Source organism: Excalfactoria chinensis, chromosome 4 (genome assembly GCF_039878825.1).
Source record: "Excalfactoria chinensis isolate bCotChi1 chromosome 4, bCotChi1.hap2, whole genome shotgun sequence".
NCBI lineage: Eukaryota > Metazoa > Chordata > Aves > Galliformes > Phasianidae > Excalfactoria > Excalfactoria chinensis.
The window spans coordinates 24,887,340-25,025,381 of record NC_092828.1 but is presented as its reverse complement, the minus strand read 5'-3'; the positions used below and the strand labels follow the sequence as shown (position 1 = coordinate 25,025,381).

General features: G+C 42.0%; 1 protein-coding gene across 1 annotated transcript; it reads right to left on the bottom strand.

Annotated features, from left to right (window-relative positions):
- Positions 1 to 41,851: 41,851 nt before the first annotated feature.
- KIT (KIT proto-oncogene, receptor tyrosine kinase) lies at positions 41,852 to 95,086 on the bottom strand. The gene is made up of 21 exons (XM_072334777.1): positions 94,913 to 95,086; positions 76,559 to 76,798; positions 72,799 to 73,077; positions 69,328 to 69,464; positions 67,048 to 67,207; positions 63,377 to 63,566; positions 62,859 to 62,974; positions 58,557 to 58,671; positions 57,255 to 57,448; positions 56,130 to 56,236; positions 55,911 to 56,037; positions 55,547 to 55,651; positions 55,351 to 55,461; positions 53,536 to 53,686; positions 51,738 to 51,826; positions 51,268 to 51,395; positions 48,292 to 48,414; positions 46,096 to 46,207; positions 45,890 to 45,989; positions 45,159 to 45,264; positions 41,852 to 44,091 (listed from the first exon to the last, which is right to left on the bottom strand). The coding sequence occupies exons 1-21, from the start codon at positions 94,977 to 94,979 to the stop codon at positions 43,966 to 43,968; spliced, it is 2,883 nt and encodes a 960-aa protein (XP_072190878.1). The 5' UTR covers positions 94,980 to 95,086; the 3' UTR covers positions 41,852 to 43,965.
- Between the last annotated feature and the right edge of the window lie 42,956 nt (positions 95,087 to 138,042).

Below are 138,042 nucleotides of genomic sequence, written 5' to 3'. Positions count from 1 at the left end.
ATAAGTGTTTTTATTTGCAATAACACCAGAAAACAGATGAGGTAATAACAAAACAAAAACAAAAGAACCAGAGGGAATGGTTTCAAGCTACAGCAGGGGAGATTCAAGCTGGACATTAGGAAGTATTACTTCTCAGAAAGGGTGGTCAGGCACTGGATTGGACAGCCCAGGGAGGTGGTGGAGTCACCGACCCTGGGGGTGTTCAAGGAATGACTGGATGTTGTGTTGAGGGACATGGTTTAGTGGGAGCTATTGGTAATAGGTGAATGGTTGAACTGGATGATCTTTTAGGTCTTTTCCAACCTTGGTGATTCTATAATTCTATGTTTCTACTACGAAAGCCAAACCTAACAACAACAAAGGAATAATCTGTACTTGTGCAGACTCACATGAATCTGCTCGTGTGAGGGTCTGAGAATGTCCTCTCCTCATTTTACAGGTGGGAAAACTGAAATGACAGAACAAGCACATGGCTGTTCTGGCAGCTGAGCCTTGCTCTGCTGGTCTTGATACATCCAGATCTAGGTGTATCTCAGTGATGGAGAGAGAAGATTCCCTCATGCCAAAATTCACAGCGTCTTTAGTGACATTTGCAGACTGTCAGATTTCTTAAGATGGAACACACTGGGAGCAACCATTGCCTTCTTCAGCAGTGAAAAGCACTGCACTCAGAGAAAGGTTCCTAAGAAATGTCTTTCTGTTTCCTTATGGTATTCATTTTGTACTGGGATATTGCTGGGAGAAAGAGAACCCACAGCCCTCCAGTGACCAGAATGAAACTTAGAAAACTTACTTACTTTGCCTTAAAAAAAAAACCTGGGATCAGGATTTGAGTGGAAACTGAACAAGGAAAAGTTTCAAGTAAAGTAGAATTATTTTTTGAAGGAAATTTTGAAGAGATTCTCACTGCAGCAGTGTCTCCTTACAGGGAAAATATCCCTCACTTCAGTCTTTCCTAAGAAGCAAAGTACAGCAGCATTAATAACATCTACTGTGACTTTTAGACAAAAAGTGTATTTAAGATACAAGCTTATTTCTGAAGAGACATCAATTAGAGAAGTGTCTTTTCTACCTCAATCTTTTTGCAGTATCAGCAGAAGCTGATGAGAATCAAGACCAAAAGCCACTTCCAGAGGCTTTTGCCTCTATTTACTCCATTTTAGCTTATACGTTTTGAAAACTGGACACACAAAAATAAAGACAATGAGGTATCAATGCAACCAGGAGCATTTGGGTGACTGCTGCTCTTTGGGTATTCATTCACCTGCTGGCACGCAAGACCTCATGCAATGTTGTTTGTCTTATTTTACAGGAGGTTCAAGCAGAATTCATCTGCTGTATAGAAGTTACGCTAATGAATGGCTGTGGAGGGTGATGCTGCTGTGTTCTCAGCAGCTTTTGGTAGCAGGGGTGCCATGCTGTAAGATGATCATGACTGAAAAAAATATCAGGATAGTAAAATTATCATAAGGGAGGTATCTGTGTGTATATGGATGTGTAGTCCCAATGCATGACTGTAACCTGTAGGCACGTCTTAAGTTGTTTGGGGTTCTTTTTTTGTTTTAAATCTCTTCCCTTTCCAGTAATATTTCTTATGGGAAATTCCTGTAAGTGCCCATCTCTTCAGAACAATGCTTACTTGCCTGGACATTAATTATCTACAGGAATATTTGCCTTGTTCCTGCTTAGAGCATACAGTACTCATCTGTGTGCTCTGAATCCACATCGCAGGCTGTTGCTGTATTTTGTTTTTCTGAAGCTTTTGCATTGAAACATATTAAATAAGAATAAACATTTCAAAAATCAAAGCACATTATAAATTGTATCACTTGAGTTTTGTTTTTCAGGTAAATTTCAAATCACACTGGGAGCTGACTGGCTGTTTCTCTGCATGATATGGCATTTAGCGTGAAAAAAAACAAGTCAACAAGACCATCAGGATTCTTACTTCCAGGAAGCAATCTATTTTTAATATTACAAATGCTTTCCTGTTTTCTTTTGGCCAAGATTTCTCCAGTGCCTGTGAAATTCAAGGGTTTAAACATTTATTTTTTCCTTGGACACGGTATGCAATCAGGGAGAGAGATCAACATTTGCTATTTATTTTAAGAAAGTCTCTGCACTACATCAACGGAGCAGGACAACACTGATATGCTTTGTGGTTCACCAGTGTCACCCTTGTTCTAGGTGAAAAGCTACTGCTGCTAGAAAGCCTGAGCGCTGCTGTGCACCCAGCGTACGTGGGATGCATGTTCCAAGACTGCAGTCAGGATATCTACTGATCTTCAATTAGATTATCCACGTTATTATTTTTAGTTCTTATTGAATTGGACGCAAAGTGAGCTCAGAAAGAAACCATCAAATGGCTCCAACCGAGATCAGTGATAAACAATTTTTTTTTTTCACACAGCAAAAAGCAATGTAAACACAGTCTAGGCATGACCTGGTAAATATGCTTGTAATATAGCAAGAACATCCTTTTCAGATTCTTGTCCAGGCTGCTGCCCCATGCAGGGTGCCTCCAGAGAGACTTCCCCAGGTTTTACGCAGTCTCTATGGCAGCTGCAGCACAGTGTGCGGGGCCCTGGGAGCAGGGAGCAGTGGGGACGTGCATGGCTGCATGTAGAGCAGATTCTTTTTTGGAACAGGTGGCTGGTTGATGCAAGGGTCCAGCATACTAGGAGGGAAACCCAATGATTAGGCTCATTGCTTTTGTGGGACACTAAATATCTACAATAAAATCACATTCCTTCTTTCAGTTCTATAAGAACTTAAAAAGGTGAAACTAGGCGCGTTGCTGGTGCCAGAGTGCTGCTTGGTCACCCCCTGGTTTTGCTCTGCACAGTACCCTTCACAGGGAACAGACATCACAGTTGTTTCTGAAAAGAGGTTAAATAGTTTAGCTGAAAATTGCTCAAACACTACACAAACTGTGTTGTAAAAGTAGTCACTGCCTTTGCCAGTGCATTATAACTACTCCTGGCTGTTACTACAAATTCAGAAGCTGGAGTGCTGTCTGAATGGATTTCTGTGTATATGTCTTCTCTGCACAATGAGAGGTCTGCTTTTAAGCAACCTCCTCTCCCCCCTCCCATTCTTGTCTAGTTTGTATCTATTTTTGTGACCATTTCTTTATTTTTGAAGCTGAACAAGTGCTCTTGTCTACACAACTGCGATTAATTTCACTAGTTTCACACACCCAATTTAATTGTTATTTGGTTCTTCATATTTTGTAGTAAGTCAGACCTGAACAGTTGATTCTCAGCAAGACGCAGAACTGAAGTTATTAGACTCAGTGACCTGCACCCATCTTCCTTGCTAACACCTGCTTCCTTTTCTGGCACACCACTACAACTGAAAAATAATGTACGATGGCAAATTCCAAAGCCATTCTGAGTTGTTTGGCTTCCGTCCACTGACCTTGGTTCACAGGTTGAAGACCAGCTGAATGCCTGTAAATCGGTTCATTGCCAGTTTATCCTGGAAATCCTTGGTAGATTCCTGATCCGTTTGGGGGTCCTCCAACAGTTCAGGCAGAGTCATCTGTTTCTCTCCCAACCCAAAGCCCGCATGCCTTCATTCCCAGCTGTTGCCCTGCACTGCACATATTGCCTACCTGAAGTAAAAGAAAATACTTTTTCTCTGCTATTTTTGTGAAGCCTTTGGATACAGTTTGAAACACTTTCACTAAACATCCAGTGGTTATTCGTGTTATTCTTTACATTCATACATCACAGACCAATTTTAAGGTATCTAAGGACCTCTTTGTTCGTTCCTAATTGAAGAGGATGGCCAGGTCATGTTAACTTTTCATGAGAAACCAGTTAGACTCTTTGACACTGGCTAACAGTTGCTGAAGTTCAGGGCTCCCCAGAAAGACAAAATCAGGGGATGGAGTTAGGAATTAGCTAAAGTTTTGTCTCATCTTCATAAATGCTTTATTTCTTTTGCCTGTTTTTTCTTTTCCTTAATTAATATCGGAAAGAAGATAGTTCTTATATTCAGAAGTCCTTCCTCGAATGTATCATAGAAACATTAAGATTGGAAAAGACCACTAAGATCATCTAGTCCAACCGTGCTTCCTCTCAACTTGAATTCTGAGGGCACTAACATGAAAGTTCAGTGTTTATTGTTCATGTACTCTCATTTTAACAACCTCTTACCTTTCTGATGTTGTTCCCCCAATACCAGCTCAAACAAGCAATGATTTCATAGGACCCAGGAAAAAACATACGAGGTGAGCCATAGGGGGAAAAAAAAAAGAATGCTTTGGTTAAAAGCTTCTGTCACCTCTTGTTTTCAGCAGTGCCTTCTTCAACTGAACTGCCTAGAAGAGCTTAATGGCTTCTTCAGGTTTTTCTTCAGGGAAGAAAATTCAGGGAAGTTGTCCTACATGCAAGAAGATGTACTTTACTATCATGGACCTGGGCTTGACAAACACTGGACTTAAAAAGACTCAGATGTCACAGGCAACGCTCTATTCTCCAGAACTCACCTGTGTATGTAGCACCTAACAACCTCCAGAGATACTGCATTTCCAAACAAGGAATTACCAACCACTAGGTACACGAAGCATTACTGGATAGCGCAGGCTCATCCCAAACTAGAATATACTGAAATATCAGTTATTGCACAATAAGCCGAGTTTCTTCCTTTCACTGCTCAAGGACTTATATTGTAGATGCAACCCAATTCTCCATCCAATACCAAATGCTGATTCCCAAACTTGCAAAGATGCAGGCACTCATCATGGTTGTCAAATACAACGTACTGCTCTGCACTGGCATTTACTAGTGTCTGTGGCTGGCATTCTCTGCTGTATTAACTTTTAGTTCCTTCACTTTCATTAACCAGCAAATAGTAATTTTTCCATTGTAATTTGTAAAGGTGCAGCCAAGAAAAAAAATATACAAAACAACATATGACCACTGGGCAGGAAATGAATCACTCTGTCTTTGAGCGTGCTAACTACAGATACTGCAAACATACAGAAACACTTTGAAAACTTTCCAAGGACAATGCTCTGTTAAAACTTTAACATATATTCTGGGGATCTGGATGTATTATTACAAAGCCCTTTGAAAACAAACATACTAAGCACGCAGTAAAAAGTCTGTGGACGTGTTTGGATGGAAACATTTGATTCAAATGGACTGACAGACAGCACAGTCAAATAACACTCTGTAGCCAGATATCTGCTCTCTGTTCTAGCAAGGACTCAGCAGGATACTGAACAAGGGTGATATTAACTCTTGTCATTAACTCTTTTATTCTGTACATTGGTATCTTGTCTGAAGGATGCTGCAGTAACCTGTTGTCTTTGAAGAGAGAGAGAGATCTGACCATTTTTTTCCAAAAGGAAATGTAAGGGGTTTCTCCACATCCTGCTGGGACATGTGGTATTTTTCAGATCCCGTGTCTGTTCATTTGCCATTTGTCATCTTGACAGTTCACGTGATGTTTCTGACTTCATTTGCTTGATGGGATCCCACTTGCTCAAAAGGGCTGAAGAAATTATTAGGGTCAAAGGTTGTCTCTAAAACTTTTCAGTCTCTTCCACCCCTATATTGAAGCAAGAGCAGAAGATGAAATTTAAAGACAAGATGCAAGCCATGGGCAAAATTCAGTCCTCAAGCATCTGCAGAGACTAAGTTTCAGTCACAGGGAAGAACACAAATGGTTCAGATAAGATCCACCACTTCCCAGATTTTATATCATGTCATTAGTAGATACTGTATTTGTTTCCTTATCTTTTTAGGTATGTTCAGAAGATGACCTAAAAATCAAAAATACTATTGACCTTTTGGAGAATTCTCCATTGTGATTCCTGTTTGAGCTGCCCAGATCTGGCCTGAATAATAGGTGACTCGAAGAGGGGGAAAAGACCCAAAGTAAAACATCTGTGGTTAATTTTGAAAACATCATAACAAACAACATGGTGTGAAAGTTCATGCAGCTTTATTTGAACAGCCTAAACCAGGCCAAGCTCTCTGTGTTTCTTCTTCCTCAAACTGCAGCACAGAATTAAGTTGTTCATAGCCACTTGGCCTTCACTTGGGTCTGCAGCTGGGTCAGTTCTCAAACGTGGAGGTGCTGGAAAGTTTGTTATTCAAAAAAAGTTGAAGGGAAGAAAAAACAGTAAGTAACAGCTGTTACTTAATCAAAAGAAAATTCAGACAGATGGTTTGGTCAAATTTCAAGCACAAGCATAGCAGCAAGAGTGAGGAAAATGCAGGTCTGGTAGTTAGGCCCAGATACAGAACAATCTCTCTCTCCTACTCAGCTGAATGCTCCTCCAACCCATGGAACGACAAGCACAGTGTCCTACTCAGCCTGGACAGAGATGGCCAGGCAACATCACATAAGCTCTCTGTCCAACTGACACCCTTGCCTACTTGTCAAGATACAATAACTATGGTGTCCCAGGGACCTCTGATAATTCCACTGCAACCAGCCTGGCTCTGCTAAAGGGACAGAGAAGATAATTCCCTCACTTGTTAATTCGATGTGCGTACAAGAATATCAGGTATCACAGCTTCTGTTCTTGCTTTGCTTCTGGACCCTAGATTTTTCTCCCTGAAAAGGTAAATTCAGCATAACCAAATCACCTTTCACCTGCTGCCTTCACAGGTCTTCTGCAGGTCTCATATTCTCAGGTGAAATTCATTCTGAGGAACTGAATAGTCTAAGCCCACGGAAGCAAAGCAGGGTCTTATCTTTATCAATTATGTTGATTTCAGCTCATGGGAATTAAATAAAAAGGGCTAGTAACAAACACACTTTCATCTGATGATTGCTCTGCTCTGCCCTGTGGAGTTGCTGTATACAGACCTGGGTCATGCAGCACAAGAAGGATGCAGAAATGTTAGAGCAGGTCCAGAGAAGGGCCACAAAGACAATCACAGTGCTGGAGCACATCTCCTTCAAATAAAGGATGAGGGGGTTGGAACTGGGTGGGCTTAAAATCCCTTCCAACCCAAACCATCCTATGATTCACAGAATCACAGAATCACAGAATTATAGGGGTTGGAAGGGACCTCTAGAGATCATCGAGTCCAACCCCCCTGCCAAAGCAGGCTCCCTACACCACGTCGCACAGGTAGGCGTCCAGGCGAGTCTTGAATATCTCCAGAGAAGGAGACTCCACCACCTCCCTGGGCAGCCTGTTCCAGTGCTCCGTCACCCTCACTGTAAAGAAGTTCTTGCGCACATTCGTGCGGAACTTCCTATGCTGGAGTTTCAGCCCATTGCCCCTAGTCCTGTCCCCACGCACTACTGAAAAGAGACCAGCCTCGCCACTATAGCTCCCACACCTCAGGTATTTATAAACCTGGATCAAGTCCCCTCTCAGCCTTCTTTTCTCAAGGCTAAACAGACCCAGTTCCCTAAGTCTCTCCTCGTAGGGGAGATGGTCCAGGCCCTTCACCATCTTTGTGGCCCTCCGCTGGACTCTTTCCAAGAGATCCCTGTCTTTTTTGTACTGGGGAGCCCAGAACTGGACACAGTATTCCAGATGAGGCCTCACCAGGGCAGAGTAGAGGGGGAGGATCACCTCCCTTGACCTGCTGGCTACGCTCTTTTTAATGCACCCCAGAATGCCATTGGCCTTTTTGGCTACAAGGGCACACTGCTGGCTCATGGCCAACCTGTCGTCCACCAGGACGCCCAGGTCCCTCTCAGCAGAGCTCCTCTCCAGCAGGTCTTCCCCCAACCTGTACTGGTGTATGCAATTATTTCTACCGAGATGCAAGACTCTACACTTGCTTATGTTAAACCTCATCCGGTTTCTTACTGCCCAGCTCTCCAGTCTGTCCAGGTCTCTCTGAATGGCTGCACAGCCTTCAGGCGTGTCAGCCAATCCTCCCAGCTACGTGTCATCAGCAAACTTGCTGAGGGTGGCCACTATCCCCTCATCAAGGTCGTTGATGAAGATGTTGAACAAGACTGGACCCAGCACAGACCCCTGGGGGACACCACTAGTCACAGGCCTCCAGCCAGACACCGCACCGCCAACGACAACCCTCTGCACTCTGCCAGTCAGCCAATTCTCGATCCACTTCACCGTCCACTCATCTATCCCATACTTCCTCAGCTTTGTTATAAGGATGTCATGGGGGACCGTATCAAAAGCCTTACTGAAATCAAGGTAGACTACATCTACCGCTCTCCCCCCGTCCACCCAGCTAGTGACATCTTCATAAAAGGCCACCAGGTTGGTCGAGCACGACCTCCCCTTGGTGAACCCATGCTGAGTACTCCTGATAACCTCCTTTTCTCCCAGTTGTCTGGAGATGGCATCCAGCACAAGCTGTTCCATCACCTTCCCTGGGACAGAGGTGAGGCTGACTGGCCTATAATTACCCGGGTCATCCTTCTTGCCCTTTTTGAAGACTGGGGTGACATTGGCCATCCTCCAGTCTTCAGGCACCTCCCCAGTTCTCCAAGACCTTTGAAAAATTACAGAGAGCGGCTTAGCAATAACCTCCGCCAGCTCTCTCAGCACCCGCGGGTGCACCCCATCAGGTCCCATGGATTTATGGACATTAATGTTTCCTAAGCACTCACGGACCACCTCTTCCCTGACTAAAGGGAAATCTCCCATTCCCCAGATTCTCTCATCAACCACCGGGGACTGGGATTCCTGGGGGAGAGCCCTTTCACTAAAGACAGAGGCAAAGAAGGCGTTCAGTATTTCCGCCTTCTCAGCATCCCCCGTTACCAGAACACCCCCCTCACTTAGTATGGGGCCCACATTCTCCCTAGCCTTCCTTTTGCTGTTAATGTACTTAAAAAACCCTTTTTTATTATCCTTTATCTCCTTAGCTAGATTCAGCTCCAGGTGGGCTTTAGCCTTCCTGGTCGCATCTCGGCAGTCCCTGACTACATTCTTATATTGTTCCCAAGTGGCCAGACCCTTTTTCCACATATCGTGTACTTTCTTCTTTCTGCGGAGCTTGCACATGAGTTCCTTACTCATCCACGCAGGTCTCCTGGCACCTTTTCCTGACTTCTTAGTTACAGGGACGCACCGATCCTGAACCTGGAAGAGGAGCCGTTTGAATGCTAGCCAGCTCTCACAGGCCCCCTTGCCTTCTAGCACCCTGGCCCACGGGATGGCCCCAAGTAAGTCCCGGAGGAGATCAAAGTTGGCTCTCCTGAAGTCCAGGGTAGCAATCCTACTTTTTGTTTTGCTTCCTCCGCTCAGGATCTCGAACTCCACCATCTCATGGTCGCTACAACCCAAGTTACCCCCGACTTTTACTTCCTTAACGAGTCCTTCCTTGTTGGTGAGAATAGAATTCTGTGATTCTATGCTGATATGCCAACAGGCCATTGTACAGCTTTTGGATTAGGGGTTGTGTCTCATTTCCATTATGTACAGCGTTTACTTTCTGCTGAGCGATCCTACCCTACTTCTAAGCATTAACACATAAATGCAAAACGGTAAAGGTGAATCTAATAAATGGGACCAACAGCTCTCTATCATCTGCTTCACAGTTTTCTTCCACAGCATCAAGGGGAACTGGCTGGGCGTTGATCCTGTGAGACAAAACTGCAGTTTCACAGGATAGCACAAGGAACTAACTTAAGTACTTCCAGGAAATGTATAGCTATATACTAATTCTAGATATATATAACTATTTCCTAGTGCAGGAAGAAGTTCTTAGTGCTGTATATAGGACTACAGCTGAGATCCAAGGAAGAGGCAGTGGATATTTATTAACTAGTGGAATCCTTGAACAACAGCACTGTGGAGAGTACTAATCATAGAATCATAGAATCATTCTATGAGTACTAACTCCTATCACATCCCCCACAAGAGCATGTTATATAGATGGGGATCTGGTACTCTCAGTGGGGATTTCCCAGTTGGTAATGCAAAAACAGGAGATGGTAGGTGGATAGGGGTAACAAATGTAAGCAAGTACCTACTTAAGGAGAATCATCTCATAAGAAGAGAGGGGGATAAATGAAGTAGTGTCTCTCCTGATATCCATGTTTATGATGCTGAAGAACGCTAAGAAGCAGTTGCAACAGTTTGATGTCATTGCACACTGCTCTCCTGCCTAGCTTTGTGCAGCCTCCTTCTTCACTCTTGGCCTTTTGTTAGACCTTTTCTTCTTTCTGATATACAATACCACACCACTGAAAATGGGAAAACAGATTTGATATGATAGACCAAAAAAGAGAAAGCCAATGATAGCTCTCAGAAAGAAGTAACAAAGAAAAAAGAGCAAAAGAGAAAGTAGCCTTTCCTAGCAGCAGTTTTCTGCATAGATTGATAAAGACGTAATTCCTACTGGGAGACCAAGAGAAATATAGAAAGGCAACTGGAAAGTGACAAAAAGAAGAGAATTTTGTAATGGTTTACTGAAACTTGTTGAGATAATAGGAGCAATCTCTGACAAGTGAAACCAAATCCTGAATCTGAGCTCCTTGTTAGCTCTTCTCTGATAACTTGCTACACTCATGTTAACACATTTCTGAGCACTGATGATGTACAAGAAAAGAGGAAAGCTCTCTGAATTCAGTAGATCTCATTCAGCCTCTCTGATATGAACACATTTATGTTCCCCAAACTCAGTCTATGTTCAGCTTGCCTAATTTTCTTGTACCACATCAGCTTACTGCTAGTTCACCGAACTGAAATCACATTAGTGCCTCTTGCCCAAACATTACCTTCTTCCAGTGCTGTATAAGCAGTGCCATGATTCCCAAGTAATCTGTACACTAGTAAAACAAAGGAAAAGGAAGCATCTCCAGCACAGCAGGCTTTCCTCGGAGTTGCAGAGCCATCTAGTGCCTGAAGGACAATTTTCCCATACATACCTTTTCCATTTATTCTTGATTCTCCAAACGTTTCCTTATTCCATTTTGATTACAGTTTCTCAGGGTTGCTTCTGTTCTCTCCATTACCTTCTTTTCTCTTCCTTCCTTTTTTTAGCCTTTAGGAGTCTTTGGGTGTGAAAGAACTGCCTGACCGTATTGACTGCCCCATCCTTGGTAAAAAATTATGGTACATTCAACTTCATATTTTCTCTGTTGGTTTCTTCTTTAGGATATAAAAGCTGTAGAAACAGAAAACAGCGAAATAAATGGATGGAACTGAGCTAAGATCCTTCTTTTTTCTAGCACTCTGCAGTATCTAAGAAGTAGACCATAGATAGGACATCTGATAGCAGATCTTGGTTTATCCTGTCCTACAACACCCAGAGCAGCCCTGTCTCAGATGTAACAGTTTTATCCTCTCTCTGGACATATTTTCCCCTGTGCTTATTCATTTTTACTTGGACAATTTTCTCTGCAGTATGGCTTCTGCTAGTTTCTTGTAAATTTATGTACTAGGTTTTTTTCCCCACCCTGCTAATTGCAAGGGAAAAAATGATAAAAGCTGTCTTACAGTAACATTTATTGAATAGTGGAGATGCCTTCTCCTTTTGCTTTTTCCATCTATCAGATCTTTAATATTTCAGTTGAAGAAGAATGAGGAGTTTGGAATATATATACTATATATACTATACTTTCTCACCAGTCCCAGCACTGCTTTCTAGTGCCACGGCTGCTTTGCATCAGGAAGAGTTTCCAAGGTAGTGCCTGTGATTTGCACTACTGCCCTTGATTTGTAGCTTCACAGATACTTTTCCAAAGATTAATACATCTTGTACACCAACAGACCATTCTTTGGCATTACTTATTATTTAGGAAGCATTTGAGTCTCCAAATGCTATGCTACATCCATGCAGTGACGTAAACAAGAAATCTGCTTAATCCCCTATTCTACTATTCTCCTAGTATTTTATTTAAATAAATAATATTTCAAGATGGATAATGGCCTCAGCAGAGCACAGAAATGGGCAAAACCATGGTGTTATCACATTTGTCCACTGGAGGACTCCCTTGATGCATGGTGAGACTACTGCTGCAGCAGTCAAAGCTCAGCAGGAGTGCTGGATTTGGGACTCGCATCACCAGCTTTCTGGCATAAGAAGCAGCAAGCCAAAGGCAAACGGAGTACTCACGGTAGCAGAAGAGGGCAAGGAGTCCTGTGCATACAGAGTTTTGGAGTTGATTTGCATTTCCATGCCACTGAGTTTGATACAATGGACAAAACATGGAATGAACAAGAATAATTCCTGTTCAAATCTACCCAAACTTTACTCAAGCATTGCATACTTGCAAACAAGCTTTACCACTTGAACATTCCTTGTTTCCTTGTTTTTCTTGAGGAAAGAGGATGATTGTTCAGGTGAGTAGAACAGCTGTGCTTGGGAACCTACTACAGCAGAAATCATACCACAGAAGTCCCTTATATGTGCAAAGTGCTTTTTTCTCTATTTTTCTCTACCATTTCACAGATACTGCTTCTCTCTTGGTCATTTCCCTTTAATTGGACACTTCTCTTTAATTCTCCTATTTTCTCCTGTTTTCCTCACTGAAAAAAACCTTTCTGTAGCACTTTGATTTAAAGAGGAGATAGTAAGCAGCAGTATAATACAGTATAATTCCATGCATGTGACAACAAAACATGCACAATAGATAGGCCAGTTTTGCCACAGACTGATCTGTGACACAAGCAAAGCTGAGCTGAACGGGACACAGAAAACTGGACTTGGTGTGGTCCTATTTTTTTATTTTACTTATTGGAAAACAAATGTTATTAAAGCTGTCACTGCAATAGCAGTCTTCAGTGCAAGTAAGCACAAGAAGACTTACTCTATCTATCAAACTGTACCTTTCAATACTTTATCTCCCTACCTTGCAGGTTTGGTGTTTTTGCCTGTTTTTGCAGATTCCTGTCTCACTTGGCCAGGATGAGGTAGAGAAGGGATTCTTATATCCTGGGCTTTTTCCTGAGCCTAACTTCAACCTCAAAAAATCTTCAAAAACCAACTTCAAAAAATCCATCCCAATCTATAATTACGAGGCTCTATGTGTCCTGTCCACAGAAATCAAGTTCAGTTTTCAAGCAAAATCTGCTTGATCCACGTGGGATCTTTATAGTCACATCAGCTGCAAGCTGAATGGTTGTTTTATTTCACAGTGCCCCATGAGCCAGCTCCATTTCCCTTTTTCCATCAAGGCACAGTTATCACACCCAACACTGTGCATTTCTGCAGAGGTGTGAGCTGGTGTAGCCAAGGCTGCAATTCACCCTCCTGCATACAACCCTGATATGGGATTGTGCTCTTTTGTCAGCCCCTGAGGGCTGCCACAGCCACGTGACACACGGAAGCCTGGTTAGGTCATATGAGATGACCAAATGCCATTTGGCTGATTGACAAGTCTTGTTTCCCATGAAAAAGAAACAATGACTGGGCTATGCAGGTTACAGGCTCTCCTCCTGCCCTCCACAAGGTATAGCGTAGATAGCAACAGAAAGGATGTGATAGCAGATCACTGCTCATTTTTAGTAAAAAAGCTCAGCACATTGAAAGCTGTCTTTTGTCTTTCAAACAATGTCAACAGCAAATGCATGAGAATTAATAATGCCGCCATCAGGAGTGGGTGCTCATTTCTCCCAGTACACTCAAGTGAAGTGATTGTTTCTGAATAAGCATGTGCAATCAAAGCCTCGAGTCTTTTTGAATTAATAAAGAGTAATTGTCAGCAAGTTACACTTCCATTCTGAAGATTTTGAGCTGCCATTGTGCAGCAGGGAGATAAACACAAGACTTAGGAGTCTCTGACATCTTTCCCACATACAGTAATACGTTTTGTAGGTTTTAGAATAACAGAACTAAGTGGGACTGAGCAGCACCACAGAACTGCTGAAACTAGGCAACTGGTATGGGACTGCCACTGCTTCTCCTGCATTACAGACCTGTAGGTTTTACACTGCATTTGAACATCTTTAAGTGAAAAGACTTCCCTTTCTTTTAAGCAATATGCAGTAGATAAAAGCTCTGATTTTAAAGAATTTGTGTCAGGTGACAATTATGTGCCACACTGATGAGGCCCACTGTGTGTTGAGGCCCACTGTGTGTTGGGGCCATGTTCCCAAGCTCCCTGGGCCCCTGCAGGTTGTGCAGGGCTCATTGATCACTCTGGGAGGAGAACAGAAATGGAAGAAGGAAGGCAAGTAATCTGAAGATGAGAGGGAACAGCCACTGCTCACTCACACCCCCAAGCCTGGGGAGATCACACAGCATTGGGCACTGCCCAAAACACACTTGTGGCTGCTCTGCTTGCTTCCCAGGAGCAGCTGCACCAAATGAAGACAAGAATCCTCATTAACAGTAAAGAGCAACTATAGACTCATAGAATCATTAAGGCTGGAAAAGATCTCTAAGATCATCTAGTTCAACCATACACCTACCTCCAATACTGCTACTAAACCATGTCCCTAAGCATTACATCTACCCTTTTCTTAAGCAACTCCAGGGAGAGTGACCCCGCCAGCACTCTAGGCAGCCCATTCCTATGCATTCCCACTGTTTCTGAGAATAAGTTCTTAATATCGAACCTGCATCTCCCCTGGTGCAACCTGAGCTCATTCCCTCTTGTCCTATCACAGTGACCTCAGAGAAGAGACTGATACCCTCATCACCACAACCTTCTTTCCGGGCATTTTAGAGAACAACAAGGCATCCCCTAAGCCTCCTCTTCTCCAGACTGAACAACCCCAGTTCCTTTAACCACTCCCAATAAGACTTGTGCTCCAGACTCTTCATAGCTTTGGTGCTCTTTTCTGGACATGCTCCATTTCAATCCATGCTACATTATGCTTTTCTTTCCTTAGGGCTGTACTTTTCTCAGTTGTTTACCAATTGAAGCTCATCCTTCCTTTGCTTGCACTTTCCTTTCATAGGGCTTTCAGGTGTTGGCTTTCAGGTGATCAGTAAGCATGCTGACAGAGCTATTATGGCCATGATGGAGGCTTGTCAAGGCCAATTGCTTGTGTTGGCCCTCCAAGAGAAACTCCTGGAGAAAACGCTGGTTCAAAGAAGCTTTGCAGTTGCTTTTTCTGGGCTGAGTCATGTACGTTTTGCAAACTTGCACTACTCAGAAGTCATCTGGGGCAGCTTTTTATTGGATCAGGCTGCTTAGAGAGATTGTGGAATCACTCATTGTCCTAGAGTTGCTAAAGGATCGTGTAGAGGTGGCACTGAGGGGCATGTGTTAGTGGGCATAGTGGGGATGGGCTGATGACTGCATTTGACAATCTTAGAAGTCTTTTCCAGCCTGAATGATTCTATGAGTCCCTGCTGGCCCTTCTCAGGAATCCCTTTCCTTTCTGCTCTGCTGATGGTGGGACTGACATGAGAGCTGAAAGAGATGCTCTGTGGTCATGAGCAGAGGACAAAACTTCTTCAAGGTTAAAAAACCAAACAAACAAACAAAAAAAAACCCACTACAATTCTTTTCTTATGTGCTTGTCATTTCTGCCCTTCTTTAAATAACAAGGCTGTATTATGTACAGATGAACTAAATTAACCAAGGCCCACGACTTTTGTGTATATAATATCACAAATTATCTGTGTGCATTTGTGTGCATGTTCTAAATCTGGAAATACACTTCCTCTGTTTTCCCTCCTGAATTTTTTGCATTCCAGCAGTGAATAATTTAAACATCAGTGATGACTTTCCATGGACGTGGACCGACAGTATAATCACTACTGGCCTGCACAGAATGCAGACATATACATCTATTTACCATTTATGTATAGGATATGCATTTAAAAATGTACTTAAAGCAGTATTTTGTTCTGTCAGAATTTTGTTTTAAGGAGTAAGTGAAACCAGACAAATTAGCATATGTGTTAAACAATATCAAGAGATTTAATTAAGGAAAATTACCCCATATTGTGAGCAACACTGCGTGATTATAGGACTGACAGACTTTAGCAATTCTTTGATGAATCCTGCCTGATAGGTTACTAATGTCAGATGAATAAATAATGCTGTCCCGTGTTCTTGAAGCCTCATTTCTCAGCAAGGAGGCTCCTGGAGTGAAATGCTACAGAGAACAGTTAAAAGATTTACATAGGTCAGGATGTAAATCTCAGGGGAAGCAATAGATTTCTCCAAGCAAAGAAACAGGAAAGGGAAAAAGAGAAGCTTTCCTTCTTCCGAGTGGGGAAAACAGATAAAAAGCCCTGGTGATTCCTGCCAAGTCCTCATCCCAGTGTGCTGCAGACAGTCCTGCCTTTCACAGTCTCCATTCATGATCAGACAAGAATTAATAATCACTTTTCCCACTTTTCCTTTTGAAATTATAAAAACAGCCTTGTTTTTTAGGGAGAACCTAACAGTTATGTTGGTTGCGTCGTGTCAATTACAATCAATGAAGAGAATTGAAAATCAGACCAATAATATATTTTGTTTGACTGACCCTTCTTTCCCATCCCCTGATTGTACCCTGATAGATAACCACTGTAACTGATAATTAAAGATATTTGATAACTAATGATAGAGAGAGAGGGCCTGTCTGCTCTGCTGCTGTGGGCTGTGGGAGCTCATGAGGTCAGCAGCAAGATGCAGTACAGCTCTGACAAAGTGAGATGGCAGAATGGACACATTTCCTAAGAAGGTCTTCCATCTTGATACTCTGGCACTTTCCCACGCAAGACATTTCAGTGGAAATTTGATAAACTTTTTTGTACAGCCATATTCATCTCTGTAAGGCAGATGAAGGTTAAACACCAAAAAGCTTCATTTGGCAGAGATCGTTTTCATTGCAAGGGCAAAACCCTTTGATGATCTGGCTGCTCTGAACTCTTCAGCTGGTAAAATGCACTGCAATGGATGTAGATAGGAGGCCCCTATCCTTCCCCCAGAGCATCAGTGTGTTCAGTGTTCCATTGCAGACAAAAAAATTATCAGTTTTATAGTCCCAAAGAGGACTGAGGCTGCAATGAAAGGAAGACTGAAATGCTCAAAGCAAAGTTTGCAGGGACTTTAATCACAGGGGAGGAAGCTTGTTAGGGAAATTTTGATCCCCAGCCTGTGTTTGGTTGTTCTGGGTTTGCACCTCACTCTTCCCATTCACAAAAAAAACCTGCATGGGTGTCTGCTTCTGCTCCTTGCATTTCCATCCTGTTATGAGATTGCTGAGAAAAACAAGGCTGTTCATATACTAGGCAAAGCTAAACTGAAAAGCCTTAAAACTAACATATTGATTCCTTTTGCTAAACTAATATATTGGTCCTGAAGGTAACATATTAATCACTGTTGCAAAACCAAACAAATATCAATCCTATGCATCAGCAGTCTGCATCAGAGCAATATTTGCCTTCACCAAGGCTCCATTCCTGCGATGGGCTTACAGTGGCTACAGTGTTCCTGCATCTCTCCCCAGTCTGCAAACAGACCAAATCCATTCTCCTGCTCTCACCTAAACACTTTCTCAGAGTTGCTGGAGAGACTAAAATCTGACACGCTGTTCCCCCTGTTCTGCGTACTTCTCTTTATCTTTGTGGGAAGCACAATGCAGATTGGTTCTGCATGGTTAACGAGCCTGTGATGTGCAAGCCCTCGGTTCCTCAAAGCACAATGTCTGGGAGGGATGTTTCTAAGGTTGTTTCCAAGGTTCAGTTGCAAGTTCATAAAAGACGTCCCCAGAGTGCACTAATTCCTTCACACGTCTCAAGCTCTGGGCAGGATTTCAGAGCCTTCTTGCATACAAGCTCTTGCCACAGAGAGGCAGCCTCTGCCAGTAAGAAAGGAGAAAGATGCAGTGAATGAGAAAAAGGAGCCGAAACACCAATAAATGGAGAATAGGGTGAATATTGCTGGGCTGTGAGTCTTTGCCTAATCTGGTCCCAAAGCACCCCTGCACCTGTACTGTGGATAGAGCCAGCACTTCATCCAGGTGTTCCACATGCAGTAACAAGGTGCACTTTCTCCAGTCTTGGGAGACAGGTGTGAAATGAGTGTGTCTGAGGCAGCTGGTTCTCAGGACAGGGAGATTGCCGTGCCCTCATTGAATGGCTCAGGGGATTGCTGAGCACACTTGCTGCAATTAAAGGATCATCCCAGTGGCATACACTCTGTTTTATCACCGAGTGCATGAGCAACAATTTACAGCAGGTAGGGGCTTACTACAAACACAATAGCCATATATGAATTTCATACCTTCCAATAAGAGACCAAGTTGAAGACTTACTGACTTCTTTCAGCTGAATGTATCGGCCTTTGCTCTTTTTAATCATTATTTATTTATTTTTTTACCTGGGAACTCTATGATATCAACATTCCTGAGGACAAAAGTTCTTAGCTTTCCACCTGCAAGTCAAGGATGTTTTTCTATTACCGTCGTAATTGTATCAATGAGGCTTATTCATTGTTTCAAAGCCGCTAGTAACAATCAGCATGCTGATGTTCACCGATTAAGAGAGAAAAAAATAAATAAATAAAAAGAAAATGCCCAAGGTAAATAATTCAACTTAAAAATTATCCCTTTCTGCAAACAACAGCTGCACAGGAAAAGGAAGACTGTTAGCCATCTCTCACTGATGTGCTGGGCTGAGCCAGTAGATGCGTTTCAAGTGCTGTGTGGCTGCAAGTTAATATATCCTACACTCCACAGGAAAGAACCGCGCAGGAAAACAAAAAAAAAGCAGAACAATGGTGTGAACTGAACACCCCATCTTATTCTGAAAACATCTGGCCTCTGAACATTTCATTCATTCACTTGGTTTATTTGGTGAAAAACCTGCCCGAGCATTAGCAGCCTTTCTCAGTTAGCGATAAGAAAAAAACAAATGTTGGTATAGAGGTCTTTTGCCTTTCACTCAGTAGGATGTGCTGTCAGAAGACACGAACCACACAGGCTCTGAGAGCATATGAAGACTGACAAGATTCAGTAAAGGGAAGGACCGCTAGGATGCTCGGCGCTGTGATTATTGAGAGGATAAGCAATTGAGGGTCTTGGAAATGCTGGCTTACTGAGCTCAGCACAGCACAGGAGTTTAGGAGAAAAAGGCTGCAGGGGTGGAGGAACTAAATGGAGGATGAAACAAAGGCTCGAGGAATCTGAAAAGGTTTGGGGACAAAAAAAGGTCAGGATTTTAACAGTCAGATTATTTTAATTTCTGACAGCTTCTGACATGCTCAGCCATGGAAGTTTGTTTCAGTGCTAGAGAGTGCACTGCGAAGGGTTAAGCAGCAAAAGAGCAACTGCTTCGTTTTAGGTAGATAACATAACAAAGCCTGGAAATGCAAATACATTCAGAAAAAGCCTTTGAACAATATTTTTTTTTTTTCCTCTCTCATACTTGTTACGTAGGAGCAGTTTAAGAAAAGCCCTCACTGTTTATTGCAGAGTGTTTATTTCTGTGGACGTCAAGAATGGCTGACGAGTTTATATAAAAAATTCCGGATCTTACATTTTCCCAGTTGATACTTTTCCTTTTCTATTGCTTCATCTTCACAGAAGAAAGGGATTAAAGTGATGTATTTTGTTGCACTTTTTTCCTGCAGTGAATTAACCCTTGGCCAACACTGACAAGGAAGACAGCACAGCTATATGGAAATGAATTTGACAGCCCATAAACACGAGAGCCTGTTTTTCACTGGATTTCTTTTTAATAGGCATTAACAAGGCATTTGGGTTAAGTAAGCAACCAGAACTAGCCCTGAAACTATCATTTAATTTCATAGCCCTTTTTCACAGAGATTAGCTATCAATTTGAAAGGTCTGTGAGGCTTCATCTTGCTTTTTAATTCAAATTGTACTGAATCCGTAGCAATTCTCTTTTACTCCTATAATGCCACAGACAATGAAACACTATTCATTGCAGATGCTTATGTTTCCTGATATGTGTCAGATTTTCTAATGAGAAATCTGAGGTTGGAATGGTATATATTAGTACCACTCTATCAAGGGTACAGCCGCACCTACTCCCTGATCTTGAGCTAGCGGGATGCTTTTTTTATGCAGTGATAAGGAACTACTGTAAGTCTGTTTTCACTCCTTTCAAATTTTAGGCACAGTTTGTACCTGGACTGAATTTTAGTTGATATCAAAATTGAAGTGACATTTCACAGCAAAATTATATGCTATCATTCTGTTCATTCTCCTCAACTGTCTTCCTCTCCTAGAAATAATAAAGCAGTTAACAATTGGGTAGGATTAGGAGCATGCTATGCACATTTTGCTTGGGGGGTAAAAGAGTGTACAGTAACCACAACAATGAAGAATCAAGATTAGTAATTATAATATTTGTTTCTGACAGAGACTGGTGTAAAGGAAATTAAAGTGATGCTTTTGTACATTCTTGGGCTGAGCAACTCTTCCAGTTATGGTTAACCACAGAGCTGTTCCAACTGGAGACAGTCAGGAGCTCCCATAGGATCCACAGCTGTTGATGGTGGCACAGAGGCACCAGAATGCTTTGGTGATCCTAAGCAGCTTTATAGAGGTATACACTGATTGCATCTCCCTGTGAGCAGGAAATAACCAAGATCAAAGTGTTCTGCAGAGAAGTCAGTTGAAGCTGCCACCTACTGTTGGACTATACTGATGGTTACTCCCTGCTCTTTGTGTGATACAGGAATACCACTAAACTGGGGTCAAAGAACAGTAGTTAGAGGGTGGTGATGTGTGTGTACATGATAGGAGAACATGTTGTGTAGCGGTACCCAGTGCACTGAGACAAACTGCTCAAGGAATTGAGTGATTAGTGTTAGGTGGTTGATGGAAAACTCATTATTCAAGGATTTGTGATTCAGTCTGCCATGCTTCCTTCCTTTCAACTGGCTTTCATGAAAATATTTCTCTGTACAGATATTTGGGAAGAGCTGTTTACTTATATGAACATGTATTGTTCACACATAAGTGAGTGCACGGACATATGAATAAATGTACTCCCAAACACACAAGCATGTTCTCTCTGGAACTGATCACCCTGCCACCTTATATGTACACGTTTACATGCTGTGAACGTGACGGGAGAAAAATGTAGAACATGCAGGACAGCCAATATATGTGGTTAATATGTCCCAGTCAGGAAGGAAACCAGCTATTTTTAAAGCAGGGATTTATAAATACAGTCAAATGTAAGACATGCTCTAGAGAGAACAAAAAGGAATTGAAGATGCTCTGTAGCTTTCCTGGAGCACACAGCTTATTCACCATCACTGTTATTGGCCTAGACTCAAGTAAAGCAGAGCCTTTCTAACATCCTGTTAACGTGAGTATCTTCTGCTCTTCTAGTTAATAGCTTCAGCCCATCAAAAAGAATCTGTAAAAATATATACAGTTTGGGGGCTTAGCACTTCTGCATGGCTCTGTCTCAGATTTCTGATTCATGAGCAACAAAAGGGTTGAAAGTTCCCTTAGCTGTATTTGCTGCTCCCCTGCTTACTTACAAAAGGGGTTTTGTGGTGTTTAGCGATTCTCCTGAGAAGGAGAACCAGATTTCTTTTCTGTGTCTGCCTCATGCTTCTGTGCACAGACATGCATCACATCTTGTAGAACGCACAAACATGAACAGAGTTTTTCACAGAGAGGGCTCCCCATTTTATTTGCTCTTTTCAAGAATTCAGAAAGACTCCAACAAGTTAACTTCTCCTAACAAAATCCTAATACAGGCATCTGTACTCTGCAGTGCATTTAGCCCTCTCAAGATTCAGGCAACAATTCTTCTGGGGGTTCCTGCTGTGCAGATCTCATAAGGATGGACTCACTTAGTGAGATACATGAGCAGGATCCTTGGATGGGGTATTTATTGTCTGAAACACAGGAAGCCAAAAAGTTTGGTTTCTGGAAAAGTCTCTATTTCTATGTTTAAGAATAGGAATGTAAATATTGTGTTAAGGTATTTAGTATCTGTGATCTTAGCAAAGGAGAGAAGAAGAGAAGGAAAGACTGACATGAAGAAACAGAGGTGCTTACTGCTTCAAGGTTTCTATTTCAAAGACATTCAAAAAATGTTCATGTGCTATTTGCAAAGTTGTATACTAATTAAAGCATGCATTGAAATATTTATTAAGATAGAGCATTTCTCTCTTGGCTCCGTCTCTCAAGCTGACGAAGAACTATTATATCAGCTACTTTGGAGGTTTGTGTACAACACATAGCCCAGAGGCTTAATTTTGTGCAGCACTTTGGAAAAGCTATGACTGCAAACTGTTCTTCAGAAGAGTGTAAGGTTGAAATGTAACAGGATATTACTCTTTTAATGCTCCTATCACACAGATATGTAAGGCATGGGAGGTAATCAGTAGCTAGTTATTAAAAATCAATTTACTCTGGTGTTCTACAGTACAGACATCCACCATCATAAGTATTATTATAAATATATCTATTGTGAATCTCCCAGTACACAGATATTACCTTTTCAGTCCTGGGACCAAAAAAAAGAAAGAAAAAGAAAAGGAAAAACAAAAGAGGTCTTTTTTTTTTTTTTTTTTTTTTTTTTTTTTTTCATGTAGTATGATTTAGCTGCAGTTCTCAAGCCTGTTGGCAAAAAAAAGCTTGGAACAAGGACTTGGAAAGGTATCACAGAAGCATCAGGAAATTTCTGGACATATATTCATATAGGGCACAGATAATGAAGACTTGATTTTATTCTTGAAAGATAGTTATAGACGTGACTTCTCATGGAGCCATTCAAGAATAGCATTTTTAATATATGCCTTCAGTTGCTATAAAGACTATTAAATTTTAGTCAGTCTGAGGATGTTATTTTCCATGTAGGAATCTGCCTTCTTCAAATGACTTCTGAGAGAGGCTGGAGGAAGAAAGGAAATGCTTGCCCTTCTCAATGAAAAGAGCTGTCCCTCAAGAAAACTTGCTGCCTTTGTGCTTTGAAACTACCCACCACTCCCCATGCTTAGAAGTCATTATTCAGATTTCAGACTTACACTTCCAAAGGACAAGAAATGCTAGAACTATCACGACATATCTTGGCAGGAGTCCTCAGCATACTGTGATGTAACCCTGTCTATCGAACGGTCTCTGTGCTCTTTCTCTGCAGGTGCCTCGTCTTGCTTAGCAAGCTTTTTTTTTTTTTTCTCATGACTTAAATACTTTTTCATCCAGTAACAAATTGTGGAAAAGAGGAGGTGAGTCTTCTCCATTTTGTTCTGTAGTGTTATGGATGTCCCTTTATGTTATCATTACAAATATATCATAGTATTAGGCCTTTGTGTTCCTTGTACAAGCCCACGCAATGCCATGGAGGAACCATTTGTTTTGAGATTATAGGTATCTACATCAAGAAGGTCGTTCACTATTTTAAGAGCTTGGTTTCTACCAAGGTCAGTGCAATTTCAAAGCTATCCTGGATTCACATTGGTGATAGCCTAGGGAGAGATGAGCCTCAGCTGCCAGATCCTTTGAGGCATTTCTGCATCCTCAAGGCTCCTTGTATTCAACTGCTATCAACTATCTTCTTTAGCAATCAGCAGGCACTGTAACCTCTGGCAAGACCTTCTTCCCCTTCCCCTGCCCTCCTGACACATTACCAATCTGGCAGCAGGTTGAAGATCACCATACATATTGGCCTCTACTCCTAATTCATTTTTTGGCTATCTACCACTTGCCTGACTGATTGATTTCCTTGGAAGAAGTTAAGTCCACTTAACAGCTATACAAATAACATCACCAAAAAGGAAAAAGAGAGAGCAACCTGTCAGGATCAGGACCCAAGGCAAGCACCGTGCTCTTGTCTAGCACAGAAGGGGCTTAGTGGTTACATGCTGGTTTTTTGTTTTGTTTTGTTTCGTTTGTTTCCAAAGGCTATTTCAGACTGATCACCGGTCTGAATGGCAAACTCAAACCAAACAAGTAAATGCAGGAACAGCAGGAAACTCATTCAGAGTCTTTCCCAACTGAAATGCAGTAAGCCCACCTCCTGCAGATTGTGCTGGCTACATTATCATATAGGCACACTGGTTATAGCTGCACTTCTTCATGGAAGACTTCTTACTTAGCTTAGTTAAGTAGCAAACCAATGCCAGAAAGATAATTGGAAAATGTACCATAATAAAACTACTCTCCAAATGCCTCATGATTAGGACAAGAAATGTCAGCGAAACAAACTGAAGTTAAACTATATTCCATACTTGCTACCATACGGTGAAACACTGCAGCACAAATGTGTGAGGCTTTTGATATTCCAGAGCTAGCTGTGCTAACAATTTTCACTATTGAAAATAAATAGCTAAAATGCTGTTGGTTTTGTGGGTTGGTTTGTTTTTGTGGGTTTTTTTTCCCCCCCACTTTTATAAGATCTCATTTTAAGATTTATGGTCTCAACAGAAAAATCAGTGAGCATGTCTCATGCCACCCTGATGGGATGAATGAGCTTAGGAAACTCGACAGCAAACAAGCAGAAGACAGGGAGATACTGAGCAGGCCAGTTCCATGCCAAGAGTGAACAGAGGGCTGCTGTGCCACCAGCTTCACTTGAATATTCAGGAAAGTTATTTAAATGATGACACCTTGTCCTGGCACATGTCCCCATCATCTCCCCTAGAACAAACCCTGGCACACAGCACATGTCGTGTCACTTGCCTTATTTTCTTCAACGGAAGAGCAAAAAGATTCTGCACATTGGTGAGACAGCTGCGTTTAAAGCCACAGTAACACTGAACAGAGAGGGCTGTGCACTTAAAGAATTGAAACTGAGAATGTATTTTTACTGTTTTGTGCCCGACCCTTTTTAGACCAGGGATCACAGAGCAGGATTTCTGAAGAAATTCTTTGGCTTGTCATGGTTTGCCTTGCAGATCACATCTCTGGGTCAGTGTACTGGGCAGCGTGGCAGGGACTATGTGCCACCTGACTGGTCAAGTGGAGAACCTCATGAGATTCAACAAAGTCAAGCTCAAGATCTTGCATCTGGGTTGTGGCAACCCACACTACCAATACAAGCTGGGGTCTGAGAGGTCAGAGCTTGATCCTGCTGAAAGGAAAGATCTTGGGCTTACTGGTGGGTGGGAAGCTGGACATGAGCTAGCAATGTGCCCTCACAGCCCAGAAAGCCAACTGCATCCTAGGCTGCATTCAAAGAAGTGTGTGGCCAACACATTGAGGGAGGTGATCCTGCCCCTCTGCTCTGCACTGGTGAGACCTCACCTGGATTACTGCATCCAGATGTGGAGTCCTCAGTACAGGAGAGACACAGACCTGTTGGAGCACATCTAGGGGAGGTCCACCAAGAGTTCCAAGAGATGGAACATCTCTCCTATGAGGACAGGCTGGGGGAGCTGAGGCTCTTCATCCTGGAGAAGAGAAGGCTCCAAGGTGGCCTGATAGCAGCCCTTCAATATCTAAAGGAGGTTTGTATCAAAGGAGGGGATAGACTCATTAGCAGGGTCTGTGGTGATATGACAAGGGGAAACAGTTTCAGACTAGAAGGGGGGAGATTTAGATTGGCTGTAAGAAGAATATGTTTTATGATAATTATGGTGAGGCAGTGGAGAAGGGTGCCTAGAGAGGTGGTGGAAGTCTTTGTCCTGGCTGATATTCAAGATGAGGCTGGATGGGGCTCTGAGCATTCTGATCTAGCTGCAGATATCCCTGTTCATTGCAGGAGAGCTGGACTAGATTACCTGGGGGTCTCCTCCATCTCAAAAGATTCTATGATTCTGACTCCACAAACAAGGTTTGCTTTGCAAATCACGGGTGAAATCAGAAAAGGTGATCAAAAAAGAAGACTTTTCCAAACTAAAAGTTTGCGCCCCTAGCCTGACTGAGAAGCAGAACTGTCCCCAGTAGATCAAATTTATTCTTCTGTGGAGTACAGATTTTATGAAACATCAAAAAGCACAACTATATATCAGAGAAGACTAGCCCTTAAAACCTTGCATTGGAGACATGAACTCAGGCTTCTCCTAGAAGCTCATCCCTCCAGCTTTTTACCCAGGCCAAATCCAGGCTGAGGAAGTGCCTACACTAATCTGTTTAGGAGGGAGGATCACAGCAAACATCTCATGACAGCTGCTAACCTGACAAGAATGCTTCCCTGGAGATGGCAGAAACTTGATGTAGGTGCCTGAACTTGCAAAGTATTTGTCATTTTGACCTGCCATGTAAGGACAAGAGTTCATAATAACCTTGGGATCCTTAAGCCCTGTTCTCTAATTGTGTTTCAACCTGAATACAATCACATTGTATCTCATGTTTTATTGTGCCTGGTGGAGGCTTGATAAATGTGAGAATTAGGCCCAGAAAGTTCACATTAATTCAGGCATTTGTTGTTTCTTCAGTGTGTAAAATGGCAGTTATGCAGCTGAAAATCCCTATGGTAGCACTGTGGTTTCATAAGATGAGACAAATAAAGAACCCAGTGTTCAGAAAATACCATAGGGGCCCATCTTGGTGGCTCTGCTGATCTTCCAGCATCTGTCCAAAAGAGCCTTCTCAGAGAAAAAAGATCCATGCCTGAGACCTTTCATGAACCTGTTGGCTGGGGAGTAACTCACCCACAGGGGCACTTGTGTGGAGTCAAACTGGCACATTTTGGCAGAAGATGGTGTCTGTGTTCCTTTGCCTCCTGCCAGAAATTGTGAGCTTTCAGGCATTTCATTTTTCTCACTCAAGGAGAAGCCAAATGGATGCCCCATCGGAATGCCATGGTGCTGCACAGGCATCTCAGACTGCACAAACAATAGATCACAAAGGAAGTCCACCACAACAGAAGTCCAACATGGGCAAAGGTGGGCAAGGATGGCCTGTACCCTACATCTACCAGATGCTGCCCTCAGGGCCACCATGCTTGGCATCACCTCCTCAGAGTTACTTAGGGTCCAGTGTGTATTACCTGGAGCAAGGAGGAAGATGTCCAAAAGAAGGAATGACCTAGCTACCAGCCATACCAGGGTGCATTCTGGGTTTTGATCCTGTTCCCCTTGCAGCATCTATTTAACCCTCCTTAGTCCTCTGCATCAATAATGTTGATCACAATTAAAAGCAGTTCTTTAAAGTGTGCAGGTAGACTGCACTGTTTAACAATATATAGCAGTAATGCAAGATAACTACTATTTATTTTCTTAATCTTACATTAATCCATGAATGCATGTTTACATTCAGGATTTCTAAGTATCATGCTTCTCATGTGTGCTTGATTTTTTATGATCTCCTGAATAATTCATTTTAAAAGCCTCTTTATTTTCCTCTCTCTAGTTTAATTAACCTCTTGGTGCTGTTGGGATTTTGCCATAAAAGCATAATGCACTTTGCATTAGTGTATAGCTCATGCTATAAAAATCTGTGTTCAGCCACTATAGAGTTAATAACAGGCTCTGGCTTAATGCCATTTTATTACAGATGATGCATAACAGAGGTTTTCTTTAAATGCCTGAATGCTACCTTAGGATACAGGATAGATTACTCATCTTGCCCAGGGAGAATGACCACTTGCCCCTCATGCTGAGATTAGGGCAGTATCCTGAATCAGTTTTGTATGGAATTCACTCCACTGTTCCCTGAAGACTGAAGTAGGGTCTCAAATGTCCCACCTGGTCCTCTGCCAGGTGACAAATGCTGTGGGCTGACACTGGAAACCCTGCGGGAAGGACAGGGGTAACTCTCCAAAGTGGTGAGCAGCTGAGGCTGGCTTTGCTCTCCTACCATGGGATGCACCTGCCTCACGCAGAACACAAACCTGGCAATGCAGTGCCAGAAGGCTCTTGACTGACATCTGCTTTTGGCTTCCCAAGTTGAGCCTTTTTGGGTTCCTATCAGTGTACTCCATTGAGTGTTCCTCTCCAAAGTCTCACACTTTGTCAGAAAAAATGAACATTTTTCCTCTATGTACCAGTCAGCTAGGATAATCAATAGCCATGCAGCTACCAATAACCATGCAGCTCCTCGATGCCAGGAGCTGTGTTGCTTTCTGCAGTGAGAAATATTTTGTGCTTTGACAATGGAAATTACTGAAACATAGTACTGGATGAGTACGGATGCCCAAATTCAAGGTATGTTCTGATCTCCAGCATCTCTCTGTCCTGGGGTTTCTAACTGCCATGTGACTGCCTGCAGACTTGCCTGCCTAATTTCACACAGCTTGGGCTGAGGAATGATAACCTGTCATTAGATAAATGCCCATCTCTAAAGATCAGAGAATGACTCCTGTAGCAGCCAAATGATTAAGTGCCAGCTGTTGTGGACTGCCCCAGTGCAGGTATGGACTTTGGCTGGGAGAAATTACATGGGACCTAAATCACCCATGCACCATCTCAGGAAACAGATCCTCTCACGCTGTTTCACCCCCATAACTATTGTCTGGGTTCAGATTGTCAGAACACGCCATGGCAGTTACTCGCTTCTCTTCATCCCACCCTTTCTTAAGACCCTCTTATGTAACTGTGGGGTTGTGCAATGACACAGCGGCAGGTTGCCACACACCAGGCGAGTGTGAGGAAGCTGGCCCTACCTTAGATAAGCAGTGGGGGTTAGCGTGGTGACACGGGATGGAGATGGGGAGGAGGCCAGGGACTAACAGGGCCCCACGGGAGGCAGCTGGCTGGCACTGCTTCCTATGCACAAGCTGCATGGGCACTCAGCTTCCTGAGCATCTGTAGCTCACGGGATTGGCGGGCCCCGCAGCCTGCCCAGCACAGGCCTTCTGGCTTCCTTTCTGAAGAGCTAAAAATATAACCAACCACCTACATTTTGCAATGGGCTGCGTTGTGGGGGGCTAAACTGAAACTGCCTGAGTTGAGGAGTTCTCCCTCTCGTACATGCGTGCGTAGGAATACCAGCTCACAGCAGTGTTTTGCTTTGCAGCAGTATCTAATCTTGAGAAAACGTAATCTTGTTCCTACATCATCGTTCACAGGATTCCTAGTTTGAAACCTAGTGCAATGTAGAATTTTTAGGTGTTTATTCTTTCTCCAGGGCAAAACTCTTTTCCAGAAGCCCTGAGGGGGGGGCGATGCCTGTCCAGTACTTTGCTTTCCTTAGTTGCTGCAGCCATTCAGGTGGCTCACTCCTTTGTCTGCTCTGAGTATGGATGAAACCCCAGCATTTTCAGAGCCTTTGATATTGAGGCTGCCAAGAGACCTGCATACAACCATGGCCTCAAAAGAGACAACATGGACAAGATGGTACTATTGAACTGAAAGAGTTAAAAGTTGAACCACAAGTAGGAAAAAAAAAAAAGACTATTTTTTCCTCCGTAATTGAGAAAAGATTATGCTGCCATAATTCAGGCTCTTTGTGGTTGTGTTTTTTTTTCTTGTAATAACATGCTATTTTTTCCACAACATATCCTAACATTGGAAACATATACCAAAAGTACTGCTTACATTCCTGTCAAATTAGTGCTTGATCTTGTTTGCTTCCAAGCTTTATTCTCAGTCAGAGAAGATCTGTATGTCCTAGAAGCCTATTATTATCATTTAGAATTATTTTCACTAGATGAAAACTTACAGAAAATACAGATGAATAGCTTGGGGGCTCACTGTATTGGAAATCCCTTCACCGTACAATCTGCCTTTCCAGCTGGAAGTTGCTGCATATTGAAACTTCTATATGCTAAATATTCAGAGTGTGGTTTAAGTCTCTTCATTCTATCGGCATTGCATCTTTGGAGCAACGGATTTAAAATGTTCCCTCCTCTGGGAGATCCACCAAGAGGCACAAGCCTAGCAGCACTCTATTGGGAGCACTGTGTGCTGACAGTCACTGAGTTCCCGAAGAGCAAGTTTTCCTTACAGCAGCATTAGTGTCAGAACATACACAGCATGTTGTGTTTTTAAAGGTTTTCCAGATAACTCTGCATACATCATGAACATGCTATCTGAGTTTTCTTTCTGAGGATAAGCTTTCCAAAATCACTAACTACCTCACGCCATCTCTTTATGGGATAATGTGGTGATGTTACCAGAAATCCCATCTGAAGAGCATAACATCATCCTCCACCATAAATTATGTTTGTCAGTCTTCCGTACAGCTGAATTGCCTAGGGCAAAACATCACCTCTCTTTGCCTGTCAAACCAGGGCAATAATGCTTACCTATATCACAAGGGTATATTTAGACTTAATTACCCCTCCTCATGCCAAGGATGAATTTATCCCATGGCATTTGGTACTGTCACCCATTAGTGGCAATTTGTATAACTAATTTTTGCGACGCCTGCCTGCCAATGTTTCCACACATGCACACATAACATTTGCATTTTTCTAGTAGACTTCCTGGCACTGGTAGAAGTTTGGGTCAACTCTTTCACAGCTTGTTTTTGCTCATGTTTTCTTTTAAAGAAGTTTATCTTTAAAACTATCTTGACTAATGAGTCCCCAAGCAGTCTGGGCCATGTGTCTGTAAGGCACAAGTATTTCCTGCTGACATTTTAGGATATGTTTCCAAGCACCTTTTAGAAAAGGAAGTAGAGTGGGACCCAGAAAGATCCTGCCCCAAACTCGGGCTGCAAATGGTCCTTTCCATTGTTGGCATTAGCTTATGCAGCTCAGTGAGCAATGTGTGTGGCTAGTCCAGGTCAGGTTTGAGGTAACATCCACTTTCCTAAATGGAGAATAAGTTTCCATTTCCAGAAGTCATTTTCAAACTCATTGAAACTGTTAATGACAAAAGAATCCCTGTCCCATAGCTTTGGCAGCATAACTGCCAGATTTCTAGGCTTGAATGATTCATCCTGTCACAGGGTAAGCATCCAAGACAGGTGAAGCAGCTTCTCTCTGTTAGCTGCAGAAATAATCGGGGGGAGACTTGGATGGGATGCCTAACTTTCAGACAGCTGAAATGAACTGCAATTAATCCCACTTTAAGATGCTTTTGAAGATGGGAATTATCTTGTAAAGTCGCTGCAGCCCAGAACTTCAAAGGTCAACAAGTACCTAATTTAAGCTCTTTTCCCAGTTTTGAAAATGTTCCCCTGATCTGCTTGCATCACATGAAACTCTGGTGGTTGGCGAAAAATGCATGCCCAGTTCTATATCTGAACTTGTGAATACAATGCACTGCATATAGCACTGTATATAGCACAGCACTCTATACTGTTTGCATTCATTAAATCTTCTTCCACTGGAAAATTGGCTCTTCAGCCTGGGATATGCATGACACATAGGAAGGATGTCTGTAATCATTTGCACAAATGCCCATATCCTTCTGCTCTTCCTGCTCCTTCTTTACTGTCATGCCTAACCAAACTGAATCTTAAACTGGGAAATGACAAGCTATGAAGTCTTTTCAATCAGTTAGAATTATGTTTGGGCCTTAAGTATCATAAAAGCCAGAAAAACTGCATTTACTAAAACCTTTTTCTCTGAAAATGTATTAATAATGTATGATCATACTTTGCAGATAATGCAATAATTGCTTGCTTGATTATGTAGCCAAAATAATCATTTTCAGAGATGTTTGATTTTTTTCATGGTGTCTACATATTGTATAATTTTCAGGGCAACAGATGCTCATCTGTTTGTTCTGGTTCAAAAGCCAGCTCTAAATTGAAAGTGAATTACTGCAAACCTTCCACAGGTATCTAATTTTGCTTTAGAAACACAACGCAGTCTAAATGGTCTTATACTCAGGAGGGGAAAATCCCCACACAAAGTCCACGCTCAGAGAACTCAGCACAATGCAATTAGCATCACACCATGCCAAAAAGGACAAATTATGCTCCCAGAGAGCACACATTTGTACACACACATGAGCACACGTACTGCCTTTCAAATCTTCTTTTCAAATGTCGATTCTGATTCTTTGCTCCAGCATGATGGTATTGTATGCATATTTCTAAAGTATGTGCCTATTTTGCTTAAGTAAATAAACACAAGTTATGATCCTGACTACATTAACATCTGAAAAACCTTTTTGGGCAATGATTTGAAAACTAATGGACTATACAAAGGCTGACCTCCAAAGTGGAAACAATCTATATCTGTATCTGGGGATAAACAAGTGTTTAATAAAGAAGAAAAAAGAGAGAGAAATTTGTCTTCCGGGATTTTTCCCCTAAAGACCAGGGAAAAAATCAGCAGCAGAAAGCAGAACAAAGCTGCAGCTGGTTAGCTTATCTGCTTCACTTTTAGGGTTGTTATAGGGATTCTCTGCCTGAGGTTTCCAAAGTCACCATCTTTGACCTTGCTATTTCCATGTGCTTCAGTAACAAAAAAACAACACTCCATGAAGACAGCCTTGTCTTTCAAGCTTTCATTTTCAGTGCTCCCTTGTATTTCTACTGCCTGAATTTGAGTGAAGCTTTTCTCTCCTGACCTGGTGCCATCCAGCTGCTCCAGTGCTGGGACATTACTGGGCAAGGCTGAGCCTCCTTCAGGAGGGTGGAAGGTAACTGAGAAACCAGACTGCTCTGAAGTCCATTGCTTCCTTTATTAATTGTGACAATTCCTGTCTGATTTTGATTTTTCTCACACAAACAGTAAACTGCTTTAGCTTTCACATAGATATGATTAAGCTGTTTTTCCCTTGACTGCTTACCTGTCCCAGTTTATCTTCACCATGGACAAATCTGAAGTTGGAGACACTTTGGAAACTGTGTGGTGAGCAGATGTAGCAGGCAGCTTAAATGTGTTCCTTTCCCCTCCACTCCACTTATGCTGAGGATTATGCCCAGATCCTCATTCAGGGCGTTGCAATTAGATGAAGTAATGTCTGAGACTAAGAGAGGGAGAATGATCTTGTTCTGGGATTTTTGTTACTGTTTTTTTGTTGTTATTTTTTGTAGATATCTCACAGAAATGGAAACAATGCAATGTTGTGTTGGAAGGGGTGGAGGGGAGGTACTGCAAGAAAGAAGTGGTTGTGAGAAGATTAGCGAGAGGCTACTCTTGCTACTTAAGATCTCTTTCTAAACAGGAACTTGGGCTGCAAAAGGAGAAGCAAATACCCCAAAAGGTGTGGTTGGTCAGGGTATGCAGAGTGAAGATAAGAGCATCAAAAAGAGAATTGATTCATGGCTGGTGGAAAATGCTGGTGCTCAAAAATGATATTTTGGGTGGAGGAGAAGAGGTGTTGCTCCCAAACCAGGCTGCTCCTGCTTTTGGGCATAACCTCCTGCCTCCTTCTCATCCTGCCTCTGCACAGGGCGGGTGTTAGGCTGTGGTGCATACAAGCATTGCCTCTTGAACTGAAACTTTCTCTAAGCAAAATGTAGTAGCAGCTATCTATCTGTTTCAGTAAGGCCTTTAATGGAATGGCATAGGCATCAGTGTTAGACCTGGCTTTATTTAACATATTTCATTATTCATGGTCTAGAATTTTACAAAGGAGTCAATTAATTACAGTAAAAAAATAATAATAATAACAAAACAAAACTGGAAGGTACATTAATATGCTGCTGCCAGTAGTTAAAGTAAGCCAACTACTTCTTTGCCAGGAAGACATTTTTCCTTCCAGCCAGAACTGCCATTGCAATTATCTAGAATTGCTCTGTGAATTGGAGCAGTCTCATTGCACACCTCCAAATGCCATCAGTCATACAGAGTCTTCCCTTGCATCCCACCACTGTTTGCACCCTCTCCACCTGCCCACTGGTGAGCAGCAAGGCATGGGGAAGGGAGCAGATGTACAAGGATGGGAAGTGGGTGCTAGGAAGCCTGGTGGGGATGTAATGAAGAGAATGTGTCAGCAGGAACTATTCTGGTACCTGAGAGCATCCTCGGTGGCAAATGGATTGTCTAGCAAGGCTCTCTGCCACATCTGTGGGCATTTGAGTACATGATTCTCTCAACAGGCTGCTCAAAAATAATCACGTCTTTTTTCATGACAAAAGCCTCCAGACACCAGGGTGAGAAATGCTGCATAAACGTAAGTAGGAAAATAATGGGAATTCTGAAGCATTCCTTTTTCTTTGTAGTCTCCACAGTAAGGCTGTCATGCATAGTCATGTCATAATATGCATGATATGCATAAGTTATAATTCAGTCTCATAGTTGGCTGTCATAGCAGCCCTGTACAGCCCACTTTCTACACTCTGGGTAAAATGTTAAAATATATTGCAAAAGAATTATATCGAATGAGTCTGCTTGGAAGTGATAGACTTTCTGGAGCTGTACTGACGTTCAGGAATGGTCTTTTCAAGTTCAAATATACTTTGCCGTGAGAGAGGATTTTGACGTTATTAGGCAAAATGAACCATATCCGTATGGTGTTTATAAAATACATTTGGTTATTTCTCACTGCAGCAGATGGTACCCAAAATAAGAAATGACCTGGAACCTCATTACCAACTGCATACAATCTGCACAAAACTGCTCAGGGAAGTGGGAGAATATTGGACTAGTTTTGTTTTGAAAGAGGCCTTGCTTGCTTTTGGTCTCTTCAATGAGAAAGTTCACAGAAGATATCCATCACAAAGAACCACAGCACCACGGGGCAGGATGGAAAGCTCAAGTGATCCAGCCTCATGCTGCAGGGTGCTAACCATCATTTGCTGCCTTGGTCAAGGAACCTTCCATGAGGCAGCTCTTCTCAGGGTGCGTGTGATGGGTGACTTGTTTCCAGCCTCCCCTGGAGCAGCTGATGGGGCTGCTGCCCAAATCTGCAGCACTGAAAGACATCATTCATCCCTCCAAGAGAATGTCTGGAGTTTCAGATGCCGCTATATAAGTGTCATGGTGTTAAACGATGCAGTCATCCTGCTTTGCCAGTCAGGAGGGCTCTCAAGGGATGCAGATGGGTAATTATCCCAAGATCCAGCATTCAAGACGGTGCCCATCTCTTACACTTTGGCACTGTGCACTGTAGAGTGCTGGAGTCAGCAGCCAAATGAGCAGTCCCTGTAAGTTTCTGTCACTGTCAAGAGTTACCAAGGACAAGGACAAGCAAAAAGCACCAGATTGGGGTGCCAAGCCTGGTGCTATGAGTGGTAGGATGCAGCCTAGAAAGGAGCCCTTGCCCTCAGAATGCCTTTGAGTCTTTAATTCCTGGTAACCTTCTGCAGCTGTGTCTGGTTGTATAAATGTCAAATTCAGCCTCGTGACCACCCTGGAGGACAGATACAGCAGAGTCCAGAGCATAAGAGCCCTGATTTTCTTCTGGATGTGGAAAGACTTTATGCTTCCATGTGAGCTTGCTTCCTTACCGCCCCCACCCCCCCCACCCCACCCCCATGAAGATGTAACCTGTCAATACAGATGATGTGTTGAAGCTCATTTTCCCAGGTATTTGGTTTTTGTTGGGTGTTCAGCTCAGCAGACCCCATTCTCCAACAGACTATGACCCTCACAACTCTGCCATAGTACAAGTACCTAAATGTGGAGCTCCTTCCCTCCTGCAAGGCAGTGCAGTGTGGCTTCCTCTTCCACTTGTCTTCATAAGAAGTTGTACTCCTTTCCCCGTAAGGTTGGATAAGACCTTTGGCAATGCTGGTTTTACAGGACACCCAACTGCACTGGTATGGGATGCTTATCAGGCCTGCCAGCTGCTAGACCCCAAGAAGGAGCTCTGCTGCTCGCTCTTGGTCAGCCCAGCTCAGCAATTCATCCCATGGGTTGAATAGTTTGGCTTTCCTCCTCTTCTTTGCATCTTTTATGATTTCATATTTTCATATGAATTTGAGTCTGGGCAAATGTGTCAGTGTGTAATTCAAGCTTCATCTGCTACTAGAAAAAAAAAATAAATAAAATTACTCTGTTTAATACAAAATAACCATCTATCTGATGGTTGAGCTATTTAGTAGTTACAGCTGGAGGAGTGTCCATCCTAGAGAATAATAATGCTTCAGTACAGGAAAGCTGTTTTTAGACTGTTCTCAAAAACTTCCACTGAGCCCCAGAGGCTATATTCTGTCACAGAGGGAGAAACAAAACAGTTTTTGTTCAAGTTTCTTATGCAAAGGAGCAGAGACGTTTCCTTCTCCAGCTGATACGTTGTAGATCAGCTTGAACCATATTTGCAGGTATCACTGTGGTTAGGCTGTAGGAACCACAGATCACTATTTGGGTGTCTAACAACCTAGAGAGCTTGTCATATGACTGTAACGATCACTCTGCACAGCACAAGTGGAGTCCACAGTTAGCTGTGACACCTTCTTGGCTTTTACACTGGTCAGGCACAAGTGTAAAACCACAACCTTTGTGTGCTTCTCGTGCACGGAAAGCAGAATTTAGTGCACAGTACTGGTGGTAGGTGGATAGTTGGACAAAATGATCTTAGAGGTCTTTTCTAACCTTAGTGATTCTTTGTGTGCTGATCCCTGTCCACAACCCTAACTGTGCATATCTGTGGACCTTATGAAAGGTGGGTTCTGTTCCAAAGAGGCTATCTGTATCATAAAAGGAAATCTTGAAAAGACCCCATCTGTGTACTGCCCTGCAGCAGGCCAGAAAATGGCCTCACCCATACTGCCATGCTGTTTGTTAAGGGGATTGTTACATGAGTGGCTCTGCTGGCTGTCCAAACACTAGACAGTAAGGGTGGTTTCTGGAATTCTTTCTTCTTAGCTGGTTAGCAGTTATTTCCCTCATTGTTTATGATCTCATTGATAATGGCCCTGCACTGTGCAATGCAAAACACTTTGAACTTCTCTCAGGACCCCCATTTTTCTCTCCCTGTTTTTGAACTAAGAGCAATACATGAGAAAACAGGTGAATTGTATTTAGCCCTACATTATTTCCTGCAGTGAAAAAATGGGACAAAACTCTGTTCTCCTGCTGCCTTCCACCTCCTTTCTTTTCTTCGGGATCTGATGTTTTAAGCGGTCTTTGCTTTGAGTGAAAGATTAGAGCAGGTCCAAACCACTGTCATATGGCCATCCACAAATGCCTTGCTCAGGGCAAAGCCGCTTTGATCCCAAGGAGTAGATCCATCTATCACTTGTGATTAGAAAAAGTGCCTGGGTGGCGAGCAGCAAACGTGATGATCACACGGCCCAGGAACCCCACGCAATCGCAACAGTTGAGAAAGACGATTAAAGGGGGATTTGTTCCTTGAGCAGTTGCCTGTGGGATGGTGCTTTCTGCAGCTGCGGTACATTAAGGAGCAAAATAACACAGCACGAGGAGAGAGCTGGAGCCTCCCAGCTGCTAGAAAGACACCGAAGAGTTTTCCTGAAAACAGTATCTTCCCCAGGGTTGCATAGCTGGGCCTTAATAGAAAAATAAAATATATTTAACACAGCAAGATCTGAGGATTATGAGGTAACTTGATAAAACAGTACTTGAAAGAAAGAAAAAGGAAAGGAACGAAGCATTACAGTTGTATTTTTTTCTTTTCCCAGTTATTTGAGACAGAACCTGCAAAGAAGCAGGTAATATGCTTCCTGTCAGAATTCACTGGCAGAGGAGCAGAGGCCACCTGTAAGGCAAATCCACTGGGTTAACTCCTACCAGTCCTGGAGAAACATGTATCTCCTATCATGTGCTGGTGGCTTCTCTGATAGAGGCTGGTGAAATGCCATGTAGGCACCTGGACCTTTGGGGCAGGCAGCCCTAGAGAGAAACAGACAAGGAAGCCTGGGGTCAGAGCTCCAGAGACCGCCTTCCCCATGCCTGGGCCCCAGCGCTCCTGCTGTCTTTCAGAGTGCAAGCAGTGTAGCAAGACCACCAATCACCAGAATGACCTTGCAGTGATATTTTTATGACAACAAATATCAGGGGTTTGTTTTGTTTTGCTTTTGCTTATGCAGCCAAAATCAGCTTGGATCTTTCTGCTGCAGCTTTAGAAGTGAAGCTCAAACAGTGGCTGCTAATTGATCAAAGGAGCCTGAGAAGCCTGAGGAGCCTCCAGAGAGTTGCTGGTAGATGGCATGGGCTGCAGGACGGCACTGTTCTGCAGCACTCAGCCATGTCAGCCATGGCTGCTATGGGAGTTGCCCCCCCTGCAGCCCAGCTGTGCTGCATGGCAGCTCGGCATCCCCAGGCAGTGCCTCCGGCCCGCTGAGATCCCAAGGCGCTTCTGGAAAGCAATTATAACCCCAGGATCCTACTAATTGCCCAAGGGGATTCGTATCAACACTGCTCATATTTATATAAATCTCCATTCCCATAAAGGTTAGAAGCTCCAAAAGAAGAGAATGAAACTTCCAAAATGAGTGAGATAACTGAGACAAAGAAATTTCATTTTACCCTACTTGGATTCATCAAGATAGTTCAAAGGATACTAACAAACATGCTGCATAAACATTCATTTCTATTCTATTCTTTCTAGTAATTTCTATTATTATTATTTTTTTTAACAGAAAGTATTCTAAAACCTACTTACTTCCCCCCTTTACTATCTTATTCCTCTCAGCTTGAATAGCTCACCACAGTGAGTGACCTAAAAATCTAAGGTCAGCAAACTTGGTGGCACTTGGTGGCTTCACACTGGCCAGTAGAGTTGAACACAGGAAAATAACTGGCTCAATACAAGAAGATCTGGTACCTGGCTAGGAAACACAAACACAAATAATTAAATTATTGATTAAACCTGTCATCTCTGAGACGGCAAGAACAAAGGGGGGACAAGAGAGAGGAGAGTGAGGGCAGCCATGGGGATCACAAGGCTAACCTTCCCCGTCCCTACTGCCTTCTTGCAAAAGAAGTATGTAGCAAACAGCTTTTGAATAAAAAATGACTGAAGGCAGGAAATACAAAAACATTTTCATCTAATGAATGAGTTTGAATAGTTTTGCTCTTCTAACTCTGAAGAGAAATGAAAAACGCAGCATTCAAGGGGTTGTTATTGCTCCAGAGGCATGAGGGAAGTTTTTCACTCCCTTCACCCCCAGCCCACAAGGCACGGTGAGCATGTTGGCTTCCCTGCTCAGCACTCCTTACCCTGAGTTCACAAGCCAGATGTCACATGTTTCCTCTGCCACCCAAACAGCCTAGCTGTCCCACCAAGCCAACTTCTTTTTTGACCAACCCTAAAACAAACCACAGCCACATCCACATGAAGTCCCCTCAGCTTAATAAGGACATTTAGATCAGCCCAGAGCAGTGTGACTCACAAAGCTGCTTGTGTTTCTCTAAATATATATTTAGGAGAAGTCAAAGATTGTTTTTTCACTTTCAACAGCTGAAGAAAATACTGGAATAATTTGCAGCTCATACTGATTTACCCTCATCTATTACAGAAGCTACTCCCATGTGGTTAGGTAGCGCTAAACCCACCACACACAGGGCCTTTGGGTCAGCTGGTTTCTGCTCCCCATTACAAGTCAACTGAAATTATTTGCAGGACACAGATAGAAAAATCATGGCACTGAAGAAATTGCTGCTAGTAAATCATCTCTGTTGCCTGGCTGGCAGCTGACAGATAATAGTACTATCAGAAAGAGTGACTGATAATCAATTGAAGAAATACATACAATATTTCAGAAAAGAATAGCTTCACAGCAATTTTTAGACAAAAAAGCTTCTTAGTTATGGAGTAATCTCTTAAGAATTTAGAGCTCAGGAAGCACGGCAATTAAAGGTGGAAATCACAATAGAACTGCAGAATAGTTCTTCATATTTCTACTATACTACATTCTCAGTCCTAAACCAGGGATTAAAACATCTATGCAACTGATCCTTTTCTTCTGCTGGGACACGAACCTCTCCACAGGACAAGTAGGAAGTTTCCTAATCCATGCACAGGAAGAGAGAAATGTCCCACCTTCTCCATTTCAGCCTATGACACAGTAGAACTAAGGATTCTGCTGTCCAGCCTTTCCAGTGATTGCTGTGAATGTGACAGGTCGTTCTCCGGTGACTTGGCTAGCAGCATCATATCTCCATTTACAGACAATTCTAAAGATCTATATGGGTTAATGATATGAAGGAGTTCAAATGATCATAGCGTGCGGCCTGACCCTTAGCTCACTTCACTTAGCTAGCCCTTCATCTGTCCTTGTTCTTTTTTGGTATGGCTTTGCCAGTTTGTTAATAAATCCAGCACCACTTGTTGGCTTCCCTCCCCAGCATAACTTCAGCATTTGGCTGTCAGAGCCCACAAGCAGACAGCCTTCTACTTGCCTTATATATTCAGTTATGGGCAAGAATAACTTCATAGTTATTTCTGACTTGTAGGCGCAGGATGCACGGGTGAACTGAATTATTTCATTTTCAGAACTCTGAAGTGTGAGATTGATTCCAACCGTAACTGGTTGTGGATTCTTCATTATCTCAACTGCTTTTGCTAAACAAGGACTATATACATTATATATAGTCAGCACTCAGTTACTATCACTCAGCTACATCTGTCTCTAGTTTGGCGATTGCAGGACTGGTGGTGGTGATGCTTATGACATTGGTGAGAGCCTCCATATATATTGTAGTGTCTCCACAATGATTATTCATCTCTCTCACAGATCATCCTAGAACTTTCTTATTGAGCTAGTAATGCAAATGGAGGAAGAGTTGTTCTCCAGTGTTCAGTGTGAGTGGGATTTTGTTTTCAACTTCTAGCCCAGTGAATGTTACAGCTGAGATTCCCCAGAGTGCCCTGACTGTAGAACCACAGAATGGCTGAGATTGACAGAGACATCCAGGTTCACCCAGGTCCCAGCCCTGATCAAACAGGGTCACCCAGAGCAGGTGCCCAGGACCATGTCCAGGTGACTTTGGAAGATCTCCAGGGAAGAGAATCCACAGCCTCTGGGCAGCCTGTGCCAGTGCACCTTTGAAATCAAAACGTGTTTCCTGATGTTCAAGAGGAACCTCCTGCATTTCACTTTGTGCCATTTGTCCTGACACCAGGCACTAGTGGGAAGAGCCTGGCTAAATTCCCTTTACATGTTCCCTTCCAGCATTTGATGATCCATGCTGGTGATCATTCTATCTGGGTACGATAATGCTTTGAAGGACAAATATAATATCCATTAAATACCTTCCTAATGTGCCTTTCTGTGTAAGCAATTACTTAAAATTGGCACAGGAAAATAATATAGCAGGAAATAGTCTGTGTGACCATGAACAAGAACTGAGGTGGTAATTATTGCAAGCCTTGTCGTAAAAGAAAATAGAACTTTTTTTTTTTTCCCAAAAAGCAGAGCTGCTGTGTTCTAGGTTGCTGCAGAAAAACATTTCAGGAGAATGAAAGTCATAATGTGCTTACCCAATGAACAGATGAAACAGCTCCTCAAAAGATGCTGAAAGAGAATTCACAAATACTTTCTACCTACTCATGAATGGGGATGTCTCGGTATGAATTCTATCTACTTTGCTTGAACATGGAAGCAGGTAAGACAGGAGAAACAATGGTTCAAATTAAATCATGCACCAGCCATGCTGATGCAAAACATACACCAGCACAGGGCCAGGTCTGGAGTCAAAGATTTCAGTACTGCTGTAACAAAAGCAGAGGGTATTCCCTTAGGAATGTGGTACTTGGCCCAGCAAGGGAATCACTACTTTCTCTTCTTATGGCTTCCAAATCCAGACAGTTTTAGGTATATAATGCAGTTGTCATTCATTTTTTTCAGTTTAATGGACATCTGTCCAGTTGTTATTTCACTAAGATAGGCATCACAAAATGCAGGTCATTATTTGCATCCCATACCACTGGGAAAACAACACAATACAATGGAACTGACTCATTAAAGATGAATTAACTAAACGGCGTGTTCTCCTTGAGGCACTGCTATGGCCAGTCCAGCCCAAGTGTGCAGGAAGCATGTGCAAAGGGGCTCCAACTTACAACCATACCTTGAATAAGTGAGATTTTTCAAGATGTTTTTGTTCCATTTTAAATAGTATTATTCATGACATACAGACTGTATTGACAGTCTACTGGATCTATCTTCTAGTTGCAAATTTTTCCAGCATAAAGCTGGATCCAGGCATCCAGGCCATTGTCCCATATACCACATACCCATATTATACAAGTAAAGAACTTTCCTAATGAAAAACCATCAAGGTTTTCTGTCACATATTTGAAAAATATTTTAGAATACCCAACCTGACCTTTGTGTGGCCAGACATCAATATTTTGCTTCAACCCAAGAATTTATTAAGACTTACATGAAAATACTCCATCTTAACATAGTACACATCGGTAACATCTGAATACATATTTACAGATTTATTTGAACTCTTCTGAACTGCAATTCTACAACTGAGCAACATATCCATAAGTGTTTCATAAACTTTTGAACACTTACATATTTATACATATAGTTTTTGCATATATATATATATATATAAAAATATTTTTGAGACTCAAGGACTGAGAATAGTCAAAAGGACATTATTGCTACATTTCCATATTTACAAAAACAATGCATAAAACCATTCAAACACTAAGCCATTGCAAAATAAGTTTCAACCCCCCCCCCCCCAAAAAAAAATTATAAAAATATAAATTTTAAGAAAGAAAAAACCCAAACTTTTTGTTCAGCTAAATGTCCATAAAGTACCAAGACATCTATGATTATAAAACTAGTTTGTCTACAGTTGCTCTGAAAGCTAACACACTACGAAAGAGCTTTTATAGCATTAAACTGAAAACGCTCAACAACAAGTATGCATAAGAGTGCCTCCAAACAACTGGCTAACTTTGGAAAGGTGCAACAGCCTAAGTAAGTTCAGTGCAAATGGTTACTTCTTGACTAACTCTGAAAGATGAATTCCTGTAACAGTAAACCAAATGCACAGGCATATAAAGAGTGCGGTATTCCACACTACCTAAAATGTACTACCAGTGTGTGTATTTACAATTGTCTTGCATTTTGGGCAGTTAGTTACACATTTAAAATGCATGTAAACTCAACCAAAATCCTGGTAAAATATAAGTTACAGAGTGCTTAAGTGCAATGTAAATAAATAGGTACTTAACTGGTACTCTCTGTTTCAACAAAATGCTTCTCTTGAGGCATTTACTAATTTAATGGTGACAGAACAAAGGTTAAAAAAAATAAAAATAAAAATAAAAAAACCAACAGTGTTTCCAACAGGAAGAAAAGGAGTTATAAGACACTTAAGCACAATCCCAGGCCAATAGAAACCGACCCCACGGCCTCTTATTTGCCACCAAACAAGACTGAAGGTATTCACTGTTCTATTCCATTTAAAAATTCGATGCTCCACGGTTAAGTTCTGCTTCCGGATCTCAGCACCGCTACAGAGATAGATAGAAAGATGTAATGACTTGTGGGAGGAATAGCCCTTTCCTGAGTGCATTATCCAAGCCAGTCTGTGGGAAATATTCACCTGCATATCACAAGATAAGCAAAGGGCCCTCAGGACAGAATTTTTTGCTTCTGCTCCTGCCAAGATAAGATGTCTCGTTAAATGGCCTCTGCTCCTCTGATGCTCCATTTACTATAAGCAACACTTCTCTTGTCATTTGACCAGCTCAGCAGGGCCCACCTATTTTTGGTGAATGCATTTGGACATGGCTTTTAGCAAACCAAACATCTCATCCCTGCAGTTCTGACTGTGGGGTATGCTCCATGGTGGAATGCCATTGGGATGCGGTGCAGGTACCCAAAGAAACCTGCTGACTGCTCTGCACTGCTGAAAACCCAGGTAGGAAATAAAGACTGAGGTCTTTCCCTTCCAGATCAGCTTCATGCCCCAGAACCTCTAGAACTTCTCTGTTGTGGTGCCCATGTCCATCCCTTGGCTGCCCACTTCTTGCCCAGGGACACACTGTCCCTCCTGGTCTCCAACCTGCGGTGTCTGCCACAGAAAGCCTCTCAGGTGTGGCTGGATATGGAAAGGGGTTTGCAAAGCACTTTGCTTTATATCGGTTTATTTCTTAAACTCAACAAAACAAAATTAACTAGAAAATGACTACACGCTTTCCAAGCATGGATCCAGAGGAGGACCGCTGCAGATTTGGTTTGATCTGTAGTCATCTCATTCAACACCCTGACCCAGGGTCTCTTTTGGATTTTTTTGTTGTTTTTCTTCTTCTCCACATCTGGCTCTCTACTGCAAATACACACAATATAGCAAAATATATACAGCTTCAGTTAACATTGCAATGATGCCTGTAACCGTGCTCAGCACATTAAGTTTATGTGTAACAGTGTGTGGTAAAGGACAGTATTACAACAACATTTCAGCTACACAGTGGTAGTAGTGAGTAAAAGTAAAAGAAATAGAAGTCCTCCCTCTCTCACCCCCTACACAATACAAACAGCAAGTACAGCTGGGCTCCTCTTCTTCCAGATGCCACTCAAACATCTTCGCGTACCAGAAGGGGCTGAGTAGATGAAGCGCTGCTACCCACTGAGTTAATCCTCACCGAATGATCTGCAGCATTGCCTTGACTAGAAGGTGGAGTGGAAAAGTTTGCATACACCTGCAGAAGGCAAACACTGCTGTCAAAATACCCGGCAGATGGCCCAATCCTTTCACACCTCAGTGAGCCATCTCCCTCTCTGTGCTACCTGACATGAAGGGCACCCAACTCAGGGGATTCTTGACAAACCTGAACACATTGCTTCAACATGTTGTGGGCTCAACAGCTCTTCTAAGAGTCAAGAATCTCATTCCCGTTTACTAAAAACACTTCATCTTACAACTGCATACTAAATTTAAACTGAGCTTGAAAAATACTCCTCCGATTATTCCTAAAATGCCCCCAGAAACCTCTCTAATGTTTACTTCACACTCTTCATTTTTGTTTTAATGATGCCTGCACCTGCTAAAAATACGCTACAGGATGCAATCGAACACCAGCAGCTTTCAGTTTCCTCTTTCTCAGATTGTCAGGAAGCCTTGCACTCTACCCAAACACGACATCTAGAAGGTGAAAGGAAGCCTTATTTTTAAACCGGATCTTAAACTTGCTTTTATAAAACTCAGTTGCACACAGTGTTATTGTGAGAAAAAACCCAAGTCTGATGGATCCGCTTTCTCTTTGAACTCTTTTGTCCAGTTACCCTCTGGACAGGCTTTTAGTAGAGAATGGTGGAAAGAACAGTGAATATACACTTGATCACAACATTCCTCCAAGGTTAAATAAATACAGCTTGATGAAGTATGTAGCAAGAGGGAGGAGGACACCAAAAGCTCAACCTCTTCCTCCAGGAAAGCTTTTCTAACTAAAGCTACGTATACTAAATGTCTGAGATTCTTCTCAGACTAATACATTTCTTTTTCATAGTTCAGATGATGCTAGGCAGTACCACTGCGTTGTGTAACATCAAAACTCTTGTCAAGTAAGTGAGAAACACCAACCATGCAAAGAGCCTCGTCTAGCTGGTCCCTCCTATCACCTACATTTACCGTCCAAGGATGCATAAATGATAATGGATACTGGAAAATTAATGGAGGATCCTTGCTCCTCCCAGCTCTGGTCTAACATTTCAGGTGAAACAGCTTTAATTCCAAAGAACTGCTGACCTATATGGAGCCCAAACTTACCCGGGGGGCATTATCCGAAAGCTGCTGTTCTATCAGCTGCACGATCTGTTTGAATGTGGGTCTCTGCAAGGGATCGGCATCCCAGCAACTCTTCATTATATCATACCTGCGAAGATACTGCAGTTAAGTACTGCCGAGAAAGACAGCCTGAGAGCTTTTATCCCACCTGCATTACTATTTGACAGAAAAAAACGTGACCCACTTGCACAGTTTAGCTTCCTTAAATGAGTTTTAAGAAAAGAATAGTGCTGCTAACAGCCGTGAAGTAACAACAAAGGCCTCGGTGCTAATGAGAGCATCTGGACAGTTTTCTTTGACAGCTTGCTAAGTGCCGAGCCATTTCCAACATGGAGAAGTGGAGACAGATCATGAGGAAGATAAGGAGCCAGTCCCCTTGCCATCGGGAAGCAGAGCACAAACATACAGCCTCATGATACATCTCACTGACTGCTTAATCAGAATTAAATATGTGTAATACGTGCTCCGATCTGTCAATAATTTATTTACACGACGCACATACCACGACAAAGTGATCAGATTCTATGAGGCACAAGTGTGTTACACTGCTTTTAACTACAGCGGCATTTACTACACGAGTTAGATTTGTTATTTAAGACTCAAAGAGTTTTCAAAAGACAGTGGGTGAATACAGAAAGTCTTCAATTGAATGCATAAGCTTTCCTTCATTTGCATCTTTGCTTATGTCTGGTGAGCAGGGTTTGCTCACTTACATTTCAGGTGGTGAGCACTCGGGGCTGAACATCCGATATCCCTCCTTGATCATTTTATAGAACTTGGAGTCCACGGGCATCCCTGGGTAAGGGCTGCTTCCTGTTGAGAGAACAGGTGAGATGTGTGTTTTGCTGCAGATCTAGTAAATCCAAGGTGAAACAACCTTCCCCCCCCCCACCAAAGTTCAGATTTTGATGGAACTTACCTAAAGAGAAGAGTTCCCAAAGCAATATTCCGTAAGACCAGACATCACTCTCAAAGGTGTAAACGCAGTTGAAAATACTTTCAGGTGCCATCCACTTCACAGGGAGACGAGCCTGTGCAGGGAAAAGGGATTAAATTAAGACAATGGGCAACACAGAATCAACCTTTTAAACCTATTATGTACTTTCAATACATGCTAAATCAAAAGAAGGATCAAACTAAACACGGAAATCCCTGCATTTCAGAGTCTCCACATGCTGCACTGTTACAGATTCACCTCTCTACAGGTTCACCACACTTGCACAGTTCCTTGTATTCTGATTTTTTGTATACTGTGTGAATCCCTCTGATTTACAAGGGATGGCAGGAAGAGAGACCAAAATAATCTACATGAATATGGCGTGGTTCCTTAGGCAAACACACAAGTCTTCTGTGGACTGGCTACCATCCCCAGGATGCTTCAAAGCTTCAGTTAAGACATCTGCTTTATCTTCTCACCAAAAATTCGCATGAAATATATACTGACATTTTTTACATGTTTGTGTGGGAACAGACAAAAATTGCCTTTCCACTCTGTTTTGCCTGTGGGAGCCAGCCAGGCTCCTACCCTTAAGATTTGCCCTGCCCCAACTGCCATCCTCTGTGTTAAGATCCAGCCAGCTGCACCCAGCCGCCTCCCACAGCCACTGCTTCCTCTGCAGGGCAGATGCAGCCTATCCTCCTCTGACCCTTGCAAGCTAAGTAAAATCCTGTTGTCAGATGACTCAGAAAACTTAAAGTGTAGCCCAGACGCGTAAAACTTAATTACTTACTGCTCACTTCCCTCCTAAGCTGCTGGTCTGTACCTCCCACTCTGAGCAGCCTTGGCTGATCAAGCAGCCCTTGGTCTGACCCTGAGCCCAAAAGCAGCTTTCTTTCACTAAATGCCACTCCATATTTTGCCAGGACAGCCACTCCTGAATTCTTTGGGCTCCTGTTGTTCTCTAACCTCAACCTTCAGGCAACCAGCGGCTGGTATGAACATTGTTTTTGAATGAAATAAACACAGCCCTCTCTCCTGCAGCCTACAACAAGGACGCTGTAGGTACCCAGGACATCAGAGGACTGCAGGCTGAGAACAGAACAGCAGAGATACTTGAGACACCTGAGGTGCCAGTAACTGGGAGGCTAACTGAGCAAAAAATACTCAGGGGTGGGACTTATTCTCTTCATCATTGTGCTGAAAAGCCTGGCTGGATATGTGTCATGTCCCTAGCAGTTGATGGAGCCAGATGGGACAGGAAAAAAAGATTCAAGCGAAAAACATGGGTACCTTGAAGACAGTGGATAGCTGCATGTATCTGACACAGATTTAAAACATTCATCCAGGTACCAAAAATCAGTTTGAGATGCAAATGTCCTGTACTTCATAGCACACTTCTCCAGTTTCAGTCTCTGACAGACTAGATTTTCTTTTGTAGCAATTGTAGGACTTAAAAGGGAACTTCAAATTCTGCCGGTGCAATCTGCATCACTTCAGTGTATCTTTGTATTTCTGCAGAAGGCTGGCAGGTATTAACATAATGGGTACTCATCTGGATAGGAGGTTTTATACATCTTTCAGGTGTTGTCTTGTTCCAGCTCTGTTAAAGGGCTTGACCTATAGCTGCAAATTAAAGCTGTATTTTTTACCTACATGAGGTTAAGATCTATGTATGAAATTTTGCCTCCCACTGTGCTCTAATCAGTAAATTCAGACTTTCTAATCCAGTTTCTGAGTTGGGTTTTTTAGCAAAAATCAGGATGCAAACCCTGATTATTTTGATATTTCAGTAATGTACAAATACAGCAAGAGTCATAAAATCATTATTTTTAGGACTGGCCTATCAGAATATCACAATGGTAAGGCCTGAAGTTTCTAACAGAGCTTTAACTTACATGTTTGCATGTAACAGGAAGATGGTGTATTTTTACTGATGCAACAGAAATGTCTCCTCTCTCATGACATGGATTCAGTTGTTTTATCCATGGTAATGACATGTATGTATTAATACACAAATCTCCATCAGCTATTGCCCCTTTTCACACTCCTGACCAGAATAAATCTACAGCAGAACTGGGAAATCTAGATCTCTGTGTAAGGAAGAGATTCTCTGCAAGTCAAGTCAACAGGAATGCCCCTAACATAAACCCAGAGGATAAAGTACCACGTACTTACATTGCCTTTAACCACGTAATTTGAGTCATTCCTTATATCTCTTGCCAGGCCAAAGTCACAGATTTTTGTTATTCGACCATGAGTGAGAAGAATATTTCTTGCTGCCAGATCCCTATGAATGCACTAAATAACAAAAAGACAAACAAACAAAGTTATTTCTTAATATTCATGACAGCCTGTTGCTCGGTTACGTGCTTTCTTAACATAAACTTACTACATAATGCATTTTGTGGCATGCTGAAAGTCATAATGAAGCAATGTGCAATTCACATTTGCCTCTAAATTTTAACACATGTGTACCATGCCAGGGACAGACTTATTTTTCTCCAGCTTTTTATCAAGAAGTTATTGGCCTGTTTCCTAATACAGGAAGAGTAAGGAGAGAATGTGGTTTGTCTCTGAAATAATCCTTTGTAAAGAAGCCATTCTGACAGAGGGGAAAGCACTGAAAAGTTGAAAATGAGAAAATTACAGTAACAATTTCAAGGTAGACAAGTTAGAAAACTGAATCCCACTTCAAACGTATTCCTTTGGAAAGGCATTAAGTTACCAAGGGGGGTTTTAGAAGTAGGCCTAAATATTTGAAAATGGTGGCAATCTTCATGTCAGAATCTTTCTAGGAACAGCCACACATTCAATGACCTTGCTAGGTTATGTTCCAGCACTCATTTGTGTGTGTGTGTGTGTGTGTGTGTGTGTTTGTAGCTGCAGCTCCAGGAGAGTTTTCCACCAGTCATGTTTTCTTTGCATGTAGCCAGAGCCCATCTGTATTTGCTAGAGAACTGAGGTGTTTCTCTAATGAAATAATCTCTTTTTCCATCTAGAAAGGACAGTGCTAAGCTCCTGCTGTGCTGACAGTACACAATCTGCAGGCACAGCTGTCTAAGAAATAGCTGAAGATAGTTCCATTTTTATCTGCTTTTTTTTTTTTTTTTTTCCTTGAAGTATAAAACTTTGGAATTCTCTACCAAATATATATACATGTATATGTATATGTATATGTATATGTATATGTATATGTATATGTATATGTATATAAATATCTGGAAAGTTAAGAAAATCATACTCAAAAAACAGTAGCTGCAGATCACACGATCTCTGTCCCCGTGGTATGCTTACACAAGAAACTGATTTTAGGGACAATTACTGTCCTAAGGGATTCTCATCCACATCCCCCTCCAGTATCTCCGCTTTGCATATGTAAAGCCGAGAGAGAGCAACTGCACTGAAGCAGTAAAGTGCAGGAATAGCCAATGTCCAGTTTCTCTGCCTTACTCTTCCCAAAGCAGTGCGACTGGCACTGAATAAAGGCTTTGTCCATTGGAGGTGGTCTTGTGATCAAGGCATCGTGTGGTCAATAAAATGCTTATAACCCCAGGACAGACTCCAATCCCTACTCCCTCACAGAGACACTTTTATGCATCTGAGCCTGGACATACAATCGAGTTGTAGAAGAAAGCTGGGTGCACTCCGTGATGCTGGGCTTTGAGGACCACCATCCCTGAGGGCACAAGGCCCTCAGCATGTGAAGCATTTTATCCATCAGCCCAGCCACTCTAGCTCCGTAGCTAGTTTGCACATGAACAGAATGATTTGGGTTCGAAGGGACCTTGAAGACCATGCAGTTCCAATCCCTTTCTGTGAGCAGAGTTGCCACCCACCATATCAGGCATCCCCATGACCCCATCCAGCCTAGCCAACAATACCCAAAGAAGACCAAGTGTAACAATGCTGCAATGAAGACAGTAACTCTGCACCAGCAAACAAATACTGTATGTTACTTCCCAAGATCTTGGGGCTGTGGTGTTATATTCATTACTGCCTCTGTTACTGAGTACTACAGTGCCTCTTTGTATTGGTGGAAAAAAATATAACAAAAACCATCCCTGGGAATGAGGCATAGTGACTCCTGGGGCTATTCTGTAGGAAAATAAGATGAAATAAAGAAAACATGCGCTAAGCACTGGATGCCCTGAAAAGTGCAGGATGCAGCAGTCTGGTAAAGACCATTAAAATCTGTCTACTGGGACTGTTCTGGAGCTGGCAATAGACTGAAAACAACAACAACAACAACAGCAACTGTAAAGGGTTTGAAGAAAGAAACAGTGGGGGAAAAAATGAAGTGCAGTTTTTAGTGTAGGCTTGCTGTGGATCAGCATGAGAGCCACATTTCCCAGTATCAATGCAGGACCACAGGATTACCTTAAATTGCTCAAGTGTTGGGTTTTGTGCACGTTATTGAAGATGCACCTGTAAAATCCTGTCACAATGTTTACACGGTTAGTAATATTTTGTAAGTAAAATGTAGGAAATACTATAGGATGATCATACTCATTAATCATTTAAGACTTGTGTTCTTTACCAGACCCTTTCTGTTAGGCATTACTTCTCCTAAGAACTCAGAAAGCGTCTGCTACACTCCCTGTAGCCAAAGATCACATGTGGGTCTGTAGGCTGATTCTCTTTTCAGAAAATTAAAAATAAGATGTACCACGTACATTAAGCCATAATGCTAAAAACAACCAGCACATGGTGTGATAACTCCCCTGTTTAAGGCAGCGTGAGAAGTAACAAGTGCAGCTTTGTTTAAAACTGTACAGATACTCAAGGCGCTTTTAAGCAAACAGATAGCTTTTCAGCTGTCTTTTCACTGTTTTTTAGTTTGTAGACTCTCCGGCAGTGCAGAGAATAAATCTTAACAGCCTTAAGATTTCCTTGTTTTTGAAGATGTCCACATGTTAGGTTTTTCTGGTTCTGCCACACATTCCATCCAATTGCTATACAGCAGAGAAGCGTGAAAAAAAGTAGCTCCTCAAGCTTCCCATGGGCTTCCGTGTCTGCAAAGCCATCAGGAGTTCTTATGAAACTATCTGTGTGCTCCACAAAGCGAAGGGCTGAAGATCAAGTCCCCCAGGAGACACCACCCAGGATCAGAAGGTTTTGTCTGCTACCTCCTAACATAAAAAATGAACTTACGTTTTTAGAGGCAAGGAAGCTCATGCCCTTTGCCACCTGGTAAGAGAAGCTTAATAGATCTTCAACATCTAGAGCAAGTTCATCATCTTCCAACATGGAAAGGGTGACATCCTGATCGGTATAGGATCCTATGCAATATAAACACCAACAGCGTTTGAGTGGGCCAGGTACCATCATTTAGGAACAGATTTATCTTACATTAAACACATCAGCCATTTGAGAAAGTGCCAGACTAGAGCCACATAAATAGCCCATTGCCAAAAAGCAAAATATAATCCTTACACTCCATTTAAGTGTGGAAAAATAGATTACGCTGTAATTTACCATACTGTTCTTTTTTACGCCTTCTCATACCACTTCATGAGTTTTAATTCTCCCCATCTACTATAGTAAAGCTTCATGTGAAAATATCCATAAAGCCTTCCTCTCTACACTCATAGAAGAAAACAATTTCTCATCACTGTACTCACCAGATTTCACTGGCCTTTTTTTATCAGCTTTTGGGGGAACTGCATACGACACTCCTGGTTTCATGTCCATGTACTCATTGACAGCATCCCTGCAGAGGCAGCAGATGAAACGAAACACGATTTAGGAGAAAAAGATCTCAAAAGCCATCCGAACAAAAAGCTGATGTTGCACCAACCTTCTGAATATAATGCTTTTTACAAATGATTGGAGAAACATGGCATGTAACAAAGATGAGAAAAGGCTTGTACAGAGAGAGAGGTTTATCAGTACAGTTAACAGAACACCTCAAAGTTAGGAGTTTGGCTCAGAAAAGCAAACAAAATCTTTTGTATCTACACTGTTCATATAGCCTTCAGTCTATAAATGTATGACCAGATGTTACACAGGACCTGTTAATGCTTCCTTCTTCTGCTTAGGCTGGCTTCTATCAGCATGTTTCAGCAAATGAGGTGGTAATTGAAATGCAGAAGATGAATGGTAAAAAATACTTAGTTTGGATCTTCCTGAGTCCCAGAGGAGATACATGCATTTCAGAAATCAGATGAGTCCTGAGACAGTTATCTGCTAATTTTTTTTTAGGTCTTCTTATTGTTATATATAATTCAAACATACATACTTTCATGCCATACAGTTTATACATACATAGGTACGACCCTTTGGGAATGGTGGATGCATATCAGCATAGTTCACTTCATTGCCATTAGAACTCATACACATAGTCCTTCTTGATCCTCAAGTTTATGAACAATAAATGCATCCACATAGCTAACATGGAAAGTAGCAATGAGATCACTAACAGCTTTAGCCACCACTAAACCACAGACAAATCTGAAGCATTCAGCAGCTGCAATGTTGCAGTAAATACTAACAAAAGAATTTGGACAATACCTTCTAGTTAATACCTCAGTTTACAAAACATGCTCAAGCAGCAAGATTCCTGCACTGAGTACACATATCCTGTAGCAACTCAGATGTGTGTGTTCATGGTATCACAAAAAGCTTCACCAGCATTAGGCCTAGTTGTAAGAAAGGATTTTAACATCTCCTGAGAGGCTTCCTGGCTCTTTTGTGCCTGCCAATCAAGAGTGATGGGCCCACTAGGGCAGTGAACGGACTGGAAATAAAAATGGGTAGGTACTGTCACAGCCCCCAGGTTGGTAAATTACATATCACTCACTTTGCAAAAGAAGGAGTTAGCAGGAACTCTGCTTGGAAATGTATTCAGAAAGAACTGTATCTAAAACAGAAGAGCTACAAATATACAGATAAAGTAACTGAAAAACAGAAGCACAAGAGCACTCTCTGAACAGTGACATGGGCTAGGGCACTACACAATCTAATGGGCTAGCAGTGGCAGCTTGCTTTTAACACTGGAAGACACTGTTTTGGTTGTAGAAAGTCATTTCTGAAGGCAGGAACTTGCAAGAACCCAGTATACTAACACCACAACACTGGGGGGATTGTTATTCAAGCTGCTAAATGAGCACTGCCAATGTTTAACAGTAATGATAAACACAAACAGATATGAAGATCAGAGCCAAGGAGCTGCATGAAATAACTACAGGAAATTTGACAAAGAAGTAAAACACAGAGTGTATACAATGAATTGAGCTCTGTTAGAATAAGCCACCCACTGTACAAATCGCCTCTTCAACTAAATTGTTTCCTTACACAGCAAAGAACCTTCAAAGCCTGATGCATGAAAGGGTCCTCCCAATTCCTCCTTCCTAATGAACCTCAGCATCCCCTCCTTCTCAATCTCCTGAACACACGCATGCTTCAGCAGGTCACACTTACGCCGTGGGTTCTGCCTGGTGCAAAAGGTTCTCATAAACAGCTGCTTCGGTGTGCTCTTCATGCTTTGGACAAATGAACGAATCTCGCTTCCGCCTCAGAAAATTTAAGAGATCGCCATAGCAGCAATATTCTGTAATGACCAGCGTGGGCCCTGTAGATGTACACGAGGTTGAGAAAGCAGGTGGGCATTATTTCCAAAGCAGAAAACCTTACATAAAGATACCATTCAGCAAAGCACACAGACTGGTCTGTTAACAATCACAGTGCCTTACACTGACTAGACATGAAAAGTTACGACAAGCAACCCAGCCTCTTCTCTTTCACAGGCAAGTAGCTATTGTCCAGCAAAAGCTGTGTCACTCCCAATTAACTTCCACCCTCCCCAATAGTATTGCATTATACAAAAAATTAAACAAATAAGTCTTTTTCTCCTTCTTCTTGTGATAATGTTTCTGGCCAGACACATCTGTTTGATTTTGCTCACTTCCTGAAGGAAGTTATTTGTTCCAAACGTTCGAGTAATTCAGGCTTCAAACATTAATCCTTTTGATTCACTTCTGTTTACAGTAGAGCTTCACACTCCTTCGGTAATGTTTTGGAAATGATGTAGAGTGTTATATTCCTTAGTATAATAGGAAAAATCATTCAAATAGAACAGCCCGCTGAGACAGAAAACTACACTGCACAAGGTCTTAGAATATTAAAATGAAATCGGAAAAGAGAATCAAGTCATCTCCAGCACGGATGTTTATAGATCAAATATATGTTTTCTGAGTGAATGACTGCAGCTATGGCCCTTGAATGTGTAATCATGCTGCGTGTTATTTCATCTGTAAGGTTATTCCGCACCACCATTTCTTAACGTCAACAGTTTATTTCCATTTTTCTGCAGTTAATAATTACAGCTTTTGTAATAGAGAATACAGCTTTTGTGGCAGGATTTGCTCCCAAACCCGCATTCCTTCAGCTGTCAGAGATGTGCACTCGGGCCAGCGGCTCTGCTTGTCGAATACTTGAAAGTGCTTTAGCCTATTTTTAAATCATTAAAAGTGAAAGTAAGAAACATTTCACTTCTGTTTAAAGCTACGAATTCTTACAAGCTCATTTTCTTTGAAAAATGAAGAAAAAAACTTTAAGGGCAAATACCTGTGTAAGAAACAACACCAACTTGAAAGCACCTAAGCTAAAAATACAGGACAGCATCACTCTGTATCAGACACTGCAGCTGTTTGGTACCTTTTATTGTATATGAAAATAAACTTTTAAAAGTTTCTTATTTTTATATTTATTTTTGATGTTAATATTAAATACAAAACACTTGGGTTTATTTGGGAAATTCTTTTTCTCAGCTTTCTACTTTTCAGACTTTGTGACTCTGGTAGTACCTGAACAGATAGACCTGCCATCCACATAGACTGGAACACTGCTTACAGCAGGGCTGCTGACTGCACACCCTGGATACCAGCAAGTTCACAGCTCTTCTCATATGTGAGAAACAGCAGGGGAGAAAAAATACCTTAAGTTTTGTAGTCTCTCAATAAAAAACAACAACCACACAATGGCTCGCAAGGAGAATAACAACAGCCTTCATTTTCAGCTGCAGCTACAGCGGTCTCATCATTGTTTTTAGGATGAGCCTTAAACCAAGACTGAGTAATTCACAGATGACAGTTGTGATGATCTGCAACCTGCCTGGGCAAGACACGTATTTAAGGTTTTTATACTTAGCAGCAATGGATTCTCCTTTGCAAGGTTATTCCTTCCAACAATAAAAATAAAAGAGCAGAAATAATCAATAATCTGCTGATACAATACCTCCAATAGTGCAAGCTCCAAGTAGATTCACGATATTAATGTGGTTACCAAGGTAACTGAGAACTTTTAGCTCTGACATCAAGGCTTCTCTTTCAGTTAAATGGGCGCTTGCTGCAAGGCAAAACGCAATGCTCAGTAAATAGCACCTACCAGAAGGAAGATAGAAAAAACTGGGCAGCAGATGACAGCCACTTACGTTTCAACATTTTCACTGCTACTGTCATAGCGGCATCAGATTTAAATAGGCCATAAGCAGTGGCTTCAACAACCTTTCCAAAAGCTCCAGCACCAAGAGTTTTACCTAATAAAGTAAAACAATACACTCTGTAGCAAATTAAAGCACTTCTTGGGGAAGGGATTAGAGTTTTGTTTCCTGGTACTAGGGAAGCTAGCATAGATAGATCTGCTTGCTTTGTGTCCCAAGGTAAGTATGAGCAGTTATCACTATTTGCATTCCTGCACAACATCGTTTTGAGAAAACCCTGCTATGTTTGACCAAGGTCTCATATGAGACCTGCAGGTTTCACCCCACAGATGAAGTTAAATCAATATAAACTAACCAAAACTCAACCGGTTTCTAGGAAACTCCCATTTGTGATCATAAGGAAGTTGCGTTGGGTCTATGTAAACATAGTTGTTTCCATTTATTTCTTCAACAACTTTCCACTGGACTTCGTATTTGGGTTTCTGGGAAGGAAAGAGAACAGCTGTCACTACTGATGCTCTCCCAGGTGGTTCCCAGTCTTTCCTAACTTGACTTGAAGAGCTGTTAATTTTACCTGCAAATATATGTACACCAGGATCATGACTATGATGCACATCAATCCAGCGGCGACCCCGAATGCGATTAGTAAAGGTGTGAAAAGGGTGTGGGTACGGATTTGCTCTAGAAAAAAAAAAAAACAGAGAAAATCCTGTCTAAATACTGAAAAGGAAAAAATACCCTAAAAACAATCAAGTGAAAAAGCTTTCCTCGAGTCCTCCTTGTGTAACATCGTTTGAGGTTTCCACTTTTCCAGAAGTGCTCTGAGTCCATCTGAGTCCATCTTTAGGACATGGTTGGAAAGCCCTGGCACAGAATCCACATCCTTTGCTTCACTAGAGCCTCAGCTCTAGGTATGACACTGAGATCAGCTAGTATGTGCTTACAGTCAAAGAAGGAAGCTTAGTCAGGGGACTTTTCCTAGATCCTAATTTCCTCCCCCAAGAACAATCTCTACAACCCAGTCTTTGAAAGCAGAGTTGTATGGGGTTGAAAAGGACTATGGTTCTACCCTGACTGTAGTTTACTTGTATGTTATATCTGGGTAGTAGAGAAAAAAAGCAGCAGTAGAACATGTGATTTTTCCAAAGCAAGAGGAGATTTACAAACACATTTTGATTCATCTGTGTTCTAGGGCTTTTTTTTTCCCCTACAAACCCACCAGTACTGCTACAAAACTCATAAGCACTTTTTCAGCATGTTACTCCTTTCACAAAAGCAGAGCCCTTACACTCCAGTCAATACTGAGACCACACTTTCCTGAGATGTAGTAGAAGACAGACAAAAATGCAGACTTATCTTGAAAGAGATCATGACCTAGATTTTAGGACCTAGACAGTCAAAACAAAGACAGGAGAAGAAAAAATGATAGAGAGAAGGCAAACCAGTGCCATGCTGCAGGTGGTGTGTCCCTGGTCTAGACACTGCACAGGCAGAAGTTCTGAAGATATTACCGCAGATATTAACTAAGAAGAGAAAGCTTTGACAGGCAGAACTTGTACTGTAATATATTATCATACATTCTGACACAGAAATTTTATTGCGAAATAAAGTTTACTGTGGCAAAGGCAACACACTTAAAAGATGAATTCCTTTAAGACAGCAAGAGCCGGGCAGCACCGGCATTCACTCCAGAGATTACCTTTAATAGCAAAGTTGAAGAAAGCAGAGCTCTTGTCACCATTGCTGGATGCCTCACAGCAGATGGTCCCAGTGCTCCTGAACATGCTGGCATTAACAGTGCTCTCGACTAGGATCCGCTCAAAGGATGGCACAGACGAATTTGTGTAACTGACTTTCACGTCCATGGGGGATATCGTTGGTGAGTCAAAACACCTGAGAAGAACAAAGCTGTCAGTTACCTGCTGAAGACTGCTCCCAAAAATGAATGGCAGGTGCTGCTGGGAAGGCAGGCAGTCAAAGGCAAACCACCAGGAACTCAAACAACACGGCTTCACAATGAGACTCAGCTGAAGATCTTATCCTGGAAACTTATCCCACTCACAGTGCCTTCTTATCTTCCATGCTTCCATGTAGTGGTTCAAATTGACAGAACAAGCTGTATGGACACCCTGAGTTCTGCACATGCTGTTGGCTAGGGATATATGGCGCTTAAGTCCACCATGGGTTTTGTAACCATTAGATCACGGAATCATAGAATGCTTTGGGTTGGAAGGGACCTTTAAGATCACCTCATTCTAAACCACCTGCTGTAGGCAGGGACACCTCACACTAGATCAGGTTGCTCAAAGCCACATGCAGCCTGGCCTTGAATGCTTTTAGCAAATGGGCAACCACAACCTCATTGGGCAACCTGTTCCAGTGAAATGATGCAGGTGAGAGATCTATGACTCGCTAGTATAAGATTTGCAACCACAGTGCAAGCCAACAAAAATCTGAAAATGTGCTTCACAGACGCTCACTTCACAGTGGAACTCTGCAAGCCTTTAGGAAATGTGATAACTAGGCATCAGGTTTTACACATCATAATAACTTGAGACTTGTTTACTTGTCAGACGCTTCACGTGAATAGAAATCTAATTACTTTATGTCTTGAAAAATTGTATCATTACACAATAAGACAAAAGATAACAGCTGTATTCACAAGTGATTCTGTGACTGTCATTCTGTGAAATTGGATAGAGAATGTGTGTCATTTGGGGCCAAACTGATATAAACATTAGCTATCCTGCAGCACAGAGAAAGCTTGGATTAAACTTTTCCACAGCAGAAAATGTTTATTATTCTCCCTTGGTGCCAAGGGGAGTATTGAAATGTACTGCTCCCTTCCCCTCAAACCACTGCAAATAATGCAATACCTAAACTGATGAAAACAGTGATGCAATGTAACTGCTACCATGTCATTTTTCAGTCTTTATTTTTAATTGTATATTAGTGTGTGTTGTATTTAGAATAGGTTTTGGACAGTCTAGTCCACACTCACCTCTGCTCAGTTCCTGGGCAAAAATACCAGTAAATGGTAGGGGCTGGGAATCCAGCTGCCACACACTGAAGAATGCCATTGCTGAGTATATCCAAGGTAAGGATCTCTGGTTTTGCTACAACACACACAAATGAGAGTATTATGTTAAAGGAGCACGCAATTTGCATTGCCACATGCTCATCACTCCAGTAACTTGAGTGTGATATTACCCATAGAGTCAGGGGAACTGAGCTTCCCACGGTCCCGCAGCATTGACCAGCTGTGAAAATCTCTGTTCTTACACTGAACGCTTCCATTGGATTTCCTTACCTCCTCCATACTTCTTATCTGATGAAAGATCCTAAACCAGCAGAGCCACGAGCTGTACAGAACTAAGTACGTATTTTAAAGAAGAAGGCAGTTCCAGTTCTTGCAGAGAAACTTTACCAGCTGTGTGTGCTACATCTGTCAAACTGCACCTCTCCTGCATCTGCCCTCCATTAAACATTACCACCACTGTCAGAAAAGAAACTGCAGCACAATGCAACCAATGCCTATCCCTGTCCCACAGAGGGCACGCGTCCCAGTAAAACACTGGCCTAACAGGCTCACCATCTGAAATGCCACATGTGGAGGGAGCTAATATTTGGCTGTCTGTATTAGCTGCCCAAGCTGTAATTTCTGATTGCTCTGGTAGTTTACAAAGCAAGGCAGCCAGCTGGTGCCCCATGCTATGACGCTGCATTCCTTGTCTCTGCACTGGGGCTAGTGCTGCATGCAGCTCAGAGCTGCTGTGGTAAGTATGATGGGAAAGCAATTAGGTGGACTTTGCAGGCATAGCCCAATGTCACAGGCCTTCAGGCAAGGACAACACTTACATGGATCTGGAAAATATTAGAAAGATTTATTTCTTGGAGAACTAGAATTAGAAGCCACAGCTATATTAGCTTCCTTGCAAATTAAAAATAAAAAAAATTAAAGAAGACATTAATGGCAAAGCAAAACTATATGCCACAGATGTCGCTCACTTGGCACAAATTAATAGTCCATTAACTATTGGTATAACTTTACAAAAATCTAAGATGAGCTTCTAACACTGTAGGAAGTTGTGAGACTGCATTGACAACTGTGGAAGAAAGCAATTTATTTCAGATAAAATCCACGTGCCAAGACTGCACACCGTTTTTAATGAATATTCTACTTGCTGATTAAATTGGAAGCAATAAAACACACGTACGCTCTCAATAACGTAGCATCTCCTCATGAGTCATGTTACAAGAACCGAATGTTCTTTCATTTCCAAATCCCCATGCTGTGTCTTATGCAAACCACCCAGAACCAAACACTGTTGCAAAATGTTAAGACGGGTTTTCAACATTACTCATTTGGAGTAGAACTTTTTTGATAGCAGGCAGCATCTCACACAGTCTTAGCATTCATGGATTGTACGAAATTCAGCTTTCCTAAGCTCCTACCAACAAGATTGAATTGTGAAATTGTAACTGTGTGTTTAGGTATACAATGTGTGTCAGGTAGTGTCACAACACCACACAACTCTGTGCTACGTCCCAGCACCTACAGTCTTCTCTTAAAAGATGCCCTGAACTTCTCATTTCACCATTTCTGAACTGATTTTCAGCTCTTATCAATGTTGATTCTGAACGCAGCAAAGATTTGAGAGAGGTCAATTCTCTTTCATCTCAATGCTCTGTATAAAAACAGTGTGGGTTCAGCTGCTTTTTATTACCAATTTCTTCATGATTAGCACAGGAAGGCAGATGTTTAAAAACTGACATTTAATAAGTATTTTCTACCAGCACAGAGGGAGATTTCTTTTCACAGACGCATTTTCTGGACTGGACTGAATCTTTCCATATCACCACACTGACTGCTCATTTGTCCAGTGCGTACAGCAATGACAGAAAGAACACCGAGCTTCATGTAACCTCTAACGCCACAACCAGGTTTCTCTTTGCAGCCCCAACTGCACAGATAGATAGAATTTTGTTGACTATAATTTTAGCCAGGTATTACTTTGCATTAAACTCAGATAATAGCATGAAGATTCCTCCACTAATTGCTAGATGCATGGTAACTTGCCACTCTGGAGATTTGTACAATTTCTTAATTGTAACTCAGTTCAGCTCACTGCTTGTCAAGTTGTAATTTTCCCTTTGGCTCCTAATTTCAGAGCTCCTTCCTTCCCCACTTTGTGTAACACTCTCTATGACTGACTACATTTTACTTTAGCAATTTAGTATTGTTTTAGATTAGCATATGCAATTGCTAAATGTGTTCAAATCTGAAGTCTTTCTGCACAGAGTTTCTCACATCCTTCAGCAAATGCTTCAGCATCGATTTGTGTTTACATGAAGATATCCCCCTGATTATGAATCCTGTTTTACCTGTTTGATTGCTTTCTGCTGATTACATGCCTGAGCCAGACTTGTAAACAGCAGAAGCTAGATCCCAGCTATTTATGCAAAGTTCCCAGTGACAACAAGGCCAAGTCAGGACACATGATTAGATCAGCATCTGTCCCACCCACACTTGACTGACCTTTTGCAGTTACTGCAAAAGTTATTTGAAACAGTATGTTATGTTGTTGTGCATTTTGTGTTTCATACCTAAATGATGAGCATCTTACACACTACTGAAAAGAGGAGGTTATTTTTATCTCTTTGAGGGATCAACCTGCTCCAAATTCCCTTTTCAAAAGGAAAAAAATATTTGCAGTAGTTTAATCAAAATACCAAAAGAAACTCTTTCTGAGCCAAGTAGATCAAATCCATCCATTTCAGCAATGTTGGTAGCCCACCCAGGGTCCCACTACGTGGTTACCAAGGTTCTACTGAGGTGGCTTCAATCTCTTTCATTCCAGGACTGATCTTACTACTTCCAAGACTTCCAAGTTGATAACTTCCATGTTGAAACAAGAATGAATGATACCAGAATGCTGCTGGTTGCACAGGCAAGCCTTTCAAAACTACATCATACACACTCTCTCTTACCATGGCCATAGTGCTTTACTGTGCTGGTCCTAGAGTGGTTTCCAAACCATGACTGCAGGGGTTTCAGCCTTTGTCAAATAGTAGTCAAAAGAAGCAACATGGAGTTCTACACTGAGAAAATTCCCCCTTCTGATTGTGACCTGCACTCATTCAAGATGACAAAGGATAGCTAAGGCTGCCATTGCTCTCACCCCAAAAATCCCAGCTAGGGAAGTGAAAACACAACACAAATGACTGCATTCCTGGAGAACAGAAGAAATGCCATGTTCTAAAAGGAGTCCAAATGACATTTCTAGACTCAAACTACAGCACTGCAAATACATCACTGATATTTCAGATGCTGACATTCATTGTCAAGTGGGAAGAATTCAGAAATGAGTATCTAGGGTTTTGTGCATGTGTGGGAAGTCTCAGTGCTCCTCTATATGAGCCCATGCCCAGAGAAAGACCTATTTCTGCTAAAGCATTGCAACAGCATATTTGCAGCATATACTGCACTTCCTATACCTTTTGTTGTCTGGGGTTGAAGGCATCGCTATCTACCTTGCATAAGCTTCCCCAGTGTGCCTGCAGTCCTTAATCTTTGCCTTTAGCAGCCGCCAATATCTAAGAGTAAGAAATTCTCTAACTGGATGGCTCTGCTACAAAGGACAGTTTCCTGAAGGTTTCACTTCAACTGATTTTCAAGTTTAGCTTTTGTCTTGAAGAATACTATTTGGAACTGAGGTTGATGCCCTTTTTTTTTTCCACAAGCACATAAAAATGACAGCATGTGCATTCATAAAGCTCTGCAGATTTCTCTAAAACAATGGAGATCTACATTGTGATGCAGAAGTATTTTGACGCCAGAAGGCACAAATGAATAGTTCTACTTACAGTTTTCAAGTTGTACATCCGACTCAAACAACTTGAAGAAAATTAGTAGCTCAACTCGGCAGCCAAAAATGCAAATTATATGTATGCAATCCTTGCACCTCCTGCTCCACCTTAAATTATCAAAGGTTTATAGTACATTCTCAGATTTGAGACTGTATTTCCAGGTGCTACTTTTTTTTTCCTGCGTAAATTATCTGCCTGCTCTCCAGTAACCTCTGGAGGATGTTTGCCAGAACGTAAGGTCATGCTGGATAGTAGGTGGATTTGTGTAACTACTCTGCACTTTTATATCTTGACATTTAAATAGTTTTGCAGCATGTGCTTCACTTCAGAAAGTCTCTCATATGCTGAACCACGCTGTGACATCTTGTGCATACATTATGTTGTATAAAATACAATTACTGTGATAATGAAATATTTCAGACTGTTCACTTACTTTTCACATAGACATTAAATGTTACAGAGGAGCTGGCATCTGAGTTGGACACAAAAAATGTGTAAATGCCTCCCTCTGTTCCTTTTAATCGGGTAAGGTGAAGTTCGCTTGTATAACTGTAGAGAAAAAAAAAAGCATTAGTGATGCTCAGAACTTGCCATCAATTGCTGCACAAGAAGCTAAGATAGATAGAAATTACTAAGGCACCATCTTCTGCATACACTGTGTGGTGGCGGAGGGCCTCCATGCTCAAACTGAATTCTTACTTTAGCTTACAGGCAGCAATGGCATCATGTAGGTGAGCTGGAAGGCACGCCGGTCCCTCAGATGGTGTGTTCAGCTCAGCACTACTCCACACCCCAGCAGGCAGACTTCACACCGGGTACTGTGACAAGCCTCATTTTGGCACGACCTTTCAGAAACAATTTTCTTGCCGTCTCCACTTTCAACTTTTTGGAGCGGACTCTAGTTTGCTGTTTCAAAGTGAAATCAATAGCACTTAAAGCTGTTCTTATTACCTGTTATTGCCCACAGTCTTGAACTTGACATAATGGTCCGATGAATTCTGCAATGTTTCGTTCATGTACATCCAGACTTCTTCCTTTGGTTTTGGATACGCCTCATATTCAACTGTTAAATTTCCATTTTGTCCTGCATTTATGTCAATTGTGGTATTCATTGTTGCAAACAAACGGACAAATCCTTTAGCTGATAGCCATAATAGGAAAAGAAAAACAATTTCAGGGCCAATTAGGAGATTGCCGGTACTCTAACCACACTTATGCTACTTCAAGATCAGTGATCACACATTCAACTGTGAAACAGGAAACCTAATCTATTAAGCAGAACTTAGGCTGCTTCACCTGCTGAAGCCAAGAACACTAGCTATACATGTAACAGTGAGACACAGAAGAAAGCAACCTCGCATGCTTTAACAGAAAGAATTCCATCTCCTGGTGCTAAATAGCCTTCATGTGCTTCTGGAAGAATGCAAACGTGCTTGATCCTACTCCAGTGTTTACATTCTTCAAAAAATCAGAGTCACTAACAGTATGGCACAAGAGAAACACTAAAAAAGAGCAAGATAAATCGATCGCTTATGACAACAGTAGAATACTCAACGATTCTTTGTCAAGTGTAATTAAGAATGACATTACAAATGAAGCTATTAAAGACTGCAATTAGAGAAAAATGCACTAAGTCCACAGGCCTGGATAGCAATTGTCTCAAGCTAAGGCATTTCTGTTCATCTACTGCTGGGTCTTAATTTTTTCTTTGGCAGATACCATTTATCACTGTGTAGTTCCATTCCAAAATATTACATGGAGCAGCATCCTTACTCGGTGGTTATCATTTCATTAATGAACTCATCAGCTTCAGGATGACTCACTTTGAAAGACAAATTTTTTCAGTCCTATTACACAAATTCACACGGGAATTATCAGTCTGACAGACAGACTGCAATAACAAGGAAAAAAGCTTGAAAAAGCTGGGAAAGCTTGAATTTAGCCTCAAGTCAATCTCAAACCTCTGCCTCTTCCCACTTTCTGGTGATCAAACTGCTGTAGCCAGCTGGGCACCTGAGCTCATGAAATTCGAAGGCAACGGGCCTTGGTGAAACCATATGGAGCTGACAGAGCACTTGACAGATGTTTCTAAGAAAGGAAGACGTATACTCACAGCAAGCAGGTATGATATAAAATAGTCTCTATTATTAAAAAAATAAAGAGAGGGAGAGAGAGGGAGAGAGAGGTGGTTTTAAACCTGAAAATTTAAGATTTTTATTCCCTTTGAGGCCTTTTTCCTAATTCCCATACAATCACATATTCAAAATAGTACCCAAGAGCCTGCAAAAAAGAATTTATTATCATTCTGTCAATGTCCAAAACACTGTTCTAGACACTGTTTATGGTTAGATAAACCAATAGTTTTTAAATGTAACCAGGAAATGTACCAGCATAACCTTATTTATCTGAAACCTTTTGGCTAACGTTAAAGCCACAGTGATTTAGATTCTGATACAATCTGAGGGTCCCTCCAGTTTGCTCCACAGATCACTTCCCATGATGCACGGTTTAGAAAGACACAGCTAAATTGACAATGAATGACAAAAGGAAACCAGAAGACAGAGTATATTTTATTTTAAAACAAATTTGAGAAGGTTTGGGCAGAAAAGCATCCCAAAAATGAAATATTCCAGCTTTTCTCTGTTATTTTTTTACTAAGCACAAACTTTATATTTTTCTAAATACAAACTCGTTGGTTTATTTTCTACTTTCTACAATGCTACGCTTTATTTTAGTCATCAGATTTCCTAAAGTCAATCCTATTTAAAACCATATTTGCATGCATAGTAGTCCTAAGAATTCTTCTAGGTAAGGACTTCCCTCCTCTTATAACAAAAGCTTTCACATTATTCTCCTTGGGGAAAAGATTTTCTTTCATACTTAATACAGTTTCGCTCTTTTACATATGAATCTAGTCTCTTTTGTTTAAAAAAAAAGAGGAAAATGTGTCATGAGCCCTACCCCCTCAAATAGTATAGCAAGGTTAAGTGCACTCAGACTGCTGCAGCTAGGCTAGGGATCCATCCACAGAAATCAAGTGCTTCTGTTTTCTTTAGGTTACATGGGAAAGCAAATCGAGAAGTGTTGCAGGTGTATCTGTCTCCAGAAAAAGAGATTTACTAAGGAAGAGAATACAAGAGAATACAAGGCCTTGTGTGCCCTTGTAGCCAAAAAGGCCAATGGCATTCTGGGGTGCATTAAAAAGAGCGTAGCCAGCAGGTCAAGGGAGGTGATCCTCCCCCTCTACTCTGCCCTGGTGAGGCCTCATCTGGAATACTGTGTCCAGTTCTGGGCTCCCCAGTACAAAAAAGACAGGGATCTCTTGGAAAGAGTCCAGCGGAGGGCCACAAAGATGGTGAAGGGCCTGGACCATCTCCCCTACGAGGAGAGACTTAGGGAACTGGGTCTGTTTAGCCTTGAGAAAAGAAGGCTGAGAGGGGACTTGATCCAGGTTTATAAATACCTGAGGTGTGGGAGCTATAGTGGCGAGGCTGGTCTCTTTTCAGTAGTGCGTGGGGACAGGACTAGGGGCAATGGGCTGAAACTCCAGCATAGGAAGTTCCGCATGAATGTGCGCAAGAACTTCTTTACGGTGAGGGTGACGGAGCACTGGAACAGGCTGCCCAGGGGGGTGGTGGAGTCTCCTTCTCTGGAGATATTCAAGACCCGCCTGGATGCCTACCTGTGCGACGTGGTGTAGGGAGCCTGCTTTGGCAGGGGGGTTGGACTCGATGATCTCTAGAGGTCCCTTCCAACCCCTATAATTCTGTGATTCTGTGATACACAACTACAGTCTCGGCTGCCCTTGGTTGTCTTGACGTTAAGGAAGTGAAACTATTTTAACCAACTACACAGACTTGGTCAGAATTGTCAAGCATATGTCCTTAATTAGTCCATCAAGTTAACATTTTTTGGCAGCTTTAAAATTTGAATGGCCATGTGTATCATATAAGCTAATATGAGCAGAGGTTTAAGTGACACTGTTAAACAATGGGAAGAGGGGAGTTTGCTCACTCTTAAGGGATATAATCCCCCAACCTAGGAAAGTGATGGATGCTGGATTTATCACAGTGGTGAGCTCCAGAGCCATTTCACGCTGCCTATACACACTTCAATGTTCCCCACATCATTATTTTAAATACAAATACATATATAACTCCTCCTGAATAAAAAAACATTGACATGCCAATGTCAGCGAAATTTCCCATGCTTGGAAGGCAGGTACTGAAGATATGCTTTGTGCTTCTGCTGCCAAACTACTAAAGCGTAGGAAAAGTACTAGGCAAAGGTAAATTACTTGCTTCATTAAGACTGGATTAAATTTTAAATTAAACCAGGAAAGATGAGAAAAAAACGGAGAGATGGATACACTGTTGGGTGGTTGCTCTAATATCGCAATCCAATAACATGCACAGGGCTGCAGAAATTAAAGTATCTGCACACTCCATAGCCCTTCCTGAACCACCCCCATATGGCACCCAGTCTGCATTAACCTTTTAATGAAGTAACTTACACATTCAGGTTTGGGGAAAAGGAGTGAGAAGGAAAGGAAAGATACTCAGAATCTTCACTTTCCACCTTCCACAATGAGAAATGTTAAGATTTCTACAGGAACTATTTACCTAGTGCTTTCAAGGTTACCGTGGCATTGGTTTTTCCAAAAGGGTTCTCTGCTTGGCATGTGAATTCTCCAGAATCATTAACTCCCACTGAACGGATGTTCAATGTTAATTTCCTTTCGTATCCATAATCACCCAAATTTCTGCTTTTGCTTGTAACAATCTGTCGGTAGAAAAAAACAATTAACATCTAAAACACTGTGTATGCAGCATCTTTCCTCGATAAATTAAAAATAGAAGTAATTATGACTTCACTGTATTAATATTCATAACTTTAAACCGGAATAATAAGCCATCACGACAAACCTGTCACTAGAATCTCTCCATGCAAAACAAGCGTGTGATCAGCTGTCTTTGAGAGACAATGTCCTTTCCCATTTTCTACCCCTTCCCCTTGTTCTTCCAGTCTCCAAACCCCACTCTAGGGCACGCTTCTGCCGCACTTCACTGCTTTCCCATCTGATGACTCAAGACAGAGTGCTTTCAGCCCCACAAAGACCTGGAGAACCCACCTGAGCAAGACCAGCCCAAAACACGGAGCTGAAAGCCTGATTTCTTTAAATATTTCAGTCCTGTGGAGAAATGAGTATTGTGCCCAAGCCAGATCTAGCTCACTCTGGCTGAACTTTTAATGACAATGAAGGTGAAGAACTGACAGAAGGTTTTACTTGTACAAATGAATCACAGAATCACACAGTACGGTTTGGGTTTTATTTTCTCTTTAGAGTTTTGATTCCTTCTGAGCTATACAATCCACCAATAGAAATCTGTTCTGTGTGGAGGTGTTTGCTTGCAGCAAGTCCCCAGTTTTCAAAAATGGTGATAGCTCCATTCATTCCCTTTAACCTATTCAGGAAAAATTCTGCATACGTGAATTTTATCTACTCTGTTTCTGTACCAAATGTAATGTGATGATGGTCAATATTTAAACAATAGCATCCCCTGTTATTTACCAGAAGGAACAGAAAGGTCAAACTTATTTAGCCAAAAACATTTTTCTCATGGCTTTTACTCATAAAATGGAAAAGCGTGAAAACTTAAGGTAGGATTCCAGTTTCATCACATCCTAACACAGAAAGGCAGAGGGAGAAGCAAGAAAAGAAGCGCAGTCTTAAATGAAAGACTTGCTGTTGACCTTGGCACAGAACCAGAAGCTCCATCTGCAGGTCCCATGCTATATTTGCTAGTTCCCCCCTAGACCTTGGAGCTGGGTGATGGGATTTCTAGAGCCACAAGCACTTAAGAGAGAGAAGCTGTGAGAGAAGCTGCGCCAGATACATGGCCCCAGGGAATAAGCCTCATAGTTTGCTGTTTGCCTGAGGTTGTGCTATTTATCCAAACATCACATAACCACAGAAGCTTTTTTTTTTTTTTTCCATGCGCATGCAGAATGAAAATTAGGTATTCTAGTTACTGGTATTAATAGTAAAGTTCCAGCCAATCAGCATGGGAACATATGTGGCAGGAGTTACCAACAAGTCTTCACAAGGGCTTTTAATTTGTTTTAAGTTTTGGGGTATACTCAGAAGAGTAGAAGGTATCCTTAAGCACAAACCAGTGCCTGCTGATTCCTGGGCCCTCTCTTATGGATAGATACCCAGCCCTGTGTTTCAAGCACCAAGATGACCAGGGGAGTGGACCTCTCTGTTGATGGTCTTCAGCAGAGCTGTGCTGCCAGCAGCCAACACCCCCGGCATATTTAAGTTTTCAATAATTTAATTCCTTCATGTCAGAAGCATCTTCAGTGATCACTACAGGCAGTTCACTAGTTCATTTTTCAGGACTTTCCTAGTTAGTGAGGAGCACCATATAATTTAAATGAATTAATCATTCCTGTGACTGCTTACTACTATTCCTGTCACATACGATCCCATGCTAATTAGCAGGTATTTTACTGTTAATGATAACGACTAGAATATGTAATTTGCAGTCCATGTGTTGATATTTGCAGCTCCCATTGATTGCAATGTGATGTGTAGGCACTCCGTGCTTCCGTATTTAGGCAGCCCAACAGAGGTCACCTAAACTTCACATTGAAGAGCCAAACTTTAGCTTCTGTTTATGAAGAGAAGCCAGTGCTGATGGTATCCCTCTAGCTATGCTCAGTGACCGTGAAAGCCCACAGGGGCACGGGACAGTCATTGAACCAGTCTGTAGGATGTGCCCCATTGGGAAGGCAGCAAATCCAAATCGGCCCCATGCCAGTAATGCAAGGCAAGAATATAAACATTCACAGTTTGTGTACTGCACTGAAGCATAGAGGAAGTGGCTAAAGGCACTCACCCCACTTTTGTAAGAAATCCAACTAGCTTGTACGCTGCTATCCACATCCGTGATTATGCATGTAACTTCAAATTCTTCTCCTTCTTTGAGAAGCTCATAGCTTTTGGATAAGGTAATGACTGGGAGAGCTTTGTGAACTGGAAAACAATTTAGAAGCGCATTACTTTTCATTAGCTGCAGAGTTTCCAAGGGGGGATAAAAATCAACAGTCATTAACTTTCCAATAAAATTTCAGGCCTCCGAGAGGCATTCAAATTTCTTTAACATATTACACACTTGTTTCTTCACAACAAGCACATTTCTGCTTCAATCTCCCTTCAAATTAAATTTCAAGTTAGGTAATACTTGTTAGAGCTTAGTAGCTTGCATGATAAACTTGAAAACATTGAACCATCAGTGAGACAACTCATTCTTCGACAGCAATTAAAACGTTGTACTCTAAAGGCGCAGTGAAGGTCAGTCAACGAAGAACTGCAGCCTTGTACTAACTGTAGCTTCAAAATACAAAATGGAGCAGCTGACACAAAGCACTGTCTGGCAGGTCTATAGCAAGCACCTGGTAGACCTGCTTGGTAGTTTCCATCCTCAGGCAGGGCACATGCAGCTCGAGGCTTTCAGCACACCTGCCTCTGACAGCACCACAACCTCTGCTCACAATGAGCATGCACTGAAGCAGGGGTGGAAGGAGCCATGGTCACTAACACTTCAGTCATCTGAAAGGTAGGTGCTTAAGTAACTTGGGATGGTCTGTGCAGGAAAATGTCACACATCTACAGCCCTGTGGGTTAGCTACACCCCAGTCATAACTCAAGTATACTTGAGGACTATGTGTCTCTTACCCAATAAAGCTCTTTAACTCTTTGGATCTTCTACAATTTACTTTTCTTAATACCTTTAAGTTTTTCTCATTTGTGAGACTCCAGCCTTGTGCAAGTAGAAGTAAACTTCTCACTGGGGCTTTCATGCAGGAAGACTCACTTTCGAATTGTGACTGCAATGTATCAGATAAGGCATTCCAGACTCTCTTCCTGCCTCCAACACAGACTTTGTAGTTGTATTAAGTAAATTATATAAAACTTAGAAAAATGCCATGTTTTGCATCCATTCATGTTTTAACAATAATGTTTTCCTCATATTGCTGCAAGCAGTTATGGGAAGGAACAAAGAACCATGTTTGCTCTCTTCAGATATAAATGCCCATATAAAAAAATCACCCCACAGCAGTACCCAAGGGACATGAGGAAGCCAGTGCAGAATGCATGCTGTGTTCTCACCCGCTAGCAACATCTAAGGACCCAAAAAAAAAGAGCCATAAAGCCCCTCATTGTTTACAAAAGGGCTGGACGTAAGCACTCCCCGTGTCAGAGTACCAGGGTAGCATATGTCTGAGTACGCAGCACAGTTCCCTGCTTCATGGGCCCCTCTCCTGTCATTCAGCACTAGCAGCTCAGGCTGGGGGCTTTAAGTGCCATGGTTATGACTAAAAAAGCACTGCCTACAAGAAGTGCAAACAATAAAGTGGGACTTTTCACAGTTATGGATTTGGCATTACAGCACAATAATGACAACAGCGAGGATGACAACACCGTTGCACTGTTTTGCTGCTGGTGGCCTCCAGCAGATGTTTCCACTCACTAAACACTTCTCCCCAGAAGGGGAACACAGTGCCTGGGTCCTGCAGGCCACCTACTGCTGTGCACCATCACAGGGCTGCCAGCAACGGATGCCAAGCCCTGTTGACTGAAGTCACCACTAGATCCAGCAAGTACAGGCTTCTAGCCCATAAAAGTGAAATACACCAATAGGACAACTTGCATTCTCCCATGTCAGAGACCTGCCAGTTGTGTCAATCAACTGTTAAGCAGTTTCTTTCTTTGGCCATCCCTGAAAAAAGTTAGAAAAAAACCTGTTACAGAACAAACACTAGAGAGAACAAGAATGGACTTGAGTTCTTAAAGTCAAAGGAGAATGTCAGAGATGCCTGCACAAATTAAACTTTTGTTCTCATTAATTACATCTTTTATTAATCATTAAAATACATTAAAATTCTCAGTATCAGTTTCCAAATAACCAGGAAAAAGGCTTCTTCAATTTGCCATATAAGCAGGAAAAAGGCTTCTTTGATTTGCCATATCAATTTGCAGGCTTCAGACAGCCTCTGCTGACCACTCCACAGCTGAGGAGCACAGGTCCAAGCAGGACAAGCCACTGCAGCCATGAGGCAAACTCCATATTCCCTCTTCTCAATAACTTCTCAGGGCAGCCCGCCTTTATAAGCACCAGGGTCGATACTCATGGAGGCTGCCCATCACCCGCTCTTAGCATCACTCATCATTTGAGCTGCGGGGGAGCCCACTCACTGGAAGCCTCTCAGAAAACACCGGGATCTCCACCCAACACACCCCATTCAACAACAACCATCTCAACATGACACCATGGGCATGTGAACAAAGACGCACTTGCAGCAGCAGAAGCAGCACAGCAAATGTCTTTGCATGCAAGCAATTCTCCCTCGCTAGGCCTCACTGCAGCCTCTGCATCTCTCACACACATGTCAACGAAGACACGTGCAGCTGGAGCAAGTGATAACTTTAAGGAGCTCAAGAACTATATGGAGAGTAAACTCATGTAGTTGAGCCAGCCTGGCTTACTGAACCACTCCCTCTGCTTCCCTTGGGAGTATTTACACAGTGGATTAAAAACACACAGTGTGATCACAGGCTCCAAATTATCCACACAAAGCCTATCTGCAACACACTGTGCAGAGAGGCACAGGGATTTCCTCCTTTCCAACCCCACTGCCCGAGGGTGTGCAAAGGTGAAATGTAAGGATTAATCTACAGGTCTGCAGAGGTCTGTGGTGCATCTAGCAGGCAACACAATCCACTCATGATCTAGAAGCACAGTTGCTGTGATGACCATGAAGATGGAGACAAACAATGTCCCCGTGTTCCCTCAAGCTCTGCCTCTGCTCAGTCTCCCTTCTTCAGTGCCATCAGGTTCTTCATGCTGTCATTTACAGGCAACTGACATGTGAGTCAGGCATACAAATCTTTTTACACTTTGCCTGCACAAGCCTGTTCAAACCTCAGGGCAATGGTTTGTCCTCCAAGTTAAACAGCACAACCTACATTTCTTAAATAGTGAAAAGGACATCTGGAAATCACCTTAAACAGAAGATAGGAGTGACTGTGGCCAAACCTGCAGAATAGTTACAACCCAAGTCTCACAAGATAACCTGTGCCCTCACACAATTGCTGTCTGCAGCATCAGACATGCTACAAAGCCATTGCTTGGTGCAGAAGCACATCAGGCTTTGAGTAGAAGACTCCATAAGTCCCTAGAAGAATTGCCACCCATGGGAAAGTCAGGACACAAGGAGAAGTTTCTCATCAGAGCACCTCCCATCAGCTCCTAGGAAAGGAAGGTGAAAATCAAGTGCTCTACAAGAAGAAAAAACTCCAGTGTTACCTGGTCTCACATTCAGGAAAATATTCTCTGATATTTTCTCAACTCCATTATGCTTTGCCAAGCACTGGTAGCAGCCCTTGAATGACCTCTGTACGTTCTTTATAATGATGCCCTTCTGCGGATTGGGAATGAATGTCATGTTTTTGGGGAGAGGTTTGCCATCGCATTTTCTCAGGGTGAAATTTAAGACATCTGGATCTGTTAGTGGGCACACCAGCAGGATGTCACTGTCTTCTTTCCCATAGATCAGAGAATCAACAAGGAAGAGCACATTCGGATCTGTGAGGAAACATACAGACCTGTTAGAAAAGCTGACACTGTAGAGGGTATTTCTGATCATCCTAACACTGCAAGTAGGCACTTTCTTCAAATAAAGTTTTACACTTAGCCAATAAAAATTAGTATTACCCAATTCAAGTTTTCCAAGAGACATTAACTTTTGTCTTAAAAGAGCAGCACAACAGGAGATGTGCAGTAGCATTCAGTACGAGGCACACTAAGGAATAACGTGCACTAAAAATAATCCTACTGCTTCTTTGTTTGGAGATGGATTTTTACTTTTTTTTTTTTTTCAAGCTCCAAACCCCACCATCCACCCTCACCGACAGTAAACAGATTTTCACAGACCATTAAAAGTAATTTGCTTTTAGCTTGTGGCGGGGCTGTAAGGTTTCATGCCCACAAGAGGATTCTGAAGAAATTTATGAGCAAATGGAAGTTGAAAAGCACCAAAATTACGGTTTTCACTTCTGTAAAACACATAATCTAAATCAACACACATTGCTACCAGAGGAAGCACCAAATAATTTCTCCCTCTCTCCTCTCTAAACCAGAGGTATTTTTAGCCTCTGCAGAAGAACCTAGATATACAAACAGCAAATCTGACTGAAAAATCGTCAGGTAATTCTTCCCAAGATAACTTCTCTAAAGCATTTCATCTCAGTCAAACACACAGCCGATGACCTTGAGATGCTAAGAACCTGACCATTAATAGCAAACACAATAAAAAAGGATGATGAGATGACAAACACCCCGTAAAAGCGTATTTCAGCTCTCACCTGCCCTCCCTACAAGGTAGCACGACTTAGGACTTTAGAAACAGAGGAAGAAGTTTTTGTTTTTACAAGACTGGCCTGGTACATCTTGAGTGGCTACAGATCAAACAAGCTATGACATAACTGAGAAGACTTAAGAGAAGCCAGTTCAGATGACAAACAATATTAATTTGGTTTAAGACAAGAAGTATCAGGTTGAATAGAAAGTACAGTGTTTAGCTAAAGGTTGTTAACTACCAAAACTGTTTTCTAGGAGAATGAGGATATAGATTTAGCCTTTTTTGATACTGGAAGAATCTAAAACCTTGAAGCATCAGTCCAGAGCTAGGGAACTGAGACCACAAACAGAAACAGACACATAAAGCTTGTCTGATCAGATCTGAAGTGTCATGCTCTGCACTCAGAGTTACACATAGACAAGCTGTGAATAACTATAACTCCTAAGCTGGAGGACCATGGACTAGAAGGCTTTTCTAAATGTCCCTGCTCACAGAGACATAACTGATTGCTTTCCTCAGAGTCCACTTCCTCTTCAGTATAAACAGAACCAAGATATCTTCACTCTATGGAAAGCATGGCTCCCTAGGGGAAAAAAGCAGGTGTTCCTGAATGCAGAACACAGCAACTTCAGAAAAGGCTTTGTTGGTGTAAGGAGATTCACTAAGAAGCTTTCTTCCCATCTTCCATCTCCTCCTGGAAGGGAAATCTCACATTCAGAAGACATGAAAGGATTCTTCATAGGGAATTCTGATACAAATAAGGCTGCTTGTAATCATGTTCTTTTCTTCACAGCTTAGCACCCAAGGCATACTTTGGGATGCGTGTGTCTTCTTTGCTACCCTCAGATTTCCAGCACAAGATGTGGAAGTGCTTATACATTTGTCATGTCAGACACTGCCCATGTCTGAAAAGACTCAAAATCAAGAATAGACGATCTGATCTCTTATAAAAGTGTTCAACTAACTGAATCTTCACTGAACTTACTCAGACAGGCATACAGACTGCTACTGTAGATGCAATATAGCCACTTTCTGCCAAAGCAGAGAGGTGAAAGACGTACATGCCTACAGTCTGTCAACATTGTATCATCCTTGTGATCAAGTAGATCTAGATCAGCATATGAGATAAAGACCTGTCACCATCTTTTGTGTCACTTGGGGCTGTGCAGGACCGAGGCTCTCCTTCTAGAGCTTTACTCTTGGTCCTGTTTTCATTTTCAGCTTTACAAGCACAAAGCATATAGGGTGCCTACAGCAACTTCATAAGTAAATGAACTCATGGTACCACCTTCAAAGTGCCCTGAGATATCACTGAACCACCACTACAATGGCCATCCTATTTCAAAATTATAGCCAATATCATATTTATTATACTGCCAAGAACCTGACGAAGTGAAGCTTGAACATTTTTCACACCATTAAGACAAAGAAGTTAACAACGTATTGCTTGAGGACTACACAGTTTCTCTGATGCTTTGGTAATCACGCTCAGTGGGAGGGCTGCCTGCTACACTAAGGTGAAGGAGTCACTGGCATAATGGAAGACACAAATGTATGTGTCTATCTATGATCACAGCTGTCTGGTATAATTACCATGCCCTTCATAAAACAGTCATGGAAGATAAAGTCAACAACATATGTCACGTATGGGTAAAATATATGCCAGATTTCCTTTGGTCATAGTCTAAGAGAAACACAAAAGGTCAAGAAAAATCATCCATGGTAGCTGCATGGTTATTTGGACAACTCAGGGGCTATGCAGTTGTGTAAGCTGAATTCTTAGTATGTCAGATATCTCTCCTTGAGAAGACACTCTTCACCCTGCTGTGCTGGTATCTTCCTGCCTTGCAGGAATTCTTAAAGGACTGGCAGATTTCAAGGGAAGCTCTCTGAGGTAACCCCTATTGGATGAGGAATGCTATCTATAAGGAAGTGGAAGCTGTAGAACTTTTTTCCATCAACATTTCCAGAGCTAGGTCAAGCAGACACAAAACAACTGTCTTCCTTAGAAAGAAAAAGGGAATGCCAGGAAAAGAGAATGCCAGGAATGCCAAGCTGTCAGTAAATTGGCAGCTTGAGGACAGTTGATGAAGCCACAGATCAAGAGCCAACAAAATACAGAAGAAATATGAATAAAATGCTGGACAAAAAGGAAGGGTAATAAAGGATTGGGAAAGAACATCAGAGCAGAGGCGTTTTTCCCCAAGACATTTCTGAGCAGGCAGAAGGTAGATCAGGAGCTAGAGGCATTGGTTACCTGCTGGCTTAACCCTGAGAGTGCAGCCTCAAAAAGCCAAATCCCTTAGCTAACTGCCTCAATAAATCAAAAGCTTGGGGCCAAACCTTAAGTGACTCCATACTGATGGATGGCATGGAATTAAAAAAGACATTTCCATACATACTACTTGTTCCCTCACAGTATGACTGACACACACAACCGATTTAGGTCACCTGACTGGCTTCTAGATAGAGAGCTCTGGTATTATATCTCACCACGTAACGAATAACAAAACTCATCCAGAACTTAAAACCAGTGAAAAAGCCACTGCAAGCAATGACTTTGTCTGCTGGACAGGGAAGAAAATTTCTATCAGACTGTGTTCTTTCCCTGTGTCTCAAATTCACTTTTTCTTCCAGCATTTATTGCCCTGTTACTTTGAGAATGAGAAAGGATGGGGAAAGCAAAAATAATTCATTAATATTTACCTTTAACAAAAACATAAAAAGAGTTGACGATACTCCCTTTGCTTTTGCACTCATATCTGCCTATGTCTTTGATGGTTGCATTTTTGGTGTGCCACTCTTTCTCATTGGAAATCTTTGTTTTTGCCGATGGATCTGAGTTCTGGAAATTCCAAGTCACGGGTCCTTCCTCATTGCACTTCAGCCTTAATTCCTCCCCTCTGTTGACAACCAGTGAGGATTCTTCATGAGGCACTGAACCACCTAAAAAAACAAAAGCACAGAATACAAAGCCTGTCAACACAATGCTTTCTCTGGGTTGTGGTTTATTTGTTGTTTGTTTGTTTGTTTTTCTGCAATGAAACTGCTATTTATATGCACGCAGTTAATATTTTTGGAGTTGATTTTTAAAAATGATAAGCTGTAGAATTCTACAAACCCCTTTTGCACTGTACGACCTTCTGCACACACATTAAATAACCACCGCAGATGGAAAGTGGTCTTTAAAAAACCATGTATCGGTTTCTGCAATGGTTTGGCTTCTGAATGGGAACAGACCCAAGCTATTTAAAAATTAAATTCAAGAACATATGAGCCTGATTCTACATGGCAGCACTTTTAATCATTCTTTGTCATTTACTCAGTATGTTGCCAAGAACTAAACTTTCCTTGCTCAACAGTTATCATTTCTAGTTGCTCTCTCATGCACTCAGAAGCTCCAATCAATTAGAAATGTCCACTTTAATGAAGGCACTGTCACATACTTTCCACACTTGCTTATTTCTTTTGTGGAGGTAGTAATTTGTCGTTTATTAAACAGACAAACAAACAAACAAACAAACCATGCAAAATTTCCTTCAAGCTTCCATACCAACTCTGTTGAATTACTGTCACTGAGGCACCAATCACCCAGCCATCACAGCTGCTCAATGTGAGCTCTTACCATGTCTTTCACTGAATATACAGTAACACTTCATAAAAGTTCTGAGGAAGTAAAGGAGTGTAAAATCATCAGCCTCAACTCACAGCTCCCAATCACCTCCCAGATTACAATGTGTACCTGGAAAAAGAAGCACTTTCAGGCTTCTCTGGCTCCACTATTTAGATCCATCAAGAAGCAGTTTGCTGTGTTAGCATACCCTGATAGGAAAGCGTCAGTGAACATACAAGACAGAGTTCATAGCCAAAAAACGAGATAAATTCTTACTGGCATGGACCTGTATAAACGTCACAATGATGTAAACAAATATTGAGGCAGTGTTAATGAACAAGCCTTTCCCCTTCCAGAGCAGCTCTTTAGTCCTACAAATGACCCTTAGTTTACAGTAAGTACAACTAATGTCCCTCTCACATGAACTGTGCAAAATTGTACAACCTCCCTATCTAGTAGCAGAGTTAAGTCACTGAAAACACTGGATGCACTCAAAAGCACTATCCAGGGCTCATTTCAGAGGCTGAATTTCTCTGCCTACACAGTTGAAGACAGACACTCAAGTAAAACAATCAGATAATAAGTTGGGATGAGATTACGTAGTCCAGACTTAATTCAATTATCTCACAGCTTTAGTTGCTCTTAAAGTGCATACTGGATTGAGACCAGCTCAGGTAACTGCTCCCCTTCCTGGCAATCCCAGCAGCCAGAACAGAGTGGGAAGCAAAGGATAATCAGACCAACACAACCTAATTCCTTCCTGGTCTGGGTTTTGGAGGGATCCCTCATTCTCTCTCCATCTTCTTCTGATTAAAATTTGTTTATCAGTGCTCAACCTGACAGGCAGTTATTTTTCCAGCACCACCACAAGTTTTCCACATAAAGTCCACTAATCCTGCATATACATTTCTGTGACTGAATGTATAAACAAGCATCTTAGAAATAACAATTGCCAGAAAAAGGTAAAGCAAACAAACCACTTTTAATTTCAAATCTGCCACCTCAAAGTGCAGCTGTGAGCTGTGATGCAGCAGCTATATGAAGGAGTGTGAAAGACCAGCACCTCCAGAGCAACAGTCCTGAGCCAGCAGTGACTTTACAGGCAGGAAAGCAGGAAAAGCCCACTGCCCTGGGCAGAGCAGCCTGACACAGACAGAGGCACCAAGACATCTGGGTTTGCAAAACACTCAGATGAGAGTCAGTAATGTGCTGGGAGAAACCCACTGGAAGCCTCTCAGAAACCACAGCGATGGCCACTGAGATCTCCACCCAACATTCCCCATTCAACAACTACTATCTTAACATGACACCATGTCCATGAGAAAGGAGATGAACTTGCAGCCAGCAGAAACACTGCAGCCAAGTGTTTGTGCATGAAACGGAGAAACATTCCCTCACTAGGCCTCATTGCTGCCTCTGCATCTCCCACACGTCAGCAGACAAGCACTCAGTGGAGCAAGTGATAACTTTATTTAAGGAACTCAAGAACTATATGGAGAGTAAACTCATTTACTTGCCCCTGAGGAAACACGAAGCCAGCTTGGCTTGCTGAACTGCTCCTTCTGCTTCTGTTTCTCCCAGGAGTATTTATACAGCAGATTAACAACATGCAGTGATCGCAGGCTCCAAACTGTCCGCACACAACCTGCTTGCAATGCAACGTGCTGTGCAGCCAGACATGGGTCTTTCTTCCTTCCCAAACCCACTGCCCTAGGGCACAAGGGTGCAAGGAGGTGAAATGTAAGGCTTAATCCACAGGTTCACAGAGGTGAGGGACAGACTGCGGGCAGGCGTTGCACAAAATGAAGTCTTAACCAACCTACAAAAACAGTGTGGATCTGTCTAAACCACATGCATGACTTGTGATGGGCACAAATGCTGAGGTGTAACGCAGCAACAAACCTGCCCCTTCCAAAGACCAGCTCTTTAATCCTACCAGTAGCCATGACCTCATGCCCTTCTAACGTGTAGCAAAATACTGCACAACTGGACTTGACGTACAATATTCATGTCTAAAAGAGAGAAACATTTCTCAAAAAACATCACCACCTGAGTCTTTAAACACTCCCTAGGGCTCACTTCAGAGGCTGAATTTCCCTGCCCACACAGATGACAACAGGCGCTCAAGCAAAACAATCAGATAATTACTTGGGATAAGATTATGTAGTTCAGACTTCATTCACTTATCTCACAGCTTGAGTTGTTCTTAGGGTGCATACTGGACTGAGATCAGCTCAGGTAACTGCCCCTCTTCCTGACAAATCCAAGGAAACAAAGGAAGGTCAGACCACTACAGTCTAATTCCTTTGTGGTCTGGGCTTTGGGGGGAGTCCTTGTTCCCTCCCCATCTCTCTCTGATTTACGTATTTACTTACAACCCTACAGGCAGGCAGTCCATCAATGCCTGTTTTTCCAGCATCACCAGAAATTTTCCACATGAGGTCCACTAATCCTTTACACAAACTCACAACTGAATATATAAACAAGCATCCTAGAAATAATATTTGCCAGAAAGATTAAAAAAAAAACCCACACACAAAACCACATTATTTCATACTTTCATGTAACATTTGTTACTTTTATCCACTCTTTTCTTCAGCATTGATCACCATACAGGTTAAGAGTTCCAATTTTCTAACTTGTATTAGCAGGACCATCTAAGCAAGTTGGTGGGTAGTTTTTATAGGTTGCAAACAACAGAATGCCTGGGGGCACAAGAAATATGCTACACACTGGAACTGAGTAAAGAAAGGAAAAAACAGAATAAGAACACTGTGGCATCCCAAAACAAAAGCCATGTTATTTCTGTCGAAGCCGCCGTGCACATTTCAAGGCAATCATTTACGAGTCCTTTTATGCAACCTGCATTTTCTCTGCAAAACAATTTACACACTTAATGAACACCTTCTGCAAAAAAAATTTCCATGGCCCAAAGTTTTCTGTCACCTTCCAAAAACAAGGTATCTTCAAAAAAAGCAAATACAGCAGTGTTAGGAGCAAAAGGTGGCAAAAAGAAGGACCATCAGATGCATTTAGTGTTATGCTCCTAAATATTGACTGTGTTTAATAGAGAATTAGAGAGGTGCTTGGAAAGATGGGAATGACTTTGTATCTTCCGTTCGGAGGAATAATTAAGTAGCAGAAATCTGAGAGTTTAACCAGCAACTTGTAATCCAATGTGTTAATCCCCAGAGCAGATGTTCATCTGCCATTTCTTGATCTCTCTCAGATTGCTAGTGCCTCAGTCTAACACTGCTTCACTAGCACCACACCTGAAGCATGAGGGTGTTCTTCAGCCTCACTGCTACTCTTCTGCACTCCAGTAATACCAACTATAAACATATAACCATGATGGTAACACTAATAATTTGGGAACTGGGTCTGTTGCAGGCTATATGTTGGGGATGAGATAGGGAGTCTGCAGTCCTCCTGGGGCTGCATGATCACCCATGGAAGAAACATGACTTTGTCAGTCACCAGTGGAACTGTCAACTCTCTGAGCAACAGTATAAAGGAACTCACAGCTATGTTACAACTGTAGATTTCCAGGTGTGGGGCAGATACGGAGTGAGGATGTATCCTGGCATGTCTCCACTCACTCTTTACCTTCTTATATCTTGGAAGATGACATGAACCACAATCCCACTATTGACCTGAGTGCCTCAGCCTCAGAGAAGCCCACCTTACCACAGGAACCCTGCAGGACAAGAAGCAGCTAGGCTAGGTATTCTGCCCCCTACCCCATGGCTCCTGGGGGCTAGAGGGAGCAAATGACTGTACTGTTGGCCATGGTCCCACCATGAAACATACAACGCTCCCCATGTGCTAAATAGCCAGAATATCACGGAGGGGCTCTGGATGGTCCTCTGGAGTTGTCCTTAGGGGCAACCAGCACATAATTATAATATGCTAGCAAATACTTAATAATTTACAAAGTAAAAACAATTACCCGTAAAATAAATCACAAAACTCAGAGCTGGACTCTGAGTTGGACTCATTTTGGATGTTCTAAATCTGTGTCCTACAACTAGAAAAAGTCACTTCTACTATCCTAGCTTCTCTTCGTAAACTAACAAATTTGAGTTGAAAGCTACAATGCTGGGATCACTTGTGAAACAGACTGTGTAACTGAAAAGAAGAAGCAGAATATATGAATATATTACAAGAAGCTTCCTAAGTCCTAAAAACGGAGGGAGAATGAGGAATGAGGGGGAGTATAGCACTAGTAAATTTGGCATACAGAAAGAACATCTGGAAAACCGGGCTGGAGGAGTTAGAAAATGAAACAGCTCTAGATAATACTGATAGGAAATTCAGGTCAAATTGCAGGGATATGATTAAGGACAGCAGAATGCTCCTTTAACAATTAAGGGATGTGCATACAAAAAAGCTTTGGCTAAGGAGTGTACCATGCTGGAAAAAAAGTGGCTTATGTGGGAGCTTTCCTGGCCTCAGCCACAACACTGCTAGAGCAGGGAAAGGCACATCAGGTGCACAACTCCATCACATTCATAAGTGACTGGAGACTGCCTCCAGCTGCTGAACAAACAAAGGACACTGGACTGCCATGGGATAAGATGAAAAGTCAGGCAGTGTGGATTTTATTCCCAGCTGGACCATAACCTTAGGCCAGTAGCTTAGTCCCTGCTTCCTTTTTCAACTCTAATCTAAACATTAAAAAGAACAAGAAGCTTGTGGTATCTCTATAACACAACAGAATGCCTTCAGAGCAAAACACCCAAAACAAACAAGCAAAAAAGCTCAACCCACCAAACATGCCTTGTCCCACTCCATTCCACATTACATTTATCTTCAACACCTTCCAAGACTTGGGCACAACACAGGTTCACAGTACAGCCACCACATATCAACACCTAACTGTAGGAATGTCTCATTACGTTTCTATTACCATGATGGTTATTGGCTAAGGATCCCCCACACTAATCTTGGGACTCAGCCAGTCTAACTGAGCTTGCGGTGGCCCTGCATGGACCAAGCTGTCGCAATCACCACCACTGTGGGTGCCAAGGCATGGCCTAGCTTGGGGTCCTCTTCTCCCAACCCTCCATATCTATCCCTCAGATCTTCCTGGACACAAAGGAAACCAGAAATGACAGGTCCCCAAAGCCACTCATGCCCCATCTCATCCTATCTGCCAAGCCCAGGACACAGGCAGTGACCTGCCAGTGTGTTCACTGCTACCCCACATGAGCACATTCTTTCTCCTGGCTTTTCCCAGGGCTGAAGACACTGCAAGTGCAAGGGGGTGCTTAGCCTTCTGCCTCTTCCTCACGTGGCCCTCCACAACCTCTACACCCTCTGGTTCTCCCCCAGAGGTAGTGGAAATATCACCCAGTGAACATAATGCCCTCACTTCTGTGCCGGTTAACGTTTCTGCATGACAAACACGCTGAGGATCTAAACTTCAAGGACAAAGTGACTTTTGTGTAAGATTGCAGAGCCTGGATGCAATTACACCACTCTCTTTTCATGCCTGATCATTCTGGGCACTGACTTTGTTTCAAGGGATATCGCACAGACCTCACTCACCGCATTTTTCAGTTTCTCATCTGCAACAACACAAGAGAGCAGAAACAAGAGATAGGCTTTATCAGTTAAAGTAGTAGCACTGTTGAAGATGCAGTGGTCTAGGGATATCAGCAAGGCATGGCTTGCAGAGAGGTAATATCCTCTTTCAGCATGCCCAGTGCTGCTGGAACAATAAGCATGTTTTCAGACACACAAGTCTCCCGCTTGCCTGAAAGAGAAGCTGAAGCAAAAGCAACTCAAACTCACATGCACAAGTCACAGACAAGCCTGTCCATTTTTTTCTGTGCAGTACCAGTTGGTCTAACTGAAGAGTACTGCTGTCCCAACTCTGTTTCTTATTTGTGAAAGCTGCTCCACTCTTTGACACGTGCTATGGTTAAGCTGAATTTAAGACCTTTTCAATTAGATTTCTTTTTTTGTCCTTCTATTTTATGCCCTGAAGAAACCAAAGTGTAAAACTTACATGTTAATCACACTGAAGCAAATTTAATTTACTGTGGTGTATATAAATCTCCCAGATTTTTCAAAGGAGAGATGCTATCATATGCTTACTTGTTTTGTTCCGCTTCACTAAACAGACAATCTCCCTTATGCTAGATGTAAAGTTTAGCAACGGCAAATGTCAATTTTCAATGATTTGATCTGAAAGCTACACCACACACCACTGCAGCTATGCTGCGGGGGAAAACAAGGCCAGCAGTATGGCCTCTTTGCAGAAGAAACCATCCATGCCAGCACCCAGGCTAGTGTCTGCAAAGACAAAGATCAAAAGAGACCAAGGACACAACTGTTCCCTGCATGTATCTATGAACCTCAGCATATATGAACACAACTCCTAGCTGACAGAAATGCTGACCTGCCCCATCTTCACCTTGGAGACTGAAAGCTAACTAAACAGTCACCAAGCATGTATTTTAGGGTCTAGACTGATTAAACTGCCCTTCAGACCCAAGTGTTTCATTCATAATCCATCTGACAGAGTCAGCGCCATCTGCAGACCACTGAACTCCCATGAATACTCACATTTCCAGTGTGGAAATACTCAGTGAAGCTTTGGATCATCTAAGGCTCCAAGTTAAGAAGCAGAAAAGCAGGGAGTATGAGTATGATGAGTATGACTTTGATGTTTACCCAGCTGCATGAGGACAATCAATGCCTCCTCACATAGCGTTCCCACTGCCCCAAGCCCTTCACCCCAAGGGGAAGGGAGCAGCAGTGGAGCACTGGAGAGGGCAGGAGTTGGGAACTCGCCTCTCTAGTGCTCAATGCAGCCAACAAAAAAAGACTTCTACAGGCTGCATGACAGAAAAAGGGCTATTTCCCAGCATAAAGAGCAAGTGTGGAGCCAGCCAATTTCACCCAAGGCAAACTCCAGAGAGGAAATGGTTGGAGCCTGGCACAGAGGTTGTCTTTAACATCCATAGAGGCAGGAGTGTGAAGAACCACAGGAGCAGTGGGGCCTGGGCTGGGGAACACCTTGCCATGCCACCCCCCTTTGCAGTGACTTTCCACAGGAAGGTGTCTGCTTTGTGTCTTGGTATTGCTCTTACACAGATCTGCATCCCCATATATCCCATGCCCTCTGATGGTGCTCCATGGGTCATATAAAAGCTCAGACAGCTGAGAAGACACCCAGCTACAGGCAAACTGAGGTTACCTGCCTTCTGAATAACACATGGTTAATCAAAAACAGCAAGCATGGAGCTAGGTATTAACACACAGCAGGGAAGAAGACAAAGCCAGTTCACTCCCTAACCTCTGCAGATCCCAGTCTCTGAGAGAAACATTCACTGGAGCTTCAGTCAGGTCAAGTGCAAGTGGGTAGAAGCCAGCAGGTCCTGCTGTAGGGTCAGCAATTAGCAAATGCACCAACTGCACTTGGCTTTCTCATTTCAGAAGCAGGCTGTGCAGACAAAGTGCTGCACATGACCCAAAACACAAACGTGCACAAATTGGTTTAGAAGCTAATGCATAGCTTGCTTGAGGCAGAATGCTGGAGGAAGTACCTGCATCTTCCAGAGACAGGAGATGAACCTTTCTCCTCCACAGCTTTGTTTTTCCTTGCTGAAGCGAGGCAACTCAAGCCATGTCAACCGGACACCAAGCAGCATGCCCTTTCTGACTGACATGACTTACTCTGCTAATGCAGTCAAGAAAGGCATTTTGCAAAGGCAGACACGAAGCTAAACATAACTCTAGTTCAGCACACATACTGAAAAGCCACAGCAGCACCAATCACCAAGCTCCTTCCCATAGCTGTGAATAACAGTGCCTGAATACTTTTCTTCTGAGAAATCATGGGTTTGGGCCTTTTTCTGTCTGTAAGAGCACCATATGAGCTACAGCTGCCTGGTCACTCATCTTGCCATACTATGGGCAACGGCCTATTCTGACACTCTACAGCCTCCTGCAGCCAAACTTCCTACAGCAGGAGGAAGCTACAGGCAATGTGTTCATGAACAAAAACCAGAGTTCAGTTTCCTAAACAAAAAGAATGGGCTGAGCTTAGAACAACTACTTGCTAATTCTTGTTCAAAGTAAAATGACAGAGGAAAGATAAATAAATGTGTATGTACACACATTTAAGTAGAAATTACAGAAAAAGAAAAGAGTAATTGCTTGCCACAACACTTGTCAGCTCAGAGATTCAAACATGTAGACAGACTCCTACAGAAGTATTTCCTTTTACCCCTCTAATTTCCAAAATTACTTATTAAACAGCTGTTCCTACAGTTTTGCAGCTGTTAGATGCATAAATAAACAAATTATAAAGTACGTATAGAGAACAATTAAAAGGAATCAAGACGCGCACTAATGCAAAGGGTATTCAAATGCAGCTGTCACTCATCCAGCCTATTTCTTTAATAGCTTTTCCTTCTCATTTCTTTTTGCTAACATTTACATTAAAAGGTGCAGTATCTCTCAACTTCCATTTTGAATGAATGTTTCTTGTAATGAACAACATAGGTTTGAAAGTGTGTTTTCTGAAATCCATCGAAAAGGTGGGTTTAATGGAGATAAATGAGATACTGGAGAAAAACGAAGCGTTTTGCAATCTGAACTAATGCCTATTTGGAAAAAGCTCAATTGAGGAAGGAGATGTAAGACTTTTGGCAGTGAGAATTATAATTATTTCAAGTCTTGGCAGTAATTTTATCAAATAGTAGCAATTTCATTAAAAGGTGCACTGGTAATCATCTACATAAGGCCTCTAGGGAGGAAAACTTACCAATAATTGCATAATTCTGTTATCATTGTTCTTATGATGGACCACATTAAATACCACAAAGAGCAGCACTGCTTTTTACTTTCTCTAGATATTTAGTTTGGCACTTTTTCCTAGAAATTACAGCAATAAATAAGAATTTCAGACTAATAAACATGTCCACCAGATGTAGTAGAAAAGGCTCAGCTATTCTTCATGTACACATACTGCACGTCGGAAGGCTTCTGGAGGATCTGCATTGGACTAGATGACCTTTAGGGCCCCCTTCCAACTCAAATGATTCTGATTCCTTGGCAGGTTCTTCAGAACCTCCAGGGTGAACTAAACATGCTGACATTCAGTGAATCTGTCAATGACAATGTCTTGGAAGTGCCTAGAATACAGGGATTAGGACATATTTCTGACAATCCAGTTTCATTTCTCAAGTCTTCTGGCAAGGAGATACATAACTCAGCCATGTAACTTTATCTCCAACATCAGCAGAAGTCCTACATATATCTTACCTGCAATTTGTACTTCCTTTCCTAGTTATCAACACAGCCCTACCACAAACCGCACACGTGGCATACATGTGGGTAGGTACTTACTGAAGAAGCTGTCCTTCTTCCACCTCTGAAAGAGACTGGTAGACGAAACAACACCCCGCTGTGAATATGGTCTGAACACCTGCTTAAGCAGGGAATCCCATTTCATCATCTTTTTTTGATGGTATTTAGTTTATGGGAGGAGAAAAGAAAAACAGAGTTTACTTCTGCTCCTTCAATCTGACCTCCTTTGTTGTGCTGCACACCCCAACTCCTAGGTATGATGGCATTAGCATTACTGCTTAATCAGTAGTTTCATATATAATACCTGGAAGTCAGACGTGCTATGGAGTAGGAAACTTCAACAGCTTGTGCTACTATGAACACTGCTGGAAGGAAGCTTTTATTTTGTTGAAGATAATGTGATTTCTTTTCGAAGTTAAAAAGTTATGCTCATCCAGGCCCAGAAAGTACTTCTGTGCCATATTAAACAGCAAACAAAGTTGCGCAGCAGAAATAATAGAAAGAACTGGGCAGTCACTGAGAAGTTGAACAGAAGGCATCAGCACCAGCTGCTAGTGCAAAGGAACGTCTACAGTTCTAAGGCAAACTCATTTCCATTAGAATCAGCACATTATGATGCATATGTATTTTAATACTCCATTGAAAATGACACTGCAGCATTTTGTAGTGCATATTTTCCTTTTAAAAACAAAAATATTAAAAAAAATAATTGAATCTAGAAACTACAACTTACACCTTCTATTAAAAAAATAAATAAATAAAATAAAATAAAATAAAATAAAATAAAATAAAATAAAATAAAATAAAATAAAATAAAATAAAGGCAAAATATTACTCAAGCTTTACATTTGCCACCAATATTTTAAAGATAATCAAACAACTGAACTGATGGGAGGCAGCAGCTGAGCACCTCCAGGCAGGTTGTGCTGCAGTGACGAACCAAGCAGTCTTTGGCATCGGAAGTTTCCTAGCAGGTGCAGAGAACTATTTTCCTTACTTCAGCTCATGCAGTTCAACTCAATGAAGCAACTCGTCCATTCATGGATGAGCTGCTGAAAATGAATGCTTCTTCCCATCTCCATTCTAAGTCTAAAAAGGATGAGATGGACTAGTCTTGAAATTTTTGCAGCGTAGTGTATTAGGGACCGCCAGTTTTGACTACAGACAGGGCTTTCAGACATTAATTCTTTATTTCAAAACATTTCTCAATGAGTTTTTTCTTTGGAATTGGCCGGCTTCTAAGTGCTGCTATTTATCTCAACAGAAGAACATTTCAGAATTCTGTTCTCCTCCATTGTAATCAATGCAAATCATAAGTAAAAAATCAATTATCTAATACATGAGAAATGTCAACACTTTCTGTCTCCATACTAAAACATACACGTGAAGAATCAGAATAAGTGTGTATACAACAAGCTACATAATTGCTTAAATACATGCACAGTGATTAATCAAACTGAGTATAGCACTAAGTGCAAAGGCAATATTTAATTAAAACTCCCTCAATGGTAATAAAGGAGGTTAAACCTTTCTTTACAAAATGATTAAGTACAAATGCAAAACAGTTAAAACGAGGCTTACTGTTGGCTGATTCAAATCATGATTAAAATCCGCTTTACAATGCTTTGAATCAAACGGCAGCACGCTACAGGGGAGGTAACCACCTCATTAAACCTGGAAGCACTACATGGCTCATCTGGCATCAGACATTGACTTTACACATCCTCTATGGGGGACATGGAAGCAAGTTAGAGAAGGCTGAGGACAACAGGAGGAGGATGGACTATAGAAGATGTACCAAAAGAAAAGATTAAAAAAAAAGAGGCTAAAGAATCTGCAATTAATGACTGTAGAAAAAATACAAGTGATATTAGTTGTCAATATGTAAAATGCTGTTATCCAGAGGAAGGTGATGAGCAGTTAGGAAGGAAGGAAGGAAGGAAGGAAGGAAGGAAGGAAGGAAGGAAGGAAGGAAGGAAGGAAGGAAGGAAGGAAGGAAGGAAGGAAGGAAGGAAGGAAGGAAGGGAGAAAGAGAGAAAGAGAGAAAGAAAGAGAGAGAGAGAGAGAGAGAAAGAAAGAGAGAAAGAGAGAAAGAAAGAGAGAAAGAAAGAAAGAGAGAAAGAGAGAGAGAGATAAAGAGAGAAAGAGAGAAAGAAAGAAAGAGAGAAAGAAAGAAAGAGAGAGAGAGAGAGAGAAAGAGAGAGAAAGAGAGAAAGAGAGAAAGAGAGAAAGAGAGAAAGAGAGAAAGAGAGAAAGAGAGAAAGAGAGAGAGAGAAGAGAGAAAGAGAGAAAGAGAGAAAGAGAGAAAGAGAGAAAGAGAGAAAGAGAGAAAGAGAGAAAGAGAGAAAGAGAGAAAGAGAGAAAGAGAGAAGAGAGAAAGAAAGAAAGAAAGAAAGAAAGAAAAAGAAAGAAAGAAAGAAAGAAAGAAAGAAAGAAAGAAAGAAAGAAAGAAAGAAAGAAAGAAAGAAAGAAAGAAAGAAAGAAAGAAGAAAGAATTAGGCAACAGCAAGGAGGGAGAGGCTAGACAGCAGAAAAGCTCTGATCTTCAACAAGCCCAGCAAAGAGCAGGGATTATCAGATGATCTCTGCGGCCCCCCAGCCTCACTCATACAGCTCTGCAAGGACTTCTAGTACCTGCTCGTTTCTTAGAAACCCAACAGCTGGACTCATGTTAATGTGATGTAATGTGCAGAGCTTATCTAACAAAGAATGAAGTTTCCAGTCTTGAGGGCTGAAGACAAAGGTTTCCATCTGTGTAGTAGGTGTACCCATTAAATCCTGAACAAAGAAACAGATTAAGAGAGCCAAGTGCTGGTTTTCAATCTATCTCATAATGCTGTTCAGCAGGAGCCTTAGTTCTGAATGGCCTACTGACTATCCCACAGCTGACCCAGACTGCTTCTCCCTCTCCCAAACATGCAGGCAGTGCACGACAGGGACATTTGCAGTGTCTTTCCTACTCAGCTAGTTTAACTTCTACCAGAGTGGCTTTGTACAAAGCTTTTCCTACAAGTCCACTCCATGACATGAGGCGCAGTCACCCAGCATGAGTGGAGGAGCAGTCTTGGTGTAAGTCAGTGACAGATGGGGAAAGAAAGGAAATAAAGGGCTAACCTGGCATTTGTCAGGGTTCCAAGGAACCTACAAGAGATGTGTTATGTCTGTCTACCTGATTTCCCTTGAGTTTTCACATCTTCTTACTTTGAATCAACCCATGCATCCTCTTTATCACTCAGATTTACAGCTGTCAGTGCCTAGCTGACTTGCGAGTTCCTCTCCGATCAGATACTTAATGATTGTATTACATGATTAGGGACTCAGCTGTCAGATGACATATCAAATCATAGACTTTTAATGTTGTCATCCCTCCAGTGACAAAACTCGCTGTCGCTGATAACACTACTAGATGATGCTTTATTTTAGTTATGGTCTCCAGGAAGGATCTGTACAGAGCAGCCCAAGAGTTGCATGACATATTAGCACTGTTAGAAAATCATCTGTTATTTGCGTGCCTCTTTTCTGTAAAAGGTAACATAACCAAGGGCCTTACGTGCTCTACAAAACAATTCTGTTGTGACGTTAAAATGAACATCAAAAGTCCATTTAAAGGTGTATCTGAAAACCTATGTTTACAGAATAAATCAATGCAATCCTCATGAGTAAATCCGGGGAGAGATTAACAGTTACAGTGCTTTCTAATTGGAACAGCCTAGGAAACAGGAGTCGCTTTCTCCCTTCAAACACAGATGTTTACACTCCTCTTGTGCCTTTATCACTAACTGCAGCAATCTTGGCCGGTGGACAAACAATGCTCTTCAGTTGCCATTGTGCCTGGCAACGATCCAGCAGGACTGCTCACATGTCTAAAACGGGGCTCGTTTGTGCCTGTTTGCAGGTTGCACTGTTACAGAGGGTCAGGCACCTTTTTGGCGAACCTCTTCTTGTTTCCTAAAACTCACTGCGAAAACAAAGCACAACATCCTCTGCAGTAAAGTAACACAGAAGGAGAAAATTTGGTGTTCGAGTTCTTCTTGTGCGTGTGCATTCCCTTCACACTTGCTTTAATAAATATCCCAAAGACGTAACTTACTGAATATGGATCACCACCTTCTAATAAGCCTGGCCTTTAGCAGCAGATCTCCTCTTTCACGTAACATACAGCAAGCAACTTAGGCTCTAAGACCAGAGACTCAACAGCAGGCACTGAGTTTCTGAAGGTCAGAAATAAGCACAGTGTTTTTCCTGTGCAGAGGAATAATCAGAAGGACATTAAGAAATTACAAAAAGACGACGTTTTATACTTAAACGGAGAGGGTTCTTACAGTAAATGCAATGCATTAAGGCATTAGACCTCATTTCCTCCAGCCATTCTTTGAACAGCTGAAAGAGACTTAAGGAAATGAGTCAAAATCCTGGAAGATGTTTGTACTACACCAAAAAGAAAACAACATCTGTAAAGTAATGCGTGTCACATACGTCGAGCAAGACAATGTGCAGCGCTTGATCTCTGCTGAGGCATTCATCTTCATGAGCACAGAGAGAAAACAGCTGAAAAGTGCCTTAACCTTGAGCAATTACTGCCTCTCTTCTACTAGATTGCTATCAGATTAGATCAGTTGTCATGTGTTGTAGATAAACATATATGTTGTTGAAACAATTCGGTACAGTGCAGTACTTGTTTCATCCAGAATCTGTTATTCCTTGCCTTCAGATTACACCAGTGTTCACTGAAAGTTCGGTCTGGAAGGAAGCTTTCCTTCAAACTACGAGCGCACAACATTTGGTATGTAGTTCAACAACCACAGCTATGCCTCAGAAATCTTTCTAACAGCTTGCACTAACAAAGCATTTAAGAGTACAGCAGGCCAAAATGCAGAGAACACAGAGGTATCATCAGAGCCTCTCACAACACACAGTGAAAGGGCAAGTTGTAACTATGAGAAACTCCTGCCTGTGACTCAGATGTTCTTTTGAGAGCTGTCCCATCCTCTGCCACTAGCTGCTGTTTACATGTGCTTAAGACATGTCCTTTATGATTCCACCTGTGTCCTGGTGCACTATGTTCCTGCTGGAGGTGAGTCAGGATCCTTCACTCGATCCACACCTGCAAAGCAGTACTGCTGTTCCAGAAGGCAACAATCAGTTTCTGGTGGAAAGCCCATGGTGAGCCAGCATTTCCCAAGCACTACACAGCTGCACACATCTGGCAGCAAGAAGCTCTACCTTCAAACAAAGCACAGGGAATGCCTTCAGTCCCTGCAAATGGTACTTTGACTGGACATGTGCCTCAATCCTTGCCAAATTTAACACACCCTTTGTCATGAAGCCTTAAGAGAAAATCAATTAGGCACTTGCTTGGAGGTTCCGGGTTGTAACGGAAGGAAAAGAGTCAAGTATTGAGCAATCCTTGAAATCGCCATTCTGCTCTTGGCAGTGGCATTAGGCCACATTTATATGCAGGAGAGGGAGGGAGAAAAAAATGGGGGAGCAGGGAGGGCAGGATATTTGGATGATCTGAGGGGTCAGGGTAGTGACTGAGTGAAAGCAATCTGAACCCACACCGGGTTCCATCTTCCTCTATCAGTCCTCCCTCACAACTGCCAGGTATGGGAAGCATTATGGAAACAGACATTCTTCCCTCTGGGCAAAGAGAGAACCTCCTGCTACTCTGCAGCTGACTGCCAAAAGGGGAGATTGATGGATGCTGAAAGGAACCTTGCCCAGCCTTCCATGGCCATCGGATGGAAACACCGCACAGCCTCTGGTGGAGCACTGGGGACAGGCAGAGCCCTGAGGGGACAGGAGAGGAACACAGAAAAGATCATCACAGAAAACTGCAGCCCCAAATGGAAAGAAAGGTGGAAGCACATGCAAGGAAAACAAAAAATAGGAAGGAGCTGTGGACAGAAGAGATGAATGGTTTACTCTCTGAGAAGTTACTTAAAGCTTTGTTTTCTACATCCTCCTTTCCTATCTGCAACCAAAGGAAGAAGCTCTTGACTAAAAGCCAAGAAAAGATACTTAATATAAGTTTGCATATGAGTAAACAACACAACAGAGAGAGTTCACCCAGTCCAAGTGTCTGCAAGGACATAGAGGAGCAGTCCCACAGCTCTGCCCTGCCTGTCACCTCTGGTGTCCCCCAACAGGACACAAGCATCCGCTGTGATGTTTCCTGCAGCTCAAAGCTAGCTCTAATATCCTACACCTGCGTGATAAACAGGTGTTACACACATCTACCCAGAAGCACTTGTCTTCTGCAAGTCCCTCCACCTGCATCACTGCGTATTTTGGTCTACACCACTTAGTCTGATGTGACTGCGAGGTGGCACATCTCCACAGGTACACATCTGACCCTGTCACGGGGTTACCCCTAGATGTAAGTCCGGGGGGGCACAGGACCGGGAAAAAGGGAAAAAATAAGGATAAAAAAGAAGAGACAAAGGAGCGAAGAAAAAAAAGGAAGGAGTTTGCCTCGTGACCCGACCGGCCCCGGGCCACGCGATCCGGGTGAGGGGGAAGGGCAGAGGGCCAGCAGATAGTTTTAACAAAGAGAAAAGACAGTGGCAACGATCTGAGGAGGAACGGCGATTTACTAAATGTGACCAAATCATACAAAACGAGAGAGACGAGAATTCCCAAAGTACGAGTCAAACCACGACCGTGCGAGGGAAGCACGTGCTTTTCTCCGCCGCGAGCTGAGACGGCCAGAGGCAGAGAGCGGCTGGGGTCCGGTCCGGAGTCCCACCGCACTTCCTCCTTCGGGCCAAGTTCTCCGGGGATGCTGCCCTTTCCCTCCCCTCCAGGAACCCAAAATGCCCCAAAAGGTAACACGGAATCAGAACATGAACTCTTTTAACTGCCACTGTTCTGTATGATGTTCTGATGTGGAATATCGACAACAAAAATCACAAAACCACAAAAGACCCAGAACCAGAGGAAGGATGGAGAGGAAGGTCTCTCCTTGCCCAACGTACTTCCACGACTTCTAGGACACTGACAATTGCCCAAGTTTTCCTTCCAGCTGGCGACCGAGAGAGGAAGGGAAACCTTCCTGCGCAAGCTAGAAGTACTTGAAGTAAGGAAAGTTGGTGGGTATTAATGAATGAATGCAACCCATTCCAGAGAGAAATGTCAAGGAATAGCCCCCCTGGTAGGTGCTTCCTTTGCTGTGCCCGCACGCAGCACGTTGCAGATGCATGTGGGTACTCTGAACAGGAAAGCTCAAACCGTCAGCAATCACGCTCTACCTGCGAGCATCAACAAACAAAGGGGAGCAAAACAGGAACATCACCCAAGCAAAATATTCACAGAAACGCTGATAGCTCCACGACTGCCTCGCATCCCAGGCAAAGCGCTCACACCGAAGCCAGACGCTGTGGGCTCCCGGCCCTGAACGCGGCCGGAGCGGACCCGGCGCCCGGCATCCCTCCGCACCTCCTCAGCTCTCGCTGAGCTGACAGCTCAGAAATACACCTTGCGCGCCTTCCGCGCTGACGGCGCTGCGTGCGCTCCTCGGGCGCCACTGTGCCATAAGCGGCACGGCCGCTCCAGAAACCATGTGCGAACCCATCCAGCGCCGCGACCCCGTGTTGCACTTAAGAAACTCAGGAGCGGGAATCTCCCGCTTGCAGGGAAGGGAACCCCCGGGTCCATCAAGCGACACACCAAACTTTTTGTCCGCAATGCCCTTGAAGGGGCGGGGGACCGTTCTCCTGGAGGCGGCTGTGCTGAAGCGACGCGGCTCCGCTCCGAGTCTGGGCTGAGCCCGCGTCCCCCGCGGCGACCCGGGCACGCTTCGGCCCCGCCGAGCAGCGCGGACACCTGACGGCGGCGGCCGCCCCCCGCCTATTGTTCCAGCAGCACTTCACTACGGGGACATTTTGTACCGATTAAGAGAGAGTTTATTGTCAAAACAGCCCAGCTCGGAGAGCAGGGGGTGTGCACCTTCCCGGCCCCCCTCCCAGCCCCGCGCCACACAAACAAAGGACTTTCTTTTTTTCTTTTTTTCTTTTTTTTTTTTTTCCTCGCGTCCAGCGAAACCGGCTGCCTCCCCCCGGCCCGCTGCCGCTCCCTGCAGCCTCCCCCGGCCCCGCTGCCCCGCGCCCGCCCGCGGCTCCCACCTGCGGGGATGAGGCTCAGCAGCAGCACGGCGTGCGCCAGCTCCCAGGCGAGGTGCGCGCCCTCCATGCCGCCCCCCCGAGCCCGCCGCGCCGCGGCTGCCGCTCGCACCACCCGGCGCGCAGAGATGCCCGAACCCCGCGGGAGGCTGCGGAGTACTGCCGGCCCCGCCGCCACCAGCGGCCCCGCCTCCGCCGCCCGCCCCGCGCCGCGCCACGCCGAGCGGCCCCCGCCCCGCCGCGCCGGGATGGGCGCAGGTGAGGAGCTGCCCCCAGAGGGGGTGGCGAGGGGGGCGGTGAAAGAGCGAGCCTAACACTACCTCCCCCCCAGCCAGCAGCGCACACACCCGCGCACCCAAATAAAAAAATATTTAAGGAAGGGAGGAGGCTTCGTGGTGTGTGGGGGTGGGCGCACGGCTCGGGGGAGAAGGAAGCATCCCCCAAAAGGTGGGTGCCGAGCGGTTTGTGTCGCACTCAGAACCTTAGTGGACGGCGCTTCTGCCCGGCCGGGATCGCGAATTGGACCCGCCGCCTGGGGCTGACCCGGCTCTATGCATCGGGCGGAGTATAGAAGTGAGATGCAGGGCATGTCCTGTGACACAAAAGGAAAGATGGAAAGAACTGGTATGGAAAAGAGAAAGCTGACAGGGAGCTTAAACGTGGAAAAGGTTCTTACAGAGAGGATCGCGAGCAATTGTTTTTCGCGTCCCTCAAGGGCAAGATAAAAGTAATCCATTTAGTTCTCAGCAAAAAGAAAAAGGAATAGCTTAAATGTTAGGAAAGCACTTGCAAAGAGTAGGGAGAATTTAGTCTACAAATTGAGCAGAGGAGGTGGTGGAAACCCGCAGAGGGAGTTTTTTAAGTACGGGTGAGACAACTGACAGGGAGGATCCAGGAGCGCTTGCATATGCAGCTAGAGAGGCAGAGCTCTGCAGGCAGAAACCGTACAAATTGCAGCAACGAAGGCCTTGGCTCTGCTGTGTCTGTCAGTGCCACGCATGTGGTGTGTGCTGCCCAGGTGTGTGCTGCCCAGATGTGCAAACACAAGTGGGGATGGATCATGCAGGCTGTCACACCTAGCAGCAGCTCCCGGCATACAGAAAGATGGAGTGGACACATGACACAGCCTTTACCCATGGAAGAGCATAGATGTAGATGTTGTGAAACATGGCAGTACAGATCAGAAAAGTTACTGAAGGTAAATTATTCCTTATTTGTGTGTGTGTGTGTGTTGTTTCTCTTCAACTTCTTTCTTTTTTCACTATTGTCAGATTTTTTTCAAGGTTAATAGCATAGTCCCATATGGTCCCCCATTAGATGAAAGTCTTGTCTTATATGTTTAAAATGGCTCTCTCCATTTCTTTGCTCTCTTTCATCTCTGACAGCAGTCTCTTTTGATGGGTGAATCCTTCCCTGGCTGCAAAACGGAGTGCATTTTTGTTAGCACTCTGACAGTTTCAAAATCAAACATCTTTTTAAACTCATCTCCCTCACTAGGTGCTTGCCTCATCAAATTAATTATGAGCAGTGAAAACAGAGTGGCCAAAATACTTAACATTTTAGTGCTCTCCAGATTTTCCAGGTTTCTTCTTGTAGAAGGAAAAGGATATATATATAGATATATAGATATATCTTTTTTCTCCTAAGTTCTCAGGGCATTTATAGTTTAATTTCTTGCGGGTGCCAAAGCAGTGCAGAATATACTACAAGAGGTTTCCACTGAAGCATTATCAAGGAACACGTGATGTTGTTTTCGTGGCAGGTTTCTCCCTGCTCTGCTTGATTAGCGCTGTTTCAGTTAGTGGCCTGCCTTGCAGTCCTGCACGTCGCCGATCATGCCGATCACATGAAGCCCCACTTACGTGGCCCTGCATCATGTGCCTCATTTTCACCAGCATCAGCTGAAAGTTAGATGTCTAAAGATCAGAATGGCATCAGTATTCTCCATCTATTTCACCCGGCTATAAATAGCTATAGTTAGAGGAAGACATAGGTGGATTGGCTTTAACCTTGCCACTTCATTTCTTTTCAATAATCATAATGATAATGTAGTTAATCTTTCCATCACCCCAGTGTATTGCATTGAAAGATATAAGTTCTCTTGTCCATATTCTGCTTGCATTGTAGAAGAAAAAGGAAGGTTTTTAAACAGTGGAGGGCTTTCTTGCATCTTTTTTCTACTCCCATCTGAAGTATGTGGGTTGAAGGCAACATGGGTCTTGCCTGCATTTGCAGCTGGCCTCACATCTTCCTCTCTGCAGTTGTTCAGACACGCTGTGGCTGTGTGTCAGGAGAGGGAGCACCATCTCATCTCATTACCTGCTTAGAACCAGCTTGCAGTAGGTGGACATGCTAGAGAAAGAACAGAGATTTGCAAACTGTGCAGAGAATGAACACAGATTTGGATAAAAATTTTAAGCTTGGAGAAATACATGAAACCCTATTTTGGAAATCTTTGAAGTGATAGAACGTTTGGGGACCAGATCCTTCAACTAGTCAATTCCCAAGATTGCCTTTACACAACCATGTTGCTGCAAACTGAGATAAACATTGCATAGATCAATTCGATCGGTGAGATTAAGCCAGTGTCATTGAACAACTGGTGACCTAACGAAGGACTTGCATTATCTTTGTATCTGAATGAAAATCCATTTGGAAATTAACTGGTGCAGTGGCTTAAGCAGTTTATTGCAGGTCTATTACTTTTTTATTATTATTATTCTAAAGCCTTATAACATAAATAATCTGTGGGAATTATTTTATCTACAACAAAACGTATCCAATGAGAAGAGAGGAAAAAGCCCTTCTGATACAGCCAGCTTGAATCCTGCTTGATAAACTCAGTGATAATGAGTTATTCTATAAAGGCTATACTTTCTGTCTCTAAATTGCAGATTAATAGATCTTAGTCTGGAGCACTGCTATTCTGTATAAAGTAGAAGGTCCAGCAAAGCAGGCAGTTCCAGAATTAACTCATCTGTGATTCCTGCAGGCTTTGAGAAATTATGGTAAACGTCTATCGATTTACCAATGCTGTTGTAAAAGCTGTCTAATCATTGGCATGAAAGTTTGTTAAACTTGTTTAAAGTGAAAAGCCATTCAATTTCTGCTTCTTGTGCTCATCTGGAACAGCAGTTCTGAAGCCTGGCTGTCAGGGATGTCATAGGACCGTGGTGCAACCATCTGCACTCATTACTCTGCTGTATCTTAATTTTAACCTACAAAAATGTTACTGTGAATTTCCCAAGACTCTGTTTTTTATTAATTAAAGATATAGTATGAAGGCCGCTGTCTATCTTGTTGGCACAGCAAGGTGTATTCCAGCTGGAATGATTTTGTAGAAGGCTGGAGGTTTCTGGATGTCCTATTGTCTTCAGTTTTATTAAACTCCAGCCTTCTGCATCCTCACACTAGAACGCAAGGTTGGGTGAGTGCAGAGAACTGGGATGAGTTGACAGCCATATATCCTTAGGCTTCATCTCTGTGTAGTAGGACTTTAATGTCTTCCATGCAGTTTAACTGAATAAATATCTTTTATTTTTAGCAGGAATTACTCTAAAATTAATGCAGATGAAGTGGACACCTTATCTCATTCCCCTCAGGAATATGAGCCTTCAGACTGAATGCATCGGGTCTTACTTGAAGTGGGAAGTATCTCTTATTCCTTTTTAATCCAATTTCGTAAAATGCTCACTAAATCCCATTGTGCCCGTGATCTTAAATCAGCACTGCTATCCCAATTAATTAAAGAGTTTTCCAGCATCGTATGTCAAGAGCCTAGATATAATCATCATTGAAGCTTGAAATATTCTGTTTTAAAAGACAACTTGTATTATCACATGCATAACACACTATTGTAAAAGCTGTCTTATCAGTATAAGCTTAAGTGGAAAATAAAAGCTCTAATCTTCCTGATAACATTTTTTGTAACTTTATAGCCCACAGTCTTACTAAGAAAAGAGATTTGTCTTTATGAACTGCAAAGCATGGTTATTGCCTTTATCACTTACTGCTTTACTTGCCTAGGCCAATGCTGAGAGCTGCAGCTACATCATTCGTCTGTAAAAATACGGTCACCCCATGCATTAACTTTGTTTGAAAGGTCTGAGAGGGGATCCCATCAATGCTTATAAATATCTAAAATGGTGGGTGTAAAGTGGATGGGGCCAGGCTCTTTTTAATAGTATTCAGCGATGGGACAAAGGCAGTGGAAACAAATGGAATGTAGGAAGTTCCATACATACATGAGGACAAAATTATTTACTTTTAGAGTGACAGAGCACTGAAACAGACTGCCCAAAGAGGTTAAGGAGTCTCCCTCTCTGAAGATGTTCAAAACCCACCGAGATGCTTTCCTGTGCAACCTGCAGAAGGGAACCTGCTCTAGCAGAAGGTTGAGCTGAATGATCTCAAGAGATCCCTTCCAATCTCTTTGATTCTGTGACTCTGTCTTCTCAAGTATTTTCTTGTCTTATTTCATTTTGTTTCTGGGATGTTTTTTGAGTAAGCTTAACATATCAAAAGAACTGGAGAAAAATGTCTCATAGGAAACAGGGATGGTTTTAAATGAGAAGAGGGGAGGTTTAGATTAGAACTTCAGTGGGAAGTTTTTACTTCGGGTACAGTGAGGCACAGCTGCCCAGAGAAGCTGTGGTACCCCATTCTGGGAGGCACCCAAGGTCAGGCTGGATGGGGCCCTGGGCAGCCTGAGCTGTTGGATGGTAACCCTGCCCATGACAGAGGGTTGGAACTGGATGAGCTTTAAGGTCCCTTCCAACTCAAGCCATTCTGCAACTCCATGATTCCATGATTCTGTAGTTTGTTTTCCCAGAAGTCTTATTTCCCATCTAGCTGCTCTTTGTCCTTGCTCATTCTCCCACTAGTGGCAGCCGGACCTGCAAACCTAAGGAGCCTTTTCCTTGCTCCCTCTGCATGATCTGAACAGGATATTAATTTCTCGGTTGCTGGAAACATATCCAGGCTCTGCATCTTGTGACAAGAACTAACATTGCTTTGCAGTTCATAAAGAATCCTTCTATGTTCTCTCACAGTTCTCAGCTGTATCTGAAATCTAATGGCTGGAGAGAAGCTCTGTCAGGCATTTCTCTGAGGTGATTAAAGCCACGTGAGATCCAGTTGACTCCCTTGACGTCTTCGTTAAACTGCAGTGTTTTGTATGAATTTGGGGGTCAAGTAAGAAGCCACATCCACCTGCGTGCAGACTTAGAAGAATAAGACCCAACTGGTTGCAATTGAATGTGTCAAAATGTGTGCTTTGAGGAATAGGGAGGGTGTCATTTCTGCATTCCCTGCGTAGATGGACTGAGAAGCTTGCTTGTTTTATCGCTTGCTTGTTGCATCATTTCTCAAAGTATCTTTATTTACCATATTTTAATTTATCACTGTTGAGCTGTGTCAGACCTTGTTTGGATCCTTTTGAGCCTTGTCAGACATCTCCCAAGTTCAAAAGGTCTCACTTTGTTTACATCCCCATGCAGTTTAGGGAAATGTGTCGGCTGCCCTTTGCTCACCTTTATGGGTTCATAACCTGAGCTGTACCTCAGGGCCCAGTTCCCTCAGTCTGTGCTTCTCTCACATGCCTGGCCTTCAGGCCTCAGCTCCAGCAAAGAGAGGCTCATGGAAGGCTCCATCCCACCCCAGTGCTGGCCCTACTAGGCTCAGTGGACACACCAGGACAGATTTGTCACCACTCTACCACTTTGCTTGGAACAAGGATACCAGTGTCTGTCCCTAAAAACAAGGGGTATTTATTAGCATCAAAGCCTTTTGGAGAAGGCATTTCTCAAAATAGTGGAGTGCTGGTTCATGTGACTGGCTCAATAATTCTCACAGACAGATCAAGAAGGCTTTTTCCTATCTGCTTTCTCCACAAAACTGAACAGTTTCTGATGGTTTTATTTTTAAGTTCCCAAGACAGTCATGAGCAACTAAGCTTATTGAAAACCAATGTATTTTTCAGTTACCATATTCGTCTTTGAGGTGGTGGCATGGAAGATCTGCAGAGCAAGCAGCTCCTCCATTACCTTTCTCTGTTCCACTTCCACTACTTTTCTGAGTAACTCCTATGAAAATAAAATACTTTAGGTATATTCCATAGACATTGTCACTCTTCTGTGCTCAGCCCGTAGCAAGGCAGTGCCTTGGTGTCCTGGAGCACTGTGCGACATGTTTCCACATATTTATGTTTTCGTTGCAATCTAGCTTCACAGTTCTTAGTAACCAAAAGTCTCTAAGAGATTATTCTCCTATCAGTCTTATTTCATTTTCATACAGCTATCTCATACTGCCAGAGGCCTTTGGAGCTTTTTGTCAGCTATGTATTTTTGCTAATGCAGTATATATTATGATCCCTAAGCTCCCAGTGCTGATAAATGTCAGAAAAACATACATGCCACAGGTAGACTAAGGGGCAGCTGTGGGTGCATCCCCATTTGGAAGATCATGCCTTCCACACTTGTCATCCAATCCTCAATTTTTTCTTCACCTGGAGAAGTGTTTTTCTGTCTTTTTGGTATATATAAGAGTTTTCAATTTGAGATGATTCCATCACCTTCACAAATTTCCACGTGCAGCCCGTTATTCAATGCAAGTGAGTTTTTGCAGGCACTTTTGACCACCTCCTCATTGACTGTTGGCTGTTCCATTACCCTGGGAAGGATGCCTGGAATTGTCACTTGATGAATTTGCATTGTGATGGCTTAGTTTGTCCAGACTGGATAACCAGAAATAACAACTCTGCTCATGAAGATGGTCAGAAATCAAAATGCTATTTGTCATTGTGAGACAGGTGTTGTGAAGCCCACTGATATTAATAAAATCCTCTAGTTTTAGAAAGCTTGTGAATTTGGACCTTAGGAAGCAATGCTCTGTCAAATGGGGTGGCCACTTCTCCATTTTTCTCCTCCTATTCTGAATTTAAGAAGATTTAGTGGGGGCATAACAGTTTCGTATACTCAAATTCAGTCAAAAGAATTTTAGGATACATTTCCTTTTCCTATTTTCTTTTTGGAAGTCAATACTGAAATGATGCATTACCCAGGTGTGCAGTGTTTATCCAGATGTTTCTGCACATTTTTTTTCTGTATGTATCTGACATAAGCAACCACATTAGTATAAAAAACACCTTCTAAACACCACATCTATTTTTTCCCGATATGTTCATCTTGTTCTCTCTTGGATGCTGTTTCTACTCCCAGATTCAAGAACACGTCTGGCAAACCCCTTGTTCTAGTTGTTGGCCCTGTATGAGGCTATATCCCTGCCTGTGTGCAGTTTCATGTGCTCAAAGGATACTGTACCAGGACATGACTCTCAGAGCCTGGACCAAGGTGCATTCTCAGACACCAGGTCTTGGTGCTTGCAGCATAAAAGCCTTGCCTTCCCTTCTACCTCTCTTAAACCTTGCAGGAATTTTTACCAGCAAGCTTCCTTTCCCTACTCCAGGTGTCAAAACTCCTTATAAAGTGGATGTAGAGTTCTCTGCCACTGGGAAGGGAGCACATGTCACCTGGCAGCACACAGGACTGGTATGAGACAGGAAAGTATCTTGCTAAAGTGGAGGTTTGGAATTCCTTAGAGTTCACACAGAAATACAAAGCATCCTTTGCCATCTGCTCCTGGTTGTAAATGACACAAATGTAAAAGTCAGATTTTGTTTCACCTCGGGAGCCTTTTACCCTTTCTTTCTGAGGATGTGACTCCCCTGGAAGTCAGCATGCACAGTTCATAGCACAGGATCTGCCTTTGCCTCCTTTCTGAACCACACCTGTGTCAGTCAGGTCTGTGTTTGTCACATTAGTTTGCAAGACACTGTCAAAATAGGCTTAAGTAGGTTCTGACCCTTCTGTCCTTCTTTCTGTCCCTGCTGCGGCGCTTCAATTTGCTTCATCTTTGTTTTGCTGCTGCAGCTATTCTGTGGAACCACAGCAAAGGCTGCTTTTTGCCCTTAATCTAGCCCACAATCTGTTTTGCTGCATGGCTTTCACAAACACTGCTGCTGTCAGAGTGAGAGAGTACAAGTGACGAGAACAAGCAGTGAGGAGTAACCTGGGCTGGCTTGCTGCCAGAGTTGGCCCCACGCAGGGGTAAACCCTTGTTATTCCACAGGAGTGAGTCTGTTAATACCAAAGGAAATGCCACAGTGTCTCTGCCTGAGGACAAGCGTGAAGGTACTTACAGGAGACTTCCCCATTTCAGATGGACACCCAAGCAGCCAGAGCACTTAGCAGGGGCGATCCCTAATCCTCAGGCTGTACCTCTTGTTTTTCATGGAGCTTTCTCCCCTGCCATGTGTCAGGTTGTCAATTGCACCATGCCTAGTCCAGGCCACTGTCACCTGCATTTATTCTTTTATTCATTGTTACATGAGATGTAGGTGCAATCTGTGAAGTGTGTGGTCTCTGCTGTCATCGACCTCTCTGTGCAGGCCACATATGGTCCTTTGTTAACACAGATGTCAGCTCAGGAGCAGTCTGCATTTCCAGCTACACCTCAGAGAGCTGAGAACTTCCCCCCCAGCTTCTGCCTGAGTTCATGTGTCAGAAAGGGGATCATTTGTCTGGGGTCTCGGGGATGAAATTAGTATAGCAATTAGGATGGTAAATGTCCACTCACTAGCCTATAATGACGTGCACAGGATTTATGATGGTGATAAGAAGTCAAATAACATGGTAGGGTAGCTCCTTTCAAAGACAAATTTAACAGGTGCTGTTCGCTAAATATGAGTCAGGGTATCAACCTGGGGTTAAATCTTGGGGCATTTCATATGTAGAACTTTGATGTCGTGTTAATAATTCTCACTGTGCAACCACTGTACAGCCAATAAGCAGAAATGCACAGAAAATGTGGTAAACAATATTTAGAATTCCTCTTTCATCTTCTTTCATGGATGGTCTCTCAGTTTCTCTTACATGATCATATGATGAAGCATGTGTCATTTTGACCCCTGAAAGCCTGGAAGAACACTAGTATCTCAAGTTCCTTTCCAAACACTTCAGAAATCCTTCCACAAATACTGAAGATATCCAGAGCTAGCAACACCCTTCAGCCCTTGCTTTAATAGTTGGCTGATACTATCTGCCTTGGTAAAATAGAAAGCCACAGCCTATGTCCAGAGTGATAACAAGGACCAGGATCAGTGTGTCAAATGCCCATTTGTTTTGTATTTGTGTCATACTGCTGTGTGGTCAGCTACATTGGATTCCTTTTGCAAAAAGCTAGCTGAGGCTGAGGTTTGCTTGAATCCCAGCAAGGGGCTCTCTATATCCAATACAGAAATACAGATGCTTCTGGGGTGATGGTTACCCAACCTGCAGCAGGGAACAAACCATCCTCCAGAGATGTCTTTTCTTCACAGAAGGAATTAAGCAACTCATTTTGATAATACCTCACTAGTAGGGAGCTTAAATGAGATGGAAGTTGCATATGTTGTTCAGTCTCAAGAGTTAGCAGTCATTTCCTTTAGGTGGAACAGTAAGGTGGGATACATTATTAACAAGAAACTTCCTCTGTGTATAAAAATGAAGTGGTGCTAACAGAATATAAAGATGAGGATAAATTGCAAACATAGGTTTATCCAAATCTTGCACCAATACCATCTGTGTGGCCTTCGTAACACTTCACAGCTTTCAGCTGTGGATGGCACAGCCCTATGCTGCTTTGTGGATCCCCTTGCTCAGTGGGACATGAGAAGGGCCTTGCAGTTGCCATATGGCATTGGGATTTAGGAGCAGCCAGCACTTCCCAACTGGAGAACACAGCACAAAGTCTGTGGGTAGCAGATGCCCTCTCATGCCATTTCCACAAATGCCCTATATGACAACATCTGACCACTGCCTCTGTTGAAGTGTTCAGTTCCTTCAGTGAAACAGTGGTCCCACATAGACTTTTTAATTTCCTTCTACTGAAGATGTCTGAGATAAATTTCAGCTTCTCTTTCACAGGAATTCTATCAGAGAAAGCAGGCACAGGGAATGTTCTTCCCATCTCATCCACACTGAATAATCAATGGCCAATGGCGCATAAAATGCCCCAGCTATTTGTCCTTTGGGGCAGGAGGATATGGAGATGGCTCCCCTAGCAGTTAGAAACACCACTGGATTATCTTTCCTACAGCTATAGCTAGGGTCTGGCCTCAGAAAGCTCTGCACAACAGGCAGGCAGCATTAAATGTTTCAAAGGCAATTTCTTCCTGGTGCTGGCTGTTGACTGTGCTCCAACATACGCCAAAGAGCCCGTAACAGCTGCTTGTGCCTTGTCTGCCTGGCCACCCCTGTACAGGATGTTACCAGAAAGCTGTCCCCTCAGCTCTATGATCTGGTTATGTGGTGCTACATTAAGTAGTGTCATAAGTAAAACTGTCTTGGAAACGCATCATTTGAGCTGGTAGGCATTAGAATATTCTCAGGTGTAGTGTTTTTGAAAATCCTCAACCTATATGTTGTGTTTTCTTCAGATAACTTTAATTCATATCCACAGACAGCTTTAATTTATATTCATTTATGGCCTTCTTGAACTATTTGATTGAAAGCAGCTGGATAAAAAGGAAAATGTTTGCTAACTCCTTTTTAGACAAAAAATGCAACAGATACAAGAGGTATTTCAATTTTAACAAGCAAGTGTATCTTTAGAGGGCATCTTTTTGTTACGTAAATTATTATAGATTTCTCCCAATCTATAAAAGAGCAGTTCCACTGTTCTTCTGATTCTCTTTTACTTTTATGATAATCTAAACATTTATAAGAAAAGATACCACTTAGATGTTCAGAATAGAATTATATTTTTGGACCATGACATCAGTTTTTATGCCATTTCACTCTATTTTGAGCTACAATTAAAAGCTCTTTTTTAAACAAACTGTATCTAATTTCTGTGCTAAATCAAACCAGGCAGCGGGGAATGTTTTTTCTTTTAACTAGAATGTCATTAGAGTCAAGACATGCAAATACAATGCAGAATTGTAAGGCATCTCTGCAAGAAACGAATTCACTGCAAAGTCTTCATCTACCCCAGAAGTGCCTTGTCAGTTTTTTTTGGCAGAGATGTGCCCAAAAAAAACCCAACCCAAGTCTTTCACCAAAATGAATGATTTCCCGATAGAGCTTATTCCACTTTGCTGAACAAAGCTGCAACACCAAGAACAATTTTGCTGACCAAGCAGCCTTTGCTAGCACGACTGTGCTGCTGAGAGCTGCATGTTATTCACCCCTCCGTGACATTATTACTACAGTGAAAATTTGAGGCCCAGATAAACACTGCGATTAGGAGCTTAAACCAACAGAATTATCATACAAGGTCACATTTCGTTTTTACACATGGAAAAAGTATGCAGAAAATGAGCAACAATAATTTTTTTTCCTTTTAGAATATTAAGTTTGTAGGTAGATGTTCCAGTTACTTTTGCAAAACTATGTGCAGGGCCTGAACTCCTTTACAGTACGCCTTTACTGGTCTACACATTGCATGTATATAACTTTCCTTCAAATACATCGTTGTTCTCAGACAACACAGCCCGTGGCAAAACTGAAGTTTTGAAAAGCAACTTCTTGGGTTTCTTAGACAAAGAAACAACATATGACCAGTGTCTCTTGCTGTAAACAGCGCTGCAGTTTTCCCACTCAGCTATTTAGCTATGTAGCATTTAGCTAAAACCTCTCCCAAAATTAATCGCGCAAGATTTCTCAGCCATTGATGACCCAGCTCAAAAATTCACCCCCTGTGGAAGTACTGTCTTCAGAATGATGCTAAGATGTGAGGGTCCACAAACAAAGCTTAGTCTTAAATTCTTCCCCCACATGGTGTTAAGGAACTGGAGCATTACCTATGACCCAGGGGAAGGCTACTGTATCTGGGACTTTGATGTCTCTGGCAGTAGTCAGCACTGATTAAAGACTGCATGTGGGCTAAATGAGAGGCACATGGTTGTGCTTGTTTAGCTATAGAAGGAGTTAGATATTTAGAGTTTAAAATTAAGCCTTAGATCTTTACCTTTTACATGAGCCGTGATTCATGGGAAGGCTCACAGGATCACTCAACTCCCTCTTACATAACTGCAGGTCTTGCAGAACTTGGGGTCTCTGCAGCTTCTGCTGCCAAAATACATCCCTTCCCAGATCTGTCTTGGGTTGTTGATCACCCTACGGGCTGACCCATGCCCGAGACCAAGGCCTGGTTTCAATTGGACAAACATAGGTGTAAGCAGTCTTGTCGCAAAGATACCTCGGTTTTGCCCCTAAAAGTCATTGTGCTGTAGTTGCCAGCCACCGGTGTCAAAATCAGTGTCTTCATTAATAACTGTCAAAAGCTAAAAGCAATGATGGCTTTACCCAGGTTATTACGTCTGCTGGGAGAAAAGAAAGGTCTGTGGGCATTCAGGGTGGGATGCTCCTGAGAAATGAATGGGAGGAACTGCTCACAAGGGTGACTTGTGGTGTACATCCAACTTGAAGAAAGTAACTTGTCCTGTTTGCAGCATTCCTAGCAAATCTGCATCTCTGCAAACCCAAGGAAAACTTTCCCAGGCACACATGAATTGCCTGCTTTGTTTGACCTGTTTCTTATCCTTTAAGCAGAGGAAACTTCACCCATTTGCTTTTGGTCTCTTTCATCTCTTGGTTTGTTGGGATTGGGATTTTTTCAGGGTTGTTATTATTATTTTTGCTTCTCTACTCCATTATTAACAAGATTTTCCTAATTATTTCTGATCTAACCCTTTAAAAGTTTCATGTGATGATGACACAGCAAGGAAATTAAAAAAAAAAAAGGAAGATATATTTGTGAATTGATCTGATCACCCCCAGGCTTTGAAGTGGGAAGAATTTAGGTTCAGGCAATCCATTTCTGAAGCAAATGTTTCAGCCATATATTTGGAGCCCCCATTAGCAAGGGGACAATCTGTCATAGACTCAGCCTAGATGAGATGCTTTGTTCTGCGAGGAAAGAGTTGTAAACACAGGAGGTGACTATTAAATTGAGGGATGGAAAACACCACTAAAAATGATCATTAGCAGAAAGAGAATTACTTTTTTTTTTTTTTTTTGTAATGTAAAAGGGAAACAGAGAGGTTTGGTTTTATTGATATCTGCAAGATAAAAACAAAAAACAAAACTAAAAAAAACCAAACCAAAACAGATATTAAGTCTCCAGATAAAGATATTTTCTCGTAACACGTGACATGTAATTCCATGGAAACAAACACATAGACATAAACTGCAGAGTGCTTGGGGGCACTGTTAACTTATCAGCATAGGAAAAAGGGAAAGTAAGTATAAATGTCGCAGAAGCTATAACCAAAATTAAAAGAGCATGCATGGTGTTTAAATCTCATGGATAATGTGCTAAAGATTAAGTTGCATGCTAATAACTCGGCACGCATTTTAAAGTGACAACACGCAAATCAGATGAGAAGAACAAGGGGTAATTTAGTATTATGATATACATTACGATTACATCAATATAATATATATGTCAGTGGTAAGATTCCTGCTCCTGTTTTTCAGAGACTGCTAAGTAAGAAGCTGTGGCATTAGTCACATTGTTATAATATGCAAACAAAAGCCAAGGCCGCAGTTGTATGTGAGAAGGATTTAACCCCTGCAAAATCCCGCTGGGCACATTAGACAGACAAAGTTTACTAAAACTGATGTCAGATTATAGAAATAATGATTCTAGCAGATCCTCTTCTGGCTGATGTACTTTGGCAGCATTGTTTCATTGTTAATATCATGGGATGGAGCAGCAGGAGCTCCCCCATGAGAATCCCACCGCAACCTCAAATATTAGCAAAAACAGCTGAGTTTCTGCCAGGCATGGTGACCCTGCAAAGAGCTGCTGCAAGCTCGCTCAAGCCTGGAAAGCAGCGCTGTGCTGTAAATGAGCCTCTGTCCTCACCTCTTTCTTGCACTGCTGCTTTAGGGCTGGAAGAAAGGAGGCAAGTAACTGCATGTATTCCTCTAGGTGAAACAGAGGAGCCTGTGGACAGGTGTATTGCTTGAGTCCCATTTATTCAAGTGGATTGGAATTGTATGGGGTCATTTTAAAGAATAGGACTGCGGCCAATGACAGGAGCATAGATCCATATGTGAAAGGGCAGCAGTAATGACCTCCTGCATATAAACTGCACAGGCTTTCCTCACTTTTCTCTTAACTCTTGCACCACAAAGGCCACATTTTGAGAGAATTTCCATAATTTCTGGATAGAAACTGGGGAGGTGAGACCCTTTCCAGCAGCCCCTCTCAGAGCTCAGTGCAGGTCACTCTATGCAGTGCTGCACAGGGCTGGCCTTGGCCCTCCAAGCCCTGAAAGCAAGGCAGCCAGCGCTCAGCCCAGCATTCATTCCAACAAAAATGAGGGCCTGAGGGGAGTCTGGTTAGCTTCCAGGTTCCTACATTTTCCTGCTCATTAAGCTGTCATACATCTGGGGCTGGTGGATTCTGCAGAGTGTATTTCCTGCAGAAAATATATATATACATAAAGAATCGTGAACCTTTGGATTCAGATATGCAATATTTTATTAACTTTCCCTCTGCGTATGTTGTGTGTCTCTGGCAGACATAGTGTTGGAGGAAAACTTTCTAATGTGGTTTTGCAGACTGCTTTTTACAAGCAACTCTGAAATAATAAGACTTTCAATTAAAGGAAAGTGATTGTGAGGGAAAAGGTGAGAGAAGAGTGAAATTGCTGCAATGTTAAAAATGTTTCCAACAATTACCAGCAGTTTTCTGATGCCTCTAAGTGTTGCAGTATGAATTATGTCTTCGAGGAGTTCCTGAAGCCTTCTCAATACAGATTTTCCGATATATTTGTTTATGACTGTGGCTTACTGCATAATGCAAATAATGCAGCAATATAACAAGCATGAAGCATGACAGAAAAAAATACGATTAATGTCAAGCTCACAGATCCGATGTCTGCATGATGTGTCCTCAAAGCGCCCTTCGTCTCTGAGTTACACATTTGAAATCAGGAAGACGTCGCCTGATTTTTCATTACCTGTTCATGTTCAGCAGCACTTAATAACAACAAAGTTTTGCAAGCATTTTCTCATACAAATCAAAACGCGCTTGGGGAACTTGATGGCTTTTCTTCCATGGCTCTTAATTCTTTTGATAAACATGCAGCTGAGGAAAACATGGTAGTTTGTGATGTGAATTAAAATAACAACATTTGATAGAGCACCTTACAAAGTCTTACTCTCGAATCCAAATTGACTTAGACATAAAAATTGCTATGCAAATTGAAAACTGAAAGTCAAAAGCATAACCAAATTGGACATTTATAATGTTTTCACAACCAAAAGGCCTTTCCTCCTCCATGGGGAAAACTTTCCAAAACGTTCATTCCTTCTTTGTAGGGCTGGAGTCCTGACACAAGAACTCAAGGCTTTTCTAAAACTTACAGAGTCCGTGAGTGTTCTATACAAGCAGTTGCAATGTGGTTTGCTATTCAGCCATGTTGATACTACCTGACCTTTTGGGAGACCTGGACTTACTGGCATTCTATTATTTGGAACATCTTCAGGCCTCTGATTGACACACGCCTTTCATTCATTTTTCTTGCTGTCTCAAGAACCTCTACATCAGATTAGTCTACCTGATTCTGTGTGAACTGTTGTTGATACAATTTATGACAAGTACAAGTAAATAAATAAATAATGTGCACAAAGTGCCCAGGCTTTTTATATATGCTTCTCTGTTTTTGTCTCCATGTCTGAAAAGGAAATCTAATTTTCAAAGGAAGGACCTTTCTTGCTACCCCCTTTGATGTGTGTTAATTATACTTCAGAAATGTAGGTATTATTAATCACTATTATGTCACTGCACTGCTGAGTGTTTTCTAGATCTCCAGAGCCTGTGGCGATAAGGCTTGGATATTCCTCCAGTAACAATTATACCTTCAGACATATATGGCTTTGTAGTTAAGTGCAATTCATTGTGAACATATGTCAGATTACACATGCATTTTCAGGTGTAGTTGTTTTGGACAGAAGCATATTGCAGTGCAGCAACCATGGTTTAAGTGAATAAAAGAGAGATTCCTCACCATTTAAGTGTTCGAAGAATTAATCCATTCCTTCCGTAGTGTAAATAAGCGAGGCAGGAAGTCATAAGAATGGTCAACACTCTGAGATGGTACTGCTGGGGTACAACAGTGCAAGTCTTTCCAGTGCCAGGTAAAGGGCAAGTTGCTACTAATAGAGGTGCAATGATTGATGCTAGCTACTTGCAATTAAGGAAGTTTATCTAGAGGAAAAGGCTCATCACTTTGTCTGTAGGGATGAGAAAACAAACACTGTACTCCTATACAAGTGTCCTCTCAGAAAAAAAAGAGGAGAAAGAAAGCTAATAGAATGATACCTTTGCCCTTGTATTGTAAAGCACAGGGGCCAAAGGGGTCAACCATTTCTGAAACTGAGGACTGGCCCTTTGACCTCCAGAAGCAGTTCAGAATCTTTAGCACATCTGAGGGCTCATCATTCAGATACATGACAAGTTTGATGTGGAAGGAGGTAGAGCATCATGTGTCCCTCAGCCTACCTGGTAACTTCACCTCAAGCCACCATACACTGCTTCAATTAGGGATAATGCTCAGGAATGTCTCAGGGATTAGGGGGAGTTTTCTGTGGCTGGGTGATTGTTGAATGTGGATGAACATTTACCAGTACCTCTGTCTGAAATTTGTTAAGTGATAAAATTGGAACCGTCTATGAGAGAAGTTACCAATGTTTTACCTCTGATTTTGTCACAAATGAGAGTTGTCAGGATCAAGATTCAGTTAAGTTGCAACCTTATGTCCTATTTCCAAATTCCTTTGACTGAAAAAAGGCACATCTGTCTGAAGACAGAGTTTTCCACGGACCAACATTTATCAGAAGGGACTTATTACACAGATGCCACTTAATGATGATCTGTGGGTTTGCCAGCTTGGTGAGGGCGCTGTCACTTAAGCTTTGCCATCACCCAGAGCTGGCAGAACATAACCCCCATCTCTCAGAGATCATTCAGCTCCTCTGCCAGGCTATTCATGGTCTCATTCACTCAGATACAGCCCAGGCTATATCGCCAGGGCTCAGCCACCTTCATGGCTGAACCAGTGTGCATGATTGGCTGGAGGAGAAACTCTCTCTCATGAGATGTGGCAATATCATAGCATATTTGTTCTTGCCCCTTTTCCACAGCCCCTTTGGTGAAGTTAAATTTTAGGTCTCTCCACAAACACCTTCAGTCACAACTCTAATGCTTCTGGACTATGGCTTTTAAGCTCTGTGATGAACAACCTCTTTATGCTATAATGGCATGTGGTTGAGTAACTTGCAAATGCAGACAAGAAAAACATTACTCCTTTATTATAGGTGACAGACACAATTCAACATGGTAAATTCCCTTAGCTGGGAAAAGACCAACAGCTTATCCACTGTGGAAGCTTGATAATAGTCACTGCCATCAGAATTCATTTGTCAGACCCAGAAATTTACCCACTCCTGAACAGTAACACCTACAGCCAGTTCTGTACTGAAAAACTTTACCTGTGTCTAAGAATGTTGCTGCCATTTTCAATCTCCAAATGAGCACTTGACTTTGCTTCATTGCCCAAGATACATCACCAATACCAACAGAAACACTCTTCTCTCCCACCCCAGCCAGCTCTTCACCCTCATTTGAGGGTCTGCCTCTGTCCCAGAGTTTCTCTCCTGGTCATAAGCTATTTTCTCGCCCTATACATTTCCATGAAATATTTCCATGCTTATACGTATGCTTTTTCTCAAGAGAAACTGCTCCACCAAAGGATTCCCTATCAGTTGTAGTTATGTTCCACTTCAAAGGCAAATGCTATGGCATGACCTGTATACTGAGAAATTTTTAAGTCAGATGTCTTGTCTTGAATATTAAAAGGAGCTATTTTTTGGTTTTGTATGCAACACATAGTGCCCAGCACTAAGTATTTGAAGTAAACCACATTAAACTAAAATACCACTGACAGTATGCAACTTTTATCATTACCTGGACTGTGACCCAGAGTGGTTTTACTTTTTTTTTCTCATCGTAAACTGTGGTGTCAACAAAGTGTTGGCTGTCTGCAATAAGGCTTAAAGCCATATAGTTACTGAACTTTTCTTACTTGCTTGCAAATAAAGCAGTGCTTGTGGGGGTTGTTACCTGTTGAAATGCCAGCTTGCAGGTGTATTTGAGCACTGCCAGGGCAGAAACTATTTGGCTCTGTCTAGAAATCTGAATATGTCCCTCGCTCTGGACATGTATTGCAAATAGAGACATGGCCAGTGTGATTGAAGAGGCAAAGACAACATTGTGCTAGGTTACTCATGTCCTCACTAGGGAGTAAAACATATCTATAAAGGCAAATGGGAAGAGAGAGTGAAAACACCAATAATTAGGGTAGAGGACAGTGAGGTATCCCATCCAGATCAAATCAGTCTTTTTCCATTTTAATTTGCATATAAGTGGCATTTGAAATTGTTCAGCTCTGTCTGCTCAGAGTCACAGTGTCAGTGATAGGTGTGGAGACATCACGGAGGGATCAGACTTTGGGCCACAGAGTCTGAGATCAGGATATGGTAGGACCATGACTCTCCTATGGCTTCTTTTCATGGAAGACATCAGAGGGATAGTTGTTGTAACATGGTGACAAAAGTAAAGTGGTCTCTCCTCTTCCAGGGCAAGGTCATTACCCATTGTGAGACAGGGATTAGCATCCCTCGCCATCAGAGCTCACATCTGACTGTGACAGGCTGAAGTTCCCCCAGCTTCTCCAAACAGCTGCCCATGACTCCCTCCAGCTTCACGCACACATTCATTTCACAGTCATAGGTTTTTCTTTCAGCTTTCACAGCAAAAAGCTTATTTTTTCATAAAAAAATAAAAGACAAGCTCAATTTTAAGATGTATGTATATGCTGTAGGTCAGTGTATTAGCCCAGTCTAAGCTCTCAGATATAGTGCTAATCCTTCTACTGGGCTAAAACTGATAAAGCTTTGGTCCGGTATGTGTACAAATTTGTACTGTTTTAAATGTGGTGATACTGCATCTCTGTGTGTGGACTGTCATTCCAAGCATGGAGCCAGAAGAAGTTAAACAGCCACTACAAAGATTAAACATCTAAAATCAGCAGGTCTGGGGAACTGCACCTGTGATTTTAAGACAGCTGACTGAAGAGAAATGGGGAGCAGAAATAGTGATTTTCAGTGCTCTGGAAAACTTCCAGTCATTTCCAGAAGACTGGAAAAGAACTTGTAGCAGGAAGCTTAGATATTACACGTGTATCAGCACTATGTATATATATAGAGAGAGGCAAAACAAATTGTTGGATCAGCAGCATAGGGCTTGATTTTTAAGGATAGAGGTAAAACTGATTTCAATCCAAATAAGTTTATGAAAAACAAATCTGTCAAATTTAAATAGTGACTTTGTGAAATGAGACTGCTGAGCATTGTTGCATGCCCAAACTGCATGGCAGTTCTCATGATCTGATACCACACAAGCAGTTTTTTTTTTTATCTTTTATTGAATTTGGTGGGCTTTTATTACCTTTCTGAGATTCTTCTAGTAGTGAAGGTATGAATGATGACTTATAGGTTATTATTGTTTTGGAGGCTCTATGTGTTCACTGTTCTGTATGGTGTGAATGCTGATATGAGCAAACTCTTTAATCTCAACCCCCAAATGCAGGCATCCATAGACCCAGTACCTTCTGAAATGCACACTCTGATTACAATACATCTTTAAAACACACATGAATTTAAAAAATCAATTGCAAAATCAATTAAAATAAAGGGGGAAGACATGACACTATTATATTTCCATAAACCGTTGAGCATTAAATACTTTATGTTCAGACTGAAACTGAAAAAAGTAGGTATTTAAATTGCTTAGCCAAAGTATATGTAAGTAGTTATTAGGTTCAAAAATGACAAAATTCTTCTGACAAAACCTCCTCTCCTTTGCCAGCAGTTTTGAAACACAAGAAAGTTCTGTATTACATACACATGTGAGTGTGTTTTTTTGAATAAATGAGGCAAAAGCCAATGATAGCAGGATGCTGATGGCTTTGATTGCTGCTGAGTAGCTCAAGTAATGCAAAAGTACACATACTGTTTCAACAGATGAATAAAGGGCAGTGGCAGGTAAGTTCACCAATAAGCCTTTGTTTGGGATGTTCTTTGTGATATATTCTCTCTTAAATAGCCAGGCTGTGGCATTATGCTCCAAAATAAATACAACTTAGTCGTCTACTGTACATCAGTAATGTGCACCAGATGTTTGAAAGCTGTGAATACATTTAAAGTGCCATTTTACAGTATCTGATTATTAAATAGGATGAACATTTTAGGCTCCGTGCAGTAAGCTGCAGTGGCTGCTTTATCTATGAAGGACGCATTTAATTGGTGGCAGAATGGCTGCATTTCCCCACTGTCAGAGAAAGTAGAGGAGGGTAGTGCAGTCACGCTGGTACTGAAGGGGGTGGGAGTAAGCCTGCATGTGCATTCACAGAGATGTAGGGTCATCAGACCTGCAAATTAAGAAAAGATGAAGGAATCCCTGTTAGAATCCTGTATAGAAATTTCCATGTGAAAGAAAATTGGCCTTACTGCTTGCTAATTTCATACACTGGCAGACGGAGCAGCCATTTCTCCACCTCAGCTGAAAGCTTGTATTAGCTGAAGCCTGTTCTTCCCAGTGTGGGTGATCCCATGAGAAATAACCACAGTCCAAAGAACAGGAATAATCAGATAATCACATTGTAAAAAGTTCTTGCTCCTTGGCTGAGATTTGCCATGATGAATGGTGGAAATGTGAAGTTTATTCCACTTTCCACAAGCTTGAATAGCCCAAGGTTAGGGCAATCATATCCCCAGTACTCTAACCACTGCCTGCTGCTACCTATCCCCACTGAGGAGTTCCACATCTGAGGTCCGTGAAGATACTTTGACACTAGCTTTGTACTGACTTATATGAATGTCACTGGAGACTGGAGACAAAGCCAAACCACTCTAGATAACCTCTTACTTAAGCCAGGGAGTGATCACTTAGTTTAGCTGTACTGCAACAGTCAGGATAAACTCACTAGTCAATTCCAGTAACACTCAGCTTAGACTGGAAGAAGGAGGACTTTAGCCAAGATGACATATATTGCCACAGGATTCTTTGGAAGTGGTGGAGTCCCCAGGCCTGGAGTCTTTCAAGAAGAAGCTAGATGTGGCACTGAGTGACGTGGTTGAGCAGTATGGCAGTGATGAGTTGATGGATGGACCAGATGATCTTAATCATCTTTCCAACCTGAACAATTTTATGATTCTGTTATGGTCTAATGACTTCTTCATTGAGGTTACCAAACCCAGTTCAGGGTGTTGCCAAGTGTTTCCATTCATATCAGGAGTGCCCTTTCATGCTGAACTTGTCAGTTTAGCATGCTTTCTGTAGCAGTGTAAGAGAACACAGATTTGTTTCTTTTGGAACAGAAACACACCCCTTGGAACCCAGCTATAGAAGGGGGAAGGGGCCAGATCAGAACCAGTCTGAAGGAAAACTTCCATAACCATTCGCATTATGAATGTCAGCTCCTCTGCACCAAAACTGATTTGCTTTGCCCTTCACCTGTAGCACACTGATGCTGCTGCAGGCGTTGCCCATAGTCCCACACTAGTTTGATGTGCTCATCTTCTTTAAAGGTCCCTGTGTAAAACAATATTAGAGTTTCTGTCTTCTAACTGTTATTGAAGGACCTGCACATTCACAGAGATTAGTTGCTATGGATGAAAAGCATCCTGAAGTAAAATAAGATACAGGAGAAAGCAATGAAACACCACAAAGCATTCCTCCGAGAGAAGTCTTGAGTCATAGAATCATAGAATCATAGAATTACCAAGGTTGGAAAAGACCTGAAAGGTCATCCAGTCCAACCATTCACCTGTTACCAAAAGCTTCCACTAAACCATGTCCCTCAACACAACATCCAGTCATTCCTTGAACACCCCCGGGGTTGGTGACTCCACCACCTCCCTGGGCAGTCCATTCCAGTGCCTGACCATCCTTTCTGAGAAGTAATACTTCCTAAGTAGTCACAGTGCATGGACTGCTTTCTGCAGGATGGATTCTTCCTCCCCAAACTTCCCAGCATCTGTGACTAAAAGCAATGATTTCCTAATGTGCCTATAGAAGCGGTTAGGTAGGTGACAAATGTAAATTTCCAAATCCTTCTCATCAGGAAAATGGAGTTACATTTTTTCAAAGATTGGCTGCTTCAAAAGATGGCAACATTTTTTGGAAAGCTCTAAGTTTGATAACATACGTGAGAGTCTCTTTTTTGTAGAAGTTTTCAGCCTATGATCGGTTTAGCAGGAATTTTTAACCACCAAAGCTAGCATGACTTCCATTTTCCTTATGCATAACTCTTGCTGGGAACAGTATCTATGTCAAAAGAGAACACAGAAGGTCTTCCCTATGTGCTACAGTTTACTACAACTGTCACAAAGTAAACGTATGGATTTTTTATTTTCTTTTTTTTTTTTTTTAAGAGCAAAAGAGTGTGAATTTTGATCCAGAGGTGAAACAAATGAAGAACAACGTTGGTAGTTTTTATTCCACTTGTGCACTAAAGAGGGAGTTAATTTTAATTTGCACGTTTTAACTCTCTTGTTTAAAAAGGAAAAAAAAAAAAAAAGAAAATCCATTGAAAAACAGAGAGAAAACGTGATGTGCTTGCAGTGTGATAGAGCTTGCTGAAATCTAAATGCGTGAATGCAGATGTAGAAATTTGCCAGTTAGAAAAAGCTCATTGGTGGAAACCTGTAAGGATATTCATGTGACGTTTGCATTCACCTACATTTTGTTAGTTAATAGATACATCATGAAAATTCAGATTAGAAGAGAGTACTGAAAATCCCAAGCTGTCATTTCTGACTCTGCTGCCTACCTTTTCAGCAGCCAGGATTTTGCACATGGACTGTTCCCTTGGCAGGCACAGAAATCCTTTTTGTTATATTTTCTCTTTCGCCTGCTTGCTGCTTCCTGTCTGCATGTGATGACGAGATGTCATTTCAGCACGCAGTGCTGAGACGTCTGACAACAGCCACCAAACCGCCTGAGTCTCAGCTGCTTTTACTGCCAGCACTGGGACACCTTGAATATGAAGACGTTCAACCTGTGGTGTAACACAGAAAAATATCAGTCTGGATGCTGGAGGTGTGGGAAAGCTCTGTGCTTGGCTTGGAGAAGGAGCAGGCTAAGGCTGCCTGTGAAGCTGCATGGATGCCACAAAGCATGTAGGTACAAGATCTTCCCACTGAAATGTAAAGAAGTCAGAAAGGTCTCTGGGGTCATACAGGGTTGGGATGGTCTGACACGGGAAGTGGGGTTGCTCTTATTTGGCAGACCATGGAAGGAGACTTTCATTAGATTCCTTGTCCTGTGCCCATGAAAATTGATAGGAAAATGATACATTTGAAAATGCTCTGTTTCATGCTGTGGGCAAAAGTTTCCATTGGGAAAAGTTGCGCTGACTGGTACTGCTTAATTAATATGACTATTTTTACCATTTCATTAACTAACTCATGATATTTATTTGCAGTACACTGAATTATCTAGTGGTTGTTTTTTTCACCTGTAGCATTGACCTGTACAAGAAGGTAACTCAACCTCCCTGCCTGTGCCCAGCAATGTCAGCAGCCTCTAAGCTGCTTTGCCAAAGACATTTGTGCAGACGCATTTTGAAGAACACCAAACCAAAGGAACCCTTATTTCCATTAGCAATGTCTTCCAGCATTTCATCACTGAGAACAGTTTTCCAGTCGCCCAACATGAATTGCTATTGTTGCAGTTTAGCCTCCTAAACCTTTTTACCTCATCCACCAGGGATGAGAAGAAAAGTTTGCTGTTGTCCTTCTTACATACCTGAAGACAGTTATTATATCTCCCTTCTGTTTTCTCTTATTGAGGCAACTATGACAATAGCAATGTTCTTTAAAGTTTGTAATCAATAGAGACAGAAAGAAAAATCAATCAGATTGACTTCTTGAGGGAAGTGAATTCTTTGGCCTACTTTGTAACAATGAGATTTCCTGACTGACCAGTGTTGCTAGGGGAAGAGGGAGATAGAAACAGTTCTGAGCCGAGAAAATTAGGAGGGCAGTGAACACTGGTGTGAAACATCTATCTGCCTGTGAACATTTTTATGATACTTATCTATGGCAACTGAACAAACAAGTTGCAAAAGTATTTTGCCAGTAAGTTTAGAAGTAAAGAAAGACAAATCCAACCTCAAAAAGAACTTGAAAGTTCTCTACTACATTTGGAAGTCTTTCTCCATGTGCTTTTATCATGGAATGTAGCGCAGAGCCACGAGTCTTGCTCCTAAGTAAGGGACAGATATGGCAACGGCATGTTTCGGAAGATCTGCTTCCCTTGAATAAAGCCAGCAAAGCAAACTAAGTATCACCAAGAAGATCATGGTTTTGGTGGACACCGTGCTCTCCACATCTCATAGGCTGTGTCCTACCAGCACTGGCTCTTCCACGATCACCCTGAGATTTTGGAGACAGTTTTGCAGGAGGAGAAAAGAAAAAGCAGAACAACACATTTATCAAGTAGTTTTCATGCTCAGTTATCAACTAGTTCACACACTCATCATTTTGTACTTACAACAAAAACTTAAATGGAATAGGGTCAGAGAGGGACAAAAGCCACAGCAGTAAGTGCCAGGAAGTGCTACAGTATAATCAGAGTTAAGTTGTGTTTAATCCAGTAGCTTTATTTCAGTACCTTTAATCAATAAAATGTCGAGAGATTTCATAAGAATTAAAGCTTAAAGTCTCACTTCAGTACTGGTTTTCTTTTTCAAGTCAGTCATTGACAAAATGGCATATGCTGCCATGCTAACCAATTCATTATTCCATGCAACTACAACCAAATAAATTGTGATTAATTGAATTATGTTAATACTAACACAGAAATATTCATTTCTATTAACTGGAAGTAGGGAATAATCAAGTAATTAAAATTTAGCCTCTGGATATTACAAGACTGTTTAGGAATACAAAGACAGTAAAATTCTGGGGACTGGGTGATGACTGTACAGCTCACAAGTGCAACAGATCTATTAACAAAACAACCAGCTTTTCAACTTACTGTTGGCTGTAACCAATGTGCTTCTCAACTGCAATGCAAGATAAGAACACGACAGTTATTAATTTCAATGACTCATTAAATAATACAGAACAAGTACATATAGCTTTATCTCATCTCTATAGCCACCATAATCAATGTTCCCACAACTTGAAGGAACACTCTGTTGTCACTGACTGTCAAAATAAGCTACAGCTGAGGACTGGTTAGGTTTCTGATTAAAATAATCTGGCAAACTGAAGGGAATTAACCCCACAGGGAAAGTGATGCTGTCACATGCAGTGGGTAAAAGTGGCTTATTACGTGTATTGCTCTGGTCAGTGTTTAGACAGTATTCTGTAGAGCAGTGCAAAAAGAAGGTTCACAGTTCATCACCTTCCTGATTCTCTTAAGCATTGCAGGGCATGTGATTTTGTTTGCTTTTCCATACACCCACACAAATAATCTGAGAAATACACACTGGATCTATTTCAAAATTACTTTTGCTGGGTGCTATAATGTTGCTTTCATTGGTTTCACTGAAAAATATGAATACCCCATACTGCAAGAAATTGTATTTATGAAGCTTATGGCCCACTGAAGCAATATGTTAGTATGATTTGTCACAACAGTAACATAATTTGCCTGTTTTAGCAAGGAAAACAGTCCTCTGGCAACATTCAAAATATTTTATTTTCTCTATGACAACTAAAACTATAACGAATAAGAAATGTATCCCTATAGCAAGGGCTCTAGCCACAGATTTGTGCTCAGTTTCACCTTTGACAAGTTCTTCTTTAATCTTGCTGTGTCTGTAAAATTGTGGTAATGCTACTTTCTACCACTCTGTCTCATGTGTTTGGACTGTAGCTCTTCAAGGCAAGAGCGCTTTCTTTTTATGTGCAGTGCTGCCAACTTAAGATGTTTTTCACATGTCTCATGATATTTGATGTTTTCCCCAGCTCTTGTCATTATGTGAGAATCTCAGCATTCATTTTAAAAAGTTCCAGTCCTAATGGCTGTAGATAAAAGCTTAAATATGTGCCACGCATATACTACAAGCCTCAAAGAGCAGAAAAAAAGAGGACAGTAAATAACATCAACGCTATGTTTTCATAGCTGCTAGTAGAGCAGTGTTGGCTTGTCTGTTTTCAGCACATTATTTGTGAGCCCCCACTTTTGGAGTTCCCTCCTCAATAGATAGAGCATGAAAACCAAAAGTGGTCACACCCTCAGGGACTAATGAAGCTGTAAAAGAAAGTACCCATACTGAAAATACCAGGACCTTGATCCTACCTCTGGACTTGTGAGCATGGATCCCTTGTAGGGTTGAGGATGCTGGAATTAGTTTGTCTTCTTGAACTCCAATTTGTTCACATTAGTGGCTTCCTTTTCCATACCTGTGACAAAAGCACATATGTGTATGTACCGTTTGGATACTTGTTCATTTACAGCTTGTATTTTTGAGCTTGGATTTCTCTTGTGGTGGATTATCTTTCCCATTTTGCCTCAGTGGTACATCTATCCCTTTATAGGAGAAGGTGAAACAGGAAAGGTCCTGCACAAGTCCTATAGTCTTATTGTTCACAAGATAGACAGTACAAAGGATTATTTGTTAAATAGCAGTAACTATTCTAGGTTTCTCAAACTGTCATTGAGCTACAGGCACCTGGATAAGATCATCTCATACATCTTTGTATACACAATACAGATGTGTGCCTCCTGGCTACCAATTTAAGGATGCCTAAGAGCCAATAGAGAGAAACAGCATTTTTAGAGGATAATTACTCTGTATTGTAGACATCTGCTTTTGGATTAAATGAATTATACACCCAAAGTGTTTCTTTTCTTCCAATGAATATACTAAACAACCAGCTCAGATGCAGATATTATCACTGTAGACAACTACATTTGATCTGAATCCACACCAATGGACTCATTTATGATCTGGCAGGTACTTTAGATGTTATAGATGGCCTTTTCTGTCAGTAAGTTCCTTTCAAAATGACCTTCCCAACATGCTCATTATCTTCCCTAAAACTCATGCCTGGCATTGCTTCATGTGGACAGCATTGTTTTACCATTACTGATTTTCCAAAGGTTGAGTAAATAAAACATAAAAACAGATAGCAGCTATTCCTTTAAGATTTGCATTTCAGACTACGACCTGCATAGGTTACTCCTTACTGTGATTCACGGTAAAGAAACTTAAGCTCATTTTCTTCATCAAAATTTGCAGCTCCCACCATGTGTGCTGTTAACTACAACTTAGCCAACTGGCTCTGCTCTGTTACATCAGTTAGATCTGACTTTCTCTCAACTTTCACTAGGATTAAACTAGATACCTTAGACTTGGTTTAAATAACAATCCTAGAAACAGTGCTGGACGTTTTCCGAAGTATGATAACAGTCTCTTTAGTTTTTAAGAATCTTCTCCTCTTATGTTAAATAAGCATGGCAGCAGAACAGCAGGAGAAAGGAATCATAGAAACAAAGAATGGCCTGGGTTGAAAAGGACCACAGTGATCATCCAGTTTGAACCCTCCTGCTATATGCAGGGTTGCCAACCACCGAACCAGGCTGCCCAGCCTCGCCTTGCATGCCTCCAATGATGGGGCATCCACAACCTCTTTGGGCAACCTGTTCTAATGTGTCACCACCCTCTGCATGAAGAATGATAACAAAGTATTCTCAAAAGTATTTCAACAACCAAATGTCTATCACTTGCAGATTCAGAAGTACAGCCTTAGGATTCGTAACAGGGATAGCATGCGGCTCCTGCATGCCTTTGGTTTTTAAACAATATTAACACTGCCAATGTAAATGAGGCACTTTTCAGTCATTGTGAAAATTTTATCAGGCAGCATGATTCAGGAAGTTAGTGGAAGATTCTACTGGCAGGTCATTCCTTGTTAGCATCTTACAGTCAAGAACATCTTCATCTTTCTTAGTCTAGTGACAGTCCTCATTCCCAAAGTCCCAGACTTCCCCAGCAGCATCTTGTGTGGTTAGCACAACCTCTAAAAAGACTGGCACACTGCAATGTATTGGGTTCTTCACGATCCTATATCAGGTTTTCTGTAGCTACATAGGGCTCAGTATAGTATTTTGAGAATGCACTTCTTCCCAAGCTTGCAGTTCTGTCCTTATGAGAGTTAAACAAAGCCTCTTTGGCCTCCATGATTTCCCATAACAGACATTTTTCACTTGGAATAACAGAACTCCTCTTTGAGTTGCATAAAGACCCAAAGTCATAAAGACAGTCCAGGAACGAGACTGCTCACATGGACAGAAAGTTTTCACTGGAGGGCTATATGCAAGTGCAGGAGGTGGAGATCACTGTGGGAGCTCCATGTCAAGCGCTAAGATAATCTAGTAGCCAAAAAATAAAAATGAAAGAAACCAAACAAATCAAAAAAGTTTAAAAGAACTCTACAGACAGCACTTGCTGTGCAGCCCCTGGAAAAGCACTAGGAGAAGACTCAGTAAAATAGGACTGGAACAAAAAGCAGAAATTGCCTTCTCATATGTGATCCCTCTTTGTATGGCTCTGGGAAATGGGAACTGACTGTGAGCTTCGTGAGAGGTGCAGCCACAACAAGGAAATGCCTCATTCCATGGATGACTTCTCCTCTGGCTGGACTGAACTTCCCAGAGCCTGGCAGATGACTGGGATGAAAGCAACTAACTCAATGACTGCACACAGTATGCTTATACCTCATGTCATCCTTGCTGGAATGGCTGGACATACAAATGCAAAACTACCAGGATTAAGAGAGGAGCAAAAGGACATTCAGTGTATTTAGGCAGTCACAGATGAATGGGATCAATCAGAGGTAGCCAGAAAATACAGAAGCAACTGTGGGGTAAATCATCTCAGTATTAATAGTAGGTGGAGACCTGCTTGTACTGTTGTACAGCTGACTGTAACAATCTGATCTGCATTTCTCCATTCTAAGAAAAAAAGTGAATTCTAAGAGGGAGAAGTACAAAGAATGGTTATTAAAAAAAGAACAAAAGATAAACGGAGAACTCATCCCACAAGAACAGAATAATGAATATGGGTGGCTTCGGCTAGGAAACAGAGGTATGATTGCTCTACATCAATCTGTTAAATGGCTATTCACCAGCTTTTGATTAAAAAAAAAAAAAAAAGAAATATTTAAGGAGATGGAAACACTGGCACAAAGGCAAATGGGAGTATAGTGACAATGAATAACTTTAAGCGAGTATTAGAAACCAAGTTCTCATTCTCAGCTGCTATAGAACATATTGGAATAAGGAAGCAAGATATCTAGGTATTTTAAAGATGGGCTTGTTATGAGTAAATGAGAGCACAACTTCCTAGTATACCCTGCATTTGCCTTTTAAAAGAATGCAGGCAAAAGAGAAATAGCAACATTTGGTTAACAAAGTGTTTGTCAATGATGGTGAAAATCACCTGCTGCTGAAGGAACAGCTGCCTCGAGATAGGGACACTCCTTTTCACCTCAACCTCAAATACTTTGGAACTAGCTAATTCCTTCTCCCTGCTTCTTGCAGATATTTTGCCATATGTAAATTATAGAGAAAACAGCCTTGTTGATGTATGAGCACCAAAGATGTGTGAAGGGTTGTGCTCTGTTCAGTAGTTTTATTTCCTGGATGATTCTGACTTCAGTGAAGTCAGAGCAGGGTGAGTAGTCCTTGATTTCAGGTTTCTTTCTTCTGACAACAAAAATATGGCTTTACAGTGGGACTTAAATAATTTTTGTTTTTCCTAGGGAAAAAAAAAAGTTCTCTATCCAATTACAATGCCACAAATGTAACTATTCTGTAAACAATGCTCTCTCTTAGGGGTGTTTTTTTTTTCTTTGTAGTTCTTCAGTTTTCATTTATGCTATTTCTCCTTCAAATATACTGTTTGCTTCTTGTTTCTTCATCTTCCCCCCGTCCTCCATTACTTTCACCAAGCTGTAGTGAGCCTGGAAAGAGGAAATATAAACTAAAGCATCTGGCAATTCAGAGTAATTTAATGCCCTTTCTCAATTCTTCATGGTATAGCCTCTTTCTTAAAAGATGCTTCTTATTCACTTACCTGAGATTATGCAGATCACAGCTGGACTAAGAGCAACAAGGGTCATTTTCCTGATAAAATTAGCATATATTTAATACTAAAACACATTTACATCCATACTGCTCATTTCATCTCACTAGATCCTGAAGCACTAGTGAAGTGTAGAAGGACTTGGAAACAGAGAATCACTCTCAAAGCACTCATTCTTCCATTCTTGCTAATCTAGCCCACTGACATTAGTGGAGTTATTCACACTTTATACAATTGGAGATCAGAGTAGAATGGCCCATAACTTCTTCCAGTCATTAACCAAAGAAAGCTCATTCACCCTGGACCTTTTATTAACTGATCATGAAAGATGTCTTCATGTCTTCTGCAATTGACTTCCTCCATATATTCATAAAAATATATGATGAAAAAAATATCCAAAAAACAGCTTTTGACACCCCAGCCATTTCTCACTTCGCTGACAGGATATAGTTGTGTATCCTGGAGTTGGTTTACAGTCTACCTAAAGTGTGTCCTTCAGCAGTTTGTAGTTCCTACTGTCTTAAGATTCTGAATGTGTTCAGCCTGCTTTGTCCCTCTCCATTTGTTTGTTGCTTTCGTGAGACTTATCTGAACTTGTCTTCATCCTTTTCTGCCAGTTCATATCCCTGTTTTTATTTTTAATTTTGTGCTTCAAATGGACCTACAGGGAGGCTTCTGATATACACATGCACATTATATCTGCTACTTAGATATCTGACCCTATGTGATGACTTTTACTAACATGATCAATTTTTATCTAATTCAAATCTACGCTTACAAGCAAGACAGGAGAAGCAGTAAAAGCTATTGTGACCGCCCAGTGAAGGTAAAACGCTTCCAGCAGACTCTGAGAAGAAAATACTGCACCATAAGTAACTGTCAGTATTTCCTGGTGAGACATTTCTTTTGCTTACTAACACCTCATTTCATTACCAGACCAGCCTGGAGTCCAAGTGACAGCACACATACTTTTTGAGTAGCTGTCGTTTCCTACGTGCAACCAAATTATCTTGGAAAGCCTAGAAATAAACACCAATGCTGTTATAACATCTACAAAATCTGCTGTAATTTGAACCTGTTTTCTAGAGTGTTCAGAGAAAAGGAAAGAATCTATTGTGGTGCAGCCTATTGTGCCAAATTTTTGTCTAAAAGGACCTAAATTGGATTATCGAAATACCTGTCCAGTTTCATTAAAGTCTTGTAACTGTCCCTGTGTTTTTCTGAGTATATGAATTAGACTCCAAAACTGGGCAGACAGCAGTGCTTTCTGATGAAGATGTAGGCCTTGAGTCAAAGCCAAATGTCAGCAGGGGCCTTTTACGGACTGGAATAGGGATTGGATCATGCTTCACTGGCATGAAAATGTCATGTATCACCCAGTGAATCTGGAGCTCTGAAATTAGAAACCCTGAACAGGAAAATAACCAAATGGTCTTTGTTTTGTGCAAGGCTATGTGGCCTCTGTTGTTTGTATGTTCATGAGAGACACCTAATTAGATTAGGAGGCCTTTCAAGAAGATATCACCCCGGGAGCCCTATGTGGACCTGACAGTGAAGAAGAGCAACTTCCCCTTTAGTTTCCAAGACTATGGAGTATCTTTCAGGATGGAACAGAAACAATAAAACCAAAGCATAGTATTTAATGCTGAGGTGGGAATTAGTGCCTCACGGATGTGTTGAGGGAGAAAGTAACAGCTCTTTGTGGTGGCAATTGTTCTCTGCTGTATAATTGCAGGCAACTGCTCCATGCCTCAGTTTACCCACCTGGAAAAAGAAGGCTGGTCTCTCTGCTTTACAGTATTCACTGTGTAGTGACCAACATGAGAGCACATTGCAAACAATCCCATATAAAAGAGAATGTTTTCAAGATGTGTGGAAGGGCTGTTTGGCAGTATACATGAGGCTGTCCCAGTGGTCTTGGGTTTGTGTGAATGGAGGTCAAGGAGGAGAAGCTTGCAGGCTAGTGGATGGGGCATGAGCAGAAAGGAGTGTGTGAAAGAATGGTTTAAAGTGCTATTTATCACAAGCTCCCTTCATGTTCAGTCATAACAGATATAAGACAAGGAACTAGAAATGCTAATGCCGTTTGTAAAGCATGAGAAAAATAAATACTCTGCAGCCAAACACGTCTAATTAATTAACATGGCAGTTAATTAACAGGATGGTTTTGATCTGCTGTAGCAAAGCTTTGAAATGCAATGGCTCACTAAGTCATTTATTTCACTCAGAATGAAAAGCAAATATTATTTTACTGGCCCATTTATAGTGTGCCATATTACCCTAACAGCATCAGCGTGTCATCCCAGTTATCTGCATCCAGACAGAATTAATCCAAGATTATGAAAGGTAAATAGAGGTTGATCTGGGTCAAGGAGCACAGTAGTGGCCATGTGATGCCCCTGAGTCTCTGGTGAGGTTCAACCAGCCTCTGGAAGACTCTTGTGAGGTTGGCTTGTTTTCCTCTCAGAAGCCAGGCCAAGACTCAACAAATAGGCTAATAAGACCTTGCTCAAGAATGCATCATCTAATTTGGAATCTTGTATTTTAAAAGAAACACCACCAATACAGCCAAAACCTTTGGCTAGTCCAGCTTCCCATAACCCTGCATGACAGTGGTAGTATGACAGGAAGAGAATAAGAAAGGCTCATGATGCTTGTTGCAGCACCAGGACACATGCTTGCAATAGCTATCAATCCCTCTGCAGTTAAGATCTTTCTCTGCTCTAGGCATAGTCTCAAACAACGGAAGAAATCCTTTGTCTCCTATAGGCAGAAGAGTTGGGGCCCAGAGGAGAGGGGGAGATCCACTTCTATAAGGCATTGTGGTTCAGAGGCAGTTACAGAGTAGACCAAACTGTCACATTTAAAAATGAAGAAGGTGGATTAAAAATGCCTTTAGCCTTTCAAGGGTTTTGTGTTGCACTCACCAGAGGCACAAAACGGAAGCTCACCTTACATTTTAATCAGCCTTTCCCTCACTTAATTTTAATCTGACCCTGAGTAATGCCTCCCTAAGAAGATTCATTTAGAAGCAGATTATAGCATCTAATTTGTTAGTGATGAGACATCATCCTCGGAATCACAATCTTCCGTAGGAACTTACTAGGTGCATCAGGAAATAAGTTAAAAACACTGTGCCCTTCTGCATTGTCTAGCAGCGAGAGCACTCATTCCCAGCCTGGGCTTCAGCCTGTTCCTGAGTGTATATAAACCAATTCAGTGGACTGCTGGAAATAGCAGGAAAAACCTGAATAAGGAGATCTTAGGGGATTTACGGGTATGTTTATTGAGAGAAAAAGGTGTTTCCAGTAGCTTCACGTTACAAGCCTAGCACACTCAGGTCAGTATGTGAGTATGGGTCACAGCAACCAGGTGCGGCTGATCCATACGTCTGAGAAATGTGCTACCTGATTTCCTACATGAAGATCAGAGACTAAACACTACCAGACTATGGCTGGTAGGAACAGCAGATTCTTCACTAGATTTTTTGGTCAGGCATGTGGGCAGGGTTTTCTGGGAGAAGCAGAAAGGAATCACAGGACGCCCTTGAGGAGTGCAACGTGTGGGGTCTTGGCCACTCATAACGGGGCAAGGAAGGGAGAAATGAGGCTCTATTGTTATCATAGGGTTTTTCTCAGGAGCGGTGCTTAGATAATAGAGAAGTCATCCAAAAATGTAGAGTATGCTCTATATTTACTAGTTATAAAGTGTTCACGATTGCAACCTGATTCAGCTTAAATTCAGTGGAAGACTTAAAAGTTTTTTGATTATGAAAGGGCACTTGTATAATGAAATGAATTCAACCATCTGAAGAAATAGATGACATGAATGGAAATAAATGTATTTAAGCCAAAGTTTCTGTACTACCTGGAACTTTTATCCTAAGTAAAAGAATATCTTTTAAGAAGGACTCCAGACTAAGCAAACTGAGTCAGCATCTCAGAAGTCATATTAAGACTAGCAGAGAGCTCAGGAGTATTGCAGAAAGATTTGATCAGCAACAAAATCTGTGTTCAATAACAGGAGTATTGCCGAAAGTCAAGCTGAGTCAGACCTGCAGAGGATATTAAAAGAAACAGGAAAATATTTTCCAGCTGCCTGGAAGAAAGTGGAACAGGTAAGAAAGAAAGTTGTGACAGTAAAGCAAAGATCAAGATTGGCTTCTTAACATTTCCTGGACCAACCCCTGTGCACTCATCCACTATGCAGACAGAAGACATTTGGAGAGGGACAGTGATCATCACATCTCAAGGCAGCTCCAGCCTACAGGTCACGGGCATGGAAGGTATCAAAAGGCATTTCAGGCATCAAAACCCCTGTAGGAAACCAAATAACACAAAGTAAATGGGAACACTCAGAGACTTCATATCAAACTGTGCGATTTCTCTAGACCTAGGGTGGACATGCCCAGTGAAAATGCTAAAAGAGATGAAGAGGCAGCTGAGCTGCTGGGAAAGAAGAAAATGATTTTAAGATGGAGCTCTGTTCTTTTCTGAATGTGATCGCATGATTGTCCGAAAGCTAACTAAATGGTTCAGGCATCCCTTCCTGCTCTGTGTCCTGAACTGCAATTTATACTAACAACAAGTAATGAGAACTATTAAGATGAGTTGGTTACCTCACTATTATCTGCTGCAGATTTCCATTGTCTTCCTATACACCATGATGACCATTTACAAAGCCAGAAGTTTTGACTAAATGGACCTGTGGATTTGGTCTAGTACCTAAACTCTGCTTTAAAATGTGGCAATTAACAGTTTGGATCAAGTAAATAGCTTTCTGATGGAGATATGGCTTTGAATCTGCTGAAACTATCGCATGACCTGGAACTGTACCACAGCATGTACAGAACAAAACTTGAATGACTGATGTGAAAATGGGCAAGATGGTTTATGATGTGAGGAAATGTGTTGTGTGGGGAACTGAAGAGGAAAAAAATAATGTTCAGGATTATATGACCCCCCCAAAATAAAATAAAATAAAATAAAGAGCATCTAAAAATATCACAGTCAGATTTCACTAACATGATAAACGTGGGCTGATATGATATCTTTCATATTCAGGAAATTCCTTGCAGAGTCCTGTGATGACGCATGGACTCCTGATCAGTCAGTCTGTAGCAAATTCAGCTGCGACACAGTTACCTGCACCCACATAGACATTTCAGTATACAGATGTGGGAAGAAATACAAAACTGGGCAGCATATTACATTTAAAAATCTGCCTGCAGTTTTTATTCAATTAAGGACTGCCATGAGCTCTTCAATAATGTATTTTGTGACTTCATATTGAAGGAAGAAAGATGTTATGTAACAATGATTTTACTAAACTAGAATTGAGTTTGAGGAAACAGAGTAAGCTAGACATGTTAAGGCAAGAGAGAAAATCATCTTCTATTGTAATTAAATGTGACCAACTTTGGTCATTAAGAACTGAATCAAATGTGCATGTTGTAATTGGTGGCACATGAAAGCCAACTACCTTCAGGGAAGAGCATTCAAAAGGAAATGCTGAAGGATTTTTCAGGAAGATAGAAGAATGACATCACATATTTGCACGTCTCAGGTTCATGTACCAGCATGCAGAGTGCAAAGGAGAACCTGTCTAGCCCACAGTAAATACAAATATCCAGATAATAGCTAGGTATTCTCTCCATTAATAGTTGAGTGGCAAGGGTCTGCTGTGATCAACTAGCCTGATGTCTTGTATAACCTATCAGACCAATTGCCAAATCTTTTCAAGTCACTTCTTGCTTGAACTAGTGCAGCCTGTGCAACCCACAGCAAGGAAGCAGGCTCAGATCCTATACTCAAGGATGCAATAAAGCATGTTTCCTGCAACTGCTCAGGGCTGTGCATGCCAAGCTTTGCAGCTGCAACTAGCATTTTACATATACTGCAGCACTGAGATGAGCTTTGGGAGGAGGTTTAGCAGCTCCTGGCCCACTTGGCTGTAGCACCCACTGAAACACACAACCAAACTGTTCAGTCCAAGAGGCTGTAATAACAGTTTAGACTCTTGTTCTGGGTCTCAGAAAGGGCCTAGGATTTGACTAGTCATTGAAAATTGTGGAGCTTTGTTCTCTGTGGATTTAGCTCCCAATTCATTCAATATTAAATTTGCCACAGGAAATGTGCTTCTGGAGCAAACACAGTGCTCCTCTTGCCAAGCCAACGGCACAACACTGTAAAGAAAACAGAAATCTAACAGTTTTTTCACAACACATGGAATAAAATCTTACCTCACAGACGAAACAAAATTTATTATAGCAATTTAAGCAGGAACTACATGAACCCAAACACTTTCCATCCTATCTCTTATTTATCTGTTTCCATTACATTACCCACACATGCTACCACAATGCTCGTTGCTTCATCTTTGCAAAGTAAAGATTTCCTTTCTATGCTGAAAATTTTGCATTTATGGAGACTGAACTCCACCTGCATATTCAATGGGAAGCTGCTCGTGCATCAGGTGGGATGGCAGCTTCATGGAATGGAAGGCAAAAAGAAAGTGATGTGAATGGGACAGGCTAAAAAACAGAACCAGAAAGTCATTGGAAAGGACTATAGAAAGAGCTAACAAGGACTGGGGGGAAGGAAGAATTCATGAATGGTAGAGGAGATGACAAGAATGATGAGATACAAAGATCCTGTGTCCATTAGATCACATGGCCTTCCTGGCGTGGAGGTATACAGAGAGCAGAAACAGCATGACTTTCTTCACCCTAACATAAAAACAAAAATGCAGGTGGTAGACTAAAAGTCCCAACCCTACTACTATGAGTCAAGACAGTCACATCACAGAATTAATATTTTCTGCGGTTTGTCTGGATGATTTTTTGTTTTTCCTCTTTTTGAAGGAAAATAGGAAATGGCTTTTATTTTTTTTTAATTTTTTTTTTTTTTTTTTTTTCTAAATACCACATTACAAGAAAGTAAAATGAAGAAATTAGGAAATGGCAAAATTAAGAGATCCTGGACAGTCTTCATTTGACTCCCTTTATACACATACTTCATATCTTGGTCTCTACCACGCTTTATTTTTACCCCACGGGATCCATTTCATTTATTGGAGATCCTGGAAGGAGGTACTGTGGAGGAGACAGTGGTTTGCAGGAAAAAGGGACAGATGTGTATCAGAGGCAGTAGAATGTTACCCTAGAGGACTGGGACTTGTTCTACAAAGGATGTGAGTCAGTTCTGCGCAGCACTGCAATGTCTAGTTAGGCTGCAGCTTCCTTCCATGCTCTCAGCTCAGCTGGTGAAGGTGGCAGGATCCACACTGTGGCCATTGCAAATGTTAGCAAAAGAGTAAAGGCTCAGAGAAACTGTGGAGGATGTGTCGTAGAGTGGACTTCTCTACTGTCTAACATTGCCCATTTGCTCTAGACCTGAAGCTCGTAACAACTCAGGTTTACTCAGGGCCCATTGGGGACAGCGCAGGAGCACCCTTTCCTGGCAGAATCTCCTGTTCCACCAGCACAGAGCTCTACCAGCCTCACTGCATGTCATCACCACTCAGACCTCTCTCCCAGTCCCTTCTGCTGGGCTGCAGAGAGGGCACTTCAGTTCCCTCCTTCCTGCTGATTCACTGCTGATGAGACACTGCACCCCATCATCTCCAGTTTTCCCAGACGCTCACCCTGCTTTTAAGTATAAGGCACACTTTGCACTTGGCTTTTAGGACTAATCACATTAGTATCAAGAATGGAGATTCTAGGATAAAATAAAACGTTAAATACGGTGTGTTCTACACTTCAGAAGGCTCTGTGACATTTCAGCGTGTCTCACTGACGTGTCCTGGCTGTGAAGATGAGCAGTGAGTGTTCCCACAGCCATCCATCTTCTGTCGTCCCTTCTCCTTGCCCACCTCCTCTCAGCTGAATCATTTATCTACATCCTAGCTCACATATCACATTATTTTGTCTTCCTGCTCCTAATTTGCTTACAGTGCAAATGTAAATGTAATGACTTGAACTTTATAACCCCTTCTGTTAGTATTCCTTTCTAGGATAAGGTGACATAACACACCCTTTGAAACCTTCATTAATTTACAATAGCATACATCACGTGGCTGTGAAGCAAATTAATAGGTCAAACTTGTTAATCAGTGTTGATCTTGAAGGTCTTTTGCAGCCTTGGTGACTCTGTGAACTTCTCAGCATGCTGGAGGTCCTGTGAGACGCAGCCACACGTGTTCTGCCTGCACTACCTGGTTCCTGTTTTCAGTTCAAGGATTTTGACACATCTGCTACAGTAATTGGGAACTGAGATCTTTTTTTTTTTTCATTAGTATTCACTATTAATTCTGTGCGGGGAAATTAATAATTTTGTATTCACTGCAAAGGCTGAAAGATACACAGTAATTAAAAGAGGGAAAAGTTGGTGTAAGTTTCTAGCTTCTAAAAACCGAATGAGAGATGGGTTTTGCAGGAAAAATTGTATGCTCTCATAAGGGCTGTGTCCCAATGCGCGTTGCAAGAAGTCGTGTCAGACTTCCTGAGGTGACTCTTCTCAGTCATTTTCCAATCTGTATTTGATTATCCCATTTTACCATTCCTGTAACTTAGAAGCGGCTCTGGATGGATTTTAAAGCATTTATTTCCAAGAAAGGAACATTTAGAGAGATTCAGGTGCCTAAGCGTAAGAGCTGTCTAATGTCATTGGAGATGCTCTGAGCAGCCCATCTGGCTTGCAGCTGCTGCTCCAGCAGGGCATAGATCCTCCCATAAATCCTGTGTCAGAGCTGCCAACACAGTTAGATGGCTCCAGCAACTGCAGTCATCTACAGAGGCATTATGTTTAGGTAGCTGTATTTCCCCATTTAGATTACATTTGAGCACTGAAAACAGTCATACGACAAACTGGGGTGTAACTTCAGCTAAGGGATTCCTAGCCACAGAGCATGCCACTCTCGTTTCTCTGTTTCAGTCATTCCTGCTTAGTTTCAAGTTTATTGCCTCTTGGGATCTCGGTCCAATTTTGGGGAAATGGCTGACAAATCAGAAGTGTGTGATCAGAGGAAACGCTTGCCTGCATGCAGAAAGCAGCAGACGTGGCATTTCCAGGCAGCCCAGTAATCTTCCTTATAGCAGGGCTTTGAAATCATAAACAGGCAATTTCTGCCTCCTGCTTTGTGCTGGGTTGGGGATTTTTTGTTTATTTGGTGCAGAATTTCATCCCTGAGCAGGCACTTCTTGCAGCAATGGAGGAAAGAGGAAACATTTCTAGAAGCCTAAAGCAGGAGAGGGAATGCACAGGAAGAGACAAAATGACAATGCCAAGGTTGCACGGGTACCTGCAGTTCCATTCCCATCTGGTAAATGTGCTCTGTGATGCAATCTCTGAGGGATGAGATTTACTGTCCAAAGAAGACTAGGCAGATACTGCAAGAATACCAAAAGCTCAAAAGCTCACAGCAGTATGTGCACAGTCAGAAGATTTAAGGACTCCCAATGAAATTCCCTAGCATTCTACAATCTTGATTTTAATATTATTTTGGAGTTTCTCAGAAATATGCATGCCTTCCTTAGCTAACACATGAGAATGTGCAGATAGAAACTATGCTAAGGCCTGATCTGGAAAACAGTGAAGTTCTTATCTAATTTCATCAGACTTAACTGGACAGCCTTCTGCATTTGGTCTCCAAACCTTGTTACAATCTGATTATTTCTTTCACTTTACTATCTGATGTCCATGCTGGCAACACCTTGTAAGCATAGCGTAGGCCAAAGTAAGGGGTGAATCTTGCTCAGCTCAGTGAAGTGTTAATACCATCAGTAGCAACTGGTATGAGAGAAGTATATCCAGTGCTGGAGATACCAGAAAGCTGGTGAGACAGTCCAAGCAATTCCAGATGCTTACCTGGAGGAACATTCACACGACTCCAGTCACAACTACCAGATTTTCTTATAATATCTCTATGTAAGTACTCCAGTGGAGAGATGCCCTACATTTCCAGCCACTTTGGAAAAAAAAGGGGGTCAAATAAATCCATATGTGAGGAAAACATTTTTTTATGATAAAGGTGGTTACACACTGGAACTCTCTGCCCAAAGAGATAGCAGGAGTCCTGTCCTTGGAGACATCCAAAGTCAGACTGGATGGGGCTCTGAGCAACCTGGTCTAGCTGTAGGTGTCCCTGCTCATTACAGAGGCGTTGGGCTAGATGGCTGTTAAGCAAGTGCTTATTATTATTATTTCTTGCTTGTGAAGCAAGAAATACCATGTTCTGAAGTTCAGTGGTTTGGAAATGTGTTCTCTGAAAGTATGCTTATGTGATGTGAGTAATGACAGCACAGTCATCCTCCCATGCTGTGGTTACCTTGTGTATTTAGACTGTGCGATCCTCAGAGCTGGGCTGGTCTTTTGTTTTATTTTTTGTGCAGAGTGACCTTTAACTTCAGCCGTAGATATTGCAGCCCAACATAAAGCAAACTGCGGGTAAGAATATCAGTGTAAACAAGAAAGGCATGTAGGCGCTGTGATCTCCCCCTCCCTGTCCAAAAAGTATAGCTCATACCTCAGTACATACACACACCAAAGCTGAAAAGGGAAAAATGTTCAGTCCCTAACCAGTTCTGTTAAAAATCCCTACTTGTGGTTGCCATGGTATTTACACACTGAACAAGGTAAGTTGTAGCAAGGTAAACTTTGCTGCAGATGAAAAAGGCAGCAACCCAAAGTCACAGAACGTGGAGTCTGAGGATGTTGTTGTAAAGATTTAATTCTTTTTTCTCTATTCTGTGATATGTTTTTGAACTACCTTTATAAACTCTCCATTGGCAATATCAAATTGTATTCGCTCTCTTTCTTTCACCTGTCTTTGCAGAGCGGCTGCAGGAGTTTAGAAACTGGGGGAATGCCTTGGGACCCCCCATTAGCCTCATTCCTGGTGAGAGGACAGCAGGAGAGCTCTGCTCTTGCTGCCCTCACAAGACTTCTGTGACTTCTCAGAAACCCCACTCAGCTGCATGGAGCTTAGATTGTTCTGAGAAATGGTATAAAAAGATGACTTTTCAGATCTGAGCATCAGATAGTGTCATTTGTATATCTGCTATCTGGCTTGTTTTCCCCTGTTGCTCTGTGTGGGTCATCCACACAACAAAGAGGGTAACTGAAGAGTCTGTAAAGAAAGGAAAACATAAAACCTTGTAATTTAACAGAGGTGAGAAGACCTTACTGTTCTACTTTAATATTTCTAGACTTCTTGACACAGGTCTTTAATTAGCTGTGAGTTCAGGGACTTTTCTGTTCCAAATAAGGGCCAAGGTTTGGTGATCCCGCAGATGCTGCAGAAACCCACATGCCTAGTACAAGGGGAGCAATCTTTCTCATTATGTGATCATGAACATTACCTGTCCTGACCTCAGTATTTACACAATTTTGCCACATATATCACATCAATATAGTCTTTCTTTCAAGTCCCAAACTTTAGAGATCATGGCCATATCTTTAGAAAACCCTCAAAGTCAATACCCTTCTGGACATGCCTGTAAGCGTGGCAAAATAAAACCCTCTCAACACTAAGTGACCTCTCTTCTGAGCCTTCAGAAGAGAAGCAGCAAGAAGAGAGGTTTGTGGCAGGGCACAGGTCTATACACATCATATATTTTTTTGTTTTGGTCATCCCTTAATGAAGAACTTGGGTTTTGCTTTCTTGTAAGTGCTTGCCAACTGCATTTCTTGTATCATAATCCTGCTTTACGAACACTGCAAGCTCTTGGGATCATATTTTATCAAATGCTTGCACTTGAGGGCTAGCACACTATTGCTATGGAAAAAAATGTCAGAAAGTTAGAGGAAAAGCTTGCTGAAACAGATATGAAAGGGAAGGGAGTAGAATAGCCTCATTTTATACTGAGAGCATGGAGAAGTAAAGCATATCACATCTACATCTGACCTTTAAGAATAAAAGAAAAGAAAATCTGAGCTTGTTGGCATGATGAATCAACAACGACCTAAAGAAAAACAACAGTGAGAAACTAAGGACTGACCTCGGCCTGACATGCAGTGCAGATATTTGCAACCCTAACAGTCATTTGACTTAAAACACAGTACACAAACAGCCCAGATAAAAGAACATTCTAACTCTTCTTCTTTCTTCCCTTTAATTCTTTCCTTTCATCTTACTTTTTGCACATGTCTCCTTTGGCATGCTTGCGTATTGCACTCTAAATGCACTTCCACCTTTAGTGAAATGGGAAAGGGCACTGCAAGAAATTGGGAATGACCTGAAAATGCTTTTTCTATTACATTAATTTAGCCTTTGCAGGACTGAATGGAACATTTCTGTGTCAATGAACTCCTTAATCTGCATTAATTTCTTTGATTACACTGTAATGTCTGATACATTAATAGTAATCGTTGGCGGAGAGATTTGGTTGGCATAGGCAAATTGAAGCCGTAGAAGAAGAAGAAAAGAAATCTCAAACCCAAGGAAAACAAAGCCATAATTCTTGTCTATGTATCAGCAGGATGAACCTGAGCTCTGATCAAAAGCCTTTCTCTGAACAGTACACATTTGTAAGAATGCAGAGCTTGAGGCAGACAGTGGGGAACTGGCTGAGTAATGCTGACAGAAAGAAAACTTCCAGAATTCTAAAGATTTCTTAATAATTTGTCCATAACATTTATCTGTCCAAAATGACCTGTCCACAGACAGAGCAAAGAGCCATGTTTGTTGAACTGCAGTTCTCTCACCATCCCAGATCCCTTCCTTCATACAGCTTATCATACTGAAGAGAAGGAAAATTGAGAGCTAGCTGAAATGGAATGGATGAAAATGTAAAACAAACAACAGCTCTGTTGTACCCGTCATTGCAAATGTTTCTCTTTGGTTGGCTATTGCAGCTGGCTTTGAAAAAGTACCTGCATAAATGACATACCATTTTTCACATGAATAAAGCACAGAG

What these genes read in the sequence shown, in the direction of transcription:
- KIT (XM_072334777.1), bottom strand. Translation starts at nt 94,979, where the DNA reads ATGGAGGGCGCGCACCTCGCCTGGGAGCTGGCGCACGCCGTGCTGCTG. An exon ending in GGTAACCTTGAAAGCACTAG is followed by an intron (nt 63,567 to 67,047) that starts GTAAATAGTTCC and finishes TATGGCTATCAG; the next exon opens with CTAAAGGATTTGTCCGTTTG. An exon ending in GAGTGCTCACCACCTGAAAT is followed by an intron (nt 45,265 to 45,889) that starts GTAAGTGAGCAA and finishes GTATCTTCGCAG; the next exon opens with GTATGATATAATGAAGAGTT.